The sequence below is a fragment of the Geotrypetes seraphini genome, chromosome 6, assembly GCF_902459505.1.
Source record: "Geotrypetes seraphini chromosome 6, aGeoSer1.1, whole genome shotgun sequence".
NCBI classification, from domain to species: Eukaryota; Metazoa; Chordata; class Amphibia; order Gymnophiona; family Dermophiidae; genus Geotrypetes; species Geotrypetes seraphini.
This window is the reverse complement of record NC_047089.1, coordinates 240,780,536-240,893,466: the sequence shown is the minus strand read 5'-3', so window position 1 is coordinate 240,893,466 and position 112,931 is coordinate 240,780,536. Positions and strand designations below refer to the sequence as shown.

Below are 112,931 nucleotides of genomic sequence, written 5' to 3'. Positions count from 1 at the left end.
GGCTATATGGACCCCAACCCTGTCTCCACAGGACTGGCTGTAGGTGGGGGAAGGTGAACAGATGGGCCCCAAGGTTCACCCCACCCCCCCCGGTTGGCCAGTATATTTTCCCCTTTCTAACCGTGTAAATTCCACGTCACTTCTTAGTCCCATAGCCTTCCTTTTGAAGCTGGAGGAAACCACTGAACACGCCGCAAATCACCACAGGCTCCACCGCCGCACATGTCGCAAACCTCTACTGCGCATGCGGGGCCACGGAGCTACGGATCATGGACGCAGGGATCACGGAGTTTGAAGTGCGCATGCGCGTTAAGTGATAGATGCTTGCTCAACTGGTCTGTGCTCCCCCCCTCTGCAATGCTGCTCAACTGTTACTGCTACAGAGACAACTGGAAAACAGCTGCCTCCTGGATTCTATCCCACCAGTTCTGCATGTGGACATGGGGTTCCGACCTTAGTGCAGCTACCACCATCCCCCAACCCCATGCATAAAAACATAAGAATAGCCTTACTGGGTCACACCAAAGGTCCATCTAGCCCTATGTCCCATTCTCACGGTGGCCAATCCAGGTCCCTAGTACCTGGCCAAAACCCAAAGAATAGCATCATTCTATATAGAATCTCAAAGAATAGCAAGATTCTGGAATCCCAAAGAACAAGATTCTAGAATTCCAAATAGTAGCAACATTCCATGCTACCAATCCAGGGCAAGCAGTGGCTTCCCCCGTGTCTTTCTCAATAACAGACTATGGACTTTTACTCCAGGAAATTGTCTAAACCTTTCTTAAAACCAACTATGCTATCCATTCTTCCCGATTCTTGAAGTGGCACCTGTCAATAATTGACATGCAGTAGGTGACTGCCATGGCAGGCACATTACAGTAGCAGCCCCTAAATATCTCTATAGAAATGGGGAAAAGGGATAACATCTGGAAAGCAGTACTGTATATACTAATATCTGTAATTTGGGAAGTTCTGGATAGAGACTGTGATGGAAGAGGCTGACTGGAGTACAGTTATACCAGGCTATAATCTGTTCAGGAAGGATAGGTAGAAGAAAGGGAGGAAGAGTCTTTATATGCAGTGGAAATTCTATTTGCCATGGTGGTATACAGGCCACCTTCACAGGCAGAAGTGGGCAGAGATTTAATTGAAGACATTCAAAATATAGCTATGAGACCCCATAATAAGGATACCCCAGCCAAATCTGGTATATTAAAATCACCTATTTGAACTACCGTGATATAAGAACACACTTCACTATTATCACCATTTTACACTTTCGGAGAGAACGACTCTTGAGATTCTTCTGGAAGCCAAAAACATGGTCAGATGAGTAGAGTCCCAAAAAATGTATTTGCTAGACTGGTATTGAATAGTAGACTTGCAAGGAAATTTAAGAAAAACAGTAGCCCTCAAATCAACTACTGCAGGATGAAGCAGCAGAAATTGCCATCTCTTCTTTGAATCTCTCTTAATACATCAGGAAAAAAAAAATATCACTCCTAAAAAAGATCTTCCTGTATGCTGAGCTAATGTTTTTCGACTTCATCTTGGGACTAAATGTGTACTGTTTTTTGTATTAAAAATTATTTGTAAAAACTTCTTTGACGACAAAAAATAAAAAATAAAAAATCCAATCCAATGCAATTTTTTTCTGTTATGACAAATTTCAAACATACAATGAGGGGGTTAAAAACCAAGGTAAAGTAATATAATTGTGCAATTGATAAATCGTCCCATTCTTGCTTTATTGGCTCCTATTTTATTTAACAGGAACGAGTGTTCTCATAGATAGTGTTGTGATAGCAAAGCAGAGTGAGGTACAGTTTAACATCGCACATCGTATCACAAAGGCACTTTAGGTCAGGATCTCTCATCTAGGACTGTAATCCAATTTTTACGTGTCTTAAGAAATCAGGAAGTTTCTTTTGGATCCAAGGGTGGTGCCAGGACTGTGTTCAAGAAACAAAAGACACTTAAGAGAATCCTGAGCAAAAGCATCCTCATGTCAGGCACTTTATTAAATTGCTGTTAACACATAAGCAGTAAAGATTTAACAGATTTGTGTGTGTTTAACAGCTCAACAAAAACAAACTCCTTCCCACCTCCCCCCAAAAATAAGTCCCATTCTTTTTCCAGAGGAAAAGTGTATACAATAAATAGAACTACCTTCTTCAGTGACTTTCTTTTTTCACCTGTAAAGGATTTATTTAAAACAATACAACTTGGTACAACATCCAGACTGAATACTGGTGTAGAAAAGCAATAGCTAAAACTGTAAAAAAGTTTTCCCAGCCTTCTACTACTAAAAAGTTTTATAAAGGTACTTTATCAAGATAACAATATCAGTGTTCATTCACTTGTCTGAATCGTGTCATCTTTGAACAGATGTTTCCCTGCAAGAGGGCGAGGACGAGGGCTCAGGTTTTGGATGCAATCTTTTCATGGCCCTGTAGAGAGAAAGGGAATATTAAACCAAGAAGAATACAATGCTTCCAGCAGCAACATAGTCTGTGATTCTTAAATGCACTCTGAATGAAACTTTTTTTTTTAACTTTTTCATTTATTTAGTAAGCTTGTTTTCTAGGATGACAATGACATTCTACAGAGCATGTGTCAGTCTGATCTCATTCCAGGAGGACATCTGTGACACCACCAAAATTGTCTTCAGGAAATTGCAGAGGATCTGCTTATGGAATTTTTTAGCATGTCTTTCAAGTGCACAGGGTGGCATTACGTCTTGTTTATTTACAGTGTGTCTCAAACTATTTTAGCTCTGGCACACTAAACTGAGCAAATGTTTTCGCAGCACATTATAAATTGAAATTATAAAATTGCAAAATCAACAAAAAAATTAAATTTGAGAGTTAAAGTTCTTTTAAGTTAAAGTTTATTTAAAGCTATGTATGGGTAAAAAAATAAAGTAAAATTCTAGAATTTCTCCTGGCACACCTAGAATCTCTTTAGGGCATACCATAGTGCCGCGGCACAGTTTGAGACACACTGGTGAAGATATATTAACAATTTGTAACTTTTTGCATTTTTTATTTTTAGGCATCTGACCATTTATAATAATTTTCCTTTTTCCATATATACAAACCTATATGCATAGGGGTAAAGCTGAGGGGGAGAGCAAGGGCATGAAGCACCAGGGTGGCAGGGAGATCATGATCTGGCATTTGAAGATAAATGGAATGGCAGAGGCAGTACCATGAGAACCCCATCCCCCAAAACACAAAAACAAATAAAGAACAGGCAAAAGCACGAGAGTCAGTGGCTAATTTGGCAGTGATGGAGCAAGCTGGACCAAATATTATGACAGGCGACGGCAAAAGCTAGAAGGATGCTAGGGTGCATAGGGAGAGGTATGGCCAGTAGGAAAAAGGAGATATTGATGCCCCTGTAAAGATTATGATGACACCTCACTTAGAATATTGTGTACAATTCTTGAGACCACACCTTCAAAAAGATATAAACAAGATGAAGTTGGTCCAAAGGAAGGCTACTAAAATTGTCAGTGATCTTTGTCATATGGCATATAGGAACATAGTTCAAGATCTCAGTATGTATACTTTGGAGAAAAGGCGAGAGAGGGGAGATATGATAGAGATATTTAAGCACCTAAATGGCATAAACGCGCATGAAGCAAGTCTCTTTCATTTGAAAGAAGCTCTGGAATAAGAGAGCATAAAACAAAGTTAAGAGGTGATAGGAGTAATCTAAAGAAATACTTTTGTATAGAAAGAGTAGTAGATGCATGGAATAGCGTGCTTTTGTCCACCCCCCCCTGCCAACCCACCCCCAAACTATATAATTTAGAGCCAAAAAAAAAAATCCTTTAAAGAATGGAAAAAGGATCCGAATGAAGAAAATAAGAAGAAACCCAAGCACTGGCAAGTTAGAAGCAAAGCACTGATAAAGACAGCTAAGAAAGAATATAAAGAGAAACTTGCAAAAGAGGCAAAAACTCATAGCAATTTTTTTAGGTACATCAGAAGCAGAAAACCTGTGAGGGAATCTGTGGGACCGTTGGATGATCAAGGAGCAAAAGGGGCGCTCAGGGAAGATAAGGCCATAGTGGACAGACTGAATGAATTCTTTGCTTTGGTCTTTAAGGAAGAAGATGAAAGAGATCTACCTGAATCAGAAATGGTTTTCAAGGGTGATGATGCAGAGGAACTGAAAGAAATCTTGGTGAATCTGGAAGATGTACAAGCCAAATCGATAAGTTAAAAAGTGATAAATTGCCAGGAACGGATGGTATACATCCCAGAGTACTAAAAGAACTCAAACATGAAATTGCTGACCTGCTGTTAGTGATCTGTAACCTGTCGCTAAAATCATCTGTAGTAACTGAAAATTGGAGGGTGGCCAATGTTACACAGATTTTTAAAAAGGGCTCCAGGGGAGATCTAGGAAAATACAGACCGGTAAGCCTCATTTCAGTGCCGGGCAAAATGGTAGAAACAATTATAAAAAATAAAACTGTGGAACACGTAGACAAACATGATTTAATGAGATGAAGTCAGCATGGGTTCAGCCAAGGGAGATCTTGCCTCACAAATTTGCTTGACTTCTTTGAAGGTGTGAATAAACATGTGGATAAAGGTGAGGTGAGCCGGTTGATATAGTGTATCTAGATTTTCAGAAAGCTTTTGATAAAGTTACTCATGAAAGGCTCCTGAGAAAATTAAAGTTCAGTTGTGGATTAGGAATTGGTTACTGCATAGAAAACAGAGGGTAGGGTTAAACAGTCATTTTTCTCAATGGAGGAGAGTAAGCAGTGGAGTGCTTCAGGGGTCTATACTAGGACCGGTACTATTTAATTTATTTATAAATTATATGGAAATTGGAACGACAAGTGAGGTGATTAAATTTGCAGATGACACTAAACTGTTCAAAGTTGTTAAAACGCATGCGGATTGTGAAAAATTGCAGGTAGACCTGGCGTCTAAATGGCAGATGAAATTTAAGTGGACAAATGCAAAGTGATGCACATTGGGAAGAATAACCTGAATCACAGTTATCGGATGCTAGGGTCCACCTTGGGGATTAGTGCCCAAGAAAAGGATCTGGGTATCATCGTAGACAATACGATGAAACCTTTCGTCCAATGTGCAGCAGCGGCCAAAAAAGCAAACAAGATACTAGGAATTATTAAAAAAGGGATCATAATAAGACTAAGTATGTTATAATGCCTCTCTATTGTTCCATGGTGTGACCTCACCTGGAGTACTGTATTTAATTCTGGTCTCTTTATCTCAAGAAAGATATAGTGGCACTAGAAAAGGTTCAAAGAAGAGTGACCAAGATGGTAAAGGGGATGGAACCCCTCTCGTATGAGGAAAGACTAAAACGGTTAGGGCTCCTCAGCTTGGAAAAGAGATGGCTGAGGGGAGATATGATTCATCACCTCATCATGCTTCTATTCCTTTCTCTCCTCTCTTCTACCTTCCAAAGTATTTAGATCAATGCTGTCTTATTAAAATGTTTATTTTATTTTTATTTTTCCTCTAACTCTACTTTTCACTTCTCTATTACCCTCCAGGTACTTTAGTTAGATTGTGAGCCTTCGGGACAGTAAGGGAATTTTTCAAGTACCTTTCTTATTTCTAATCTTAATGTATATTTTCTGTAAACCGCTTAGAACCTAACGGATGTAGCGGTATATAAGAAATAAATTACATTACATTACATTACATTTAAATCTACAAAATCCTGAGTGGAGTAGAACGGGTACAAGTGGATCGATTTTTCACTCAGTCAAAAATTACAAAGACATGGGGACACTCGAAGTTACAGGGAGATACTTTTAAAACCAATAGGAGAAATTTTTTTTCACTCAGAGAATAGTTAAGCTCTGGAACGCACTACCAGAGTGTGTGGTAAGAGCGGATAGCGTAGCTGGTTTTAAGAAAGGCTTGGACAAGTTCCTGGTGGAAAAGTCCATAGTCTGTTATTGAGAAAGACATGGGGGAAGCCACTGTTTGCCGTGTATCGGTAGCATGGAATATTGCTACTCCTCCAGTTTTGGTCAGGTATTAGTGACCTGGATTGGCCACCGTGTGAATAGGCTACTGGACTTGATGGACCATTGGGCTGACCCAGTAAGGCTATTCTAATGTTCTTATGAATCTTATAAAAAAAATTCACGAGCCATAGTCAAAAACACTTGCCTGAGATGCGCTTTTCACAGTACTGGTACCCCCAGACCAGTCGCTGATTTTTGGTCGCCAAAAGCCAACTTTGTGCTTGGAGAATCACTTGGAAATGATGAAAGATCACCCGGAGTGCTCGTTGAAACATTGATGAGCCCATTTGCATGGCAGAATCGGAGACGGCTAGGAAGCTCGGAAAAGACTACGGTAAGCTGTTTTGCTAATTCGCCCTAAAATGTATGCATGCTAAACTGGTGCAGGTTTAGTGACGGCATTAAAGGCAATGTTAAGTTTTGGGAATCTTGGTTTGTAAAATAGTTCCCAAAGAACATAAGAACCTAAGTACATAAGAATTGCCGCTGCTGGGTCAGACTAGTGGTCCATCATGCCCAGCAGTCCGCTCACGTGGCAGCCCTTTGGTCAAACACCAGTGTCCTAACTGAGACTTAACTATACCTGCGTATGTTCTGGTTCAGCAGGAACTTGTCTAACTTTATCTTGAATCCATGGTGGGTGTTTTCCCTTATAATAGCCTCCGGAAGAGCATTCCAGTTTTCCATCACTCTTTGGATGAAGAAGAACTTCCTTACATTTGTATGGAATCGATCCCCTTTTAACTTTAGAGCGTTCCCTCTAGTTCTCTGTATCTTGGAGAGGGTGAACAACCTGTCTCCATCTACTAAGTCTATTCCCTTCATTATCTTGAATGTTTCGATCATGTCCCCTCTCAGTCTCCTCTTTTCAAGGAAGAAGAGGCCCAGTTTCTCTAATCTCTCACTGTACGGCAACTCCTCCAAGCCCCTTAACCATTTTAGTCGCTCTTCTCTGGATCCTTTCAAGTAGTACCGTGCCCTTCTTCATGTACAGCGACCAGTGCTGGATGCAGTATTCCAGGAGAGGGCATACCATGGCCCGGTATAGCGGCAGATAACCTTCTCCGATCTGTTCGTGATCCTCTTCTTAATCATTCCCAACATTCTGTTTGCCCTTTTCTCCGTCGCACATTGCGCGGATGGCTTCATTGACTTGTCAATCAGTACTCCCAAGTCTTTTTCCTGGAGGGGTCTCTCCAAGTACCGCACCAGACATCCTGTATTCGTGTATAAGATTTTTATTACCGACATGCATCACCTTACACTTATCCACATTAAACCTCATTTGACATGTCACGGCCCATTTCTCGAGCATGTTTATGTCACGTTGCAGGTCTTCTCTATCCTCCTGCATCTTCACTACTCTGAATAACTTCGTATCGTCTGCAAATTTAATCACCTCACCCGTCGTACCAATTTCCTGGTCGCTTATAAATATGTTGAAGAGCAAAGGTCCAAGCACTGAACCCTGAGGCACTCCACTCGTGACGCTTTTCCAGTCTAAGTATTGTCCATTACTCCCACTCTCTCTTTCCTATCCATCAACCAGTTTTAATCCACATAAGTATTTCACCCTCAATTCCATGGCTCGCAATTTTTTGAAGCAGACATACGGGACCTTGTCAAATGCCTTCTGAAAATCCAGTTATACAATGTCAACCGGCTCACCCTTGTCTATCTGCCTGTTTACTCTCTCTCGAAGTGCAAGTTCGTCAAGCAAGATCTCCCCTTGCTGAAGCCGTGCTGGCTGCTCCTCATCAGATTGTGTCCTTCAAAGTGATCAATGATTGGGTCCTATATCAGCGCCTCTACCATCTTTCCCAGTACCAAGGTCAGACTCGCCAGTCTGTATTTTTCAGGATCTCCCCTCGAACCTTTCTTGAAGATCAGCATGACATTTGCCACTTTCCAGTCTTCCAGAATCCTTCCCGATTTGATCGACAGATTGACTACGAGTTGAAGCAGTTCAGCTATAGCCCCTTTCAGTTCCTTGATTACCCTCAGATGGATGCCATTCGGTCCCGGGGATTTATCGTTTTTGAGCCTATCAATCTGCTTGCATACCTCTTCTAGACTGACTGTCAACCCTGTCAGTTTCCCGTCCTCGTTTCCTGCGTATAGCCTATCGGCTTCCGGTATGTTGTGCATATCCTCTTCGGTAAATACAGATGCAAAAAAAATGTGTTCTGTTTGTCGGTGAAGGCTTTGTCCTCCTTTAGCACTCCCTTTATCTCATGGTCATCCAACGGCCCCACCGGTTCCTTCGCGGGTCGTTTCCCCTCGATATAGCAAAAGAACGGCTTGAAGTCGCCTGACTATGGCGGTATAGAAAAATAAAGTTATTATTATTATTATTATTATTAAGTTTTTTGCCTCCTTGGCTATTTTTTCTACTTAGTCTCTTTTGGTCCCTCTCACCGCCTTATGGCACATGTTTTGATGTTGTTTGTGTTTTTTTCCAGTTGTCATTTGTTTTTGACCTTTTCCATTCCTTAAACGAAGTCGTCAGATCGCTTCCTTCACCACTACAGTGAGCCACACCGGTTCCTTGTTCTTTTTCCTCTTGGTTACCTTGGAGATATGTAGTATATATAGATTTTGCGCCTCGGTGACTTTGTCCTTAAAAAGGGACCATGCTTGCTCTAGCGTTTTTACAGTGCTTATCCTCTTCTTAATCTTCTTCCCCACCATGAGTCTCATCCCTTTGAAATTCCCTGTTCGGAAGTTCAGTGCCGTGGCCGACGTTCTAGATCGATGTTTTGCCCCTGTGTCCATTGGATGCTGAAGAACCATGAAAACAACAAAAAGGAGGAAAAAACCTGTCATATGACAGATCCTAAGAGGGAGGGAATGCTGTGATAGTGACAACCCCCAGAAAGAAAACCCCCAGCTATTGTGCAACAGCATCACCTACTAGCCAGCTGATGAATGCATCTGTGCTGGTTTTCAGAGGACACACACAGATATATGCTTCCTACAGGACTGTTTTGATAGGTGGAAAAAAAGGGGAGAGAGGCTCAGGAGGAAAAGAAAGTCAAAGACTCAAACTCTTCAAATATTAGGAATTAGAGGAATAGCATTTCTGAAGTGAACAATTAGACAAAAGGAAAAAAATTGGATGTCTTATAGAAATCACAGTAGCTAGAACATTTCTTAATGCCTTACCTCTCTCTTTCTCAGAAATGAATCTCTGGATTTATTAGTGGTAAATCCCCTTCCATCGGCATGAGATCGTAACCGCTGGTACTTCGCTTGAACGTACAAGCCTTTCTGTGCTAACCCTGATTTATACTCAGACCGATTCTCTGTAAAACTATCCTGTGAAATCAAGAAAAATCATTAAGCTTCAAAAAGGTGTAAAACTGATCCGTGCATAATTCATTTTACCATTCAGTTTTATTTAGTATGGGAAAGGGCCATTTCCCTTCTTTCTTCAATTATTGCTCTGGACAGAACCTTTTGGAAAAAAAATAGTGGCCAACAATACTCATGCAGTAAGTCTATCAAGGGCTGAGCCCATTATTCAGATTCCCAGTGTACTAAAGTTCACATTACTCCTTAAACTATTGTATTAGCGATGCCAAGCTTAAATCTGAAAAGGCAGGGGAGAGGACGAGAATCACTGTGGTTACCTCTGTCAACTGGAGAAGTGCATAGCACAAGAATATTAGTCTTGGAGGAGGCATACATTTGGTCCTCCTAGTCAAAGCACAGATGTTGCCTGAGCATACATTCTTGGAAGAAGGATTTAATAAAGAGGAAGTAAATAAAAACTATCACGCTGTCACATATTCTCTGAGATAGTAAAGTTGCTTACCTGTAACAGGTGTTCTCCGTAGACAGCAGGGGAATGCAGCCACACTCGATGGTGTCAGCCAGTATTTATTTATTTAAAATTATTTATAACCCGCCTATCTACAAATCTAGGCATGAAACAATAAATCATACAAAATCAGTGACACAAACTCACATTCAATGACAGCAAAATACAAATCATGTAAAAACATAACACCTGCAATGTATATATACAGACAATCAAGAAATCCTTCATAAGAACATAAGAATAGCCTTACTGGGTCAGACCAATTGTCCATCAAGCCCAGTAGCCCGTTCTCACAGTGGCCAATCCAGGTCCCAAGTACCTGGCCAAAACCCAAGGTGTAGCAATATTCCATGCTACTGATCCAGGGCAAGCAGTGGCTTCCCCATGTCTTTCTCAATAACAGACTATGGACTTTTTCCTCCAGGAACGTGTCCTAATCTTTCATAAAACCAGCTACGCTATCTGCTCTTACCTCATCCTCTGGCAATGCGTTCAAGTACCCCTTCGATGGTGGAGAGGGAGTGTCCATCCTCTGTAATGTTGGCAGCTTCTTCTTCTTCTGCGGTGCCGCCAGTGCTGAAACTTTTTTGTCCGTCAGCTGCGGCAGTTTGACGCTAATCTTCCCTGCCGGAACCGATGCAGCGCCCTGAGGGGAGGGAGCTAAAGACATTTGCTGTTTTGCCGGCTTTTTTCTCTATGCCGGCACGGAGCGGCGTCAAAGGGGTCCTGGCAGACATGACATCATCAAGTGGGGCTGCATATTCCCTGCCTGTGTCCGGAGAACAGTGTGTATCCATATCTTTTTTTTTTTTTTTATTCATTTTTAAACTATGCAAATTTTTTTTTTTCAATTTAAAAAGATGTGGTAGCCAGGTTAGTCTACTTTTGAAGGTAATATATGGAAGTAAAACAAAAGAAAAGAAATAAGGCGACACCTTTTTTATTGGACTACTTTAATGCATTTTATTAGCTTTTGAAGGTAATCCTTCAGATCAGAAATAAGCAAATGTTGACAAATATCAGTAAATGTAAGTGAAACATAAAAGCATTCCAATACAATCTCACAGAAAGAGGGAGGGGTGGACAAAGTGAGAAAAGAGCAAGCTGGATGGGAATAAAGTGATAAAGCAATATAAATTCATGGTTTGTAATGCAATAGAAAACCAAAGTCTTTGTTAAGTCTTATCTGGTGGATATCAAGATGTTTTATCATGTATTTTATTTAGGAATTTGATATACTCTTTAAAGATAATCAAAGAGGTTTACAATAGCATTGAGTCAAAAAAATACACAACATTAAAATCTATTAAAAATACCACCACCACATAATAGAAATAAGATCTGAAAATATTACAAATAAGGGTTGCACATATGTTACATTAAAGCAATTAACTTGTCATAAATCTGAGCTGATCCCCACTGTCACCTTTGTTATTTGCCTTAACACTGAACCCGTTTATACATGATGTGGACACGATGCAGCTATGGCAGGCATCCCTGTAGCAGGGCTTTTCATTTCAAAGTGGCAGCCTACGCTGACGATCTGTTGGTGTATCCTTTCAGAGCCAGAGACCTCGTCACCTGCGTTTTTGGAACTGGTGAAAGAATATGACGACACCAGATTACACCTTAATCTCACTAAATCAGAAGCTCTTTCCCCTTCTGCGGAGCTCTGAGACAGCTGGGGGGGCGGACTTTCCTCTACAGTGGGCACCGGGTTCCTTCCGATATTTGGTCATGCAGATTGCCATGGATGTGACCTCCTTGTACTGGCTTAAAAGTCCCTAGGCTGCTGAGGGAGACTGGTCAGCTACTGGAGCACTGGAAGGGTTCCTGCTCTTCCTGATCGGATGCTTGAGTCTTGTCAGGATGCTAATACTGCTCAAATGGCTTCCCCTTAAGCTTCTCCAGAAAGACGTCACTAAGTTGAATAGAATGCTGGCACAGTTTTGTTGGGCGTATTAAAAAAAGAGAAGGTACAGTTTCCCTATCTGGTGGGTAATTGGGTGACAGGAGGTCTGGGGATGCCTAATCTGCTGCATTACGATTATGCATGCCTTCAGAGGAATCTGGGTGATTGGTTAATACAAATGGAGCATTACACCCTGGTATTGATGGAGAAAGCAAAAACCAACAAAAAACCAACAGGACTTGCAGTAAAAAGACAACAAAGCAAACAAGAACGATACTGCAAGATAATGTACAGGGTACAGGAATTTATTAAAATAACAAAAATAAACATCTAAAAACAAAATGCATGAACTGCATAAAAAGTATGTATCCAAAATGACTGGTCCCAATATTCCTGTGGACCGGACCCAACACTGTCCGTGTTTCAAAGAAACACTCCTTCCTCAGGGGTCCCTATTGGTGGGGCACAGAGTATCAGAAAACCAGAATGGATAAGGTAAACAAAATCGGTGGTGAACAGGCAAAAAAACCTCTCCTGTACAACGCGCTGCACTCTATGAATCAGATGGAGAAAGAAAATTATACCCCAAATCACTTTTTTTCATTACTGCATTTGATGGGGACACAGACGCTAGCTAGGTTTAGAGGTAGTATATTGCTGAAATCTTTGATGTCAGCCTGGCGATGGCTGATTAGGTGCCGGGGGGGGGGGGGATCCCTATGTTATAGATCTGATCCCATTGAGATCACCAGGGAATGAGAATGCCGCGTTTGTGAATTGGGAGCAAGAGGGGGTAAGGAAATTGAAATATATCCTTACGGAGGCAGGGGACTTGGTTGATTTTGCTGCTTTGCAGGATAAAGTGGGGGCACAATGGGGGAACACTTATGCCTACCGTCAGCTAAAACACTTCTGAGACACTCTAGATCCTATCCCGTTAAGCGCTCATACAGGAGTACGTTTGTGGGAGTTCTTTGGGATGGACGGGGGAATATTACTACGTTATCTATTTTATATAAAAAATTGGCCCTCTTGATACTTGGGAAAGAGATGGGCGGTTACTGTGAGGGATGGGTTCAAGATCTACAATTATCCTTAGGACCTTGGGACATGCTTGCTCAGATAAAAAGTATCCCCGCCTTGATACCTGATACTTCCCTTCGAGAGTATTATTAGAGGGTGCTGTATCAGGTATATTTTTTCACAACAGCAGCTATATCATTATGGGGGGAGGGGGTACTGAGTGCATTGTGTCTTAAATGCGAAGAGATTGAAGGAACGTTGAGACACATGTTCTGCTGGTGTAAGTCTGCAGGGGTACTGGATGGAGATTTTGCAGTATATGAGAAATAGTCTAGGGACTGACTTCATGGGAACGAGGGAGCAGTTGGTGCTGGATCTCCCTGGGGCCTGTGGTCATATGGCAGGGGAGCAGAGACAACTGTGTCATAAACTGAGTTTGCTGGCCCGTAAGGGAATTCTTAAAAGCTGGACTTCCCTTGAGCCGCCGCCTCCTTACTGGCGTGCAAATATTCATCAACTGGTGTGCTGGGAAGTGAGAGATGGAAAAGGCTCCTGTAAAGGCACAACACACTTTTTGAAAGTATGGAATCCCTACATCAGCAATCTGCACCAGAGGGGCTGTAGTTTAATACTGAATGCTCTATATGTATAAGATAGGGGAGATGCTGATTGGGAGCAGGGCGGGTATAGTTGGTTGGGCATGTATAGAATAATTGTGGTTCATGCTTGTGGGCTGATTCTCATCAGACTGGGTTGATATGGGTGCAGGTAGATCTGCTGGGTATGTAACATATATACTGACCCTATGGCTGCATGGGGGGGGGCTGTCTTTTCTTCTATGGTACTGTCTGCTTCTTCAGGTTCAGAACAGAGGTGACCAGTTTCTCTTTAGACACCGACATGTATGTTTTTGGTTTAGCAATGAGGGGGGACAGGTCGGGGGGATCTCTTTCTATTAGGATGCTGGTTGCTTTTCATACAATGAATGTGATTAGATAACTTTCCATTGTTGTCATTTATTATTGTTCTTTTAAAGTTCAGGGACCTGGACCTTTAGTTTGTGAGACACAGGAAGATGGCTCTACTTTTCCTATGATAGAATGCTGAGATGGGGTTATAGGGAGAGCAGGGGGGTGTATGGATATGATATTGTTCAAAATGTTTGATGACTAGGTAGTAACTGACATGTTGTAGCCAGGCTGTAATGAAACTGAATGTCTTACATGCAATAGTTTTGTAGAACCGATTGTCATCAATAAAAATTGTTTGAAAAGTAAAACAGATGTGCTAACATAAGAATAGCCCTATTGAGTCAGAGCAATGGTCCATCTAGCCCAGTGGCCAATCTAGGTCACCAATACCTGGCAGAAACCCAAATAGTAGCAACGTTCCATGCTACTGATCCCAGGGCAAGCTGTGGCTTCCCTCATGTGTTTCTCAATAGAAGACTATGGACTTTTCCTCCAGAAACTTGTCCAAACTTTTTTTTAAACCCAGCTACATGAACCACTGTTGCATGCTAGCTAAAGTTAAGAACATAAGAACATAAGAAGTTGCCTCCACTGGGTCAGACCAGAGGTCCATCCTGCCCAGTGGTCCGCTCCCGCGGTGGCCCACCAGGTCCTTTGACCTGTGAAGTGATTTGACCATTTTTATATCCTACCTCTGCTTCTATCTGTACCCCTCAATCCCTTTATCCTTTAGGAACCTATCCAAACCTTCCTTGAACCCCTGTACTGTGGTAGAAAAAAATAAACTAAGAAACACACAAATATTCTTTTTGTGGAAAATATGTTCTCACACTGCATATCTAAACCATAATAGAAGTCTAGCATTGCTGGCAGAGAAATTAAGGTAATATTATACCAAATACACATCTAAAGTTGTAAAACTGAGCCCAAGAGGCATAAAAATCAGCAATCATATTGCACATCCCATTAAAATGTGTCATAGTGCCATTGTGAGGACTCATCGTAACTTCATGAATATATCAAGGAGATATGTCAAATATGCAAATAAACTGAGAAATGGATAAAAGAAAGGAAAACAGAATAGAATTATAATAAGTGCACCCCTCTTACCATCTAAAGAATGCACAAAAAATGCAGGATTTCAACAAAAATGCAGGGAGACCTGAAAACAAGACAAAAGGCAGAAGCCTTTACATAAATGTAGCATGCTCTAGTGATTTAAAAGATTAATAACCAATCAGCTGGTACAAATATAAGCAGCTCGTTTAAACTAGAGAGCTGCACGGGAACAGGGACGACGGGGATCCCGCGGGTTCCCCCTTTGGGTCACGGGGATCCCATGGGGACGCCCCCTAAGCTTGCGGGGATCCCGTGGGGATGCCCCCTAGGGTCGCAGGGATCCCGTGGGGACGCCCCTCGTGCTCTCGGGGATCCCGCGGGGTTCAATGCCATGAGGCTCATCTGATTTTCCTACCTGCCCTGCTGCGAGGCTTGTCTTCCATTTCCTGCCTGCCCTGCTGCAGCACACATAGCCAATCGGAAGTCTTGCCCGATGTCAGCGCTGACGTCGGAGGGAGGGCTTAAGCAAAGCCCTTCCTTCCTCCGACGTCAACGCTGACATCGGGAAGACTTCCGGTCCATCAAGTCTAATATCCTGTTTCCAACAGTGGCCAACCCAGGTCACATGTACCTGTCAAGATCCCAAAGAGTAAAACATATTTTATACAAAAACAGAACATTTATTAATGTTAAATGTTCTAGGCGCTCGGACACTTTCTTCTCTTTTCCATCTGTTAAAGGATGCAAATTTTAAAAGTATCATTGTCGTCTTCTAACCTATCAAGCAGCGTCCTGGGACAAGGACTTGAATTCATTAATTGCAACCTCTAACACGTATCTGCAGTTTAGGAAACACTTAATGTTATATGTCCTCCATGAAACTCCTCCAACTATCCCCCTTGGAGACACTTTACACCTACGCAGACCGATTCTAACCTCACCAACCTCTCTGATAACATCTCTTCTTGTATAACGAATCCTGGGCGCTCACCGATCAAATAAAACTAAACGAGACCAAAACAAAACTACTCTGGCTCGGCCCAAAATTAGATTAGCTACCCACCCTCATCCCACTATCCTCTGGCGCACCAAACTGCAGCTTGAGCACTCAAGCAAAGTTCTGGGAATCATCATTGACTCTACACTGTCCTTCAATGATCACCTAAACTCCTTAGTAAAAAAATGCTTTTTCAATCTTCACATAAGAACATAAGAAGCGCCATCTCCGGAACAGACCCTAGGTCCATCAAGTCCGGCGATCCGCAGACGCCCCGCCAGGTGTACCCTGGCATAGTTTTGGTCCCCATATTGCTCCAAGCTTCTCGTAAAGAGAAGTGCATCTAGCCTACCCCTACCCATGTCACTTCATGCCACTCATAAGGAGATGTACATCTAACTTACCCTTAAATCCTAGAATGGTGGATTCCGCAATTATCTTTTCTGGGAGAGCATTCCAGGTGTCCACCACTCGTTGTGTGAAGCAGAACTTCCTGATATTTGTCTTGAACTTGTCCCCCCTTAGCTTCAATCCATGTCCTCTTGTCCGTGCTACATTGGACATTGTAAATAACGTTTTTTTCTGCTCTATTTTGTCGATTCCTTTCAGTATTTTGAATGTCTCGATCATATCCCCTCGTAGTCTCCTTTTCTCAAGGGAGAACAATCCCAGTCTCTTAAGTCTTTCCTCGTAATCCAGGTTCTCCATACCTTTCACCAGCTTTGTTGCTCGTCTCTGCACCCTCTCTAGCAGTATGATATCCTTCTTTAGGTATGGAGACCAATGCTGGACGCAGTATTCCAAGTGTGGTCTGACCATCGCTCTATAAAGCGGCATTATGACTTTCTCCGATCTACTCGTGATTCCCTTCTTTATCATGCCTAGCATTCTATTTGCTTTCTTCGCTGCCGCCGCACATTGCACCGACGGCTTCAGTGTCCTATCGATTAATACTCCCAGGTCCTTTTACTGTTCAGATTTTCCTAGAGTTGCACCTGACATACTATACTTGTGTTCCTTATTTTTTCTGCCTAAGTGCATCACTTTGCATTTTTCTACATTAAACTTCATCTGCCATTTATCTGCCCAATTCTCCAATCGGCTCAAGTCACTCTGGAGTTCTTCACTGTCCTTCTGCGATTTGATGGCCCGCCATAGCTTTGTGTCATCTGCAAACTTGATGATCTCACTGGATGTTCCATCCTCTAGGTCATTGATGAAGATATTAAATAAGATGGGCCCAAGTACCGAGCCCTGGGGCACACCGCTAGTCACATTTTCCCAGTCCGAGAACTTCCCATTTATGCCCACTCTCTGCCTTCTGTTCTCCAGCATTTGCCTATCCATCTTAGTATATCTCCTTCTATTCATGGCCCTGCAGTTTCCTGAGGAGTCTTACATGTGGAACTTTGTCGAACACTTTCTGAAAATCCATAGTAATAATATCCACCGGTTCTCCATTATCAATTTGTTCACTGTCTCAAAAAATTGAAGTAGGTTCGTCAAGCATGACTTCCCTTTCCCTGAATCCATGTTGGCTGGCTTTCATCAGGTCGTGTGTGTCTAGGTGCCGGGTTATGCTATCCTTGATCAGCGCCTCAACCATCTTCCAGGGACCGACATGAGACTCACAGGCCTATAGTTGCCCGGTGCTCCTCTTGATCCTTTTTTAAATATCGGCGTGACGTTTGCTATCTTCCAGTCGTCTGGTATCTGCCCTGTTTTGATTGACAGATTGGCAAGTTTTTGGAATAGTTCTCCGATTTCCACTTTTAACTCTTTCAAGACTCTCGGATGAATTCCATCCGGTCCAGGGGATTTGTCGCTTTTGAGTTTGTCGATCTGGCGGTATATCTGGTCCAAGTCCACGTCTACTGTGGTAAGGCTGTCCTCTGTTACTCCTTTGAACACTTTCACTGCTTCTGGAATTGTTGCAGTGTCTTCCTTTGTAAAGACAGACGCAAAGAATGAATTTAGTCTGTCTGCGATTTGTTTGTCTTCCTTGATGTACCCTTTCCTTCCCTGGTCATCCAGCGGTCCCACCGCCTCATTTGCCGGGTTTTCTCCCTTTCACGTACTTGAAGAAGGGCTTGAAGTTTTTGGCCTCCTGCGCTATTTTCTCCCTCATAGTCCTTTTTGGCATCCCTCACTGCCCTGTGACACTTCTTCTGATCACCCTTGTGTTTGTTCCAAGTTTCGATTGTTTTCGTGCGTTTCCAATGCTTTGAAGGAGTCCTTTTTCTTTTATGGCTTCCTTCACCTCTTTAGTAGCCCACGCCGGCTCTCTTTTGCTTTGGTTTTCTTTGCTTTGGATATCCTCGGAATGTAGAGGCTTTGTGCTTCCGTGATAGTATTTTTCAGAAGGGACCATGCCTGTTCTACCGTTTTGACTTTGCCCATTTTTTTCTTGATCCGTTGTTTCAATCATGGCTCTCATGCTATCATATCTTCCCCTTTGAAATTTAAAGTTGTGGTTGAGGTTTTGGTACTTTTCCCCTTCCCGACATCGAGTCTGAAGTTGATCATGTTGTGATCGCTTGTCCCCAGCGGGACCGTGACTTCTACTTCCTTTGCTGGCCCCGTAATGCCGTTTAGGACCAAGTCCAAGGTGACGTTTCCTCTTGTCGGCTCTCCCCACCAATTGTTCCAGAAAGCAGTTCCCCTAGCACTTCCAGGAACATTGCCTCCTTGCCACAATTTGAAATTCCCAGGTTCCAGTCTATTCCAGGAAAATTGAAATCCCCAAGATTATGACATTACCTGTCTTACATTCGTGTTTAATTTCCTCTATCATTTCCACGTCTGTTTCTTCCATTTGTCCTGGCGGTCGATAGTAAAGGCCAATCTTTGTGTCAGCTCCGTTGTGTCTGGGAATCTTTATCCAGAGGGATTCCAGCTTCTCTTTCTCTTCTGTCATAGTCTCTCTCACAGATTCTATTTCTTCACGAACATATAGTGCAACACCTCCACCTTTCTGCCCCATTCTATCTCTTCTGTACAGTTTGTATCCCTGAAGTACTGTATCCCATTTGTTTTCGTCATTCCACCAGGTTTCTGTTATGCCTATGATTTCCAGTTCTTCGTTCTTTGCTATTGCTTCTAATTCTCCCATTTTGTTTCTCAAACTTCTAGCGTTCGTATACACACATTTGAGTTCCCTTTGTGTTGCCTTCTTAGACTCCTTAAGCTTAGCAGTCTCCCCTGGTTCCTTCACGGTATCCTTCCTTGCTCCTATATTGTCTCTCTTAAATGCTTTGCGGTCGTCCCCTCCTGTGTCTGAGTAGTTGTCCATAGTTCCTTCTATGGGACATCCTGTCGCCCGGACCATCGACTGGTGGTCGACTGTCGGCTTTCCCCTGACCTTTAGTTTAAAGCCTTCTCGATGGCCTTCTTGAAGGTGCCTGCCAATACTCTTGCTCCTTCCTCGTTGAGGTGCAGTCCGTCCTTCCTGTAGTACTTGCTTCTTTTCCAGAACATTGTCCAGTTGCGCACGAAGTCAAAGCCTTCCTCTTCGCACCATCGTCTCATCCAGGCGTTGATCGCTTGCAGTTCCCCTTGCCTCCTTCCATCCGCTCTTGGTACCGGGAGGATCTCGGAGAAGGCCACCTTCACCTCCCTGATCTTCAGTATTCTTCCGAGTGAGCGGAGCTGACCCTTCATTTCTTCCCTGTCATACTTCCGTCCGCTCACATCGTTGGTTCCCACGTGGATAAGCACAGCAGTGTCCTCTCCCCCTGCGCTGTCTATGATCCTGGAGATCCTGTTGGCCACATCCTTCACTCTTGCTCCTGGCAGGCAGGTGACGATTCTATCCTCTCTCCCTCCTGCGGTGTAGCTGTCCACATGCCGTACGATGGAGTCTCCCACGATGATCCCCATCTTCTTTATTTGGTGGTTCCTTGGGGGTCGTAAGTCTACATCCATGGTATAGGGCCGATCTTCTTCTTCCTGCGATACTCCTGAAGTCGTTTTCTGCTCTTCGGGTGGGGGGGGTGTCCTCCTGCAGTCTCCCTCTTACTCCTGGTGTGTGATCGCCCCTTGTCTCCGCTTCCTTTTCTCCAGAATTTGCAGGGATGTCTTCTCTTCTCTCATCCAGGCCTTCTTCCAGAGTTGTTCGGGTACTGTTCTCCACATGCTGCTGGTGTGCTTCCTCGATGTATCTTTCTAGTTCCTTGACCTCTTCGTTTGGACTGAACTGGACTAGAAGCTTCTCCTGTTCACGTATTTCCTCTTCAAAGGTGAGGAGTTCTTTTAGATTCAGCACTGTCTCCTCTAGTAGCCGGACTTGCCGTTTCAAGCTATCCAGCTCCATGCAGCGACTGCAAATGTATGCCCTAGTCCCCGAAGGGAGGTAGTCATACATATTGCAGCCGGTGCAGAAGACTGGAAAGCTCACCTTCTGGCTTCCCTGGGCATCCATCTCTTGTCCTCCTTCTGAGTTGTTTGGGCAAATTGGTTATGGACCTTCTGTCTCTGTCGTCTGGATGTTTTCTGGCTTCCTGGTTTCTACCTTCCTTTTTGTGAGTCTGCTAGTGTTACTGTTTGATCTCAGTCCGCTAGTGTTACTGTGTTAGCATCTGTGAGTGCCTTTTCCCCCCTCTGGGTGTGTGGTATGTGAGGGAGTGTGTGCCCTGCTGTGTGACTAGATAAAGATTGTGTTTTGTGGCTACCTTCCTGCTTGAAGTGAGTCTCCTGGCTTATGTCGGTTCTGATTTTGCTTATGTTATGGTGTTGGAGTCAGTGAGTACTCTGTTCTTCCTCTGTTTCCCCTCTAGGTATGTGGTATGTGAGGGAGTGTGCCCTACTGTGTAGCTAGCTAAAGTCTAGGATTTGTATCTACCTTCCAGTTTGTTGGTGTTACTCCGCTGGTGTCCGAGTTTCCTGGCTCCTTCAACAGCTCCTTTGCAAAGGCTAGCTTGCTAAGGCGAGCGCGCCGAACGGCTGCGCGCCGTTGGCTCCGCCCCTTTTAAGGCGGAGCTCCGAGGTCAGACGTCGAAGGGGTGGGCGGAGCTACCCCTCGCTCTGCACTCTCTCTGCGCCCTCCTCCTCTCCTAACCCCTGCCTTCCGAGTCTCTCTCTTGCCTCTCTCCCTCTGTGGCTGCTTGCAGGTAAGCTGGACTCGATCGGCGTTGGCTCCGCCCCTTTTAAGGCGGAGCTCCGAGGTCCGATATCGGAAGGGTGGGCGGAGCTACCTCTTGCCGCTACCCCTCGCTCTGCACACTCTCTGCGCCCTCCTGGCTCTCCTCCTCTCCTAACCCCTGCCTTCCGAGTCTCTCTCTTGCCTATCTCCCTCTGTGGCTGCTTGCAGGCAAGCTGGACTCGATCGGCGTTGGCTCCGCCCCTTTTAAGGCGGAGCTCCGAGGTCCGACGTTGGAGGGGTGGGCGGAGCTACCTCTCGCCACTACCCCTCGCTCTGCACACTCTCTGCGCCCTCCTGGCTCTCCTCCTCTCCTAACCCCTGCCTTCCGAGTCTCTCTCTTGCCTCTCTCCCTCTGTGGCTGCTTCCACCAACAACACTTCGCTGTCCTCGTTCAATCCATTATTCTATTCAGACTGGATTACTGCAACTCCATCTACTTAAGCCTAACAAAGAAAAGTCTTCACAGACTTCAGTGGATTCAGAACACCGCGGCCAAACTAATCTTCGCTAAGAGCAAATTTGACCACGTCTCCCCGCTTTTGTCTAAGCTTCACTGGCTCCCAGTTATCCTCGGGGTTCACTACAAATGCACCTGTTTAGCCTTCAAATCTCTACACGGCATCCTTCCTCCCCTCTTTCCTCTATCTTGGCTCTCCTCGAATCCTACCTCCACCAGATCCACTCAAAAATTGGAAGAGACGACACTAATGTAGTCAATTATAGACCCACCTCGTTGTTGAACACAGACTGTAAGATCCTGGAGAAAATATTGGCTCTCCGCTTAGATAAAATTCTTGGTTTCCTCATTCATCCGGATCAAGTGGGCTTCATGCGAAACCGCTTTATCGGTGATAATGCACGCACTTTTAACGTTATTCTGGATCTGGCTCGTTCTTCTTCTGATCCTCTGATTGAGATATCCCTAGATGCGAAGAAAGCGTTTGATATGGTTGAGTGGAATAATTTATTCTCCTCCTTGTCAAGGTTCGGTTGTGGGCCGAACTTTGTACAGTGGGTCCAGCTCCTCTATACCAAACCTTTCTCCAGATTGCGGATCAATGATTCTTTATCTTCTCCGGTTTACCTTCACAGAGGTACACGTCAGGGTTGCCCTCTATCCCCTCTTCTTTTTAATTTAGCTCTTGAGCCTCTTTTACTGGCTATCCGTCAACATCCCCGTATACTGGGTGTTCAGGTAGGTTCTCTACAAATCAAGACCCTGGCTTATGCTGACGACTTACTTGTATTCCTTTCCAAACCTGCCTCTTCTATTCCTATTTTACTTCAACTAGTTTCTGACTTCTCCTCTGGCTCTGGATACCGTATTAATTGGGATAAGTCTGAAATTCTTCCTCTTAACGATGTCACCTCTTTATCTGATTGTGGCCCAGTTTCCTTTCGTTGGGCTAGTTCCTCCCTGAAGTACCTTGGAACTCTCTTTCACCAAGACGCTGACATAATGATGTCCATCAATCTATCAGCCATAAATGCCAAAATGGATGCTCTCTTAAAGAGATGGTCGCCTCTTTCTGTGACATGGTGGGGGAGGCTAGAAGCCATCAAAATGACCATTTCTCCGATTATTAATTATTATCTCTCTATGCTGCCCAGATTAGCTCCCAAAACCTTTTATAAATCTATGGAAAGCAAGCTATCAGACTATCTTTGGTGCAAAATACCCCCCCGTATATCACTGAAAATTCTTAAATCATCCAAGGAGGATGGGGGTATGGGATTTCCTGATTTTTTTCTCTATCATATTGCAGCATTGCTTCGCTACAGCTCGGTTTGGATTCAAGATTTGGATCTAAATAGTAATCACTCTGCATGGATTCATATTGAACAACATCTCATCAAACCTATCCCATTATCTTGCTTGCCATATATATCTCCTTCCTCTCTTCCTTGTAAATCTATCTCTATTTCTGCGACTCTTCAGGCAATACGATATTTTGATGAAATCTCTAAATCTGACAGAAGATGTTCTTTATCTGCTCCTCTATGGTACAATTCCTTATTCAATATAGATAATTGTTTTATTCATTGGCATTCCTGGATTGATAAAGGAATATGGACCTTAGATCACGTTATAAACAAGGACACTCTCCTATCCTTCTCTCAGATTATGAACAAGTTCAACCTTCCCCCCTCGGAATTTTTTCACTGGCTTCAACTTTCACATTGCTTGAAGAAATGCTCTCCTTCCATTTTCTCATTCTCGCAAATCTCCCACTTTCTCACCTTATCTCAGCAAGGATTTCTTCTAGGACATTCGACCTCTCTTTTTTATAAAGAACTCAGATCACATCTTTTTCCTAGATCTATTAGGACCACTGACACTTGGGTGACCTTTATCACTTGGCACGGTTCTGACAGAGATTGGGAATGGTACTTCAGCAAAACTGTTCGACCTACAGCCTCTGCTAGTTTATCACAATCTCTATATTTTCTAGCTTATCAAGTCTTTTGGACACCTTCCAAAATGTTTCGCACTGGTCTTAGGGACTCCAACCTTTGCTGGCACTGTTCTGCTGCACTGGGAGATCTATACCATATGATTTATGCCTGTCCTATCATTAACTCTTTCTGGAATAGGGTTTGGGGTATTATTCGACGCATATTACCTATTACATCTGATTTTACTTTTGATATTCTCCTTTTTAGAGATTTAGCGGTGTCGGACCCACTCACCTCCATTCAATATTCTCTCCTTAATATATTGATCGCCCTTATGATACAGATGATCCTCCACAACTGGAAATCTGCTGATACTCTTAATATTGTGTTCTGGTGGAATACAGTACTCATGATTCATCTTTATGAGATTAAAGCGGCTGAATACTCTAATAGGTCACTGACCATATCTCGCATTTGGGAACCTATACAACATTTCTCTATTTAACCGCTGACATTCCGGTGAACTCCATTGTGTTTTCCTGTACTCTACATTTGTTATATATCATCGTTTGGATGTTGATGCCCGCCCCATTCCCTTCTTTCTTTTCCTGCTTCTCTTCCACGCACATTACCTCATCTTCCTTTCTTATCCACTCTTATTTCTTTCTCCTCTATCTGCATTGAGGTCTTTCTTTATACCTTACCATTATTGTATTGGTTATGATACATAATAATGTTAGTTATTTTTATCTTCATGCTCATGGCTTGTCATTCGATCTCACTGCATTTCTTACTGAATATATTATGTGTATTGTATTGTCTTTGAAAATCAATAAACACATTTGAACATCAAAAATTCAAATTATCCTTCCCCTCTTTAAAAGGCATATCCCATACAGGAAAACTTGGGACATCCCTCCTCTTCAGGATCACCGAGTTGTGGAACAACTTCACTGCCCCTCTTCGGAGTTCGACCTTCCTCCAATGCTTCCAAAAACATTTGAAAACCTGGCTTTTCACTAAAATGTAACTACTCCCTCCCTTTCCATTATACTAAGTCCCCTCTTTCTTTCTTTCTTTTACTAAGCCCTTCTCCTTTCCATTGGAGTTCCTTTCTATATTAATTCCTGTAAACTGTGTCGAGCTCCACTTTTGTGGAGATGATGCGGTATATAAACTTAAGGTTTAGTTTAGTTTTAAAAATACATTTGTTTGCTAAATTTCTAGGTAATTAAATACTTCTTCTGATTGTTACTTTTTTCTTTTGTAAACCACATGCGGTATATAAGTAAACTTTTGGTATAATAACCTAAAGAGACAATATAGCCCAATTATATTAATTGTTATATATAGCTTGATATATGTGTGCCAGTCCTTACCTTAAAAGGTCTCTTATTGGCTCTTGGATGTTCAAAGTCTTTTCCAAACTGATTTTTATGAGTACGGGCCTGATCTGTATGTTCACCATGGTAAACGCTCTAAATGATTAAAAACACAAAAAACTTCCATGTACCTCGTATGTATATTGGTTTTTGCTTGTAAATTGTCAGAGATTGATTGATTCATAAATATAATTAACAATATCCACCATACTGAAAATTCTTTCCCTGTACCATTATAATTTTTTTTATTTTTTTTTGTAAAATCACAAGCTCCCCTGAATTTTCCCTCAAGTACTCTTTGCACATTTTTTTAAAATAAACTTTTTTTAATTTTTTTTTTGCTAAAATCATCTAACATGTATTTCACAAAACATAACTCAGCAAATAATAAATTCTATCTATTCAGCACAGCAACTGTAAAGGAAAACCTTTGATAGCATTATTGAACATTTTAGTGTGTTGCTTCTTTTTTTTTTTTTTTTATTTATTTATTTATAAAATTTTTTACAATATTTCCAAGTGTATACATCTTGTACAGTAAAGTGAGATCAAACAACATATTAAATTAACATTCCAAAATTAATATTACTACAAGGAACTTCTAATCTAGCTGATCTCACACTAGTCCTCAATATTATTGGATCCATAATTAAGAGTAGAACATATATAATTCAAATTAGTTAAATAAGAAAAATCCTTATCTGACTAAAGTGCAGGGAACTAACTTCCCATAGACGTTATGTTGTTATTCCTTTTTCTAGACGTTTCATTGAGAGAAAGCTAGTCAGTTGAGATGGCTCTGTAAATATATACTTAAATGATAAATATCTAACTACACATTTACATGGATATCTCAAAAAGAAAATACCCCCTATTTGAGTCACTCCAGGTTTAAGAATTAAAAATTCTTTCCTTCTTTTCTGAGTCTCTCTAGAGACATCAGGAAAAATCTGAATATGCTGCCCCAGGAAGTCTTTGGATCTATTTTTAAAGAAAAGTTTTAATATCCAATCTTTGTCTGGAGCCAAAGCAACAGACAGCAAGAGAGTAGCTGGAACAGCCAGTTCCCTATCTGATTGTTCCAGTATTGCCGAAATGTCCATTGACCTCTCCCGGGGTTCCTCAATTTTTTCTTCTTCTTTGGATATGGGCTTAGCAGGTAGGTAATACACTCTTGTAAGAGGAGGTAAGGAGTTTTCAGGAATTTCCAAAATTTCCATAAAATATCTTTTCACCATTTCTCTAGGAGAAGTTGACAGGATTCTTAGAAAATTTATAAATCTCAAGTTATTTATACGACCATTATTCTCCTGCACTTCCAGCTTCTTCCTGAGTAATATATTATCTTTAACCAACATATCTTGATTTTGTTTCAGTAGCATTAACTCCTTATTTGTATTTTGTGTCTCAGTTTTAAATTGTAACATATCCTGCTTTAAAAGTGTTGCTTCTAATTTATCAGTTTTTATATTATAATTACTCTAAGCATCCAAAATTCTTTTAACTCTTTAGACAGAAAATTTATGAGCCTCAGCCCCACCAAATGTCTTTCACAGCAGTGAGCTTTACGTGGAAATTTCCTCATCGGCTCTTTCTTACTTTTTTAGTCGTTTTTACTTTCTTTAAATCATTTTAAAGTGCATCATGCTGCATGTTACAATTCCTCTATTCTTATCTACAAAGTGCTTAGTTAGTGCATTTTTTACCAAGTTCATGGAGATTTAATAAACATATAAATATTTTTTTAAAACTTAGCTTTATATTGCTGATTTTAAAGCTTAATCCATCTGTTTTCACTCCAGTCTTTATTTAATTAGCTCGGTTTGGGAGGGTTGGACCTGACATGTTTCGCCCACTGCTGTTTCAAGGGTCCTCCCACAACCGCCGAGATCGATTCACCTCACATAAAGTTTCAGTATATGGAGTGAATAGAGGAATTGTAGCAATGCAGCACAATGCACTTTAAAATGATATAAAGAAAGTAAAAACGACTAAAAAAGTAAGAAAGAGCTGATGAGGAAATTACCATGTAAAGCTTACCGCTATGAAAGACATTTGAAGCGGTGGAGTGGTGGGGCTGAGGCTCAAATTTTCTGTCTAAAGGGTTAAAAGAATTTTGGATGCTTAGATTAATTATAATATAAAAACTGATGTTCAGACTCTAAGCAGAAGACTACAATAAACTATATCTTTTTAGGGCTTCTAATTTATCAGCACAAGCTAAAACTACCATAGATAGAGCAATGAGCAGTAATAAAATTTCCTAAACGGCTGCGAATTGTACCAAAGTTTGTATTGCTTCTACTTAGCAACAAGTGAATTAATGGCTATTAATAGTTCTTCAAAATTATAGGCTCTTGGACAAAGTGCAATACAATACCAAGAAAAATCATGAACACCTTGAATCGAATAAAGTTTCAAAAAGTCCATCCTGTAATTATCATCCTATATCAGGCTATTTTTAAGCAATTTTGCTTGACATCATGGAAAACAGCCATGTCAAACACTGCAGAAAAAGGCATTTGGATACAACTAGTCCCTAGTGTGTGTATATGCCTTTAAAACTGACACTTTTACATTAAAGTCTCAGCATTACCACCTATGTTCGAAACATCAGACAAGAGAAAAGAGGTAATTTAAGTTTGTATGAGCGGGTACTGATAAGTCCTTAGCTTTGTAAAGAAAACAAGCAGCTAAGGGATTAAAAAATATATTTACTCTACATATTCACCATAAGAACATAAGAGCTGCCATAATAGGACAGATTGCTGGTCCATTAAGCCTAGGATCCTGTTTCCAACACTGCCCAACCCAAGTCACAAGTACCTGGTAAGATAAAGAGTAAAACATTTTATGCTGCTTATTCTAAAATTAAGCATTTAACTTTACTTTTAGGAAATTATCCAAACCATTTTTAAACCCTGTTAAGCTAACTGCTTTCACTGGCAACAAATTCCAGAGTTTAATTACATGTTGAGTGAAGAAATATTTTCTCCTATTTGTTTTAAATCTACTACTTAGTAGCGTCAATACATGCCCCCTAGTCCTAGTGTTTTGGGAAAGCGTAAACAAGCAACTCCACATCTACCCGCTCCACTTCACTCAGTATTTTCTACACCTCTATCATATTTTATTATTTATTCAATTTTGTAAACCATTCTCCCTGGGGAGCTCAGAACGGTTTACATGAATTTATTCAGGTACTGAAGTATTTTTCCTTGTCTGTCCCAATGGGCAATGGGAGGATTAAGTGACTTGGCCAAGGTCACCAGGAGCAGCATGGGTTTGAATCCACAAGCTCAGGGTGCTGAGGCTGTAGCTTTAACCACTGCACCACACTCTCCCCCTGAGCCATCTTTTCTCCAGGCCATAGAGCCCGAGCCACTTTATCCTTTCCTCATAGGGAAGTCATCCCAACCCTTTTACCATTTTCATCGCCCTATTCTATACCTTTTCTAATGCCGCTATATCTTTCTTGAGATGGGGTGACCAGAACTGCATAAAGAATTCGAGGTACGGCTGCACCATAGAGTGATAAAAGGCATTATAACATTTTCATCTTTGTTTTCCATTCCTTTTCTGATAATTCCTAAATTCTATTTGCTTTCTTAGCCACTGCTGCACACTGAGCTAAGAGTTTAATTGTATCCTCAATGATGACAACTAGATCCTTTTCCTGGGCAACGACTCCTAACGTGAAACTCTGCATCACAAAGCTATAGTTTGGGTTCCTCTTTCCCACATGCATCATTTTGCACTTGCTCACATTAAACATTATCTGCTATTTTGATGCCCAGTCTCAGTGTCCTCTTGCTATTTTTCACAATCCTCTTAAATTTAACAACTTTTGCCATCAGCAAATTTAATTATCTCACTAGTCATTCCCATCTCTAGATCACTGATAAATGTGTTAAAAGCAGCGATCCCAGCACAGACCCCCAAGGAACCCCACTATTTGTCCTTCTCCATTGAGAATACTGACCATTTAACCCTACTCTCTGTTTTAACCCTGTTCCACACACTTATGAGTATGACTTCGTTGTTCTAACTTCTTCAACCCATCCAAGAAAAATTATTTTGTTTGTGCTGCAAACCATTTGTCCATTTGCTAATTCGGTATCCTCAGTGTCTGAAAAAACTCTTCCCTTGAGGTGTTTTTTTGAGGTTAGGAAAGAGGTAGTAGTCCAAAGGGTGGGTGTTTCAGAATTTCAAAAGGGAAGAGCTGCCAATTTCTGCTGCGTAATGGCCATCTTGTGAGAAGTGGCACTGTCTTGAAGAAACAAGATTCCTTTCAAAAGCTTGCCTCGATGTTTGGAGACCAGTTGCTGCTTCAGTTAGTCGAGAAGTGCAACATAGTATTTTGCTGAGATAGTTGCACCCTTTTCCAGGTAATGTACAAGCAAAAATCCATCTTTGTCCCAGAAGACAGATGCCATCACCTTAACTTGATGACTTCTGTGTCTTGAACTTTTCGGAACATGGGAAACCACTGCTTCTCCATTGTTGGATTGTTCTTTTGTCTCTGAATCATATAATACTGTATGTCCAAGTTTCATCCATAATTAAGAGATGGTTTAAAAATCTCACAGGATCCTGCCAAAATCAGTCTAAAATGGATTGCGAGGCAACTATTCAATCATGCTGCTGGTCAGCATTGACTCATTTGGGAACTCTTATTTGTCTGAGAGCTTTCTCATGTCTTATGAGTAATATAGCCTACTCGCTCTTGGGATATCTCCAGGGTCTCTATCTTTTTTTTTTTCTCCAAGTTCTTTATTCATTTTTCCATCTAACATCAAGAACACAATAATATATCATTTAAACCATATACCGTATTTTCACGTAGATAACGCGCACCCATGTAAAACGCGCACACGGGTATAGCGCACGGGGAACACAAATTTATGTAATAAAATGTTAATATAGCGCGCACACGCATATACCGCGCATGCTAAAACCTCCTCCCGCCTACTCCAAACCGGCATCCTTTCCCCCGCTCGCGTCACCCCCCCTCCCCCTCTGATCCGAGATAATCTGATCCGGCATTCCCCCTGCGAACCGGCATTCTCCCCCCCTGCTCGCATCACCCCCCTCCCCCACAATCCTACATCCCCCCCAGCACCACAAATACAACTCTTACCCGATTCGGCACCAGCACCAATGCACAGCATGTGCCAGTGCCAGTGCCCGAAGATCCTCCCTCGTTGGTTTGGGCTGGGCGGTGCGAGAGAGATCCTTCCTTCTTCCTCTGCCGGGCTGGACTAGGCTTTGAGCATTTGCGCATGCTCAAAGCCTTCTGGTCTCGTTCTCTCCGAGATTATCTCGGAGAGAGTGAGACCAGAAGGCTTTGAGCATGCGCAAATGCTCAAAGCCTAGTCCAGCCCAGCAGAGGAAGGAAGAGGATCTCTCTTGCACCGCCCGGCCCAGCCCAGCCCAGCCCAAACCAACGAGGGAGGATCTTCGGGCACTGGCACATGCTTTGCATTGGTGCTGGTGCCAGTGCCCAATCGGGTAAGAGTTGTATTTGCGGTGCTGGGGGGGATGTAGGATCGCGGGGGAGGGGGGGTGACACGAGCGGGGGGGGGGAGGATGCCAGTTCGCAGGGGGAATACCGGATCAGAATGTAAAAAAAAAATTGTAAAACGCGCTTACACGTGTAATGCGCATGGTTATGCACGGTTTGTAAAATCGTGTATAACGCACGCGTTATATGCGCGAAAATACGGTAAACATCTCTTGTATTTCTTTTAATATCTTCTTAAAAACACATTTATACCCTCCCCTCTCCCCCTTCCCTCAAATATTTTAATCAAAAATTTCCATATAAATATTATCAATTGATCAAACCTTAACATAACTTTATACCCTCTCCCCTCCCCCCTATGTGTAAGTGTACTTTCAATGAATAATGGTGTCTAATCATTGCAATAATTTGTCAATGGCCCCCAAATCTTTTTTAAATTATTATAACTTCCTTTTTGTATGGCAATTACTCTTTCCATTTTGTAAATGTGGCATAACGAATTCCACCGAAAGGTATAATTTAGTCTACTGTAATTTTTCCAATTACTGGTCTCTGCTATCTTTTTAACAGATATTCTTCAAACGTCCAGGATCATGGAGTGAATGGCATCCACATTTTCTGGAATTGTCACTTGAGTTGGTCTCCCAGAACATTCTTTGTTTTCCATGATCCAATGTCCTGTTCTAAACGCAGCAAAACAGTTCTTGACTGTGGAGTAAGAATGGTACTTAATCCCTAAAGTAACTGACACATCAATTTGGCTGAGTTCCCTTTTAAGAAAAGATATTTCATCACTGCTCAGCAGTCAGCACTCCTTTGCTGGGAAATCTCCATTTTACGCCATTTTCACTTCAGATCTGCAAAAAATCTTGAATACAGGCTACATTTATGAAATTTAGGTCAGACACATACAAAACAAACTTTGATGTGATGAAAGTATTAGTCTAAAGATAGATGAAACAGGAAAAGCCAAAGACTTATCAGCATCTCCTCGTAACAATGTCTAGAGTTTTGATAGCTAACATGAAATAGCATGCCTGGCTAACACAAAGACAAAAATAGACTTTAAATAAACATAGTAACATAGTAAATGGTGGCAGATAAAGACCCGAATGGTCCACCCAATCTAGCAATATTCTACCAGGTGTAAAGCTAACAGCTTACTGAGAAATTAACTGCCTTACTTGGTGTTGGGATTTACGTATGTTGCTGGAAGGCAATGCAGTGCTAAAATGCTGTACATAATTACAAGTATTGGACCACTGGGGATGACCAACACAGGTAAACAATAATTCTAAATGAGTGTTCTTTAGGGAAATGTATCCTTTTACAAATCCCTACAGTTAATGCAAGGATTCTCAATCCAGTCCAGTTTTCAAGAAACCCACACATGTGGTCATTGTGGGTATCATGAAAACCTGACCGGCTTGGTGTGTCTGTCCTAAGGGCTGGGTTGAGACAACTCAGGCTAATGTAATACTCCTCCTTGATTAAATATTTTGTCAATAGCTTTTAAATTTATTTTTATTCTTGCCCGGAATGAATATATTGGTTTTCCCAATAATTGCCATATTTGAATGCCAATAACAGACTATCATACTCTCTGGTTAAAAGGGTGTTGTCATTTGTGACATCACAAAAGAGGTTGGCCCTCTTGGCTATGCAAGCTACTGTGACTTGTTTTAAACTAAGCTGTGAAGGAACTGCAGAGCAGCAGTTTCAAGATTTTTTAAACAGTAGTAATTTAAAAAAAACCAAAACCTCTCTCTTGGGATTACACCATCATGTACTTCTTAAGATCTGGAAGTGTGCATATGCAAATAAATTGTTGGAAAATCCTGTGGCTTTATCCTATGATACTATATTATTTGGAATGTCAATGAGGAAGAAAAGTCAAATTTCTGCAAAGAATAATAAGCTATTACTTATTATGACAGGAGTTGCCATTCAGCAGATTACATTTAATTGGAAAATTTAGAATAGATTAAATTATAGTTTTTGGTGGAATTCATTATGTCATATGTATACAAGATGGAAAAAACGTTAGCCTTGCAGAAAGATAATTTTAATAACTTTCAAGAGGTTTGGAGGCCATTAATAGAATATTGTAAATGAGTAATTATTGGATTATCATTTTTCCCTAATAGGTATAATTGCAAAGTATGGGGGGGGGATTTCTGATTTGATATTAAATGATTAGATTAATAGGACAGAATATATAATATATTATATGATATATGTACTACATATGAATTAGTAGGGTTGACAGGGAGGGTTTAAATATTATGATTTAAGTTAAAATGATAGAGAATCAAGTGATATTGTATAAGTTTAAATGTTATTTTATGATACATTTGTTGTAAGATGTAAAATGAAAAAAAATTTAAAAGCAAAAGAAGTGTGCATATGCAGTAATTTTATTTTAAATAGTCTCAATTCAAAAAGATTTAGCCAATTTTGATTCCCTGCCGAACAATTTTTGAAAACTGTGCCTAAAACCAAAATGCTAGCTGCTGTATGATCTAAGAGCTGTTTTGTAAGAGTTAGATTGCAACTGTACAGGAAATACAATTGCTGGATTACATCAACATAAAATGAAGCAACTAGATTACCGAGTGAGGTTTCCCAACAAATTTCCTGAACGGTGCTCTCGTGAACCTGGAGGATTTCTCAAATTCAGTTTTACGCTTCTGTAAGCTTGACAAGCTGGAGCTCAGGTCATCCCTATTTAACAAAATTGATAAACACACACTGGATTCAAAAGCAAATACACATCTTAGTATCATCAGAACATAGTGGAATTAACTGTGAACAGCAGCTCAGCAATATTTTTTTACCATGAAGCAAGTATAAAAAGACAGCCAGTACTAGTCCAAGTCAGAAAACACTTCAGGCCTAATTCTATAAACAGCATCCCAATTGAAGAAGATGGCAGGCATCCTATCACTATCTAACCAGCCAATCGGGACGCACATTATCTTAAAAAAAAAAAAAAAAAAACAACCCAAGGAAGGCCGCCTACATGTAGGCGTCTGTTGCGGGAGAAGGGAGGCACCGAGGTATGCTTCAGCTCACTCAAGGCTGGGCATGGTTTCGCCCAGAAGTGGCCTTAGGCAAGCTTAAGCGGCCCTATGCGTCTCTCTAGGTCCGCAATAGGTGCCTGAAATGTAGCCCATTGAAATGCTGGCCTACATTTCAAATAGATATGGCCAATAAACGGATCGTGGCAAGGAAATCTTCCTGCTGCGATCAGCTGAGCAGCTGCAGCAGGGAACCCCCAAACCCCACCGTAACTTGGTCAGCAGGAGGGATGCCCACTCCCTCCCATCACCCCCAAACCCCCCCACACTGTATGTGGAAGGAGGGACACCCAACTCCTCCCTGCCAGCATGGAGGTTCTGCTCTGTGGGGGTGTCGGGTTGTGCTCTGGGGAGGTGGGGGGGGACGGCCTGTTGGAAGGAGAGTGGGAATCCCTCCTACCTATCACGGTTGGGGGGGGGGGGTTTAGGCAGGGTTAGGTATCTAAGCCGCTTAGGTGGTTGCTGAGACCGGGCATCCTATTCAGAATCAAGAAAACATCTGATGCAAATTCACAATTTTTCAAAGTTTTAGAGCTACCATGAGTTACTGCTTAGAATGCTAACATTGAATACCGTATATACTCAAATATAAACCAAGATTTGGGGGGGCGTGGCTTAGCGCGCACACAAAATGGACGTGTGATCGCGGCGCTCCTCTTAACTAGGCAACGGCTGTTAAAAAAAGTTTCCCCCTTCAAGCCGATTTCGGCGAAAAACTAGTGCCTGTCGATGCTGAAACTGTGGCAGTTTGATACTATCCTCCTCCGCCGGTACTGAAGCAAGGCCCTGAGGGGAGGGAGCCAAAAAGATTCGCCGGCTTTTTCTCTGTGCTGGTGCGGCGCGGCATCGAAGGCAAGCTACTGGACAGTGTGGCTGGCAGGAGTCTACGTGATCCTAAAGATCACTGTGGAGAAAATAAAATCGGCGAAAATATCAAAAGAAGTGCAGGAGCATGGCAAGCACCCGACAAAATAAAAACGAAACTGGTATGTCGGCGAAAAGGCAGAAGCAAGATCAAATTACACCGAGTAAGGTCCCGCTTCCTGCTGAAGAGTCGGATGTGCTGAGCAAAGCTGAAGTTATGGAGGAACTGAGACAGATTAAACAAATGCTTAAAGAGACTGTGAGTAATATGACCGAAATGAAGGAAGAAATACTAAATATCCACAGACAGATGGAAATAAATAATAAAAGAACAACTGACTTAGAAACTAAAATGGAGGTTTTAGAATGTGAAGGAAACAGATGTAAAAATGACAGTTTGGAACTGATTCAATTGAAAAATCAGCTGGAAGATTATGAAAACCGAGGAAGAAGAAAGAATATAAAACTTTTTGGAATGCAAGAAAATTTGGAAGGGAAAAATGCCATACAATTTTTAGAAAATCTAATCCCTAAAATACTGCAATTGGATTTTAAACAGCCATTAGAAATAGAAAGGGCGCACAGGATCCCATTAAAAAATATGGAAAATCAAGGCAGACCAAGACCATTAATATTTAAAATGCTAAGATACCAGCAAGCAATAGAAATTTTAAATGCTGCCAAGAAAGATAAAAATTTAAATTACAAAGGATCCAAAATATGGTTTTTGCCTGATTTTGCTAAAAACACAGCAAACAAAAGGAAGAGATTCCTAGACTTGAGACCTCAATTAAAGGAAAAAGGATATAAATATGGATTATATTACCCAGCAAAAATGAGGGTATCTTCTGGAGATAAATCTTTGTATTTTGAAGATCCGGAAAAGCTAAAGACCTTTCTTTCAAAATCAGAACCTATGTCATTTTAACATAATGGATGTTGAAATGATCAGAAAATATCAAGACTGGTTTTGATGGACATTGAGAAAAGGAAAAAAAAATTTTATATAAAACTATGAGACTTTGGAATACTGAAGAAAGAAGAATATGAAATAAAGAACAGGAAATAAAATGAACTAAAGAAAAAGACAATAAAAAATATAAAGAAGAAATAGACAAGAAAGATGGACTGGAAACTCAAGAGACTAAACTTTAGAAGAGTAAAAGTTGGATGACTAGAGTAAAGAATGATCAGAAAGCAATAAAAAACTTGAACAAATAACAAAAGGAGAAAAAAAGAAGAAAGCACCAGATAATAATACAAATGGGTAAAAGAAGAAAGCAGAATGGAAAAAAGGATATTAAATAAAATGACTAATGACACTCAAGAGACTAAAGGGAAGAAGGATATAAATAAGAAAACAATATGAAAGATCTGTTAATTTAATAAATTAACGAACGAAAAGTAATGAAAGAAAGGATAACAAAAAGAAGAATATAGAATGGACTAATCATAGATAAAAATGATATACGACATTTAGATGCAAGTAAAAGAAAGGAAATGAAAATGTAAAATAAATAAGAAAGATAGACTAAAAGATTAATTATAAAGTTTGATTTTGTAATATTATAGTTAAGAACATAAGAACATAAGAAGTTGCCTCCGCTGAGGCAGACCCTAGGTCCATCCTGCTCAGCGGTCCGCTCCCGCGGCGGCCCATCAGGCCCATTTCCTGAGCAATGGTCTATACCTATCTATACCCCTCAATCCCTTTTTCTTCTAGGAATCTATCCAAACCTTCTTTGAAACCATTTAATGTTTTCTTGTCTACAACAGCCTCTGGAAGCGCGTTCCACGTATCCACCACCCTCTGTGTGAAAAAGAACTTCCTAGCGTTTGTTCTAAACCTGTCCCCTTTCAATTTCTCCGAGTGCCCCCTTGTACTTGTGGCGCCCCTTAATTTGAAAAATCTGTCCCTGTCTACTTTTTCTATGCCCTTCAGGATCTTGAAGGTTTCTATCATGTCTCCTCTAAGTCTTCGCTTCTCCAGGGAGAAAAGTCCCAACTGCTTCAATCTTTCGGTATATGGAAGTTTTTCCATTCCCTTTATCAGTCTAGTTGCTCTTCTTTGTACTCCCTCAAGTCATGTCTTTCTTGAGGTACGGCGACCAGTACTGGACGCAGTACTCCAGGTGCGGCCGCACCATTGCACGATATAGCGGCATGATGACTTCTTTCGTCCTGGTTGTAATACCCTTCTTAATGATACCCAACATTCTGTTTGCTTTCCTTGAGGCCGTGGCGCATTGTGCTGATGCCTTCAGTGTTTCATCTACCATCACTCCCAGGTCTCTCTCCAGGTTGCTGACCCCTAGTGATGTTCCCCCCATTTTGTATGTGAACATCGGGTTCTTTTTCCCCACGTGCATGACCTTGCATTTCCCCACGTTGAAGCTCATCTGCCATTTTTCGGCCCACTTTTCCAGCTGTGTTAGATCCTTTTGAAGATCTTCGCAGTCTTCCCTGGTTTGAGCCCTGCTGCATAGTTTGGTGTCATCTGCAAATTTAATGACCTCACACTTGATTCCCGCCTCTAGGTCGTTTATGTAGATATTGAACAGGAGCGGTCCCAGCACCGACCCCTGCGGAACTCCGCTCGTGACCCCTTTCCAGTCTGAGTAGTGGCCCTTTACGCCAACCCTCTGCTTCCTGTTTGCCAGCCAGACCTTGATCCATCGGTGGACCTCCCCTTGTACCCCGTGGTTCCATATCTTTTTAAGCAGTCTCTCGTGTGGCACCTTGTCGAAGGCTTTTTGGAAGTCAAGGTAAATGATGTCTATAGATTCCCCTTTATCCACCTGACTGCTCACCCCCTCAAAGAAGTACAATAAGTTAGTGAGGCATGACCTACCCTTGCAGAAGCCGTGTTGACTCGGTTTTAGCTGCCCATTTTTTTTCGATGTGCTCACAGATGCTGTCTTTGATCAGTGCCTCCATCATCTTTCCCGGGACTGAGGTCAGGCTTACCGGCCTGTAGTTTCCCGGGTCTCCTCTTGCGCCCTTCTTGAAGATGGGCGTGACATTTGCTATTTTCCAATCCTCCGGGATCTCACCGGTTTTTAAGGATAGGTTGCATATCTGTCGAAATGGCTCCGCTATTTCGTTTTTTTAGCTCCTTGAGTACCCTTGGGTGAATGCCGTCCGGACCTGGCGATTTGTCGTTCTTTAGTCTGTCAATCTGCTTAAGTACATCCTCTTGGCTTACTTCTAAATCGACCAGCTTATCATCTTGGTCTCTTATTACGATCTCCTCGGGTTCCGGAATGTTGGTTATATTTTCCATTGTGAAGACTGACGTGAAGAACTCATTTAACCTGTCAGCTATCTCTTTCTCTTCTTTTACTACTCCCTTTCTGTCACCATCGTCCAATGGTCCTACTTCTTCTCTCGTCGGTTGCTTCCCCTTGACGTATCTGAAGAACGACTTGAAGTTTGTTGCTTCCTCTGCAAGTCTCTCTTCGTATTCTCTTTTTGCTTTTCTAACCACTCGGTGACACTCCTTCTGGTGTTGTTTGTGCACTCTTTGGTTCTCCTCTGTTTGGTCTTTTTTCCATTTCCTGAACGATGCCTTCTTGTCGCTTATTGCCTTCTTCACTGCATTTGTTATCCACACTGGATTTTTCGTTCTATTTTTTTTGCACCCTTTTCTGAACTTGGGGATGCATATGTTTTGCGCTTCGTGCATAGTCTCCTTGAGTAAGGTCCAGGCTTGTTCTACGGATTCCGTCTTCCCTATGTTGCCTTTGAGTTTCTTTCCCACTATTTTCCTCATGGCATCATAATTTCCTTTTTTGAAATTGAGTGCCGTCGTTGTGGTTCTTTTCCCCTTTGATGATCCAATTTCAAGCCTGCACTGGATCGTGTTGTGATCGCTGTTACCTAGCGGGGGTAATACCGCCACCTCCTTTGCTGGCCCTCCTAGGCCGTTGAAGATTAGGTCAAGAGTGGCATCGCCCCGTGTTGGTTTCGTGACCAGTTGCTCCATGAAACAGTCCCTCGTGACCTCTATGAATTTGGTCTCTCTTGCGCAGTTTGAGTGCCCAATACTCCAGTCTATCCCAGGATAGTTGAAGTCCCCCATCACCACCACACTTCCGCTTTTGCATACCTGCCTCAGTTCAGCTTCCAGCTCCTGGTCGATTTCTTCCGGTTGTCCAGGTGGGCGGTAGTACAGACCCAATTTAATGTCTGCCCCTGCTCCTCCCTGTAGTTTAACCCATAGTGATTCCAAGCCATCCGCCCGTACTGTTGTTTCCATCTTGGCTGATGGTATGGAGTCTTTTATGTACAGCGCTATTCCTCCACCCTTTTTATGTGTCCTGTCTCTCCTGTACATTTTGTACCCTGGTATGGCCACATCCAGTGTTCCCGCTAAGCTGCGCTGGCGCACAAAATATTACATCGCAGCGCACAAGTTTCTCGTCACAGCGCACGGCGTACGGCAGATGGCAGGGCGGCGAGAGGAGAATCGGGCGAGTTGGCTCATAACTTGCTGGCGCCCGATATTTTTAGCTCACAGCGAAAAAAAGTTTGCTCACAACACCCGCCCGCTTAGAGGGAGCACTGGCCACATCCCATTGATTTTCCTCAGTCCACCACGTTTCTGTGACTCCAATTATGTCTAGGTCCTTATTGCTGGCAGTGATTTCCAGTTCTCCCATTTTGGCCCTCAGGCTCCTAGCATTTGTGTATAGGCAGTTTAAGACCCTGTTTTTTGTCCTCTCATTTTGTTTCCCTCGTGCTTTGGTACTCTTGCGGTTTTCTTCATGGTTTACCAGCCCCTGAGCTTCGTCCTCCTCCTGCTGTGTGTGTGTGACGTCCTCTGCCTGCTTCCCTTGCATCTCCTGCTCTCCTAATTCCCACTCAGTCCTGGGCTCTTTTACACAATGTCTTTGTCCCTCTGGTTCCTGTTGTTCTGTATTGGTGCCGCTTACCAGGTCCATTTGTACCCTCGATCCCTGCAAAGCATCTTTAGGTCCCTTTTCAAAACATAGACGCTCAGTCCCGAGTCCTCCTTTACAATGTCCCAGTTCAGTATCCTTGTCAGGTACTGATGTCCGATGTGTCGAGGTCAGGTCGACTATCGGCTTTCCCCTTCTCCTCAGTTTAAAGCCAAGTCTATGACGTTCTGGACGTTGCGTGCCAGCATCCTCGTCCCATCTGTGCTAAGGTGCAGTCCATCTCGTCTGTAGAGCTTGTTCTTCCCCAAGAAAGTAGTCCAGTTCCTAACAAAGTGGAAACCCTCCTCCTCGCACCATCTCCTCAGCCAAACGTTAATTGATTGTAGTTCGCTCTGTCTTTTTGTGTCCACTCTCGGTACTGGCAGGATCTCTGAGAAGGCTATCTTCCTTGTCCTTAGTCTCAGTTTCCTCCCCAGGGTCCTGTACTGGTCAGTTAGTGTAGTCCTGTTGAAGTTTCTCCTGCTGATGTCGTTGGTTCCGATGTGGATCACTACTGCTGTCTCCTCTGTCTCGGCTCCCTCCAGGATCCTCTCGATATTGTCGATGATGTCCTTTGTTTCAAAAGGATTGGGCATTAATTGGAAAAGAGGAAAAATATTAAAAAAAAATTTAATAATAATTAAAAATTTCATTTATCGGGAAAAAAAAAAATTTTTTGATATATAAATAGATAATAATTATAAAATTATAATCAACTTTTAAAGAAGTATATGAAGATATGGATATTTGTTTTTAGATATTAAAAGGATGATAAGAATTGATGGAATAGAATGTACGAGATATAGGAAAAATAACACTACTATATTAAATATATGTTTATGATAGAATTTTGTGATATAAACTAAAATATTGAGGAAATATAAATTAAAGATTGATGAGTGGATAAAGATACATTAATGGAATGTTAGGAGTAAAATATGGTTAAAGTTATCAAAGGTTAATATAACAGATAGAGAATAAAATTATTTGAAAATGGTAAAAAAAAAAAATTTTTATGTTTAGAAGAGAGATATACTAAGATACACTGTGAAAGATTAATGAATTTATTTTAAGAAATGATAAAGGGGATATTAATTAATATTGGTTGCCTAGGGGGGAGGGGGATGTTGAGGTTGCTGTTCCAATGTGTGTCCTTAAGCAGTCATTATATTGGGTGGGAAAGGGTGGGAAAAAGATGGGTTTTAAATGTATTACTAGAATGATTAAGGAAAAGATTAATAAGGGGTTGGATACTTCAGGGGTAAAAATGTGTGTCATTGAGAAAAATTTTTTTTTGAATCTTAAATATGAAGGAAGGAAGGAAGAAGATTATGATGATAAGTTTTAAAATATATAATGTCTTTTAAGATATTTTCTATTAATGTCAATGGCCTGAATCATGTAATCAAAAGGAAAAAGGTATTAACATTTTTAAAAAAGCAAAACGCGGATGTTTATTGTTTGCAGGAGACTCATCTGAATATAAAGGAATCACAAAAACTAAAGGGTGGGTGGGTAAAGGAATGTTTTTTTTGCGCCAGCAGCAGGTAAAAAAGCAGGGGTAGCAATTCTTATAAATAAAAAATGTATGGCCAATTTTAAGGTAATAAATTCAGATCCACATGGAAGATGGATATATATTGATATAAGTATGGGAAATAATACCCTGACGTTGTTTAATATATACGCCCCTAATTTGAATCAATCAGAATTTTTTAAAAAGTTACAGAGTATGTTGTTACCACTGGCTGCTTCTAATTTAGTGGAGATTTTAGCTGGAGATTTTAATGCTGTAATGGATCCATTATTGGATAAAAAACCAGGTAAAAGCATAAAATCTTTAGGTTTAGATAATTTGGCTCAATCATGTGATTTGAAAGATATATGGCGTATTCTTCATTTTAATGATCAGGAATTTTCATTTTGTTCACAGGTTCATAAATCATTTTCAAGAATAGATTATATTTTTATTTCAACACATAAGGTGCAACAGGTCATTAAAGCTTCCATAGATCCTATTATTATTTCGGATCATGCGGGAGTATGGATAGAATTACAATTGGATCAATTGGAGAATGGAAGACCTCTTTGGAGATTTGATAATGCATTGCTTGTGGAAGACAAATTTTTGGAAAACTTTAAAATACAAATTAATGATTTCTTTCAAATGAATTTAGTGGAGGATACATCTATTGATAATGTATGGGATGCATTTAAAGCAACTATGAGAGGTAATATTATATCATATTCAGCTTTTGTTAGGAAACAGATTAAAATGCAGTATATAGAATTAGAAAAAGAAATTAAAATATTAGAAGCTAAATTGGTAAGTAAATGGGAACATGAGGTTTTGCAAGCTCTTTTGAAAGCAAAAGGTAAATATAATGAATTAACTTCAAAAATGATAAGAAGAGATTTGTTTTCCAAACAAGCAATATATTATGGAAATTCTAATAAGGCGGGAAGATTATTAGCAAATTATCTTAAAGCAAAAAAAAGAAGAACTAATATTAATGGGATAAAAGATGATAATGGTATAATAACAAATCAAACAGATATAATTTTAAAACAATTTCTAAAATTTTATAAGGACCTGTATTCTTCCGAGCCTTATTTGGAGAGACAAAAAGATGGTAAAAATTTTTTAGATTTAATTAATGGACCTATGGTTCCTGATCATATAAAACGGAGTTTAGATGAACCTATATCATTAAAAGAATTAGAAACAGCATTGAGATCTCTTAGAGTTGGATCCGCTCCAGGTGGTGATGGATATACAGTAGAATTTTATAAAACATTTCAAAATGTCCTTTCCCCATTTTTACTAAATTTATATCAGACACAACTTATAAAAGGTGATATTAAAGGTACTATGGCTGAATCAATAGTAATTGTTTTGCCTAAGCCAAATAAAGATCCTACTTTGGTTTCAAACTACAGGCCTATATCTTTAATAAATGTGGATAATAAACTTTTGGTGAAAATTTTGGCTTTGAGATTAGCCAAAGCTCTCCCACATATTATAGACACGCATCAGACTGGTTTTATTGCTAAAAGGCACTCCTCTAATAATTCTAGATTATTGTTTCATATGTTAAATTTATCAAAAAAAATGGATGAACCGGCCTTTACAATTTCATTAGATGCAGAAAAAGCGTTTGATAGAGTTGAATGGAATTTTATGTATCAAGCCTTAGAATGGTTTGGTATAGGTTCTGGATTTATACAAATGGTAAAAATATTGTATAGCTTCCCGATTGCAAGATTAAATATTAATAATATGATATCTGATGGTTTTCAATTGCAGAGGGGAGTTAGACAAGGTTGTCCTTTATCTCCTTTGTTATTTGATGTTGTATTAGAACCCTTATTATTAGCAATACAGCAAGCAAGGGGGATACAGGGTATTCCATATTCTGATATGGAATATAAAATTTCGGCTTATGCGGATGATATTTTACTTTATTTGAGGAATCCAGAGTCTACCTTATCTTGTCTATTGGAATTAATTGATATGTTTGGCAAATTTTCAGGTTATAAAATTAATTGGAGTAAATCTGAAATTATACCTTTAAATGTTCATTGTATAAAAGGATTATTTGACGCTTTTCCGTTCATATGGAAAGAAGAAGGATTTAAATATCTTGGCATTCAAGTTAAAAATACAATTGAAGATACCGTAAAAGAGAATGAAAAATTTGTATTAAAAAAAGTTACGGAGTTGTGTGAGCAATGGAACCCTTTACATATTTCTTGGTGGGGGAGATTTCAAACTATTAAAATGATGATGTTCCCTGTAGTTTGTTACCAAATGAGTATGATACCTATTTATTTTCAGGGGTCCTTTTATAAAAAGCTTAATAGCATATTAACGAAATTTCTTTGGCTTGGTAAAACACCTAGAATAGCTTTAGTAACTTTGCAAAAATCAATTAAGGAAGGAGGGGTAAATTTTCCAAATTTTTATAGGTACCATCAAGCCTATATTCTATGTCAGGGTATGTATTGGATCCTCCCAGAACTTATAGATAATGCACCAGATTGGTTGTATTTGGAATGGCGCCTTATGTTTCCCCTAAATTTAGTTCATCTTCCAAGTATCAACATGCCTAGAAGATACAGAGAAAATAAGATACTAATGGATACTTGGAAAACGTTGAGGTTTATTAGTAAATTAACACCTATCCCAATAAACAAGTCAACTAATCAATCTCTATGGATAAACTCCAAGATCAAAATTGGCGGAACTCAAATCCTTTGGAAGAACTGGATTATTGCAGGCATTAGATCTCTAAATGATGTTATTTCAGAAGGTAAACTGCTGGAATTTTCACAATTGCAACATAGATTTGGTCTTAGTAAAACACAAAGTTTTAAATGGTTGCAATTGAAGCAGGCCATTCAGGTTGGGTTCCCTGAATGGAAAACATTGAATAATCAATATAGTTTAAAGTTCTTATGTTTTCAAGCAGACTTCCTAGGACATCAAGCCGCATTGTGGTATAAATTAATATCTGGATATTTGAATAAAAAACCAAAAAATGGTCTAAGAGACATTTGGAGCATTGAGATTAAGCATCAAATTACTGCATCTCAATGGCCACTAATTTGGTCTTGGAGAATTAGATGTACATTGTCAGCATCTATGAGACAAACTTGGTTCTTTTTATTACATAGAGCTTTTTGGACCCCTACACGTTTGCAAAAATTAGATAGTTCCAAGTCCAATAGATGCTGGCACTGTAATCTGGAACCTGGGACGTTGGATCATTTACTGTATCATTGTCCCTACATTAAAAGTTTTTGGAATGCAATTTGGCCACAAATTAATAAATTGATGGAAAATCATGTAGCAATATCATATGATACAGTGTTATTTGGAATGATGATGAGAAAAAAAAAGTCAAATTTCACCAGAAAATAACAAGCTTTTATTAGTCATGACAGGGGTTGCCATTCAGCATATAACCAACAATTGGAAGAATTATAGTAACCTAAATTATACATTTTAGTGGAATACAATATGTCATATATTCAAAATGGAAAGAGCAATAGCAATACAAAGAGGGACATATACTAAATTTATAAAAATATGGGGGCCATTGACAAAATATTGTAATGAATAAATAGTAGGATTTCTCTTCTTCTTTTCTTCTTTTCAATATCTTCTTTCTGACACACATGAAGGGGAGGGTAGTGAAAATAATTTTTACACCATATGCTATAATATGATATACAATATGTAATGAATGATTAGAAAGTACTAGAAGGGTGGGGGGAGGGAGAGGGGATAAAAATATGTTCAGAATATTATGTATTAGATATAAAAGTGATATTGTGTATTCATTAATTGTATTTCAATATTTTGTACACTTCATGTAAAATTTGAAAATGAATAAAAATTATTTAAAAAAAAAAAAAAAAACCCAAGATTTGGGGGGGGTCAAAAAAATGGTCCAAACATGGAGGTCTCTGTTTATATTCATGCCTCCTTCTGATGGTGATGTGTTTTTCCCTCCCCTCCCTACCTGATAGCCTAAGCTGTTATCTTCCACACCCCTCAGATGGCCGGCACTGCTATCTCACCGCCGATGACTAGCACTAAGCCGACACTACTGCTATCAATCCCCCTCCTCCACCACCAATGACCGGCACTCCTTTCCTCCACTACCTATAATCCCCTGCCCCAAACCAACATTGTACTTACAGTTCTAGTGCTCAGGAAGCCGACACCAACGCTTCGTGCTGGGCTGGAAAGAAGTCTTGCGCATTTGTGAATGCTCAAGGCCTGCTGGTTCCCACCCTTTTTGGGATTCTCAAGGGAATCCAGCAAGCCTTGAGCATGTGCCGACGCTCAAGGCCTCACAACTGGTGTCCACTGCCTGAGCAGACTGTGTGATGGTGGAATGGGCCGGGGGAATGGATAGTGGAGGATAGAAGTGCCTAAGCCTGTGTTCTCCAGGGCCATCAGTGGCATCCTCTGTACTGTTCGTTTGCCACGGTTCATCCCCTTCTGATGCAACTTCCTACTTCCGCTTGAGCAGACTGCAGCAAAAGAACTGTGAAAAGGAGGTTGCGGGCAGCACAAGAGGATCGCTGCTGCGCTGGCAACCTCCTTGTAGTTTTCGTGGTGATGGGGGCTTTGGAACCGGGTGGGGAGAACATTTAGTGGAATCAGGGGGAGGGAAGAAGGAAGAAAGGAGAAATGCTGAATGGGAGGGGCAGAGTAGAGGAGTGGGGGGAACATGGATGGAGGGGATAAGAAAGATGGTGCACATGGATGGAAGTGAGAAAGAGGAATCTGCAAAAGTTAAAATGGTCTAACTGGCAACTAAAATTCAATGTGAAGAAGTGTAGTGTGATGCATTTGGGGGGTAAAAATCTGAGGGAACCGTATGTGCTGGGAGGTGAGAGGCTGATAAGTACAAAGAGAGAGGAACCTTGGAGTGATTGTGTCTGAGGATCTAAAGGCATCTAAACAGTGTGATAAGGCGGTGGATGTAGCCAGAAGGATACTAGACTGTACAGAAAGAGGAGTAACCAACAGAAAAAGGGAGGTATTGATGTCCCTGTATAGGTCATTGGTGAGGCCACACTTGGAGTATTGTGTTGAGTTTTGGAGGCTGTATCTGGTGAAGGATATAGAAAGACTTGAAGCAGTCCAGAGGAAGGCGATGAAAATGGTAAGGGGTTTGAACCAAAAGTAGTATGAAAAGAGGCTGGAAGACCTAAATATGTATACTCTGGAGGAGAGGAGGGACAGAAGAGATATGATACAGACATTTAAATACTTGAAAGGTATTAATATAGAACCAAATTTTTTCCAGAGAAGAAAAAAATGGTAAAACTAGAGGGCATAATTTGAGGTTACAGGGAGGATGACTTAGGAGCAATATTAGGAAATTCTTCTTCTCAGAGAGGGTGGTAGATGCCTGGAATGCCCTCTTGAGGGAAGCGGTGGAGAGGGAAACCGTGATGGAATTCAAAAGTGCATGGGATAAAAATAGAGGATCTCTAATTAAAAAGCGAAGGATGTAAATTAAAGAACCAAGGCTGGTATTGGACAGACTTGCATGGTCTGTGTCCCATTTATGGTGATTCCGTGTAGGATGGGCTGGGGTGGGCATCAATGGAACTCCAATAACTTGGAACATGAGAATGTTACTGACCAGACTTTATGGTAGATATCAGATATCGGGAAACGCCTGAAAACACATCTATTCCTGAAATACTTATGAAACCAACCTATTCAATCTTAGTCCTTAACAACCGAGCGCAAGAACCACCTGTTGCTAAATCTGTATTTTGTTTGTTCATTCAATCTGTAACATTTCTAATCATTGTAAACCGCATAGAACTTCACGGTCCTGCGATATATAAACTGTTATTATTATTATTATATTCTGCACACAACGGGATGGTTGGATAGGCTGGAGTGAAGACTTTGTGGTTTAATAAGTAGAATTGTGATCTTGATAAGTGATGTGTGGTATAAAATAGCAAATCGCCCTGCTGTCACAATCCCTACCATAAAGGCATGGCAGAAGCACTATGTTGTAGGGACGCCTTACAGCAACAGGGACAGGGAGGTTTGTGAATATCGAGGGAAACGGATGGTGTAAAGCACAGGCAGATCCTAGAGGAAACCCTAATTCCAGTTGTGCCTGGACCTGAAACTGGGCAGATTTACCTTTCAGCAGGACAATGATCTTAAAAGACAAAGCAAAAGCAATACTGGAGTGACCCAGCAAGAAGTCATCAAGTGGTTTGGTAAAAGCCTAGATCTGAATCTAATAGGAAATCCATGGCAAAACATCATGACTGCAGTCCATGGATGATCCACAGTCAACCTGAAAGAAACTGAGTTATTCTGCAAAGAGAAATGAGCAAAAGGGGCTTCCACAGAGTACTGAGTAATGGCGTACCAAGACTTAATCAAAAATTTTTGGTTTCTTACTCTTACTTTATGAATATTTCTATAATTGCTCTTTCACTTTTGCAAGTGTAAGGAATGGTTTTGTGTACAGTGAAAAGCTCCTACTTTGAAACATTTTGCATTATATTTTTTTAAACTGCAAAATGTGAAGAAAGTACAAAGGTGTGAAGACTTTGCATAGCACTATAATTATTCAAAGATAATGTAAATGAGATTTTAGACAGATGACTATTCTTCAGCTTGCCATTTGATTACCAATTAGTTTAGATATCTATAAGTCTAGTATCAACTGAGATTTAATTTTAAAAAACAAAACAAAAACCCCAACCACATATATTCCTGGACAACAAAAATTCAACTGAGCTACAGAGGTAAAGAGCTAGATTTACCTAGTGCTATTGTATTAATGCATACTAACATTGCTAACACATATTACTAAGAAAACAGACCCCATTACCTGCAATAAGTAACGGGTATTAATACTAGTAACACAGTAGCAATTTTTAATAAATCTAACCCAAACTGACTTGTCCAAGGTTCGTTCTGTTCTTCCATTCTGAGCAAACAGGAGTCAGATGTGGCAGAGCAACCAATTGTTAGAGGGGTGGCACATAAAACCATATAAAAATTGGTGTGCCACAAAAAACACAAATTAAAGAAAACATTGCAGATTCTAAATCCTGCATTCATGCAATATGGCTTAAACACATGTGGCTCCCTAAGATCTCTTTGCTCTCAGATTACCTGTCAGCAGTATTACCATCCACCACCTTCTCATCCTCACTGCGTAATCTCTCTTTCCGCCTCCTTTCAATGTCATGTCGGAGATCATATGGGTCAACAATAACTTTTGTACCCGTCTGTGAAAAACACATGAAGAGAGCTTTATTTCATTCATGCAGAATCACCATGGCTGAAAGACTATACAGTATTATGGTCTGTTTCTTTATCAGTTTTCATAAATTGAAACACATATCAGGATGAAAAAATTATCATCACCAGTTTGCTATGGTCAACTGGAAAGCCAAAGCTAGTGCCCGGTAGTACAATGCTGGCCTTTCAGCACAAGTAATGAAAGTATGAAACAGGAAGTGCTTCTCTCGGGCATCACTGCTTTTGCACCTGTCTTCATTGTTGATTAAACAGGCTATAGGAAGCAACAGGAGAAGCACCTGTAACTACTTCCTGCTTCTCTTGGTTATGCTGCAAAGGCTGTAAGTTCCACCCCTTCCTATGGGATGGCTGGAAATTTATCCACACCAGCAAACAGAGCTTTCATCCTGCAGCATGTTCTTGTTCCTTTCTGCCATGAAAATAAGTCCTTATTTCTCACTAGTTTTTAAGCCCGTTACATTAACGGGTGCTAGAATAGATGTGTCTGTCTGTCTGTCTTTCTTTCTGTCTCTCTCCTTGGCTGCTGTCTGTCTTTCTTTCTTTCTCTCTCTCTCCTTGGCTACTGTCTTTCTTTCTTTCTGTCTCTATTCTTGGTCGCCTTCTGTCTTTCTTTCTCTATCTCTCCTTGGCCACTGTCTGTCTGTTTTTCTTTCTGTCTCTCTCTCTCTCTCACTCTCCTTGGCCACTGTCTGTCTGTCTTTCTCTCTCTGTCCTTGGCAGCTTGCTTTCTTTCTTTCTATCTGTCTCTCTCTCTGTCACTGCCTAACGATCTGGCCGCCGCATACGCACTGTGACCATGGACCTACGGATCACAGATCAGGGATCACAGATCACGCAGGTCTGAGTGCGCATGCGCGGCTAGCGTTTTATTATATAGGATGCTGCTGTGCTATATGAAGAGGATGATACAAGTGACAGCCTCACGCAAAGCAACAGGTGGCCTCCCAAGCAATGGACTAAGATATGGCTCAATATGCTGGTGTTCTAATCATCTTTCTACAGAACAAGCAGCACTGGAGCCTAATGGATTGGGGCAGAATTTTGTGAAACAGGGCTCAGGTAGTATGGTGAATACAGAGGCTGACAGGGTGTGAGAATAGATGGGTTGGGTGTTGGGAGTATCATGAAAGAGGGGACGAAGGACTGGAGATTGTAATATGAAAGAGGAGATGGAAGGGTAGAGGCAGGAGTGGCCTAGTGGTTAGAGCTGCAGCCTCAACACCCTGAGGTTGTGAGTTCAAGCCTAACGCTGCTCCTTGTGATCCCGGGCAATACATTTAATACTCCACCAGGTATGTTAGGGATAGATAGGAAAAAATGCTCAAATACAAATTAAGTCAATAACAGCAGCGATCAAGTGCACTGCAGAAAACTGAGTGGGAATGGGGGGTTTTCTATTTTAATTATAATTGTTATACATATTAAATGTTTTATATAATATTTAAATTATTATAAAATATGAATATAAGAATGATATATTGTACTTAAAAGTGTTACATGAAGGAAAATCAAGTGTGTATTTATAAGATCATATGAATTCTTCTGATACACTTGTTGTAATATGCAAAACTGAATAAAGAAATTAAAAAAAGAAAACTGAACACTATTGAAGAATTTTTCAGAAAACTATTACACTGCTTAACAAGCATTTTGCTACTGGAGTTCTGTCACCTGGAAAGAGTTTTCGTCTATCACATCCTGTTTTTAAATTATGCGCCAGTTTGTGTTTATATCATTTTCGTCAATAATGCTACCATGAAGCGTCAGTATTTTACTGTTTCTGTAAACACAATATTGCATTTTAAGATAGCTCAATTTGAAAAAGTTTATATTAAAAAGTGATTGTGCTGCTTTTTCTACCTGTGAATTTTTATATTTTGATTGTTTTTGTCTAAGATGTTATAATTATGACCAGACGAGGTTGTGTTAACCATCCTGATCATTTCTGTTATGTCTGCAGACAATTTACTGCACAAGATCAGCGAAAGAATCTGACCAACAGACTTCAAAGTGCATACAAGCATTATTTTGGTTGTAAAGTTGGCAACCAAGATAAAGCACGGGCACTTCATGTGTGCTGCACTGTCTGCTATTCCGTATTAATAGAGTGGATGAATGGGATGCCTTTCGCTGTACCCATGGTGTGGCGTGAACCAACAAATCATCACCCAGACTATTATTTTTGCATGACAAAAATTGTGTATCCCAATTGCTCATCAGCAATTAAACCCTTCAGAGAATCCAGTCCCAATTCCTCCTTCCACATCTGCAGCACAATGTGCCGAAAGCTCAGATGAAGAATGTGTGTCTCTGCTGCTGTAGAGGAGTTGTATGAACTTGAAGTGGATGAAAAACAACCTCACCTGCTAACTCAAGAAGAAGCAGAATTGTTGGGTTCAAGGCTGAAGAAATGGAATCTTTTAAGGCAGGACACCAAAATATCTATTTTCCGTGATCATCATACCATCCCGGCTTCTCCTTCTCTACCTATTATTTAAGTTCTTGTAAACCGTGTCGAGCTTCATATTCGTGGAGATGATGCGGTATATAAACTTAAGGTTTAGATTAGATTAGATTACCAAATGGAAGGAAATATTTGTTTCTGTACTTATATTAATGGTCTCATGCATAAACTTGGATATGAACATGTTTCTGACGAATGAAGACTTAATTGATTCAAGCAAAGCAAGCCTTAAAGTGGTACTTTTACACAATGGAAACCAGAAGTCATCTGTTCCTGTTGCTCATGCATTTGGGTTGAAGGAAGCATACGAGTCGATGGAGACACTTTTAAAACTCACACTCTATGCAGACCACCAGTGGAACCTCTGTGATGATCTCAAAGTTGTGTACTCCTTCTGGGTCTGCAACTGGAGTACATCAAATGCATGCACTTCTTGTGTCTTTGGAACAGTCGTGATGATGCTAACCACTACAGGCAGAAACAATGGCCAAACCGAGATGAATCCATATCTGGCAGAAACAATGTGAAGCACCTACCGTTAGTACATCATGAGAAAATCTATCTTCCAGCACTTCACATAAAATTTGGTCTGCTTAAAAATTTTGTCAAGGCAATGGACAGAAATAGTGATGCGTTCCAGCATCTAAGAAGTACATTTGGTTTCAAGAAAAGTGAAACCAAAATCAAAAAAGGTGTTTTTGTTGGACCCCAAATCCATGAACTGATCCTTGATGATGCGTTCAAACAGAAGCTGAACCTAGCTGAATCAGCAGCATGGGAAGCATTCGTGCTGGTTGTTCAGAATTTTCTTGGTAATCACAGATCAGAGAATTATGCTGAGATTGTGGAGAACATGCCAACAGCATATCAGCTAATGGGTGCCAGAATGTCCCTTAAAATGCACTTCTTACATTCTCACCTCGACTTCTTCACAACAATCTTGGTGATGTCATCGAATGAGCATGGGGAAAGATTTCATCAAGATATCAAGGTGATGGAAAGCAGGACATCGGGAAAAGTTCAATCCTGGTATGATGGGAGACTATTTTTGGTTCTGCGAAGACAGAAGAAATATATTGTACAAACATAAAAGCAAGGATCTCAAACATTTCTGAACTGTTGACATCTTTTGTAATGAATTAAGAGAGGCGTAAATATATGCTGTAACATGTCCTCCCTTATTGGCTTCATGTTTGTTTTCAGAGTAAACTCCTTAACACAAGTTTGGTGGGACACAGTTCCATGCAATATTGTGCCGATATAGCAAAATCTGTCTAAAAAATCAGTAACGTGTATGCTCAGAAACCATGCACGTGCTAGCAGGAATTTCAATTACAGATCTGAAATCAACATACATCAATTAAGAACACTTCTTAAGTTCTCAGTAGCAAAGAAAAACTCAACTCTAGAATTTCATAAATGAGCTCATTAGGAGTCTGATCAGACTCCTCCTTAACTATCAAAAAATTATATAACTATATTTTATCAGTATTAAAAGATATAAATTAGCTGCCTAATCAGAGGACTGAATTTAAAATACTCTGATGAAATCTAAGATTCTGCAGGGTAAGACATTCTACTAGATCAAAGGCTGCGGAGAGGTCTAGTTGTATGATCATCATTTTCTTGCCTGTACAGAGGTGTTGTCTCGCAATGTCCATGAGTGTTCCTAGCAGGGTCTCAGTGCTGTAGTTGGATCTGAAGCCAGACTGTGTGGGGTGGAGTATGCTGTGGTTTTCTAGGTATTCATTTAGGGCTTTAGCTACTAGGCCTTCCAATAGTTTGACATAAAGTGGGATTGAGGCTATGGGTGTGGCTGTGAGTTTATGTTTTGGATGTGAGCAAAACTATAAATGCATAGACATTAAAAAGCCAGTACCTGTCCAGACTCAATCCTCTTGGCACGTTTTTTCTTGAGATCAGCCAGAGAGATATCAATTCTCCTAAAATAACAATGTTAACAAATATCATGCGAGGACATATCAATACAACAAAGAACAGAATCCAAAAAATGATGTTTATGATAAAAGGATGCAATCTGCTGGATGACACTGTCTACCGTAAAGTCATTTTGAATGGATAACTATCCTATTAATATAAGAAAGTAAAAATTGGCAAAGGCTTCAATGAATTTCAATTCATTTGCATTTTCCAGTGCCAGGACCAAGATGAATATTTGGAAGTACACTTTCCTCATCATATTACTTACTAGTAGTTGCTTTCTCTCTTTTGCAGACAAGCCTAGCTGTCAATAAGGTGGAAGTAGCCCCAGGACAGGACACTTCTTTCCTCATCTCTCATTTCAACTTCTTATCCAGCCATTCCCTTTTTTTTTCCACCCCCACCTCAGCTGCATCCCCTCAGTTTCCTACTAACCCTTGCCCAGTAGCCCCAAGCTGCTCACCTTATAAAAAAAAATACTTGAACTCTATTGTTTACTTCTGTAATACAAACTCCTTCAATTTATGAGATACTTTTGTGAATGTGATACAAACCCTGCAAAAATGTCTCAACATATAATAGCAAATCTGCCATTATCAAAACAGCATTAATTCAAGCCACCACCCTATCCAAAAGGCAACTATTCGTCAGAATCTAACACATTATTATAACTCTTAGTGAGAAAATAGAACAAGCTGCCTAACGGATCCCTGATCTACATAAAGTACACGCTAACAGAATACCTCACCTTAGTCACACACCCAGAACACAGACCTTCAAATGCAGCAATACATGACCACACAATATGAAATACAGAAATATGGCAAGTAGCTCCCAAACTTGGCCCCGGAAGGCACCCCAGCCATTAAGGATTTCAGGATGTCCACAATGAATATTTATGAGAGAAATGTGGGGACAGTGCATGCAAATGTTATAGGACACTGCATGTACCGAGGAAACAAGAGGGGAGGGTGTGATAGCATTAGAGACTTTTTTTTCTCAGATGATTTATGTAATGCTTTAAGTACAAATGAATCAGAAATGTCTAGTTTGGCCTTCTACCACCCAGAGAAAGGTCGATCAATCATTACAATTACAATTAAGATTCAAGACATGCATTGGGAGGATAGCGGTCAGACAGTTACATGGAAATGAGAATTGGCATTTAAATAAAAGACTGACCCAGATAAGATCCAACCCTGTTTGTGAAGTCTTTAGATCTAATTCTATTAGGAAATGTTCCATTTGTGAGACCAATTGTTAATAAGGTGTTTTAGCAGGATATCAGTTATTACAATAAAGTGAAGACACTCATCAATGGAATATTTGGAATAAAGGAACTACACAAATATTGAATGCGATTGTCCCACAGATGAAAAAAGTAAGTAAGGAAAAGAACAGCAGCTTCACCTTGAATTCATTAATTTCTAATAATATGAAACAATTTTGTAGAAAGTTGGAATGTATCTGATAAAAATACAGAGGAAAATAAAATGGAGGTTACAAATGAAGGAGTAAAAACATTTAGGGCTCCTTTTATCAAGGCGCGTTACGGGGTTTCATCACACGCTAACCCCGCAGCAGCCTAAAATCCTAATGCCTCGTCAATGGAGACGTTGGGTACTAGCGCGGCAGGCGGTTTAGCGAACGGTATTCCGCGCATTACACCGCTACCGCGCCTTTGTAAAAGGACCCCTTAGTAAGAAAGCTGAGGTGTGCTGAGCACCTTTGGCTCAAACCTCGTCTTCGATTCTGACCTCTCATTTTCTATATATCCAACAAGCTGCTAAGACCTGTCGCTTCCATCTCTTCAATATCACCAAAATTCGCCCCTTCCTCTCTGAGCACACTACCCAAACTCTTGTCCAAGCACTCGCAACCTCACGCTTAGATTATTGCAATCTACTCCTAACTGGTATCTCACAGTGTCGCCTCTCCCCCTGCAAATCTGTGCAAAACACTGCTGCGTGGACTCATCTTCTGCCAACCTCGCTACTGCTCATGTCAATGTCATGTTATGTCTCCTTAAGTCACTTCAACTGGCTCCCCCTATCTGCCATCGCATACAGTTCAAGATCTTTTGCTGACCTACAAGTGTGTTCATTCTGCTGCCCCTCAATATCTCTCCTCGATTCTCTCTCCTTATACCCTCCCAGAGGAACTCCGTTCCTCAATAAGTCACTCTTAGCATTACCCTTCTCCTCCACTGCCAATTCCAGACTTCGTTCCTTTCATCTAGCTGCCCCCTATGCCTGGAATAAATTACCTGAGTTTGTCCGTCAAGCCCCTTCCCTTGTTTAAAAGCAGATTGAAAACCCACCTTTTTGATATAGCCTTCAATCCTTAACCCTACTCTTCTGCCCTCCAACCCAGCCAGCTGATTAACCGTTCCCCTTAACTGTATCCATGACATCCTGTTTGTCTGTCTTGTTTGTTTAGATTGTAAGCTCTTTCGGGCAGGAACTGTTTTCTTACTCTTTGTGACTCTGTGCAGCGCTGCGTGCGTCTGGTAGCTCTATAGAAATAATTAGTAGTAGTAAATTAACTAAGGGCCCCTTTCACAAAGCCACAGTAGCGATGCAGAAGCAGTACATGCACTAAAGCCCATTCCATCCTATGGACTTTGGTGCATTTACAGTGGCAGCATCACTACCACAGTTTTGTTAAAAGTGGCCCTAAACCTCAAGATTCTGTATGGGCAAACACAACGATATATATGACAAAACTCTTTAAATGGTATCCACAACCACTGTAGTTTGCTTTAACCATCTTCTATATTCCCTCTGAGTTTTCTGTATACTGGAAAGTTCCTTGTATTTTTGATAAGTTTGTTCTTTGCCAACTACTGAGAAAAAAAACTTTCCAGAAAGCATTAGTATACATAACAAAATCAGGGACGGCTGTACTGTGTTAAAAATGGTACAGCTTTTCTTCCAAAAGGTGAAAGTTTAAGAAAATTTACTGCAAGTATAAGATAGAGAATGACACGGTGGCTTTTACCCGCAGCTAGCCACTGGTAACCTGCCAAAACAGTGGGGGGGTGGGGGGAGAGAAGTGCTCACTGCGGGCATGGGGACAAGGCCATCCACCGCCCCATAAAGCGGTGAATGGCCTTGTCCCTGCAGTTAAGGAGGGAACGCACGCGGTCATCGATCATGCACGGCTCCTTCCCTCCTTCCTACCTACCGAATCTATCTCTCCCCCTTAACTTCGCGGCGTGTTAGTAAAGTAAGCTGCTCAAGCCGGCCGAGTTTGCCGGCCTGTAGTCGCGTGCGTGTGAGCAGAAGCTTCTCCTCTGACGCAACTTCCGGTTGCATCAGAGGAGAAGCTTCCACTCAAACACATGCGATTGCAGGCCGGCAGCTCTGCCGGCTTGAGCAACTTACTTACTAATGCGCCACAAAGGGTAAGGGGGAGGAGGGGATTCTCAGGCCGCGCAAGGGGGCGCTGAAGAGCGGTGAGGTGGCGAGAGGGAAGGGTGGTGGTAGGGAGAAGGCGCTGGAAGGGAAATGGGAACAGAGAGTGGGGAGAAGATGCTATAAGGGAAGACAAGGGATGTCAGACTATGGGGTGTGCAGTGGGAAGAAGATGGGTGCCAGACCAATTGGGGGGAGGGGTGAAGGGAGAGGCAAAGTAACAGAACAAATGGAAGATGCTGAGAGAAGACAGACAGTGGAAGGAAGGAATTGAATGAGAAGATGAGGAAAGCAGAAACCAGACAACAAAGGTAGAAAAAAAAAATTATATTTATTTCCTTTTTTTTTCACTTTAGAATAAAGTAGTATATTAGTTGTGCTGATATAAATGATAAACAAAAGTCCTGCCAGGCTGAACATCTCTTTCTCTAGTTCAGCAGCCAGAAACTTTGATTTATAAGGAAGGAATAAGCTAAATATTGCATTACCGAGGCTTGTATGGATGCTGCTGGACAGGGCAGTGAAGGGAACGCGGGGACAGAATTTTTCCCTGTGTCATTCACGAGTATAAGAGATCTAGGAATAAGACCACATGAAACAACTGTTTGGCTTACGTGGAAGAAAGTTAAATGGCATCTAAACAGCCTAACCCTCTGCCACATCCTGTTCAGAGCAACACATCTACATGTGATCTCGACTAAAAACATACCTGTGAATTTTGGGATTTGATTTTTCCACAGCTTTATTTCATTTGCATCTTTCTCATGCTGTATGTTGGAGAAGCGGGTCATGTAAAGTAAGTGCAGAAGGCTTAAAGTAATTTGCTGTTAAAGTCAATGCAAAAGCAATAAATTACTACAGTACAGCTGAAGCACACAAACTGTAAAAAATCTGAATGTTAATTCAGTACTAAACACACCTTAATATTAAAGGAAAGGATTTGTGGACCAAGAGATGTTTCTTCTATTCTTCAAATTCTTACTAGAGTAAGATATGCTCACGAAATCAGTATCTTGAATTTGAAAGTAGTTTGTAAATTTTACAGTCCCTGATACAAATCTCCCTCAGAGTATTTAAGCAAGATATCCATTTTAAATACCTCAAACCCTTTTTGTAATTTTGTCACACTGAAAGAAGTCAGTGCTACTAATGGCTTATATCAAGCTTTCACTTTCAAAATGACGAGCATACGTAAATTCTACCACAATTGTGAACCTCTATCATATAACTTGCTGACTCTATCTACTCAGCCCACCTCTTTTGTAAACTCTCTCGAACCGAAAGTCTTTTGCGGTATATAAATAAAGATTTATGTTATGTTATTTCTATTCCCGTTACCCCAGGAAAGACTTTTCTGGGAACACAAAATTAGAGCCCTTGTAGAATAAAAGATAGATATTTCAGCTGTGAATTCCTACGCTTTCCCCAAACATGAAAAGCCAGAGATAGTCTCAAACCAGTACAAAGCTCTGCTCTTTTCCATCTAATCAATAGAAATCTGTCCATTCCTATCTCCTTTTTGCCTGAGCATTGTGATTTTTCAAAGGAGGTGGAAAAATCCAACCAACTGTGTCCCTCCTCATAAAAGCCTTGACGCATTACAGCTTTCAAGATAAGCTTTCAGATTTTTTCATTAATGAGCGTTGCCGTCGTGTGTGGCTAAACATGAGGTTTCTCTCTATGAAAATGATCCTACACTGCTTACGTTTAGAACTTTCGCTGTTTTTGCACTTATATTATTACTAGTATTTTAGCCCTTTACATTAACAGGTGCTAGCTGTCTGTCTTTCTTTCCCCCCCCACTTCCCTGTGCAGCAGCCACAGCAGTATTCCCTCCCCCTCCATGTCCCTGTGCAGCAGCATTTTCCCCACCCTATTTCCCTGTACAGCAGCATTTTGATCACCCCCCACTTCCCTGTGCAGCAGCCACAGCAGCAGCATTCCCCCCCACACCACTTCCCTGTGCAGCAGTAGCATTTCCCTTACCCCCCATTCCCTTCTCGCAGTCCTGCCCCTACACACACACACACACACACTACCCTGTGCAGCAGCAGCATTTCCCGGCCTTCTCTGTGCAGAAGCAGCATTTCCCCCCCCCCACACACACACACACTTCCTGTGCAGCAGCATTTTCCACCCTTCCCTGTGCAGCAGCAGCATTTCCCTTCCTTCCCTGTGCAGAAGCAGCATTTTCCCCACACACACTTCTCTGTGCATCAGCATTTCCCCCACACACACACACACACATACTTCCCTGTGCAGCAGCAGCAGCATTTCCCGGCCTTTCCTGTGCAGCAGAAGCATTTCCTGGCCTTCCCTGTGCAGCAGCAGCATTTTCCGCCGCACTCTTCCCAGCCACCGCGTTGAAATTGATAGAAAAGCGCTGCACCGCGCTACCACTGGCTTCGGCATCTTCTATCCACTGCGGCCAACCATAGCGGAAACAGGAAGTAGTCAGAGAGGGCGGGCCACAGTGAACAGAAGACGGCGAGGCCAGCGTTAGCGTGGTGCAGTGCTTTTCTCTTAATTTAAACGCGGGTGAGTCGGCCAGAAGGAGGAGGCTTTGGCAGTGGTGGTTTAGGCGGTGAGGAGGGGAGTCGCCGGCTGTGCTGTGTGTCTCCTAGTTGCCTGGCTGCTGCATCCGCACTCCTGCTGGCCATGGACCTACTGATCACAGATCAGAGATCACAGAAGCACGCAAGTAAGTGCGCATGCGCGGCTAGAGTTTTATTATATAGGATTTTGATTGCACACTTATGAAATCCTATGATGGTGTGAAGCCCAATTAGTGAGAAAAGTTCTCATGTGGTAAAACTGTGGCTGGGTTAAGCGTTGGAGCTCGTTCCTGGTTCAAGTCCTTGCACTTTAGAGCTTATCTCACACTGAAGATTCACAACACTAATTTAAAAACTATCTTTAAATTGTTGACAATTTGCCATTTTTTATATGAGCGATATCCCCCCCTTGATATATATTTTGTATTGAGCAAGATGTGAAGCATTTCCACATCTGTCACACCTAATGGACAAGTAAGTAAATCAAAAGACTTAGGGTTCCTTTCCCTAAGCAACATAAGAGCATTTTACCGTGGGCTGGCGAGGTAAATGCTCCGACGCTCATTGAATTCCTAAGAGCATCAGAGCATTTACCTCGCCAGCCAATGGTAAAATGTTCGTATGCTGCTTAGTAAAACCCAGCGTTAATTAGTACAATTCTATACTATTAGGTAGCACAGAAACAGGGCTTGGCCCATGTCACTTAAGCACCAAGGCCTGGATTCTCTAAACTGCACCATTATCGCGACCATCAATCGCGTGTCAATCATGTGACAGTGCTGTTTAGAAAATCACGCCTCCGGCAAATGTAGGCGTGGAAATGTAGGCCAGGGTTTTCAAGGCCTACATTTGATATGAATCACACCACCGGAGGAGCCTACTGGCACCTAGCACCACTTCTAGCATTAGCCACGCTTATAGTGGCATTAGGTGCCTCTGGAGAAACAATTCCAGTGCCATTTTTTTTAAAACACCAGTAGGTGCATCAAATTAATGCATCTCAATGGCCACGTATTTGGTCTTGGAGGATAAGATGTACAATGTCTGCGTCTATGAGGCAAACATGGTTTTTCCTGTTGCATAGAGCATTCTGGGACCCCTGTTCGTTTACAAAAAATTGGATTGCTCTAAGTCTAATAGATGTTGGCATTGTCATCTTGAGGCTGGAACTCTAGATCATCTATTATTTTATTGTCCGTTTATTAATAGTTTTTGGAAATTGATCTGGGGTCAAATAAATTGTATGTTAGAGAATCCTGTGGCCTTATCATATGACACCGTTTTGTTTGGAATGTCTTTGAGGGCCAAAAGTCAAATTTCATCGAATAATAATAAACTGTTAATGATTTTAACAGGAGTTTGCCATCCAACATATAACATATAATTGGAAAGACTATAGGGGATTGAATTATTGTTTTTGGTGGAGTTCGGTTTGTCAAGTGTATGAAATGGAAAAAACATTGGCAATTAAGAGTGGTTATTATAAGAAATTTAAAGGGGTGTGGGGACCATTAATTGAGTATTATAATAAATAATTGTATTTATCCCCATTAAATATGTGTAGAGGGAAGGGGGATGAGTGGGTTTTATAACATTATGAATGGTAATATATGAAAAGGGAGGGAGGGGAGATAATCTATGATATAAAATGAATATAGAGTTTCAAGTGATGAATGTACATTATGATTTGATTTCTTTTACACTTGATTGTATAATGTAAAAATGAATAAAGATATTTAAAAAAAAAAAAAAAAACACCAGTAGGTGCCTGGAAAATCATTTTAAAATGATTTATTTATTTTGACTGGAGTAGCAATACAGCAAATAACATACAATTGGAAAAAGTATGACAGGTTAAATTACAATTTCTGGTGGAATTCTGTATGTCATATATACAAAATGGAACTCACTATAGCAACGCAAAAAGGTTATTTTAGTAAATTTCAGAAAATCTGGGGACCATTAACTGATTTTTGTAATGAATGATTAACTTTTCCCATGATAAGATATTTGATTAGGGGGAAATGGGTGGGCTTTACTTGTTGTTATTTCATAATACAAGACTATTTGAATAGTTTTACAGTAATGATACTTTTATGTATTATTGAATAGGGAGGGAGGGGAGGTTATTCTATTCAATAAGAATAATTTAAATATTATATTTCATACATAATTTTTAAAATATTACAGAATATTAATTTTATGAAATGTTATACTTAAAGCATATATGAGAGTTAATCAAGTGTATCTTTAAGTTCATATGAGTTTAACTGCTACACTTGTTGTAACATGCAAAAATGAATAAAGAATTTAAAACTGAAACTGAAAATGTATTTTAAATGGCATTCTTCACTTAACTTAGATCATTTATAGAATATGGCCCCAAATGTTGTGTCTATTCTAGACCATCTCTCTTCAGTATGATCTAATAATTCATCAATTAAAAAGTAGCAGTCATTACCAGCCTCTAAGTGTAAGCATCATACAGGCCTCCATGGGGGGTCACATTCGCTTCCTTATACCGTTCACTTATTTTAAGCATGCTAAAATGGGGTCATTAAATGTAGATTATCGGCTGTGACAGGTGTGTAAAATAAGATACCAACCCTTGACTTCATGAATTATGGTGATGATTTCCTGGGTAAATTCTCTTTTGAGATCCGATGGAGCAGGGTGTATGTGTTCAAAGACAGGATGGAAATCCTCCTTTTTCCTGCTTACTGCTACCAAATCATTTGATATCTGCCTTTCTGTAGAAGGGTTATCAGCAGTCCTGGAACAATTTACACAAGGGTTTGTTTCTGAAATTTGATTTTGACAGTCAATGTTTGAGCACAACCAACCACATGGACGTCTAAGAAAAAAGGAGAAGAGTTGCAATTTAAAGGACTTGTATAGCAACTGTGCCTCAAGTTTATTTTAAATTTTATACAGATGTTAAACCTCTGTCCAGTGTAGTTCCAAAGCAAGTTGAAATTTGTTTTTACCTGTTAATTTCCTTTTCCTAGATCCTGCTAGACCAGTCCAGATGAGTGGGTTTGTGTTCCTCAACCAGTAGAAGGAGGCAGAGAATACTGACAATTCAGAAATACTATCACCAGTATAAAGAGTGGTGCAGCCCTGGAACTTGCTAGTATACTATCAACAAAGTACATTATATGTGACCTTCATTGAACATCCTATATAATAAAACCCTAGCCGCGCATGCGCACTCTTAACTGCGTGCTTCCATGATCCGTAGGTCTGTGGCCGCAGGAGTGCGCATGCTCGAGTCCACAGCCTTACTTCTTCCCAGCACCTACCTACACTCGCCGACAGGACAGGCCGCCAGCGCTGAATTCCCTGCTCTCCACAATATTCGGCTTCTCTCACCAGCCACACCAGCGTTGGAGAAGGCTTCCGATGCTGGCGGGGATCGAGAGGAGCCGCGGTGACAGCTCGTGGGAAGGGAAGCGCCGACAAAACACTCCGGCCGCTACGTTCTTCGCGGTTCCGACTCCAAACCTGCCGATTCCAGCAGCGTGTGCAGCACTCTACACACGCTGCTTTGGGGCCTTCTACTGCCCTGATTTGCTATGCCGCGTCTCTGATGAGGTCATCAGGGACGTGCCAGAGTAAATCAGGGCAGTGGAAGGCCCCGAAGCAGCGTGTGTAGAGTGCTGCACACGCTGCTGGAATCGGCAGGTTTGTCGGGACCGCGGGAAGGGAAGGGGGGGTAAGGGAAATGCTACTGCTTCACAGGGAAGTGGTGTGGGAGGAAGGAATGCTGCTGCTGTGGCGCTAAAGCACCCACAGACTAAATAAGGCACAAACATGAAGTTTTAAAGGCGAACTGACCTAAAAATGATTAGTAATCCTGGGAGTGACGCTAGATCGAAAGATGACCATGGAAACCCAAGTAGCTGCCGCACTCTGGATGCGATTCATTAGATCTTACTTTGACGCCCCTCCCTTTCAAATTCTATGACAAGCCCTGATCCTCAGTATGCTAGACTACTGTAATCTTATCTTTCATGCCCCCAGAAACACTATAATAGACTGAGAATGATTCAACACACAGCTGTGCTCCCTATCTTCGGACTAAGAAATACCGACCATGTCGCGCCTTACTACAAGCAACTTCACTGCCCCCCCCCCCCACCCCCATTGAAACCAGCTTATTGTTCAGACTGGGTTGCTTTATATAAAAGGCGCTGTATGGCCGCCTACAAACTCTACAGGTTGCCTTCTGTGATCCAACTCCATTTTCTCCTACCCCTCCCTGCAAGGTAGACCTATAAAAGCTTACGTCACAAAACTATTATCCTATCTAGCAGCTCACTTAAGCCAGAAACTACTCCACATCAAAGGGGTCCACTTCATTGTACATGCATTTTAGGCAAAGCTTAAAAACCTACCTGTTCAATAAGTTTCTAGCAGAGCACTAAACTCTGCGTTCTCTCCACTTGTTACTCACGCTCAACCCCTCACGTCGACAGTAAATGCTCCATGCACAGATGTTTCTTGAACTTACTATGTCCTACCCACCTACCTATTTTCGGGTATCTCTATCAATAACTTTAACTGTATCACAGGTTGTTTACCTACTGGAATTTTTGTAGGCAGTGAAGAAAAGAAACCAAGCCATGCTCATCCGCCTGCTGCAAGCTGCCACCACACCAGGCCAAGACCTGGACATTGAAGCCTGGGTCACTGAACCCATTTTCTGGCACACGCCCTACTGAACCACCACATCGCAAAGCTAAGGCCTGTAGGCTGAGGCTTGAGAGCTCTCTGAAGAAACTCCTCTTCCTCTATCTGCATAAAGACCCACAAACAGATCCCTGAGAGCTCCTCTGGTCAGGGAATTAGCCATGGCAATATAGGCCATAGACTGTACTCCAGGGAGTCAAGCCCAGTGAAAACAAACTCTCCTGTTGAACCAATCCATCTGTACTGTACTACTGTAACTGATGTAAACCGCCTAGAACTCTCCGGGTATGGCGGTATATAAGAATAAAATTATTATTATTATTATTATTATTATTACTGTGAAGAATACCAGCAAATTCTAGGCTGTACAACTTATACCAGTGATAATATCACTGAATTGGCAGTATTATCTCTCTCCACCTCCTGATTGGGGGACATAATCCACTTATCTGGACTGGTCTAGCAAGAGTTTAGGAGGAACCACAATTAATGGGAGCCAAAACCCAGACAGGGTTCTTTATTTTCCTAGTTCCCTATACGGCAGTGGTCTCAAACTCGTGGCCCGCCAGCTACTATTTTGAGGCCCTCAGTATGTTTATCATAATCACAAAAGTAAAATAAAACAGTTTCTTGATCATATGTCTCTTTAGCTATAAATGACAATATTATTATTAAGACTTAGCCAAAAGGAAAGATTTATAAACTATAAAGAGTTTTACCTCATGCAAAATTGTCATTTCTTTAATAAGACATTAGCTATTTTTTTCTGAGGCCCTCCAAGTACCTACAAATCCAAAATGTGGCCCTGCAAAGAGTTTGAGTTGAGACCATTGCTATATGGTATTATTTGCTAGCACAGAGACAAAAGGTGGAGAACATAGACCCTTAACCATTTTCTTTGGTTCTCCGTTATTAAACATATGAACCAAGATGACTGGAATTACTAATAACAGCCCCTGCAAATTTTGTCTTCCTACTAACAGGAAACATTCTAATGTGAGGAAAAGGTGTTGTCACTTTATATTAGCAAACTTTATATAAATGAAAGAATTACAGAGGTCTATTACACATGGTAAGCATGCTCAAAATAGAATAACCATTCCTTACCTTGAAGAATTCTTCAACCCATAAGCCAAAGCGTCCCTAAGGGAAGTTCCACACTTAACAGATGTTGTAAAGTTATAGCCACACATTTAGTTGCTATCAAGCATTAACCATAAGCTTTTCTTGTAATTTCATCTCTAAGTGTTTTGGTTGTTTTGCACTTATGCAGGCTAACAGTGACTTAAGAAAAACAGGTTTCAAGCCAAATCTTTATCAGAATATATTTGTGAGGCTAGGAAAAAACTTCATGCAACTCTCTGCTGAAACAATAAAAAGAAAAAATGGGAAAAGAGGCCGGGTGCTGCTAAAATAATCTAGAATTTAAAATGGAGGCCAATCATAAAAAAACACCACCACAACAAAAAAACAGGAGGAAAAACATGCTGAAAACACAAAAACAAAATCCTCTCAATTATTTGAAAGTTTTTTCAAAGATTTCTGAGCAGTTTTGGTTAAGCATCTTTTCACAAAACAATTTATAAGTTGAGGTTTTCCTTAAACTGAAATTTATAACTTAGGAGGTACTGTACCTAAATAGCACTGTCCACTGAAGTGTTATGAGCCTTGAAAATTGACAAAGGCAACCATAAGGAAGAGAGACATGAGGTCCAAAAGTTCATGTTTAGCAACTCTGGAGAGTTCTTCTCTACTGCAATCTGCAAAGATGCTGAGCAATTGAAACAACATGAGTAAACAGAAAACTGTACAATGATTTCATTTCAGCTCCAGCTTTAAAGGTGTCACAACATTTACTTTCATATTTAATTAAGACTTTGGCTCCATCAGTGAGAATCTGTCTTACAACGCTGGAATAACTGAAATCTTATTACGAGGGGGATATATCTGTATTGCTTTCCTTGCACACAAGTTTTCCAGTTGGTTTTAAATTGTTTATGGTGACCTTAACACGATGTATATCATCTATGCTTTCTTCTCTAATGAGAAAGGAAAAACAACAGCTGTAGATACTGACGTATGATCTCTGTGCTGCTTGCAGGCAATTTAACACAATGAGATGATGATGTTTCCCAAGTGAAAGAACTCTAGGACAAACTCATTCCATTTTACATCGGCTCTATTTCCATATACATGAAGATGCAGAATCAGTTCAGTTATTTCAGTACATGGAATAAGATGTGTTACATTCTTAAGGTACCAAGATCCAGTCCTTTTAATTTATGCTCAGCCTTCTCCAATATTGATGTCTGTTTGCAGCAGTCGCTTTAGAAGACTATATAACTTTTTAGTATCTTTCATCTCCGTCTTTACAAAGGTTAGAGAAGCGTTTTTCATTTATTCCATTTTTGATCCTCAAAAACCGTGGCCTTACCTTCATGTTACTTTTAGTTGCCAGCTTTCACCTGCAGCACTTAAAATTCCAAATTGTTAACAGCAGTTCTATTAAACGCTGCTAGAAATTCAACACTGTGAAACAGGATTATCTTAATACAGCTGCGCTTTGCCTCAAGAAAAAAAAAAAAAAGAGGAAAATGTGAGGCCATCAATGAACTTAAGAATGAAAACTCTGCAAAATCCAAAGTTACAATGAAACAATTAGTTTGATGGATGCCTAGACCAAGTTGCATGAAACAAAGCCTCTTGCCTGCTAAGTGAAGTTGTCTTGGAAAATAACATACAAACTGCTGTAGTTCCTCCAGTGTTTAAATAAACGCTCATTTGCAACACAAGTTCAAACTACAGTGTTCCTTCACAACACTGAGCTATTACAGAATGACATAGGCTATTGAATCCACTTGGATTGTAGTCATACAGTTAGAATTCTTGTGTTTATATCTCAAGAGTCACTTTATGTTATTACAGGCTGGCATGCAGGTCAGTTCTATCCGGAACAACTTTTTCCTTGGCTTTGATGTCTCAGCCCCGGGAGAAAGTTTCTTCTCCAGAGAGTTTCTTCCAGGAGACACTTGCTAACATTTTCCAACAAGTCCATAAATTAAATATAAATTCCCAGAGATCAAATTTAACATGTCTTGATTTTTGACATATCAGCTGTCTTATGTTACTTCAGAGAAACAAAATTTTCTCGATCTTCACAAACCGTCAACCGAGAAAGGAGCATGAACTTTCAACACAGCCTCACAGATTAAAAAGAAAGAAAGAAAGAAAAGAAAAAAAATATATACCTATACTTATCCACAATTTTCTTCATATTCACTTTGACCATAAGCGACTCCATCTTATTGCTGACATTAGATAAAGATGTTTTCAGATCTGTAGGTTTATGACTTTTGTCCTGTTGGTTATTGGCAGACCTTGGGGTCTTTTCAGAATCTTTATGTTTTTTCACTTTCTCTTTCGGTTTGTTATTATTCAAAGGTCTCAAGTCAACATCACCTTTGCAGACATCAGCACGAGATGGACCTTGATACTTCTCAGAACTATACTGAGGTTCCACTCGATTCCCCTTTTCAGGTTCTTGCCCTTTTTGCCCATCAAACCTATCAAGCTCTTTGGCACGTATGGCACCCTTGGCAGGATTGTATTTTTTCTCTTCCTGCCTTGGAGCCCTGCCATCAGCAACAACAATTTCATCACTTGCATATCGGTGATGTTTGTGACTGTAGTCAAATGCTACCTTTGAAACCGAGTTTGCCTCGGGGAAGTTCTGTTCTGAAGAAAAAGCTTTCGCACCAGTATCTCTCGGTGTTGGCGGTTCCTTGTCTTGATAGGGTGGCAGAGGATGATCTGGCTTCCAGTGGGAATTTCTTACCGGTTCTCTGATCGCAAACGTCTCCGTATCTCCTCTAGCTCGTTTAGATGCAGGCCCATGATCTCTGAAATCACGATCCTCAGGATACCTGTGTTGACATAAAGCAGTTTACACTTGCACTAGGGAGAAGAAAGTGAGAATTTATAAGTGTAGAAAAGCATCGCCTTAAGTGTAGAGCATGTGGAAAGTTAACCCACTATCCCCCCCCCAATGATTAGAGGCAGCGCAGTTAAAAACGGGTAACATTTCATGCTAGCCATCAACACGATTTAGTATATATTTTTTTTTAAACTTCATTTCTAGATGATCAATTTAAACTACAAAGCTTTATCTGTTAGGCTAAAGCCTTCCAAAACTGGATCTCTTCAACTATAATAAAAGACTCATTTGAGCTTCTATGTCACATAACAGGACTAATGATTTTATTCCTGTACCTCTTCAGATAAGAGCTCCTTCCCATAAACTCTTCAGAACTTCTTCGAGGTGAGTAAGAATATTTGTCTGTCTGTATTCTCTGGTGCGTCAAATCACCTTCAGATGATGCTCCTTCTTGTTTAGAAAAGGATGAATCCAATCCATGAAAAGGTTTTAATCTTTTATCATCTCTGGGTACTCTAGGCTCTTCATACATCCGTCTTCCATGCTCTTTGTCTTGATAAAAAGGTCGCTCATGTTCTCTGTATCCTGCTATTTCTGGATATTTAGGTGGATATGAGTATCTTTGTGTTATTTCACCCCTTTCTGGCTGATAGTTTATCTGAGATTTGTTCCTGTGGGGATCATCCAAAGGAAGAGTTCTGAATCTTGGAGAAGGTGAGTATTCATATATTCTAGGACGCAAATTCCCATGTGGAACAGGTCTCAAATTACTTTGGCCATATCGTCCATCTTCCTCTCTCCAGTGTATTGGTCTTCTTGGATCTTTCCTGAATCCTTTAAAATCAGTGTCATAAGGGTCTTGAAAGTACCTTTGTCTATGACGTTCTGGGCTCCTATATGTTGGTGATAAAGACCTGTCCAAGACAAAAGCAGAAAATATGTTGGTACTTTCAAAGCTAACAACAAACGCACATTTGACAATTTATAGATTTTTGTTTCTCATATGCAACATTGAAACACAGGGAAAGGGAAGGGATGTAGAAGAGTCTGCAACTTTGAGTTAAAAAAATGCCTCTCACCTGAGTGAAAGATTAGGGCCCTATAGAATCAAACATTTACATTTTAACAACTCATTTAAAAACTCTTACCAACTTTAGTTATGGGATACAGCCAATATTATTTTTTTTTAAATACTAATACTGTTCCAAAATTATGAATTATGTTTGCTCCAGAGGTCTGATTTGGATTTTCATTCTCTATACACTTCTCCCTCCGTATCCATGGGAGTTAGGGGCAGAGCCGGCCCACAAATAATATTCAGGCCGGTTCTGCCCCTAATCCCCGCTTCCCCCTTTCTCTCCCTCCACCACTCTTCCATACCACCCTGACCTCCTTTTTCTCCCTTCACCACCCTTCTATGCTCCTCTCTCCCTCCAAACCAGCAAGGTCCCATGATGACTGCTTCTGTTGCCTCTGCCTCTGGAAGATGTAAGTGACGTTGGAGGGGGTGAGCCAGCAGACGCAGGGAGTTGCGGCAAGGTTCCGCAATGACTGCAGCTGCCGGTCCACCCCTTCCAACGTCACATACGTCTTCCAGAGGCAGAGGCAGCAAATGCAGTCATCGCGGGACCTTCCTGCACTTCAGTGCAGCTGCCAACTCTGCTTCAGAATAAGTACGGCAGCCGTGCTGAGGTGCAGGTGCCATTTAGAACAGCTTGGAAGGTTCTGAATCCAGCCGGCTGTGTACCCCCTTAGGGCTGGCACACGGGGCGGTCTGCTACTATATAAGGAGACAAAAAATAATAAAATAATTTGACTGATTTAGACATGTCATACAATTATAACCACAAAAATATGTCATAAAATGTAATTTTAAACTCAAAACTCCAGACGAAAAGCAGATTATAGGAAGGAAACCAGAAAAGACCAAACCCATAGTACTAAGATCCAAATGCTAATCGGACATGTCCATTACAAAGAGACGTGTGGATCACTGCTAATTATAATAAGTGAGTCTTTAAAATATGAGACGGTAACGGATAGCTAGACCTGGTGGACGGAAGTGACAAATATTGGAGCCAAAACCAGAGCACCGTGATGAAACTTGAATATGGATACCTATTTATACTTTTGAGTAAAATTGCAATGCGAACATGCATAGAAAAGAATAAATAATGTGTAAACTAAAAACCAAGAACAACATATTGTAACACCGAACTCAGAATTAATGAAAAACATGCTAAAAGAACTTAATCCCCCCCCCATAAAATAGGGCATATACATACTTAAAATGATGGCTGGTTACAAAAGTATGCCTAGACTATATAAACCTAAACAGGGCAAAAGTAAACGTATGGGAAATGAACAGCTGATAATACAGAGTGTATCTTAAAAACATAAGCCGATAGTAGCTCAAAGACAAGCCGACCGGGTAGATGAAAAGTGAACCTGGGAAAGATCTAAATTACTGTACAAATGAGCTTCTATTAAAACCAAAGAATAAAACCACAGCACTCGGGAAAATAAGAGGGAGAGTAAAATGGACTTACCAAAAAGTTCTCTGCACTGATGAGATAAACTTGTACACAGAATAAATGTGAACACGTGACAGTGGGGCTTTGATATTTGATCCGTTGAAAGAGGCGCCAAAAAAGTGTCGGCAGTGGATTGAATGCACACTGATAGGGGAGGGGCATCGGGCTGTTAAAAAATGCTGCTTTAATAAATAAATGAAAATACTGGTGAAAAACTAAATAAAAAACCAAAACCATGATAAAATGCCGAACCTGACTGCAAGTGGTAGTGAAAGTAGCATAAGGCACCCGCAGTAATGTTAGTGCCAGAGCAGCTTAGAATAAAGAACCATGCTGTACATGAGGAGAAAAAAGAAAGAATGAGGTGATAAGATGTAAAGTGCTGGCCCCTCACTGCACCACTTGATAAAACTAAGGAGCGATGTTCTAGAGCAGGGGTGCCCACACTTTTTGGGCTTGCGAGCCACTTTTAAAATGACCAAGTCAAAATGATCTACCAACAATAAAATTTTTTTAAAACCCACAAAGCACACTGTACGCAGAGAAAATGTTAATAATCATTCCTATTCCGGGGTTTTTTCAAAGAGGTCAAAGCAGATGACTCTATGAACTGTCACCTCAGTAACAACCATACAAAAATAGACAAATACCACCCCCTCCCTTTTTATTAAACCATGATAGCAGTTTTTAGCTCAGGGAGCTGCGCTGAATGCCCAGCACTGCTCTCGACACTCATAGGCTTCCTGCGCTAAAAACCGCTATTGCAGTTTAGTAAAAGGGGACCATAGTTAAAATATAGACAGCAGATATAAATTCAGACACATTTTGATCAGTAAATTTAAAATAAAATCATTTTTCCTTTCTTGTTGTCTGGTGATTTCATGAGTCTCTGGTTGCACTTTCTTCTTCTGACTGTGCATCCAATCTTTTTTCCCTTCTTTCAGCCTGTATGCTTCCTCTCCTCCTGACCTCATTCCCCTCCCCCCAACTTTTTCTTCCTCTCTCCATGCTCTTTCTTTCTTTCTTCATGCTCCCTTTCTTTTTTTTCTGTTTCTCTTCTTTCCTTCTGTCTCCCTGCCTGCCCTCTTTGTTTCTCCTTGCCCTCCTCCAAGCCACTGCCGTCGGGGAACAGGCCCCTAAGCCCCCGCCAGCGGATAACAGGCCCCAAAGCCGCCACCGCCGCCGCCACCCCAAGCTCTCCCTGCTTCGGGACGACCAGCATTCCTCTCCCCAACGTCAATTCTGCCTTTGGAGAGGAAGGTTGATCGGCCTAAGATCACAATTGATTGGGAGAAATGCTGCCGGGTCCTGCCTTCGCGGAAACTGAAAGTAGGCAGGACTCAGCAGCAAGAAGAGCAAATAGTAAGCTTCACTGACCTGTCTCCCGCCTTAGCCCATGAACGCATGCTTCGGGGCTCTAACATGTGCATGCCGGCTTCCCTTCTCTTCCCGCACCCCCCCCCCCCCAAGACATAACTTCCTGTTTCGGAGGGAAGAGAAGGGAAGCCGGCACACACACATTAGAGCCCCGGAGCATAAGTTCGCTATGGGCTAAGGCGTGAAATCTCCAAGCCGACTTTTTTTTTTTAAATGTTAAGCAACAGCGGCAGCAGCAGAATTTAGCTGGGCAGTCATCTAAATTACCCGGGCGGACCGTCCAGCTAAAAGGCCCTAGGGAGAACACTGACTGGTCTGACCCAGCAGCGGCAATTCTTACGTTCTTATGTAATTCATATTCCTGAGTTCTCACTTTTCAATTGTATTAGCAAATGCATCAAAGACCAATTTCATGAAGGCCTGGTATGTGGTTAAAAGTTAATAAACTTCCCCAAGCAGAGGTTCAGTTCAAAATCAATAGAAAGATAGGCCATGTCTGTACAAGGCATACACAAAAGGACATAGGAGAGAAGGAGGAATGCTTACATTCCACTAATTATGAGTTTGTTTGGCACTTGATATGCCACCTTTTGTCAATCAAGGCAGTTTACTTAAAAATAAAATAAAAGGAAGAAAGGAACATTTTACTGTTAAAATTGTTAGTTTTTAAATAATTAACATCCCTCCGGCAGCTTACCTTATTAGAAAAGAATACAAATTACCTTCCACATACAGTCTCTGGTGTATTTCTGTTTTACTATGTTGATTGGGAAAGGCAAAAAGATACCTTATTTTCAACTGGGCCCTCAATGAACTGAGACATAAAAACCAAGAGACTTGCTCAAGTTAAGAGTTATGGGCTGGACCTTTCTAAACCAACACTGTAATGCTGTAAACAGTAGACCACTTCCCCCTTTCGCTATACATAAACCAATCAAACTCCATTTCACATGGATTCTAATTGTTCTGGATATGATTGCCCATAGAGAATAAAGAGAGCTCTAGAAAGCTCTAGGGCACAGGTGTCAAAGTCAGTCCTCGAGGGCCGGAATCCAGTCGGGTTTTCAGGATTTCCCCAATGAATATGCATGAGATCTATGTGCATGCACTGCTTTAAATGCATATTCATTGGGGAAATCCTGAAAACCCGACTGGATTACGGCCCTCGAGGAGGGACTTTGACACCCCTGCTCTAGGGGATCGGCTGAACAGCTTCTGAAACAATGTAACAACAACTGGTTTAACAGATTTTTTCAGTTTTCTATACTGTTCTCCAAGGGGAGTCAGAACAGTTTACGAGAATTTATTCAATCATTTTTCCCTGTCTGTCCCGGTGGGCTCATAATTTATCTAATGTACCTGGGGCAATGGATGGATTAAGTGATTTGCCCAGGGTCACAAGCAGCATGGGTTTGAACCCACAACCTCAGCGTGCTGAGGCTATAGCTTTGACCACTGCACCACACTCTCCCCCACATTATCTCTTGTCCTGTATGGATATATCCAAGACCCCATCTCCAATGAACGCCTGAAAACAACACTGGAAACAGTAGAAAAGTGGATGATGAACCATAAGTTGAAACTGAATGTGGAGAAAACCAAATTCCTACTACTAGAGAAGGAACAAAAATCATCCCTAACAGAACTGGAAGTAAACACAATCAAATATCCAATACAGAGTACGCTCAAAATTCTGGGAACACAATTAGACAGAGGCTGCACAATGCAAACACAAATACACAAAATCATACAAAAAGCTTTCTTCACCATGCGAAACCTAAGAAAAATAAGAAAATTATTTTCCAAAGAACACTACAAGATCATTGTACAATCCCTCATACTCAGTTCCTTAGATTACTGCAACAGCCTCTACCTACCATGCCCAAACAATATAATAAAACAACTACAGACCGTTCAGAACACAGCCATCAGACTCATCTACTCTCTTAGCAAATTTGACCACATCACCCCCGCCTATGTAGACTCTCACTGGCTTCCGATAAAAGCAAGAACTCAATTCAAACTCTATTGCCTAATATTCAAAGTAACCCATGGTACTGCCCCCAGTTACCTAAATAACCGCCTTTACCGATACCGATCACCCAGATCAAGAAGAACTTTGAACCTATTCACCTTCCCCCCTCATAATGGTATCCGACGTAAGAAACTTTACGACAACCTTCTAGCGACACAGGCAGCGAAAATTGACCCCACCATCACCAAACTGATGATCAAAACAACAGACATCAAAGTGTTTCGAAAAGAAATCAAAACATTTCTATTCAAAAAACACGTCCTTACTTACTAATCCCCTCCCCAATCGCACATGCACTCTCCCCAGTAAATAACACATTAGTCAACCCCTCGAACCACACCTACCAAAAATATCCAGATTCCTAAATAAGCATCTTCCATCTGTATCCATTAAACCTATTCCTTCAATGTTAGGTATCTTTCTTCTGTTACCTATATTGCTGTTCTCCACTGTATCCTGTAACTACTTGAATCCCGCTATGTTATTCTATCGAAAAATCCAGATATCTTCTAATTTGTAATTCTCTACCTTAACATGTAATTTACTTGAATCGTTGTTATGTAATTCTCTCAGTAATGTCCAGATCTCTTTTAATTGTAATCCACTTAGAACCGCAAGGCACAGGCGGAATAGAAATCACTAATGTAATGTAATATATGAAGGTGCAGTTTGATTTCAATGCATTAAAACTAAAAATGTAGATTTTATCCCCCAATTTTATGCAAAATGCTTTCTAGAAGAAATACAAAAATGAAGGCAGAAGAGTCTGCCCATCCGCAGCATCCACTATCTCATCCTCTCCCTAAGACAGTGGTTCTTAAATTTATCCTGGTGGACCCCCCAGCCAGTCAGATTTTCAAGATATCCCTAATGAATATGCTACAGCAAGATATGCCTATAAAGTAGGTAGTAGGCATACAAATTTCTCTCATGGAATGAGAAACTGCATGCTAGGAACATGATATAAAAGTATATCCAAGGCAAAAGACTGAAAAAATGTTCTTAAAGTAACGTTACCAACAACTGAGTTAACCAGAATATGAATGAAGAAAATGCAATGTACAGTACGAGTTTATACAAAAACAACTTAAAGTGCAGCAACATAAAAAGTATAACAATTTGCAAGCTGACCTTTATGTGCAAGTACACTTCTCCCTCCATATTCGCGGTTTCGATTATTCACAATTTTTAGCTTGATGGCTCCTCCCCCCCCCCCCCCCCCCCAATTACACCAGCTTGCTTAGAGAAAATCGCTGATTCCAAGTGTTAACAGAGAAAATTGCCGATTCCCAACACTTTCTTCACCGTGTTTTGCCTCTCCTTCATGAACAGGCCAGGTCTCCCCACCATGTTATTCGCAGTTTCACCATATTCACGATAGTTTTTAATAGAAAACAGTGAACAACATATGAAAAAGTTATTTGCAGTTTTTCTGTATTTGCGGGTCTGTTAATCCCCTATCAAAGCGAATACGGAGGGAGAAATGTAACTTTCTTTTAGCATTATCTAGTTTTCAGGGGGGGGGGATACTGTATCATTGTCATATGCAATACCTTCTGACTCAGAATATATTAAGAAGACTAATCCTTCTCTCCCCATTTTCCAGTGTGTTAAAGTATAAAGTAAAATATTTACCTATTTCTCCACCTTGGTGATTGGGAATGTGATTTAGCCATTCTGCCACGTGCCCAATCTGCAACTTCTTTACGGCTGTTAAGTAATGAAAACTAAATTAAAAACAAAGCAGCTCCCCTTCAACCAGAATTATCTTCAAACCCTTCCTTATCGATGTTTTCTCTTCATGCAGCATTTTACAATGCTCTGTACAGTTCACCTTTACCTAGCTCAGAAAAAATTGTTCAAGGGACATTACATTTATCAATATTCTAAACTATATGTAAATAATTCATACAGCCCATGTCCCCTCCAGGGACTCAAGACAAAGTTAGACAAGTTCCTGCTGAACCGGAACGTATACAGGTAGGGCTGGTCTCAGGGCACTGGTCTTTGATCCGGGGGCTGCTGCAGGACTGCTGGGCACGATGGACCACTGGTCTGACCCAGCAGTGGCAACTTCTTATGTTCTTATGTTTACACAATGTCTCCAGAATTTGGAACTGCTTCAAGTTTATTCTTATATGTAAGGGAAAGTCCAATGCCCAGGAATGTGAAATACAAAAAAATCCTATCTGGATATCCATCAGAATTTAATTATCATATTCCCAACAGACAGGCAATATTCCAGAATAATAGTACTTTAATGGTATTTCCTCAGAATATACGAGGTCAGCAGGCAGATATTGTCACATGTGGAGATCACCCACCCCTCAACACCCTGCCACACCGATGGTACCAGCTGTTGCGCCAAGGGTGCCAGTGCAAACCTTAAGAGAACACATCGATGAGTTTCTCAGGAGGGAGATCGGCGAAACGTTCAAGTTGCACCCAATACCGGTGTCTGTATAGCACTCCGAAGCCAGATGGTACCAGTTCCAGGTCTGCATCGAAATGCTGTTCTCCTTACACTCAGTGTTCGCCATCTAGTTGTTGCTCCCCACCAAGGCATAAGAGACTCTATATATCAAAGTCTCAACGTACATCCCATGCTTCCAGATCCAAAAGATCAGCGCATCACTCAACCTCATCATCCTCATCGGCTCAGTAACGATGCCGACGAGGTAGTTCTCGACGTTCTCACAGGAAATCTTTGTCTTAGAGCTCACCTCGATGGCACAAAGCAGATTCTGACCTCTCTCGTCACCATACTGATTCTGAATCTGAGCCTACATTGTCTGCTCCTGAATCTTATGGTATTCCTTCGGATCCATCTCCTTCCCCTCCTAGAAGGAGATCTCTTTAACTAAGTATATTAGACAGTTGGGAAAGGCTCTACCTGCCAAATTGGAGGCTGACAGTCACGCAAAATATCAGTGCCATTAAAAAAATTTTTTTTAAACCTGGCAGACCTGTCAGTAACACAGTTACTGACAGGTCTATAGCAGTCGGGTTTTAGGATCATAAAACCCGATGCAAAATAGTCAAGCAACGTAAGTAAGTTAATCGCTTGGCTATTTTGCATGGGTTTGGCTAATTTGCATGGCCGGATCAGAAAATGGGCGATCGAGGGGGAAAACATGTGGTGGGCTGTTTAGTGAATCGGGTCAGTTAGTAGCAATCATCGCTAAACCTGAGAAAAAAGGTTTAGCGATGATCGCTAACTTTAGTGAATCGGGGCCTTAGTTTTTGATCTGTTTAAAGAGTTCCAATTCTGAGTAAGCTTTTGAGTAGCAGCCTCTCTCCTGTCACCAAAGAGTTCTTCACTGAGACATGGGATGTTAGCCAAGCGATCCTGAAGATTAGTCAAGTCAAGTCAAGTTTATTAGTATTTGATGAATCGCTTATTCTGTTTACTAAGCGATGTACAAAATTAAAAAGAAGTAAATTATAAAAAGACAAACCAAATGACAAAATTCTTGACAATAAGACAAACGTGAGTTGGGGGGGAAGGAGGGGAAAGTTACAATTTTCTTAGAAGAAGTAAACAAAAATGGAAAAAAACAATGGGGAACGGGAAAAGTAAAAAACCTGAGAACATTTATCTTATCTAGAATTTAAATGTTAAAAGCATCTTTAAAAAGATAAGATTTTAGGGATTTTTTAAAAGAGATAAGATCCTTTTCATCTTTAATATATTGTGGCAATGAGTTCCACCATTGGGGGCCCATTACGGAAAACATATCAGGTCTTCTCGTGCCTACTATTTTCAAGGAGGGGATAGATAGGAGATTTTGGGAGGATGATCAGAGTGGTCGTGAAGTGTTATGGGGTATTAGCATTCTAGCTATAAATTGGGGTTCATTGAAGGTTAAAGTTTTAAATATTAGCAGCATGACCTTGAAGGAAATGCGATGGCTGATTGGAAGCCAATGGGAATCGATCATTAATGGTGTAACATGGTCATATTTTCTTGGCGTTGTAGATTAGTTTAATAGCTGTATTTTGAATAATTTGCAGTCTTCTTTTTGAGAGATGTTAAGTAAAAGTGAGTTACAGTAGTCCATTTTAGCTATAATCAAGGAATGAATCAATATGTTAATGGATTTGGGCTCAAGAAATTTAGCGATAGATCGTATCAAACGTAATTTATAAAAACTAGTTTTAACTAGATAAGTAATGTGTTCATGAAAGAGTAGTTTGTCATCAATTATGACCCCAAGAATTTTTAAAGTGGATACAGATTCTAGGGGAGTGTTATTAAGGACAAATGGGGTCTTCAAGCCTATGTCCTTTTTCCAGGCAAAAAGCATGGATTTAGGGTTTTTTTATGTTTAATGCTAATTTGTTAGAATTGAGCCACTTTTGTATTATTTCTAGTTTTTTATTTATAGCCAAAATATCATTGTTGTTTTCTGGATCAAAAGGATGGATAAGTTGGATATCGTCCGCGTAAGAGAAAGAAGTAAAACCAATTGACTGGCAGATGCTCAGTAATGGAGAAAGAAAAATATTGAACAGGAGAGGCGACAGAATAGAACCTTAGGGAATCCCGAAGGATGAAGAATAGGCTTTGGAGTATTCGTTATTGAACCTGACGAGTGAAGCACGATTGGAAAGATACGAAGTGAACCAATTAAGGACATGGTCGTTAATGCCGATCGATTCTAACCGTTTAAGAAGTAGATCATGGTCAATTGTGTCGAACGCCACGGATATGTCCAATGAGAACAGAACAACAGATTTGTGGTGGTCTAAAAAGTAGTGGATATTAGTTATTAATCCTATCATTGAATATTCAGTGTTGTGAAATTTGTGAAAGCCAGTTTGATTGGGGTGTAAAGCATTAGTGGTTTCGATGAAATCAGAAACCTGGTTAAATATCAGTTTTTCTGTTAATTTGGCAAGGAAGGGTATGTTGGCGATTGGGCGATAGTTTGTTGAATCATTTGTACTGATTTTATGATCTTTGAGTATTGGAGTGATGATAGCGGTTTTCCAGAGGGAAGGGACGGATGCAGTAAGTAAACTCTTTAGGATAAGTGAGTGAATGAAAGGCCCAAAACAAGAAAAGATTAATATCCATGTTGGAAACTCACAGCCAAGCAAGATGCCTCATAGCAACAGACATGACAGATGCTCTGAATCACATTTCAAAAGTATCAAATGCCGTTCTGGCCTTATGTTTCTGTGCCTGAAGAAGACTGAGTGATATGCTGAAAATCGGATAAGCACTCTAATGGAATATGTCACTCAAAATCAGCCAATTTCTTTATGAGCTGCTTAAGATAAAAAGACATGTAGAAGTTGTAATTTAGGACCTGGATAACCAAAATAGAGTTTTGGTAAAGACAGCAACCTATCCATAATATGGCTTTCACGTTGTGGAGATGCACTGGCATAAGCTCTGGAGCTGGAAGACTTTTTAAGGGTAGACTTCACAAGCAGTAACTGGAGTGGCAGTTGCAGTTTCTCAAAGCTAGGACAAGAGATTATTTTGTAGAGGGAGTCAATCTTTCTTGGAACTATTGTAATAAAGAGAGAAGTCTCCCAGTTTTTAAAGAGCGCTTCTTTTAGTAAATTGTGTAAAGGCAACTTAAGAAGCTTTTTTGGAGGTTCATCAAAGTCCAATGCATCCAGGAGTTCTGCTCTGGGCTGTCGGCCTCCAATCTGACAGGTAGAGCCTTTCCTGTCTAATATAATTAGTAAAAGAAAGGCCTTCAGGAGATCTCCTTCTAGGAGGGGAAGGAGACGGATCCAAAGGAATACCATAAGATTCAGGAGCAGACAATGTAGGCTCAAATTCAGAATCAGTATGGTGACAAGAGAGTCCAAAATCTACTTCGTGACATCGAAGTGAGTCTCTGTAAGACAAAAATTTCCTGCAAGAACATTGAGAAGAACTACCTCGTCAGTGTCGGTACCAATCTGATGAAGATGATGAGGTCGTATGATGCTATGTTCTTTTGGATCTAGAAGCAAGGGATGTATGCCTTGATGGTGAGCAACGTCTAGATGGCGAGCGCCAATGCCTTGATGGTGAGCAACGTCTAGATGGCGAGCGCCGATGCCTTGAGAGGGAGCGACGTCTAGATGGCGAGTGCTGAGAGGAAGGAGAACAGTGTCTCGATGAAGACCTGGAACTGGTACCATGTGGCCTCGGAGCGTTATGCTTAGGCTGGGCCAGTACCGAGGGAGTCAATGCAGACACCAGTATTGGATGTAACTTGAACATATCACCGATCTCCTTCCAGAGAAACTTACTGATGTGCTCTCTTAAGTTTTGCACTGGCACCCTTGGCTCAACAGCCGGTACCATCGATGCGGCATGGTGTTGAGGGGTGGTTGACCTCCATATGTGAGAAAATGCTGCCTGCTTGTCCTAGGATAAAATATGGTACAGAATAGCCTAATATCTGCACCAGCAACACAAGGAGTCAAGCAGCTGTACAGTGATTACATGGAACACAAAAATAGTACATTTCATGAAATACTATAAACTTTGTAGTTAGTATTAGGTATCTGTACGTAACATTCTGATTATTCTTCACCACTCAGCATTTTAACATCATCAATTTAATCTAATATTCCAGCATTACAACCTGAAAAGTAGGTTTCATAGGGAACAAAGATCAAATTGTCCACGAATGCATGCAATGATAAAAGGTATTTTAAATCAGGGCCTTACACAAAGGCAGCCTTAAGAAACTGCAGCACTTGCCTAGTTAATCTACACTGACCGGACCAGGAGTAGATATTCAGCGACACTCAACCAGTGAGTGATGCTGAATATCTGCTCTGAGTGCTGTGGCACTTTCAGGTTAGCGGTGGGTGGAGTTGGGAGTTACCAGGCACCAATATTCATCAGCAGCACCCAGATAGCGATAAGGCTGTCACAAGTTAACTGGGAAGCTGTACAGGTACTGCTATCATTAGAACATAAGACTAGCTTTACTGGGTCAGACCAATGATCCATCAAGCCCAGTAGCCTGTTCTCACGGTGGCCAATCCAAGTCTCTAGCACCCCCATGTCTTTCTCAATACCAGACTAAGGACTTTTCCTCCCGGAAATTATCCAAACCTTTCTTAAAATCAGCTATGCTATCCGCTCTAACCACAACCTCTGGCAACGCGTTCCAGAGCTTAACTATTCTCCAAGTGAAAAAAAAATGTCCTCCAATTGGTTTTAAAAAGTATTTCCCTGTAACTTCATTGAGTGTTCCGTAGTCTTTGTCATTTTTGACAGAGTGAAAAATCAATTCACTTGTACCCTTTTCTACTCCACTCAGGATTTTGTAGACTTCAATCATATCTCACCTCAGCCGTCTCTTTTCCAAGCTGAAAAGGCCTAACCTTTTTAGTCTTTCCTCATCTTGGTCGCTCTTCTTTGAACCTTTTCTAGTGCCGCTATATCTTTCTTTTTTTTCTACTTCTTTATTATTTTCAATACTTACAATAAGTGTAACAGTAAATATAACCTTATATGCTCAAATATCACACTTAATAATCTTGTAATATCCATTTCAGAATCCCCTCTCCCCCCTAAACAATCACAATGCCCATACATAAAATATTCATTATCATCCCATATCAATTATTCAAAATTCATTAACCTACCATCCCCCCGCCTCCCCCTCCCGGATGTGCATATTTAAAGGAGAAAACACTATTTAAACGTTACAATATTTTGCTAATGGCTCCCAAATCTCCTGAAACCTCTTACAATTCCCTTTCTGAATGGCCAATGTCCTTTCCACCCAATTCCACCCAAAATTATATAGTTAATCTTTTTCCAATTCTTCCAATTGCTTGTAATTTGTTGTATGGCGACTCCTGTCATTATTAATAAAAGCCTGTTGTTCTTAGATGATATTTGGCTTTTAGCCCTCATGATCATGCCAAATAATACAGTATCATAAGACAATGCCACTGGATTTTCCAACAAACAATTAATTTGGCCCCATATTGATTTTCAAAATGTTAAAATAAAAGGACAATAGAACAATAAGTGATCTAAAGTCCCTGATTCGAAATGACAATGCCAATATCTATTTGACTTAGAGCTATCCAACTTTTGTAAACGAACCGCTATATCTTTCTTGAGATAAGGAGACCAGAACTGAACGAAATACTCCAGGTGAGGTTGCACCATAGAGCGATACAGAGGCATTATAACATTCTTAGTCTTGTTAACCATCCCTTTTTTAAGAATTCCTAGCATCTCGTTTGGTTTATATTAGAGTCATAAGAACATAAGAAATGCCTTCACCGGATCAGACCAAGGTCCATCTTGTCTGGCGATCCGCGCACGCGGTGGCCCATTTAGGTACTCCTTTTTGGAGACCCAGATTTCCCCTATCCCTCAATATGATTTGCAAGAAGGTATGCATCCAACTTGCGCTTGAAACTCGGAACAGTAGTCTCCGCCACAACCTCCTCCAGGAGAGCATTCCAAGCGCCAACCACTCGCTGTGTGAAACAGAACTTCCTAACATTTGTCCTAAACCTGCTGCCACTTAGTTTCAGGCTATGACCCCGTGTCCGTGTCACCTCCGAAAATGTTAGTAACGCTGTTTCCTGGTCTATTTTATCAAATCCTTTTAATATTTTAAAAGTCTCTATCAAATCCCCTTGCAATCTTCTCTTCTCGAGGGTGAATAGTCCCAGTTTTCTGAGGCTTTCTTTGTAGCTCAAATTTTCCATACCTTTGACTAGTTTGGTGGCTCGCCTCTGTACCCTCTCCAGCAGAGTTATATCCTTCTTAAGGTATGGGGACCAGTGTTGGACACAGTATTCCAAGTGAGGTCTGACCATTGTTCTGTAAAGTGGCATTATGACCTCTTCCGATCTACTCGTGATCCCCTTCTTAATCATGCCCAACATCCTGTTTGCTTTCTTAGCCGCCGCCGCACATTAAGCCGAAGGCTTTAGGGTTCTGTCTATCAGTACCCCCAAATCCCTTTCTTGTTCGCATTTGGCTAATGTCACCCCCAACATCTTATACTCATGTTCTTTGTTTTTCTTTTCTAGATGCATCACCTTGCATTTTCTATGTTAAAATTCATCTGCCACTTTTTCGCCCAAGTTTCCAGCTGGTTTAGATCCTTCTGGAGATCCTCGCAGTCTCCTAGAGAGCCAACCGCCCGACATAGTTTTGTATCATCTGCAAACTTTGTTATATTGCATGTTGTTTCCTCTTCAAGGTCATTTATAAAAATATTAAAACAAGATAGGCCCTCCTTCCCACCCCACTGATGTCCTCATTCCTACCATCCTCACTCCTAATAGTGTCCCTCCTCCTTATCCACCAGCAGCAGCTCCTCCCCCTCAAACTGGCAGAATTCTCCCACCAGCAGCAGTCCCCCAACTAGCAGAGTTTTCCTCCCTCTATCTTTCCCACCCCAGCTGAACAGGCACAACTCACCCTCCCTCTTCCTGGACATATCCCCCTCACTACAAGCAGATTTCCATCATGAGAAATAAAGAGAATCCAAAAGGGTCAGAAAGAGCCCCTTGCTACCAGGACACACAGAAAAGGACTAGGCTGGCTTGTGAATAGTAAATGAAGTAAGATTGGTGGTAGAACAAAAAATAAACACAACATTCAAAAATCCAGAGTCAAACATAAGAAAAAAAAAAAAGATTTTCTTCTGGCTTTTTAGACATTTTCTAAATATATTTCAACTCTTACCTCAGCTAAGGCAATGGAATATGAAGCTTAGTTCAATGAAGTCAGTTTGGTGCAGCAGTATAATTGATTTCTCTCTGTTCATAGTTCAAATGTTTCACCTTCACGACATGCCTTGAATACAGCTTTCACCTCTTCTCCAATCTGTACAAACCAGTATTAAATGCAGAAAATTAATGAAAGGTAGGCAGGTGGGTTCAGGGGTTTCTGACAGTGGGACAAACTGAAGTCTTTTCTAGATCTATTTATCACAACTAGCGGAATATACACAGGGCAGAGCAGATTTTTTTTTACTCTTTTTGTTTCCAGTGCTGCATTCTTCGGGCCACGGGCAGCATGAGTAAAGTAAACACACTGCCTTTGGCAGACCCAGAAACTTTCCCTTTGCTACACAGCTTCCTGCCCCCACAATAGGAAGCTGTAGCAAAGGGAAAGCTTCCAGGGCTGCCAAAGGCAGCATGTTCACTCAGGCTGACCACAGTCCAAAGAGCACAATGCTGGAAACAAAAAGGATAAAAAAGCATCAGATTCTGCGGGGGGGGGGGGGGGGGGGGGTGAGGGGAGAGAGAGGGTAACACAGAGATGCTGGACTGTGGAGAAAAGGGTAAGAAGATGCCAGACACGTCAGAGGAAAGGCCATGCCAGGGCTGGCCGCGAGCAGCTTGTTTTCAGCACTGCCCTCTGCTGCTTCAGGTAAGGAAGGAGGGAGGGCATTCATGGCTCACCGCTGCCGCCACTGCTGCTTCAGGGCTGGAGGGAGGGTGGTTTACAGCTCAGGACCACAGCCACCGCTGCTGCTTCAGGCTGGAGGGTGGATCGCAGCTCAGGATCGCAACTGCCACTGCTGCTTCAGGTCTGGAAGGAGGGAGGAGGCTTCGTGGTTCTCAGAACCGCTGCCACTTTGGGGGACTTTTTTTCACCCCCGGCGAGTTTTTTGCCGGTTGGGCGAGAGTGCCGGTTGTTTAATACTGGTTAATCGAAGCAGTCTTATGAGACCGTGAGAACTCGAGAGACTGCCCCAGGAACCTGCACAGCCATTTCATATCGTGGCTCAACACGGGGCAGGAGTGAAGAAAAATTGCTCCTGCCCCACTTTACTGCTAGACCACCAGGGTTCAAAAGGTGTGTTGGAGAGATGTCCGGGATGCGGGAGGGAAGTAGGGTGGTTAATAGTTGGCCAGGACAGGACACAGGAAGGATTGCTCCTGTTCCGGATCACCACTGGACTACCAGGCTTAAGGCAGGCCTGCGGGAGGCCTATAATGGGATCAGGAGGCAGGGTGGTTAACAGCTGGAAGGGACAGGACATGGGAAGGATTGCTCCAATCCCAACAGAGCTTAAGGGAAACCTGCAGTGGGCATCAGAGGCTGGGTGTAGAGCTGGGCAGGAAGGGAAGGAGTGTCCTTCATGTACGGCGACCTGTGCTGGATGCAGTATTCTAGGTGAGGGCATACCATATTGGTAGTGGATGTGGGTGCATGTGGGAAGTGGTAGTTGATGTGGGAAGTGGGTGCAAGGCAGGGCAATTGAATATAACCCCCTCCAGTTTATATTCAAGTGAACCTTGTACCCCCTTTTTTTTGGTGGGGGGAGGCAGGTTACCTTAGTTTATACAGTAACATTTTCATCTTTGTTTTCCACTCCTTTCATTTGCTTTTTTATCATTGAGCTGAGGGTTTTAACGTATCCTTAACAATGACACCTTCTCCTGGGCAGCGACTCATAATATATAACCTTGCACCACCTCTTTCTCACATGAAAGATCATCTACCATTTTGATGCCCAGTCTCCCAAGGTCCTTTTGCAATTTTTCACCTTTGAACAACTTTGTGTCATCAGCAAATTTAATACTAAGATGTGCTCATAGAATATCTGAAGCAAACTGTTGCAAAGCTTCCTTTGACAGAAGTAAGGAGAAATTAGGTTCTTACCTGCTAATTTACTTTCTTTTAGCTTCTCCAGACCAGTAGAGGTTAACTTTACGAATGGGTATATATCTAATCATGACCAGCAGGTGGAGACTGAAAACAAAACTTTGGGACAGTATATCCCAGCCCCTCCTCTCTATTTCCCTCAGTCTGCCGAATAGCCAAGCAGAACCAAGAACTGGAAAACAACAGAGAGAAAAAACAATACTCCGAAAGGAGTAACAAATAACATACCCAAAAATGCTGTTGGAAAATGCAGAGGAGAAATTCCCGAAGGAAGAAGGTCCCCACAGCTCGCCAGCTAAGCCAGCCGAGCCACAGCCGCTGTTCTTCAATTCTCCCCGGCCCTAGAAAAATACTAGAACCCGCAGCAAAAACCAAAAAAAACTGCCCGCGCAACAGCCCCAACAACAACAACAACAGACAGGGTGGGGACCTCTACTGGTCTGGAGAAGCTAAAAGAAAGTAAATTAGCAGGTAAGAACCTAATTTCTCCTTCTTTAGCACTCTCCAGACCAGTAGAGGTTAACTTTACGAATGGGACGTACCAAAGCAGTCCCTCTCACGGGCGGGACCCCCGAAGGGCCGATACCAGAACACGCTCACCGAACACCGCGTCCCGACGCGCCTGAACATCTACCCGATAATGCCGAACAAATGAATGCAAGGAGGACCAAACCGCAGCCTTACAAATATCCACCGGAGGCACGAGCGACAACTCAGCCCAAGAAGCTGCCTGACCCCTAGTGGAATGAGCCTTGAGAAACTCCGGAACCGGCTTCTGACTCAGAAGATAAGCGGAAGCAATCGTCTCCTTGATCCAGCGCGCAATAGTAGCCTTAGAAGCGCCAGCCCCCCCGACGAGGACCCGCCAGAAGCACAAAGAGATGATCGGAGCTCCGAAAATCCCGGGTCCGCTGCACATAAGCATGGAGGACCCGACCGACATCCAACTTGCGCAGCTGTCGTTGCTCAGAAGAACCCTCCCGACTACCCAAGACCGGGAGGACCACCGATTGATTGACATGAAAAGGAGAAACTACCTTCGGCAGAAAGGAAGGAACAGGCCGCAAAACAACCCGCTCCTTCGAAAACTCCAGGAAGGGAGCCCTACAAGAGAAAGCCTGTAGCTCAGACACCCGTCTAGCGGAAGTAATGGCCACCAAAAAGACCGACTTCAGCGTAAGGTCCTTCAACGAACAGCCATCCAACGGCTCGAAAGGAGGGCGCACTAGAACAGAGAGAACCAGATTGAGATCCCAAGAGGGAATCGAGGGCCTTATGGGAGGCCTGATCAACTTGGCCGCCCTAAGAAAGCGAATCACATCAGGAATGGCTGACAAACGCTGACCTGTCACCAGCCCCCGAAAAGCCGACAGGGCCGCCAGATGAACCCGGAGAGAAGACCAGGCCAGGCCCCTATCCAGGCCATCCTGCAAAAACTCTAGAATGTTAGGCAGAGAAGCGCGAAAAGAGACCACTCCCCGCGCTCGGCACCATTCCTCAAAAAGACGCCAAACCCGTACATAAGCCCGAGAGGTAGAAAGCCTCCGGGACCCCAAAAGTGTAGAGATCACCTTGTCGGAATATCCCTTCTTACTCAGGCGGCCCCTTTCAAGAGCCAAGCCGTAAGACAAAAGGGAGACGGGTCGAACATGGGAATGGGACCCTGCGTCAGAAGATCGCACCCGAGAGGCAGAGGAAGAGGATCCGCCACCAGATGCCTCACCAGATCCGCATACCACGGACGACGAGGCCAATCCGGAGCCACCAAAACCACCAGCCCCGGATGGCGAACAATGCGAAGCAGTACTCTGCCCACTAATGGCCAAGGAGGGAACACATACAACAGCCCCTCCGTTGGCCACGGTTGGACCAGAGCATCCAGACCCTCGGCCAGACCGTCCCTGCGACGACTGAAGAAGCGGGGTACTTTGGCGTTGCCACTTGTAGCCATCAGATCCATCAGGGGCTGCCCCCAAGCACGCACTATCAACTGAAACGCCTCGGCGCCGAGACACCACTCTCCCGGATCCAAGAAGTGACGACTGAGGAAGTCCGCCTGAACGTTTTCTACCCCGGCAATGTGAGAGGCCGAGAGGTCCAGAAGATGCGACTCCGCCCAAACCAAGAGCCGAGCCGCTTCCTGCGCCACCAGAGTGCTCTTGGTGCCCCCCTGACGATTGACATAAGCCACCGCCGTGGCATTGTCCGACAGGACTCTGACCGACTTGCCCAACAAAAGGGAGTGGAAGGCCAACAGCGCCAGCCGGACCGCCCTGGTCTCCAACACGTTGATCGACCAGGAGGCCTCCTCCGTGGACCAGGTTCCCTGAGCTGAGTGACCCAGGCACTGGGCCCCCCAACCCAGGAGACTCGCATCCGTAAGGAGCACCGTCCACCGCGGAAGATCCAGACCCACCCCCTGAACTAGGTGAGGGGTCCGGAGCCACCAACGCAGACTGCAGCGCGCCAAGCCTCGCAGGGGAACCGGAACATCCATCCCGTGCCTCTGGGGAGACCACCTCCGGAGCAGAGCATACTGGAGAGGACGCATGTGGGCCCGCGCCCACCTCACCACGTCCAGGGACGCCGCCATCGACCCCAGGACCTGGAGGAAATCTCGCGCCCGAGGACACCGGGACGCCAAAAGCAGGCGAATCTGAGATTGCAATTTGCTCACCCGGGCCTCTGGGAGGAAGACCTTCCCCAAGGAGGTGTCGAATAGCACCCCGAGGTACTCCAGACGCTGAGCCGGAACCAACCGACTCTTGGAAAGGTTGACCACCCAGCCCAGCGACCGGAGAAACTCCACCACCCGAGCCGTAACCCGGGAGCTTTCCTGCAACGACTTGGCCCGAATTAACCAGTCGTCCAGGTAGGGGTGTACCAGGATGCCCTCCGACCGCAAGGCTGCCGCGACGACCACCATCACCTTGGTGAACGTCCGGGGAGCCGTGGCCAGCCCAAAGGGAAGCGCACAGAACTGATAGTGCCGACCCAAGATCGCAAAGCGCAGGAAACGCTGATGAGAGGCCCGAATGGGAACATGCAAGTAGGCCTCCGTCAGATCGAGAGAAGTGAGAAACTCCCCCGGCTGAACCGCCAGAATGATCGACCGCAGCGTTTCCATACGGAAAGAGGGAACCTTGAGAGCCCTGTTGACCCCTTTCAAATCGAGGATGGGCCGAAAAGTCCCCTCCTTCTTGGGCACCACAAAGTAAATGGAGTACCTGCCCGTGCCCCACTCCGGGGGGGGCACTGGAACAACTGCCCTGAGATCTAGCAAGCGCTGAAGGGTCTGGCGAAACGCCAGCGTCTTCCCAGGAGTCTGACATGGAGAAGCGAGGAAAAAATCCGGCAGAGAGCGGGCGAACTCCAGGGCATAACCGTCCCGCACCACCTCCAGGACCCACTGATCGGACGTGATCTCGGCCCATTTGGGAAAAAAGTCGCGCAGCCGGGCCCCCACCGGAACCAAGGGGGGCGCCGGCAAGGCGTCATTGTGCAGGACGGGAAGCGGGGGAACCGGCGGAGGGATTCCCTGCCCCCCGACGGGCCCCCCGAAAGGGCTGCATGCGCTGGAAGAACCGACCCCGGGAAAACCCCGGAGACTGGAAAGAAGCAGCCCCACGCCCAGGGCGATACTTGCGAAATTCCCGCAAACGCCCCCGGGCCGCACCACCCCGAGACGCCGGGCGGGCACGGTCCTCCGGCAAACGGGGAACTTTCGAGTCCGACAGAGTCTGAATCAACTTATCCAAGTCCTCTCCAAATAAAAACGACCCCCGAAAGGGAAATTTAGTAAGCTTAGCTTTGGACGCAGCATCCGCCGCCCAAGCGCGCAGCCACAACACACGCCTTGCGGCCACGCCAAAAGCCAGAGACTTAGCCGAGATCTGCACCAAGTCATACAGAGCATCAGAGAGGAATGAGGCAGCCATCTCAATCTTCGCCACCTCCTGATCCACCAGAGACCAGTCATCAGACTCTCGATCCAAGACCCGCTCCGCCCACCGAAACACGGCGCGAGCGACCAGTCCCCCACAAATAGCCGCCTGGACCCCAAAGGCAGAGACTTGAAAATTTTGCTTAAGGATGTTCTCCAATTTGCGCTCCTCAGAGTCCCGCAAGGCAGAACCGCCCTCAACAGGCACGGTATGCCGCTTGGAAATAGCCGAGACCACCGCATCCACGACTGGCGAAGCTAACGTAGCCCGATCCCCTTCAGGAATGGGATACAGGCGAGCCATGCTGCGCGCCAGCCGAAACGGCGTCTCCGGCGTTTTCCACTGCTCAAGAATAATATCCCGAATATCCTGATGCATAGGAAAAGAGCGGGAAACGGAACGGATCCCTCGTAACAGAGGGTCCCCCACATGCGGAGTCTCCGGCGGCGCGTCCTCAAAACGCAAAACCGAAGAAACCTGTTGAATAAGGTCAGGCAGCTCATCTCTCTGAAAAAGGCGCACCACGGACGCCTCGTCACTGGAGAACGGGAAACCCGACAACCCGCCGCCAGCTTCCGTCCCCTCCAGAGGGTCCTGGAATTCCTCAGAAGGGTCCAGGTCCTCCTCCAGACCGACACGTTCCTCCGACCACAAATCCTCGTCCCACGACACCCGCGGACGCTTGGACAAGAGAGGCGGCGGAGGGGACGTCATGTCAGACGAGAGAGGCAAAGCCGCAGGGAGCGCGGAGGAAATCCCACCCCCCGAAACCCCCTGGGCGCAACCGGGACCCCCAGCCGCCTGAAAATAGGCTTTGCATAAAGAAAAGAAAAAAATCAGGGGAAAAACCCCCCGAGGGTCCCAAGGGACTCCCTGCCACAGCAGGGGACCCAGCAGAAACCTGCCCCTGCTTAGACAAAACAGGGGGAAGGTCACCTGAGGTGGAAGACAAAATGGAGGGGCCAGACAGAGAAGATGGCGTCTTTCCCGCCAAAACAGCTCCCTCCATAGCCTGCAGCGGCTGAGAGACCTGAAAAGTCTCAGCCGCTAAAGCAGGCAAGCCGGCATCAGCTGTCAAAATATCAGCTGAGAGGGAATCCTCTAAAACCCGACCGTCGGCGGCTCGGGGAATCCCTCCGTGGGCGGACGGAGAAGACCGGGCTTCTCCACCGTTCCCTGCCGACTCGCGAGGCACCATCGGCGGGGAGCTCTGGGCGCCTGCAGCCGCTGCCGACGGAGCTCCTCCACCGCACCGGCCTGAACACCGCTTGCACAGGCCGGCCGCGAGTGCCTCGCGTCTGGAGCACAATGAGCACTTTTTCCCTTTAGAAGTGCTCATTGCTCCATACGCGACCTAGCTGTAAAAAAGTGCCGGTTAGATGAAAAATACAGTAAAATACAGTGTTCTTAAAGGGATACAACCCTCCAGACCAGCACTACCTCAGGATTTTTTTTTTTTTTTTACAGAACAGACTCCACAGGCTCTCTAAGCAATATGCCTTGCTTGATTTAGGGGGCAAGGCTTACTGCTGAGGCTCCTCTAAAAAAATATGGGGAGGTGGAGGAAATGGGGGGAGGGACCCCGCTCGAGACCCGCCGGGTTTGACACCCCCGAGGTCGGACGAACCCCCAAACAGAGTCCGTCCAAGCTCCGTCCGGCCAAAAACAGGGACAATAAACCCCCTAAACAAATTCCAACAGCCCTACCAAGGGAGATGGGTACAGATCACATCAACACCTGCTGGAGACTGAAAGAAGACTGAGGGAAATAGAGAGGAGGGGCTAGGATATACTGTCCCAAAGTTTTGTTTTCAGTCTCCACCTGCTGGTCATGATTAGATATATACCCATTCGTAAAGTTAACCTCTACTGGTCTGGAGAGTGCTAAAGAATAGTCAAATCTCAGACCCTACAAATGCTACCTTGATTACATTCTGGCTAAGCTGAGAAGGAAATAGAAATTTAATTTACTGTGATAAAAATGAATGAAAAAAGATGACACTTTTCCTGGCAAAGGGTACAATTTTCTAGTCCCTCCCTAAAGGTGGAAAGCTTTTGAGAAAAATAATTTGTCAATCCCCTGCTTAACTACTAGGCATGTTTAATCTCTCAAGTAAATACCTGAGGCAGAAAACTGACAGAGCTACAGCCATCAAATGCAACTCACATCTCTCCTCCAGGCTACACACAGATGAAGTTTTCTTGCAATGTGTTTGCAGAAGTATGCAATAGGGGATGTTCAAAAACAATGAAATAGAAGAAAAAAAGTGACTATAAAAATGTTTAATACATATTTTTGTATTTAAAACATTTATAGTCTGCAAATCCAAAACCTAAGTAGATTACAAACACATATGCATTTAAAATACATAAAATCAAATATATACATCCCCCTTTATATTCACGGGTTCAGAACTCGGGGGTGGGTCACCCAGATGAAAACAGCAAATAACCAAAGTCACGAGTTCCGAACCCATAAATATGGAGGGATGTATATATCTTGATTTCAAAACCTGGTGGTCTAGAGGCAGCAGCGAAAAGGGCGAACAGAATGCTGGGAATGATTAAGAAAGGGACCACGAATAGATCAAAGAAGGTTATCATGTACCGGGCCATGGTATGCCCTCACCTAGAATCCATCCAGCACAGGTCGCCGTACATGAAGGACACAGTACTACTCGAAAGGGTCCAGAGAAGAGCGACTAAAATGGTTAAGGGGCTGGAGGAGTTGCCGTACAGTGAGAGATTAGAGAAACTGGGCCTTTTCTCCCTTGAAGAGAGGAGACTAAGAGAGGACATGATCGAAACATTTAAGATGATGAAGAGAATAGACTTAGTAGATAAAGACAGGTTGTTCACCCTCTCCAAAGTAGGGAGAACAAGAGGACACTCTCTAAAATTAAAAGGGGATAGATTCCGTTCAAACGTAAGGAAGTTCTTCTTCACCCAGAGTGGAAGAAAACTGGAACGCTCTTCCGGAGGCTGTTATAAGGGAAAACACCCTCCAGGGATTCAAGACAAGGTTGCACAAGTTCCTGCTGAACCAGAACTAATGCAGGTAGGGCTAATCTCAGTTGGGGCGCTTGTGTTTGACCAGAGGGCCGTTACGTGAGCAGACTACTGGGCACGATGGACCACTGGTCTGACCAAGCAGTGGCAATTCTTATGTTCTTAAGCGATCTTCCTATGCTCTTGCTCTGTGCAGAACTGGGAACAACATGGCTGCTGTGATCACAGCAGCCATTTTTGCTCCCAGTTCTGCACAGGGCAATAGCATAGGAAGATTGCTCCTGCCCTGCTTCATCGCTAGACCATCAGGCTTTATAAAGTAAGTACAGTGGATAGGTCCGGGAGGCAAGGGTGGGTCAGAATCAGCCCTAACGTTGTGATTTTGTTTTTGTATTTGTGGGCCAGCTTTGCCCCTAACCCCTGCAGATAAGGAGGGGGATATGTAACATCTTGATTATTCCATGGCAATAGATGATGAATATGTATACCCTAGAGGAAAGCAGGGACAGGGGAAATACGATTCAGGCGTTCAAATACTTGAAAGATATTAACGTAGAACAAAATCTGTTCCAGAGAAAGGAAAATGGGAAAACCAGAGGTCATAATTTGAGATTGAGGGGTGGTAGATTCAAGAGTAATGTTAGGAAATTCTTCTTTATGGAGAGGGTGGTTGATGCGAGCAATATGCTCCCAAGGATGGTGGTGGAGAAGAAATCGGTAACAAGAGTTCAAACTAGCGTGGGATAAACACAGAGGATCTCTAATCAGAAAATAATGGGTATACATTGAAGGAATTGGGGCCAGTGCTGGACGGGCTTGCATAGCCCGTGTCCCGTGTATGGACTATTCGGTTGGGAAGGGCTGGGGAGGGTTTCGATGGCTGGGATGGGCTTTGATGGAGACTCCGGTGGATGGAGCCTGAGCACACTGCTGGGCGGGGCTCTGGATTTCTGGCCCAGAAATATCTGGGAAAAGGGACCATTTAAACTAAATTAATTTATGGAGCATGTACGGTTGGGCAGACTGGATGGACCACTAAAGTCTTTATCTGCCGTCATTTACTATGTTACTATGATAGCATCTCTATACTTAATCATTTGTTCTACATACGTCACCATGTCATTCTTCAAGTTTCAAATTTAATAGGTTTTTATATACCGCCTATTAAGGTTATCTAAGCGGTTTTACAATCAGGTACTCAAACCATTCCTGATGATCTTAAAAAGGCTTGCCAAACAAGTGTTGCCTTTGACTTTTTTCTGAAGGCCATATTACTCAAGCAGCAGAACTCAGTAGGCAAGGCATGTCACAAAGTATAGCCAGCAATGGAAAAAAAAAAAAACATACACTCATGCATTCCTGATGATCAACTAATTTTACAGATGAGAAACCTGTCCTTTTGACCTAAATGCCCTAGCAGGTTGATAACTTCATTAATTCATACATTTAGATGCTTCAGTATGTAAAGCCTTATTAAACATTATTCTCCATTATCACCATACATGATGAAAACTGTTTCATGTAACACAAAAAGCCTATGCTAACAAGAAATGAACAACGAGATAGATACAAATATGAAACGTGTTGTACCACAAAGTGATAAAGCATAGCAATTTTCTTAGTTTTGTTTATTCAGCTTGATATGGTGCCTTTTGATTACACAGCACAGCAAGTGTTTGCAACAATAAAAAGGAGAATGAAAATAGAGAGATATATCAGTTAGCCATAACCCCAGCACTTTTGAGACCAGAAACATAGCATTCTCCAAATGCCTCAACAAAAGAACATTCAAAGGCTGGCCAGAGCCAGAATAATACTATATAGGGCCCTAAATGCAATGTGAATCTGTAAGTCTCCTGCTAAGCCTTCTCAATTCTTCTTTCCTCAACATCTCCCCCCCCCCCCCCATGGCCCGATATACTTTACCTGTCCCCCTCACTGTGCTTTCTTAGAGGTTGATGTGGGATGAGAACCAGAAGCCTGGTTTCGCCTAGGGCCTGTAAATTTCTGTCTTGATCCCTGATAAGATCTCTTGAGATGAGGTTTCTCCTGAGGACTGTCGAAAGCACCTGGAATTACAAAAATTAGACTGCCCTGAATCTCTACAGCAGGGACGTCCAACCCCAGGCCTCGCCAGGTCAGGTTTCCAGGATTTCCCAAATGAATATACATGAGATCTATTTGGAAGCAGTGAATGCAAATATATCTCATGCAAATTCATTGGGGAAATCCTAAAAACTCGACTGACCGACAACCCTGCTCTAGAGGTTTGCGGTCTGCTGTCAGGCAGAGATTTTGGCCGGTGATCTGCCACGCTAGCTATGAAATCAACCAGACTCTTTCCAAATAATATCTGTCCTTTGAAAGGGAGTCTGCAGAGAGTAACCTTGGAGGTGGGATCACCCACCCATTGCCTGATCCTGAGCATTCTGCAGACTGAAATCAAATAAGGCAAGACTTTGCCCATGGCTCTGATGTCACAGAGAGCATCGGTCACATAATCCACCCCTGCTAGCATCAGCTGGGGTAAAGGCTTACCCTCTGCCAGGGTGAGCCCACACATCTTGCTATGACAAGCTCATACAACAAAAGAGGCTGCTGCAGCTGCATTAAACCTAAGGCCAAAGTTTCAAACTGCCTTTTTAGAACTACATCCACTCTGCGATCATACATATTCTTTATTACATCTCTCTCACTCAGCAGGGATGTGCACTTGGTTAACCTGAGCTACCAAGGAATCCACCTTAGGCTGAGCAAACACCTGTTGACACTCCTGTGCCATAAGATACAGCCTAGTCACTGTTTTGGCTACCTTTAAAGAGCTCTCAGGAAGGTAATAGGGACTTACACTTATGCAGACAACATCCTCATCCTCCTCGAGACCGATTCGAACCTCACCGACCTGTCTAAGAACATATCCTCTTGTATAATGAACCTACAATCCTGGGCCCACACTGTGCAACTGAAATTGAATGAGTCCAAAACAAGACTTCTTTGGCTCGGTCCAAAACTAGATCACCTACCCACCTCCATCCCACTACCCTCTGGCTCCTCTCTGCAGCTTGAGTTCTCGAGCAAGGTCTTGGGCATAATCATTGATTCCACATTGTCCTTCAATGACCACCTCCAATCCTTGGTAAAAAAAAATGCTTTTTCAGCCTTCACATGCTGAGGAAAGTTAGATCCTGCTTCCATCAAAAACATTTTACCCTCCTTGTCCAATCCATCATCCTCTCCAGATTGGACTATTGCAACTCTATCTACTTAAGCCTAACTAAGAAAAACCTCCACAGACTCCAACGGATTCAGAATGCCGCAGCCAAGCTCACCTTCGCTAAAAGTATATTTGACCATGTCTCCCCGCTCCTGGCCAAGCTCCACTGGCTTCCGATAATCGCCAGGGTCCACTATAAATGCGCCTGTTTAACTTTCAAAATCCTATATGGTATCCTCCCTCCCTTTATCCCTCTTTCTTGGAATTCCTCAAACCCTAATACCACCAGATCCTCCCACAAATTAAAACTATCCTTCCCCTCGCTAAAAGGCATTTCCCACACAGGAAAGCTAGGGACCTCCCTCCACTTCAAAATCGCTGAGCTCTGGAACAACCTTACCTCCCCTCTTCAGAACTTGAGCTCTCTCCAAGTTTTCCGCAAACATCTGAAAACCTGGCTTTTCTCAAAAAATGTAAGTCTCCCTCCAACTTAGGAATCAAGGAAACTCTTATATCTTGGCATCCCAAGTCCTCTAAATTTTCTTCACACTTCTACCTCTAACCCTCTGTTGTAGTTCCTTCCTATTTCTCCTACTGTAAACCGCGTCGAGCTCTACGAACGTGGAGATGATGCGGTATACAAACCTAAGGATTAGATTAGATTAGACTTGTACATGTTGCCTTATTATGGCTTTCATATTCAAAGTTAACATTCAAAGTGGTGGGCACTGGAGGATTGAGTGACTTGTCCAGGGTCACAAGCAGCATCACTGGGATTTGATCTCACAAACTCTAGATCAGGGGTCTCAAAGTCCCTCTTTGAAGGCCGCAATCCATTCGGGTTTTCAGGATTTCTCCAATGAATATGCATTGAAAGCAGTGCATGCACAGAGATCTCATGCATATTTATTGGGGAAATCCTGAAAACCCGACTGGATTGCGGCCCTCAAGGAGGGACTTTGGCGAGGCCCCTGATCTAGATGGAGAGACAGCAGCTCTATCAATGAGTCACACCTTTCCAGTGCTCCATGACTAAAGACTCTCATATCAGGATGCCAGGGCAAAGATGTGGGATGCGCTCTCACTCCTCAGGATAAAACATTGGTGGAAGGGGCCTGCTAAGAGTCAGTAATGAGCTCTAATAGGGCAGAAGGCTTGAACAGCAGACATACCATGGGATCTTCCCTTTGGTTGAGGGCCAACACTGCTTCCTGCGTACTTGCTCCTATTTGCGACCCTATGTCACCCAGAAAGGAAGACTCCCTCTGTGAAAGCAAGGGCATACAGACTGATCCCTCACCTTCTGAGTCCCTGACAGAAAGATCCACGGGATCCTGATCAGCCTCTGTCAATGACACCGATGGGCTCTAGGAACCCGAGACCTCATGATCCCTGGCTCGCCATCAGACCTCATGAGGATCCCAGCTATGCAAATAAGGTATCCATATCAAATTAACCAATTCAGGAGAAAGGCTTTAGTAGGCAGTACCGAGTCCACTTTAGGTAACTCCACCTTCCCTCTCTTAGGCTCCATGGCTTCCATGCTCTTATGCTTAGCTATGCTACTGTTCTGGGGATCTCAGAAGTATTTTCTTCCAGTAGACAGTAGAGAATAACACGGGGACCTTTTACTGCGGTAAATCATGGTCACCACAGTAAATCCACAGTAATGGGGACAAAACATTTCACAACCCCGCAGGAATGGGGACAAAACCTTTCACCACCCTGTGAAGTGGTGAAAAGTCTTGCTCCTGTGGTTAAAAAAAACAAATTTTCACCTGTGTCAGACTCGGCATCTCCTCCCCAGCTCCTCTTGGGCCTATTTTACCTTCAGGAGCCAGCCATGCCACAATGAAGACAGAAGGAACCCAAAACCAAAGCCTGAGACCAATGTGATATGAAGAATAAAATTACCAGACAACAAAAGGTAGAAATAAATTTAATTTATATTTTGTGATTAGAATATTTCAGATTTGAAATATGTGTCCTGCTAGAGCTGGTATTAGACATAACTGGGGACCGCAAAGTCCAGGCTGTGCTTCTTTAGCTTCCAGCTGGCTTAGTGCTCTCTCTCTCTGACCAGGGGGCAGTTGCCCTAGTTGCTCTCCCCTAACACTATTCCTGCCATGTATGACTGAAGTATTCTGTTAGCTTGATTTTTCTGTGCAGCATTCTGTAGTAATTTGGTTTGTTCAGTTTTCACAATAGTGGAGGGGATATTTGTGAAAGGGAGGGGAGACGGAGGTTTTGTTGATCCTTGCTCTGTATTATTTGAATTTATAAATTGACAATTGTATAGAATAGTCTCTTTTTATACTTTAATAAAATAAGTTCAGTATAAAATCATAATTATTTGAAGCTTGTGCGGGTGGGATCTGACCGTTTGCAGGGACTTGAGCTTGCTTGGATGGGGCAGGGACTGAGCTCGTGGGATGGGGACTGAGCTCATGGGAACAGGGCGGGAACGTTGATAAAATTTTTTCCCGTGTCAATCTCTAATAGACAGGCCCCCAAAAGTTCCTCAGTCTTAGAGGCCAAGGAGGAGGCTAAGCCCGACACTTCCACCCCCCCCCCCCCCCTTCATGTGCTGTGCAGCACTTGGCACAAGGGCGATTCTCTGGCATCCATCCAGCATGAATTAGGGGTAAAAGAGCCCGAGGACTCCATCCCTACCAGTTCTGAAGTAAAACAACATGATTTGAATAATCTGGAGAACTTTGAAAAAAATTGGGAAATCCAAGATGGTCACTGCAGCAGATTTTAGAACAAAAAAAACCTCAGAAAGCAAGAAGTGGAGTTCCTTACAAGATATGGCAAAAACCTTCAAAAATAGGTTTTTCAGACTCCCCCTCACTCCCGATTTTGCCCACAGACTGTAAGACCTAATTCTACAAACAGTGCTTTAAGTTAGGCAGGAGTAAACTAAACTAAACCTTAAGTTTGTATAGCGCATCATCTCCATAAAGATAGAGTTCGGCACGGTTTACAGGTAATTCAATAAATGAGGGAAGGACATAATAAGAAATTAGAGGTTATGAAGAGGATAGCTAGCTTTACATTTTAAATAGATAGCTTTACGTTTTGGAGAAAAGCCAGGTTTTCAGATGCTTTTGGAATAATTGGAATGAATCTAGGTTCCGCAGCGGGACAGGGAGGTTATTCCAAAGCTCAGTGAATTTGAAGAAAAGCACAGTTACTTACCGTAACAGGTGTTATCCAGGGACAGCAGGCATATATTCTCACATGTGGGTGACGTCATCTACGGAGCCCCAGCGCGGACAGCTTTTCAAGCAAACTTGATTGAAGTTTCAAGTTTGCTATGCTGCACCACGCATGTGCATGCCTTCTTGCTCACTAGAGGGCGCATCCCCACCTCGTGGTCCTCAGTTCCATAGCCAGCAAAGAAGCCATCCCCGGGGAGGAGGGCGGGTTGTGAGAATATATGCCTGCTGTCCCTGGATAACACCTGTTACGGTAAGTAACTGTGCTTTATCCCAGGACAAGCAGGCATGATATTCTCACATGTGGGTGACCTCCAAGCCAACCAAAAAAGGGCAGGTGGGAGGATGGCAATTTAGGAAAACAGATTACGCAAAACCGACTGGCCAAACCGGCCGTCACTTCTGGACAACGTATCCAGACAGTAGTGGGAGGTGAAAATATGAATCGAATACCAAGTGGCAGCCTTGCAGATGTCCTCCACCGGAGTAGACCAGAGGAAAGCAACAGAAGCTGCCATCGCTCGGACTTTATGTCCCGTAACCCGACCATGCAGTTCAAGACCAGCCTGAGCGTAGCAAAAAGAAATACAAGCAGCCACCCAGTTGGACAAGGTGCGCTTGGAAACAGGACGTCCCAACCGATTAGGGTCAAAGGACAAAAACAATTGAGGAACCTTCCGATGAGACATAGTGCGTTGAAGATAAAAAGCCAGCGCCCTCTTACAGTCAAGCGTGTGAAGCGCCGCCTCCCCAGGATGAGAGTGGGGCTTCGGGAAGAACACCGGAAGAACAATGGACTGATTGAGGTGGAAATCAGACACAACTTTAGGTAAAAACTTTGGATGGGTGCGAAGAACCACCTTGTCATGATGGAACACAGTAAAAGGAGGGTCCGCAACCAAAGCCTGCAACTCACTAATCCGACGAGCGGACGTGAGCGCAAGTAAAAAGATCACCTTCCAAGTGAGAAACTTAAGATGAGATTTGTCAATAGGCTCAAAAGGAGGCTTCATCAGCTGAGCCAAGACCACATTAAGATCCCAAACTACCGGAGGAGGTTTCAGAGGAGGATGAACATTCACGAGACCCCTCATGAAACGAGTCACCAGAGGATGAAGAGAGAGAGACCGACCCTCGAGATGCCGATGGAAAGCAGCAATAGCACTGAGATGCACCCGAATGGAAGTCGTTTTCAGCCCAGACTTGGACAAATGCAACAAATATTCCAGAACCGAAGACACCGGAACCGAACTCGGATCCAGATGGTTCGAGGAACACCAGGATGAAAATCTGGTCCACTTCTGGGAATAACAAAGCCTAGTCGAGACCTTGCGCGAGGCTTCCAAAACTTCCCTCACAGACTGAGAAACAGGAACCGAAGTCAAGAGGAAAGGAACCAAGCCGTCAGATGTAAGGACTGAAGATTGGGATGCAACAGCGAACCCCCGACTCTGAGACAGCAGAGAGGGAAAAACTGGCAGAAGCAGAGGCTCCCTGACACTGAGTTGAAGGAGCAGGGAGAACCAGTGCTGCTGAGGCCAACGAAGCGCAATGAGAATCATAGTGGCTCTGGTCGATTTGAGATATACCAACGTTCTCAAGATCAGCGGAAAAGGAGGAAACGCATACAGGAATTTCCCTCCACAGTCTAGAAGAAAGACATCGGCTTCGAGACGGTCCGGGGAGTAAATCCGAGAACAATAGAGGGGCAGCTTGTGAGTCTCCGGGGAGGCAAACAAATCCACCTGAGGAGTCCCCCAGTGTTCGAAAACTTCGTGCAGAACTCGGGAGTTTAGCGACCACTCTTGTGGCTGGAGGAGACGACTGAGTTTGTCTGCCAGACAGTTCCTCTCTCCCTGAATGTAAACCGCACGTAGGAAGATGTTCTGGGAGACCGCCCATTCCCAAAGGCGCAATGCTTCCCGGCACAGGGACCAAGAGCCCGTTCCCCCTTGCTTGTTTACATAATACATTGCCACCTGGCTGTCCGTCTGCACGAGGACTACCTGATCATGCAGCAGGTGGCAGAACGCTCGAGCAGCCAGAAAAATGGCACGAAGCTCCAAAACATTGATGTGACAACGTCGGTCCTCTGCCGACCATAGACCTTGAGTCCGCAGACCGTCTAGATGAGCCCCCCACGCGTACTCCGAGGAGTCCGTGGTCAGGACCTTGCGATGCGGAGGAACGAGAAAGAGCAAATCCCCGGAAAGATTGGAAGAGTTGGTCCACCAACGGAGCGAGCGTCTCAAGGAAGGAGTCACTGTTATAGGGGAGGAGACTGGGTCCCGATCCTGACGCCACTGGGAGGCCAAGGTCCACTGAGGAAGCCTCAGGTGCAAACGGGCGAACGGAGTGACATGGACTGTCGACGCCATGTGGCCGAGCAGAACCATCAGGCCGTGCGCCGAAACTGAGGGCAGAAGCGAAACCTGGAGACTCAATCGAAGCAGGGCCTCCAACCGTGGCGGGGGGAGGAACGAACGGAGGTGAACCATGTCCAGCACGGCCCCGATAAACTGAAGGGATTGAGCCGGGCACAACTGAGACTTGGGGAAGCTCACTTCGAACCCCAGACGTTGAAGGAAGATGATAGTGTGTCGGGTCGCTGAAATAACCCCTTCCTTGGAGGACGCCTTGATCAGCCAATCGTCCAGGTAGGGAAAGACCTGCAGCCCCCGAGATCTCAGGGCTGCCGCGACCACCACCATACACTTCGTGAAGACTCGAGGGGACGAAGCCAGCCCAAAGGGGAGGACCCGATATTGGAGGTGCAACTCCCCCACCTGGAACCTGAGGAACTTGCGGAAGGCGGGATGCACCGGAACATGAGTATATGCTTCCTTCAGGTCCAGGGAGCACATCCAGTCCCCCGATTCTAACAGAGGGTACAGGACTGGAAGGGATAACATACGGAACTTCTCTCGGACAAGGAACTTGTTGAGCCTCCGGAGGTCCAGAATGGGGCGTAAGTCTTCTTCTTTTGGTCTTCTTCGGGACCAAAAACTAACAGGAGTAAAACCCTCGTCCCCTTTGGTTCAGGGGCACCGGCTCCACCGCCCGAAGGCTCAACAAGGACCTGGCTTCCGAAAGGAGAAGAGGAAGCTGGGCTCGACAGCAAAGAGAAGCCCCCGGCGGATGTTCCGGCGGCGTGGCTGAGAAGTTTAGCGAGTAACCCTTGGAGATGATCCGGAGCACCCAAGCGTCTGACGTGATCCTGGCCCAGGCCGGATGAAAAGCCTGCAAGCGGCCCCCGATGGGAAGGGGGTCCGTCGACAGTGCGGAGGGGGCCCGCCCCCATCCGCTCATCACGTCAAAAAGACGGAGCCGGTTTAGACGCCCCTTGCGCCTGAGATTTCGGTTGGGACGCTCTGCCCTGCTGAGGGGGACGCCGGGGCGGAGGCCTCGAGAAAGCCGGCGTCGACTTCTGTGGGTATTGCCGCGGTGGAGGTCTAAACGGCTTCTGCGGCGGTACCCGGGGTTTAGGACAGACCAAGGAGGCGATGGAGCGCTCATGTTCGGACAGGCGTTTGGTCGCCGCCTCCAAGGACTCATTGAACAATTCTGAGCCAACACATGGAAGATTTGTCAGACGTTCTTGCAAGTTCGGGTCCATATCCAGGGTACGGAGCCATGCGAGACGGCGCATCGCCACCGCAAAGGCGGAGACTCGAGAGGCCAACTCAAACGCGTCGTAAACTGCGTGAAAAAGGTACAGACGCAGCTGTGACAAATTGGCCATAAAGGTACCAAAATCCCCCTTATGGGAATCCGGCATGACCCCATAATAACGGGGCAACGCCTTCACCATCTGCCGTAAATAGGACGAAAATGTGAAAGCATAATTAAGGACCCTGGCAGCCATTATGGAATTGGAGTAGAGGCGACAACCAAACTTGTCCAGGGTCCGTCCCTCCCGTCCGGGGGGGACCGCAGCAGAGACCCGAGAAGGCTGGGACTTCTTCAACGCCGACTCCACCAGCAGCAAGCTGCACTTTTTCGAAGCCTTTGCAAGGGACTGTACGGTACTTTGACTCCATCTTCGAGGGAACCGCCGTAACCGTGAGAGGGGAGTCCAAGTTTCTCAGGAAGGTCTGATGGAGAACTTTGTTGAGAGGCAGACGAGGAGTCTCCCTTGGGGGAGAAGGCAAATCCTGCTCCTCCAAAAATTCCTTTGTATATTGAGAACCTGACACAAGATCAAGGTCCAAAGCCCTCCCCATATCAAGCACAAATCTCGAAAAGGAGGAGGGCTTCGAAGACGGAGAGGGAGTTCGAGAAGCCCGCGCCGCCAAAAAAGAAGGGGAAGCCTCACGGGAGTAACGAGGTTCCTTACCCGTGCCAGACCCCGAACCCCAAGAAGCCGCACCCAGCGACCTCGATGGGGTCGGGGACCGCCCATGCCCCGAGGAACCCCTGCGGGAAGTCCCCGGGGTATGAGGCACCGAGGCATGCCCCTTCCGTCTCGGCGAGGAGTCCCTCGATAACTCTACCTCGGAGGAACGGAAAAGCCTCGGATTATCGAGGCGGAGCTCCGAGACATGCAAGGTCTCAGCCCCGGTCGGCGAGGAGCGACCGCATCGTCGAGGAGAACCCCGAAGACGTTTGGGCTTTCTCGGTCGACGCTTCGCCCAAGGCCGACCCGAGGGCGAGGAGCCCCGGGAGGACCTCGACGAGGAAGAAGAGGAAGAGAGCCTCCGAACCTTTCGCACCTTGTCCCAAGGCCGCACGCTCCGCTCAGGCTGGTCAACCGAGGTCGAGGGCAAGGTCAGGGTCGAGGCCGAAGCCACCCCGGGGGCCGAAGTCGAGGGTACCGAGACCGAGGCTGCCGAAGCCGGGGCAGACGAGGCCGAAGCCGGCTGTAGGTGCGCGAGGGCACCGGACAGCTCCGAGGCAATGAGTGCACGGAGTAAGTCCTGAAAAACGGGGACCCCCATCATAGCTGGAAGATCCGGGGCCAGCGGGTGCTCCCTCGAGGGCGACCTCGGTCTCGAGTATTCCCGCGGGGCACCCGACTTCGACGCTCGGGGCGGGGCCGAGGACGACCCACCCGCCCCCGTCGATGAGCCCGAGGATGGCTTCTTCGAGGCTGGAACAGGAGAAGGAAGTGAGGACTTACACACCGTCAACTTCGGGGTCGAGGACGCAGGCTTCGACGAAGCGGGCTGTCGCGGCGAGGTCGAGGGAGTCGAGGCCGAGGTCAAGGCTGGGGCCGAAGCCGAGGCCGACGTCGAGGCCGTCCCCGCCGCGGGGTCCACAGCAAAGAGCTCCGCCATTCGAGCGCGACGGCAGCGGAGAGCTCTCGGCTGAAAAGTAGAGCACCGAGTGCAGGAGTCGGTCAGGTGCTCAGGACCCAGACAAAACAAGCACCACCGGTGGGGATCGGTGATCGAAAGCAACCGATCGCACCGGGTGCACTTTTTTAAAACCCGTCAAGGGACGGGACATGAACTCAAAAAACGGCCGGGAACGAACGACGTCCCACGGCCGCGGCTACCGGGAGCCCCCGGAGCCGAACGAAAAGACTTTTTTTTTTCGACGATAACTGAACACACGAACAAATAAAAAAACAAATCAAGCACAGCGACCGAGAAAAAACACTCAGCCGCGGTATCAGAAGGCAAAAAGTAGAGAGCACAAATTCCACAGGGCTTCTGGCTCCGTGGAAAAAACTGAACTGAGGACCACGAGGTGGGGATGCGCCCTCTAGTGGGCAAGAAGGCATGCACATGCGTGGTGCAGCATAGCAAACTTGAAACTTCAATCAAGTGTGCTTGAAAAGCTGTCTGCGCTGGGGCTCCGTAGATGACGTCACCCACATGTGAGAATATCATGCCTGCTTGTCCTGGGATAAAGGGATTTCCCTAATTTACCTGCATACATGGCACCTTTTAATGAGGGGAAAGATAGTTTAAGTTTGTGGGCGGATCTGGTAGTGTCAGGTCTCGAAGAATTCCAGGATAGTGGAATTAGGGGAGGAAGAATGCCATGTAGGATCTTGAATATTAGGCAGGTACATTTAAAGTGAATCCTAGAAATCACTGGAAGCCAGAAGCGGGGAAACATGATCAAATTTACTTTTTGAGAAGATCAACCTAGCCTCAGTGTTCTGGATCCGCTGAAGTCTTTGAAGACTTTTCTTGGTTAGACTTAGATAGATGGAATTACAATAGTCCAGTCTGGAAAGAATGATTGATTGAACAAGGACAGCAAAATGTTGTTGGCGGAAGCAGAATCTCACTTTCTTCAACATGTGAAGACTAAAAAAACATTTTTTTACCTGAGAGTTGAGATGATCATTAAAGGAAAGTGTAGAGTCAATAATGATGCCCAAAACTTTGCTTGAGAATCCGATCTGCAGTGTGGGACCAGAAGATAGTGGAATGAGCATGGGTAACTGATCTAATTTTGGGCCAAGCCAGAGTAGTTTTGTTTTGGTCTCATTCAGTTTCATTTGTACAGTGAGGGCCCAGGATTGGAGTTTCGTTATGCAAGCTGTTTGTTATATTTTCGGTGAGGTTAGTGAGGTTTAAATCTAACTCGAGAAGAACAAGGATGTCATCTGCATATGTAAATAGAGTTTCAAAGGGAGATAGATGGAAGAGTTTCAAAGAAGACATATAAATTTTCACAGGAGCCAGTAAGGAAGCCCCTCAGCGCTAAGAAGCAGCGCCAAATCACGCTGCTGCTCGTGCCGCTGAGATTAAAAAGTGGATCCACACAGCTGGTTAGCAAAGGGGCAGGAGTTCAGAAAGCTTGCTCCTGCACGCTGCACCTCCACCAGAGATCGGCAGAGGACCCGCTGTACCTCCACCAGGGATCGGCAGAAGTATGAAGATAGGGCAGGGAGGGGGGGGACAGACAGAGGGCAGAGCCTGGGAGGAAGAATGCAGAGTCTGACAGGGGAAGGAAGGAAGGGTAGGTGCTGGGTACAGAGCCTGATAGGGGAGGAAAGGAAGGAAGGAAAGGGGCTGGGTGCAGAGCTTGGCAGGGAGGGTGCTGGGTGCAGAGCCTGACAGGGGAGGAAAGGAAGGAAGAGTGCTGGGTGCAGAGCCTGACAGGGGAGGAAAGGAAGGAAGGGGGTTGTGTGCAGAGCATGGCAGGGAGGGTGCCTGACAGGAGAGGGATGGAGGGAAGGGTGCTGGGTGCAGAGCATGACAGGAGAGGAAGGAAGGGTGCTGGGTGCAGTGCCTGACAGGGGAAGGGAGGAAGGGTGCAGGGTGCAGAGCCTGACAGGGAAGGACACTTGAATATTAAGCCGCCCAACTTATATTTGAATCAACCAGGGTCTCGACTTATATTCCAGTATATACGGTATATACAAATTCTTCCCAGCTCCCAAGGGATAACGGGCATCCAAGTTAAGCATAAACAGACTGAAACAGTAGGCATGCACAGTAAGGACTGGGTGGGGGTCTAGAATGTCTCACCTATTTACTGGAAAAGATCTTACCAGGCTAAGTACATAATCCCTTTTTCCAGTGCAATAGGTGAGACATTTTAGACCACAGGTGTCAAACTTGCGGCGCATGATGCGATGCGGCATTTTCATTGCCACCTCTGGTGTTATCTTTTGGCCGGCTCCCTCCTCTTCACTGCCGCAGTGGGCACAAAGCAGCGGCGACTCCTATGTGCGTCCCACGCCTGAACCGGAAGCCTTCTCTCAGACGTTACTTGTTGACAAAAGCCACAGCTGTGGCCCTGTACGAAAACACTCAGACAGGGGACTGCTCCGAAAACAGAGCAAACTCCTTCAGGGCCAAACAAGTCACCCTGAGCTCCAATAGATTGATGGACCACTTCGCTTCTACCGGAGACCAGATGCCCTGTGCTAGGTAGTGAACTCCTCAACTATAGAGGCTGCATCCATTGCCAATATTTCCCAGTGTGGGGCAGGAAAGGGAACCCCTCTGGATAAAATGAAGGTAGAAAGCTCTTTCTAGCCTCAACTGTCCACTGTAAGTGTGCACTATACTCCTTTGAAACTGGAGACCAGCGACTGGGTCACCGCTACTGCGGTATTCCCACACCTATGCCCAGTTCCCTTACCATTATCACGTCACTCTCTAGTCCCAAGTGTTTTTGACAGCTGCTATTAATTGAGGAACAGTTACCAAAACGGTCTCCAACACATGGTACTAGTACAACTTTTTTTGGCCCCCATATAACGCTGGAATTCTGACAGGAGACCAAGTATGCGGAGGCACCAATCCCCTCCTCCCCCTGAACTGACAGTGTCTCCCACCACGACCTCTTACACTGGGGTCAGAACAGCAGGATTCCAATGGAAGACCAAGTATGCAATACAGTATTGCTGGCTGGCTTTATCTACTATCACTTCCAGTTTGTTCTGCCAGATGTAAAAGCAATGGAAGAGACGTGATCAATGCCGCCCACTCCCCTCCATGAGCTGATAGTGCCTCCAACCACAATCTGTACATGACCACAGACAAACGGCACTAATATGTGGGAATAGGGGGTTAGGTCTAATATTGCTCCATCTCCTCAGCTGGTTGGAGGAGGGCATGGTACAGTGGTTAGAGCTACAGCCTCAGCACTCTGAGGTTGTGGGTTCAAGCCCTGCACCGCTCCTTGTGACCCTGGGCAAGTCACCTAATCCTCCATTGCCCCAGGTAAAAATAAGTACCTGTATAAATATAAACTGCTTTGAGTGTGGTTGAATAACTACAAAGAGGCGGTATACAAGTCCCAATCCCTTTCCCAATCAGCACTGGTAAGTGGAAGTTGGGGAGTGGCAAAGGCAGTAAGCATTTCATTTATTTGTCTTTCTGGAGTTAAATATGTGTTCTATACCAATGTTTCTCAACTTGGTCCCGGAGTACGCCCTTGCCAGTCAGGTTTTCAGAATATCCACTAGATAAACTCAAGGGAAATCTAAAAACTTACTTTTTTCAAGATACATTTGACTGTTAAATAAATTTGGTTGCAGCCAGAGTTATTCTATAATCTTTATTCCCTAGCTTTCCCATCGTGGTTTACCTTTTATGTATTCTTTACTTTTAATTTGTAGTTCTCCCTATTTTCTTATTGTTTCTAGTTGGTCAAGTATTGTTATGTAAGTACTTGCTCGTTTTTTTCACACACATGGGATCAATAAATCCCAGGCACCATGCTGCCTGCTAACTGCATCTGGGCACTCAGGATGTCATGCCTTGACATTTTTTTTAGTTGTGGGGTTTGTTTTTTTTTAATTCCAGTATTTTGCTGCTAAACAAACAATCTTGCATGGTGGGGAGGTAGGAATTTAATTCTCTAAGCTTGAGCCTCATTACAGGGGGGATCTTTGGGTTAATCTTATGGTCTCAAGCTTGACATTCCTGTATTCTGCATCATGCATATACAGAGAGCTGAATCGTACAGTGGGGATCTGATGGCAGAATATGGGTGATGCATCAACCCCATTAGCTGCCCAAGCATGAGGAATATGAGAGAGGGTAAAAAGGTGGTGGGGCATATCTCATGTTGTCTCATGAGACACTGGATAAAGGCTCAGTAAGGTAAGCCAAGCCATGGTGCTATGTGAAGCAAGGAGACAACTGTTTCTTTGCATCAGTCAAGCGAGTATCGTCATACTCTGGTTGACCACTGTTGGAAGCAGTATGCTGGAACACATGGACCACTAGTCTGACTATTCTCATGTTCTTATCAAGGGAAGGGTGCTGCTAGCATGCAGTAGCACTTTAAGAGATTAATTTGTTAATTTTTTTCCCGAGGAATGACAGAAAAATTCCTTGTTAAATTGGGGTTGGTTTTTTTTAAAAGAGTTACTGTATAGAGAATAACAAGGGGGCAAATTTGTTCCCATCCCTGCAAGCTCTGTCTTCATCTGCACAAGCCTCAAACAATTTAAAATCATAAGTATTCAAAGCTTGTGCAGATGAGGACAGAACTTAAAGGGATAGGGCAGGGACAGAACGGGGAACTTTGAAGGGATTTTTCCATAATCCCCCCACCTCCACTCGAACTTCACTGTGGCATCACGAGAAAGCTGGAGCAACAAGATGTCTCAGCCACCAACACTTAAGTTTCAGACTGGCTCCAAGGATCATAGAAAATTTGTCAAAACCTGATAACTATAACATTCTCCTTATCTGGATGACATCAGTCTTGCTATGCTCTAATTCTATGTAAAATAGCTCAAAGCTTGTTATGACTTATTCTTTATTAAGCTTTTGTTATGCAACCCCTAAACATTGACAACATATTACTGAACTACAGTCCCGAGACTGCACAGTCCACAGACCCCTGAACAAGAAATGTATAGTTAGTATTAACGAGGATGGACAAATGAAAAGTGTTCTGAAGATGGCTGCAACTGTCAATACTTGGAAGGATGTTAACCTCCTGTCACTTTGCTTGTTGCTCCATTGATCCAGAAAAAAAAAAAGAAATAAATATACTGGTAACATTGTAGAATTGAGAAAAATATACATTTTTTAAAATAAAACACCTTGTAGACTGATTTAAGGAGGCTTGAGCTTTTGAGTCAATATGTCAAGCCTGTCTCTAGTAGTATTCAAATCCAAGCTAAAAGACTGCTTTGTCGAGGGTGCTTTCAAATCTTAATTTATTTATGCATTCATTCAATTTTCAATACCCTTCTCAGGGACCTCAGAACAGTTTACATGAAGCTCTGTCGAGCAGGGACTTCTCTTGAATACTTTAATGTACAGTGATTGTGTACATCTAGCAGTGCTATAAAAATGTTAAGTAGAATTTATTCAGGTACTCAAGCATTTTCCCTGTCTGTCCCGGCGGGCTATCACACTATCTAATGCATCTGGGCCAAGGGGGATTAAGTGACTTGCCCAGGGTCAGAAGGAGCAGTACGGGATTCAAACCCACAATCACAACCTCAGGGTGCCGAGGCTGTATCTTTAACCACCGGGCACTCCCACTCAACAAAAATGACCTTATGTCCATCCTATCGTTTTCTCTGCAATAAGTTCCCCAACCCCTATATGTCCTGTCTGTCCAAATTAAATTATAAACTCTTCATGTTCAATGTACAGTGCTGCGCGCACCTTTCAGCCCTACAGAAGTAATCATAGTAGAAAATGGTATTTTTATTAAATAATAATTTATATTCCGCATATCCTACAACTCTATGCGGATTACAAATTATTCAGATACTTAAGCATTTTTCCCTAACTGTCCCGGCGGGCTCTCACACTATCTAATATACCTGGGGTAAGGGAGGGATTAAGTGACTTGCCCAGGGTCACAAGGAGCAGGGTGGGATTCGAACCCACAACCTCAGGGTGCCGAGGCTGTAGCTCTAACCACTGCACCACAACATTACATTACATTAGAGATTTCTATTCCGCCATTACCTTGCAGTTCAAGGCGGATTACAAAAGAGTTATAAAAGGTGGGTTATAATATTGGATCATTGGTAAATTCAAGAGAAGTTGAAAAGGCGAGTTGCAAAAAGAGATATAAATGGTGGGATACAGTAAGATCATTGGTGATAAAATTTGAGTTTATTGACTAAAATCAAATATTAAGATACAAAACATATTTATTTATATCCTAAGTGGTTTACATGCAGGTACTTTATCATATTTCCCTATCTGTCCTGATGGGCTCAAACTCTATCTCAGGGGTAGGGAACTTCGGTCCTCGAGGGCCGTATTTCAGTCAGGTTTTCAGGATTTCCCCAATGAATATGTATTGAAAGCAGTGCATGCCAACAGATCTCATGCTTATTCATTGGGGAAATCCTGAAAACCTGACTGAAATACGGCTCTCGAGGACCGAAGTTCCCTACCCCTGAGATAGAGTTTGAGCCCATCGGGACAGATAGGGAAATATGATAAAGTACCTGCATGTAAACCACTTAGGATATAAATAAATATGTTTTGTATCTTAATATTTGATTTTAGTCAATAAACTCAAATTTTATCACCAATGATCTTACTTTATCCCACCATTTATATCTCTTTTTGCAACTCGCCTTTTGTAATTGTAATTGTAAATTGTAATTGTAATTTATTTCTTATATACCGCTACATCCGTTAAGTTCTAAGCGGTTTACAGAAAATATACATTAAAATTATAAGAAAGAAAGGTACTTAGAAATTCCCAACTTCTCTTGAATTTACCAATGATCCAATATTGTAACCCACCTTTTATAACTCTTTTGTAATCTGCTCTATCTAGTGTACCTGGGGCAATGAGGGGATTAAGTGACCTGCCCAGGGTCACAGGGAGCAGAGGCTGGAGCCCTAACCCCTGCGCCGCACCCTCCCAGGAAGCGTTCAGCTATATAGCAAAACGATGTTCGAGAAGCTTAAATAACACATTGTGCAACGCTGAAGGCCCAGGACTCAGCAGATGGCAGGAACCCCCGAGGCCTTCCCTAGAAGGCAAAGGGCCCAAAAGAGCCGAGAGAGAGAGAAAGGAGCCCAGCCACTCACCAATCCCGACTCGGCCCAAAGCAAGGGAGACGCCCGCACCCTCCTTCCTCCGCCTCGGGATGAGCGCACGCAGACGCACCTCGTCGTAACGCCGAGCGGGAGCGACGGGCGGCCCGCGGCCCACCTCCTTCCCGGGCTACCCGCCCACTTCACGAGTCCACTTCGTAACAAGCAAGCTGCCTCTTCCGGGGGAAGGTAGGGGGGGAGAAAACCGCCAGTCACGCAGTCCGACCCGGAAGCGGAAGCGCCGGCACGCTCTGCCCCCCCCCCCTTCCAGTGGGAAGGGGCAGGTCGAGGCGCAGTGCGGTGCGCGACTCCCCAGGCTTCTGTGACGTCAGACGCACGTGTTTCGGGACTGGGGGTAGGAACGAGGCTGAGAAGTCACGTGTTCTTTTTTGTTGTTAATTTCTGCAGCTCAGTGCCGTCGATTCTGCTGAGATGATGGAGGTGGGGAGGAGCTGTAGAGTGTAGAGCCAGGTTTTATTAGGTGGCTAGATTAGGGCAGTGGTTCCCAACCCTGTCCTGGAGGACCACCAGGCCAATCAGGGTTTCAGGCTAGCCCTAATGAATATGCATGGAGCAGATTTGCATGCCTATCACTTCCATTATATGCAAATCTCTCTCATGCATATTCATTAGGGCTAGCCTGAAACCCCGATTGCCTGGTGGTCCTCCAGGACAGGGTTGGGAACCATTGGATTAGGGTACACCTGTCTTTTCAGGATAGCCACCATGCATTATGCCAGAGGTAGGCAATTCCAGTCCTCGAGAGCCGGAGCCAGGTTAAATTTTCAGGGTATCTACAATAAATATGCATGAGCTAGATTTGCATCTCAAGGAGGCAGTGCATGCAAATGCATCTCATACATATTCATGGTGGAGATCCTGAAAACCTGGCTCCGGTTCTCGCAGACCAGAATTGCCTACCCCTGCATTATGCAATAGATTTGTACGCAAACCTATCTCATACCAGTACATACTCTTTGAATGGGCCCAGAGGACTAGGGTGAGAACCACCGGACTAGGTTAGTCTCGGGGCTTCCCTCTGACGTTACTTCCGGTCCCACAAATAGAAAGTGACGACAGAGGGAGAGCTGGCACTGGCAGCAAGTTGGAGATTCTGCTTGAGCTGGGGAAGCTAAACAGGTATAAGGGAAGGGGTGCCGCCCACCCTCAAAGTGCCAGCATACCCTGCACATTTGTTATAGTCCACAATTTTCAGCAAGGAATCATTGCAGCTTATTATAAGATTGGGACTGGGAGCAGTTATTACATTAGAATTAGGTTCTAGTCAACTTACTGGATAGAGATCGGTCAACTATAAGAAGATTGGGATCGGTTATTACAGTTAGCAATTAGAGAGTGTTTTGGATAGAGATTATTCATTGTAAGGAGAAGAGATAAGTCTTTAACATTCTCCAGAAGCTGTAATAAGAGGGAACCTGATGTAGATACAAGAGTAGTCTATTCCAGATTTTTGGACTTAGGGATTCAAAGGTGGTCTCGAATATTTTCTTCTGTTGAATCAGATTGGGGGGAAGGGATAGTTTAAGACTGCTTCTTTTTTTACAGTGTTGAATAAGTGGGTAATCTCTTGATGTCTAATACTAGTCCGGCAGAGTTTTCACCATAAAACGCTTTATAGACTATGCAGGCGATCTTGAAGAGAATCCTTTGTTTTGTTGGCTGCTAGTGCAATTCTCCCAGCAGTGGGCCAGCCCTCTCAAATTTGCCTATTCCGAAAATGAATCTGGCCTTGGTATGTTGAAGTAGCTGCATTTTCTTCTGTTCTTTTTCAGTAATGTCATAATACAGAGAATGACAGTACCAAGAGACTGACTGCTACCAAGACTTTGGCTTAAGAGGGAGTGTATTTACGTTCTTAGTTGCCTTAATCTGAAGAAGAGTTTTTTTGACCAGGGAGTTGATCTGATCTTCAAAGGTTAATTGGGAGTCCTAGGATTTTTGAATTTTTTTCAATTTTGAGGATCTCTCCTGTGGATAGTATCAGATCTGTGCACAGAAGAGAGTTATAGCCCCCAAAGCATTTTGGTTAAAGCCTGTCATACTGGCTCTCCCTTCACAAGGGGAAAGAAAGCATGTTTGTTTGTTCTCAAAAAAGGAGGCTCAAGGTGCCTTAATTCCTTGAGCCGGTCTCCCAATTGATGTATATAAGAACTGCCAAGGAGGCATGCTTTTAAAGAAGCAGAGTTTAATCCACTGCCCAGTCATGCCCCCGACCCATCTTCCAGCTCTTGCCAGGCCTTGGCCACAACAACAAGCTGCTGCCTCCTGCAAACTGCAAATGTAGGAAACTGCAAACTGCAGTGAAGTAGGAGAGTCACAGAAAAAAATCTGGAGTGGATTTCTTCTGCATATGGCATGCGGCTATTGGGAGATAACCCACTTGTCTAGAATGTCTCATCTATTATACTGGAACTTATGTTATGAAAACTGACCTTGCCCAGGCTGCTGTTCTATTTACTTCTATGGCCAGCCAAACTGCAAATGTTATGGTCCAACTTGTGTTGGAACTTCCTGCTGAATTTGGGAGTGTGGTAG

The 112,931-nt window shown here is 43.2% G+C and overlaps 1 protein-coding gene across 1 annotated transcript; it reads right to left on the bottom strand.

The window, feature by feature from the left end:
• Window positions 1-1,990: 1,990 nt before the first annotated feature.
• On the bottom strand, window positions 1,991-110,714 carry BCLAF3 (BCLAF1 and THRAP3 family member 3). The gene is given in 13 exon segments (XM_033947885.1): window positions 1,991-2,453; window positions 9,200-9,352; window positions 24,736-24,834; window positions 32,875-32,986; window positions 47,827-47,942; window positions 52,320-52,383; window positions 56,507-56,621; window positions 60,959-61,125; window positions 66,293-66,967; window positions 67,314-67,892; window positions 74,560-74,634; window positions 82,610-82,750; window positions 110,370-110,714. Coding segments are annotated over 11 exon segments (2,151 nt in total). The 5' UTR covers window positions 74,601-74,634; window positions 82,610-82,750; window positions 110,370-110,714; the 3' UTR covers window positions 1,991-2,423.
• Window positions 110,715-112,931: the final 2,217 nt, after the last annotated feature.